The 121,896-nt window shown below is 40.9% G+C and overlaps 8 protein-coding genes across 11 annotated transcripts; 4 read left to right on the top strand and 4 right to left on the bottom strand.

The window, feature by feature from the left end:
* Positions 1-232: 232 nt before the first annotated feature.
* txnb (thioredoxin b) lies at positions 233-4,532 on the bottom strand. Its single transcript, XM_020640324.3, has 5 exons — positions 4,374-4,532; positions 2,604-2,708; positions 2,039-2,104; positions 914-979; positions 233-577 (listed from the first exon to the last, which is right to left on the bottom strand). The coding sequence occupies exons 1-5, from the start codon at positions 4,395-4,397 to the stop codon at positions 512-514; spliced, it is 327 nt and encodes a 108-aa protein (XP_020495980.2). The 5' UTR covers positions 4,398-4,532; the 3' UTR covers positions 233-511.
* A 1,470-nt stretch (positions 4,533-6,002) lies between these two features.
* Positions 6,003-10,613, bottom strand: LOC109988735 (prostaglandin reductase 1). Its single transcript, XM_020640322.3, has 9 exons — positions 10,492-10,613; positions 9,771-9,895; positions 9,638-9,683; positions 9,475-9,534; positions 8,892-9,059; positions 7,586-7,859; positions 7,400-7,505; positions 6,862-6,980; positions 6,003-6,772 (listed from the first exon to the last, which is right to left on the bottom strand). The coding sequence occupies exons 2-9, from the start codon at positions 9,874-9,876 to the stop codon at positions 6,662-6,664; spliced, it is 990 nt and encodes a 329-aa protein (XP_020495978.1). The 5' UTR covers positions 9,877-9,895; positions 10,492-10,613; the 3' UTR covers positions 6,003-6,661.
* Positions 10,614-10,682: 69 nt separating this feature from the next.
* haus3 (HAUS augmin-like complex, subunit 3) lies at positions 10,683-16,123 on the top strand. Of its 2 annotated transcripts, none has more exons than XM_020640301.3 (6): positions 10,683-10,777; positions 12,255-13,317; positions 13,426-13,635; positions 14,129-14,361; positions 14,624-14,909; positions 15,877-16,123. In XM_020640301.3, the coding sequence occupies exons 2-6, from the start codon at positions 12,292-12,294 to the stop codon at positions 16,102-16,104; spliced, it is 1,983 nt and encodes a 660-aa protein (XP_020495957.2). In that variant the 5' UTR covers positions 10,683-10,777; positions 12,255-12,291; the 3' UTR covers positions 16,105-16,123. The 2 variants fall into 2 exon arrangements, with proteins under 2 accessions (XP_020495957.2, XP_020495959.2); XM_020640303.3 differs by having other exon boundaries at positions 10,684-10,777; positions 12,260-13,317.
* Positions 16,124-16,582: 459 nt separating this feature from the next.
* On the top strand, positions 16,583-72,826 carry poln (polymerase (DNA directed) nu). Its single transcript, XM_065950922.1, has 24 exons — positions 16,583-16,834; positions 22,818-23,585; positions 23,919-24,088; positions 24,183-24,295; positions 24,817-24,912; positions 24,951-24,957; positions 25,225-25,354; positions 25,450-25,510; positions 25,622-25,686; positions 29,706-29,789; positions 30,072-30,167; positions 30,418-30,474; positions 31,107-31,163; positions 32,553-32,618; positions 40,567-40,624; positions 43,536-43,613; positions 50,483-50,594; positions 53,763-53,845; positions 60,909-61,040; positions 66,160-66,270; positions 67,066-67,144; positions 67,574-67,641; positions 67,963-68,024; positions 68,479-72,826. The coding sequence occupies exons 1-24, from the start codon at positions 16,682-16,684 to the stop codon at positions 68,569-68,571; spliced, it is 2,799 nt and encodes a 932-aa protein (XP_065806994.1). The 5' UTR covers positions 16,583-16,681; the 3' UTR covers positions 68,572-72,826.
* nat8l (N-acetyltransferase 8-like) lies at positions 71,275-94,219 on the bottom strand. The gene is made up of 3 exons (XM_020640297.2): positions 93,634-94,219; positions 92,264-92,428; positions 71,275-79,011 (listed from the first exon to the last, which is right to left on the bottom strand). The coding sequence occupies exons 1-3, from the start codon at positions 93,935-93,937 to the stop codon at positions 78,644-78,646; spliced, it is 837 nt and encodes a 278-aa protein (XP_020495953.1). The 5' UTR covers positions 93,938-94,219; the 3' UTR covers positions 71,275-78,643.
* A 131-nt stretch (positions 94,220-94,350) lies between these two features.
* On the top strand, positions 94,351-103,189 carry LOC114917153 (germ cell nuclear acidic protein-like). 2 transcript variants are annotated; one of them, XM_065950227.1, is made up of 6 exons: positions 94,351-94,570; positions 100,249-100,417; positions 100,504-100,627; positions 101,409-101,498; positions 101,604-101,700; positions 101,898-103,189. In XM_065950227.1, exons 5-6 carry the CDS (start codon positions 101,607-101,609, stop codon positions 102,962-102,964), a joined length of 1,161 nt encoding a protein of 386 aa, XP_065806299.1. In that variant the 5' UTR covers positions 94,351-94,570; positions 100,249-100,417; positions 100,504-100,627; positions 101,409-101,498; positions 101,604-101,606; the 3' UTR covers positions 102,965-103,189. The 2 variants fall into 2 exon arrangements, with proteins under 2 accessions (XP_065806299.1, XP_029134393.2); XM_029278560.2 differs by lacking the exons at positions 94,351-94,570; positions 100,249-100,417; positions 100,504-100,627 and having other exon boundaries at positions 100,665-101,498.
* Positions 103,190-106,780: 3,591 nt separating this feature from the next.
* Positions 106,781-110,810, bottom strand: nicol1 (NELL2 interacting cell ontogeny regulator 1). Of its 2 annotated transcripts, none has more exons than XM_020640352.2 (4): positions 110,662-110,810; positions 110,312-110,453; positions 108,481-108,569; positions 106,781-107,819 (listed from the first exon to the last, which is right to left on the bottom strand). In XM_020640352.2, exons 2-4 carry the CDS (start codon positions 110,424-110,426, stop codon positions 107,748-107,750), a joined length of 276 nt encoding a protein of 91 aa, XP_020496008.1. In that variant the 5' UTR covers positions 110,427-110,453; positions 110,662-110,810; the 3' UTR covers positions 106,781-107,747. The 2 variants fall into 2 exon arrangements, with proteins under 2 accessions (XP_020496008.1, XP_020496009.1); XM_020640353.2 differs by having other exon boundaries at positions 110,312-110,449; positions 110,662-110,752.
* A 2,562-nt stretch (positions 110,811-113,372) lies between these two features.
* On the top strand, positions 113,373-121,850 carry nelfa (negative elongation factor complex member A). The gene is made up of 11 exons (XM_020640345.3): positions 113,373-113,623; positions 117,506-117,677; positions 118,872-119,033; positions 119,129-119,218; positions 119,402-119,529; positions 119,673-119,742; positions 119,857-119,945; positions 120,038-120,146; positions 120,246-120,574; positions 120,666-120,765; positions 121,034-121,850. Exons 1-11 carry the CDS (start codon positions 113,414-113,416, stop codon positions 121,216-121,218), a joined length of 1,644 nt encoding a protein of 547 aa, XP_020496001.2. The 5' UTR covers positions 113,373-113,413; the 3' UTR covers positions 121,219-121,850.
* Positions 121,851-121,896: the final 46 nt, after the last annotated feature.

The following is a 121,896-nucleotide window of genomic DNA, read 5'->3' as shown; positions in this document are numbered from 1 at the left end:
TGTAAAATAAAGCTGTATTTTTTCATATAGAGACTCAAACAGTATTAAACGTATGCTGCTATACACTTGTACCATGTGTAAAAACTATTGATGTGATTGTCCGATGTGTATGTGTAAACTATTTTCACATTTTCATTAAAGCATGGAGTGGTCTTTACTCTTAAAGGAAAGGTGTGTGTATATGCTGAGTCATGATTAATGCATTTTAAACAAGAATGACCAGAGACAGCTCTTCTGTAACTCATTTCATTTATTGGACACAACTTAACAAAGAAAGTTCTGCTGTTGGTCAGGACAAAGCCAATTCTGCCATAAAAAACTGAATTAAAAAGTCACAAGGGTTTGATCCAATTTCAGTCAATTAAAGACAAACGATACAAACACTGAGCGGACTCTGATACATGATGAGTGGAATAAATTATTGCCTGTGTGGGATAAAGAACCTGGTTTTTAACTGTACATAACATGAAACTGGATTTTTTTTCAGCACATAGAGAGAGCAACGGTGGCTTTATGTTCTGTGAGCTTGGATTTTCTCGACCAGTTGGGCGGCATTAGCCCCGGAGAACTCGTCGATCTGAAAGACAAGAAATAAAGCATTCATTAAAAATGATCCACTGACGGTAATGCTGCTTCTCTGATGGATTGAACGCCTTTTTTATATCCAGTTTAACTTTTCAGCTCACTTCGATCCTCATGCATGGTAATGGGAGTTTGATTGAAATAAGTACACATGATTTCTTCAGACATCAGCGGTGTTAAAGGACCACTTTGTTGTTACTCATGTTTTAATAAGAGCAGAGACAATCATTCTGATTAAATCAAGTCAGTGATGAGTTGTTGGGGAACAAAACCGGACTCGAAACAAATAATGATGTTGCTCCATATTTTCCATGTTTGAGTGTAGTCTTACCTTCACGCCATTCTTGTAAAATTGGAATGTTGGCATGCACGAGATTTTACATTGTCCACTCACATCCTTGAAAGAACAAAGAGGACAAACGTTAGATCACTGGACTGAGTCCAAACTAAATACTTAAAAGGTGTCCAAGCATGAAACAAACAGGTTTATACGTGATGACAGCATCCAACAAAAAGTTCAAGTCTGACTCTTCAATAAAGGAGTGTAAACTCAACACAGGAGATAGTAGGAGGCGGAGTCAAACATGGTTTTGAAGCTTCACGTTAGCAGCATCATAGAGCACAAATTCACCATTTTCACATGGTGAACATTTGCCAACACAGGCTATAAGCTAAATACACACACACACACACAAGTGGCTGAATGCTAATGTTGGCGGTTGTCTGCCAGGTTATGAGGCATGTCATTTTCACCTTAACATTGTCTAGATTTTTACTCTTCGTTGTATTTTCAGTTACTGATTAATTGAGAATAAGAGTAAATAATTCAGAGGGGGGGGGGGAGATCCTCTTAGTAATGCCTCTCAACAAAGCTGTGAAAAACCTGATGGTAATTTAGGTTAAACTCTAGTCCCAGATTCCATTTCTGTAAGAATTACAAAGCTGCCTCTTATGTCACTTGGTTGCTGCTGTGAGAGGGAGAAACGTTAGTCACATGAAGCAGCTGGGGATCCACATGGCTTTGTGGAGTAGATTTTAGAAATAGTCCACATTGTTTTGAGTATTAATGACATCGTTACCAGCGAAAGGGAAAACCTTTGTCTCAACTAACAACAGGTTCAATGGCAATTGCCCAAAGATGATTCACCATTACAAAGTCCAGAGTGTTACTGGTTTGGGATGGAGACCTTGATTGGGAATAAGATACAAGTTGTTGTGTTGCATGAACACTTGAAGTGACGCCAGTAAAAGCTCAAACGATGCTTTGCTGATGGAATGGCCGTGTACAGATCAATATGTCGCATGCAAAACTGCAGACTTACTTGCTGTGTTCGATCTCTTAATAGACAGTTTGATCTCTCTACATTTAAATCTATGTAAAGATTATCATCACTTGAGTTAAATTCTATGGTCCTTATTGAAATCATTTACAGTCCCAGCCCTCACACACACTTACCTCAGCCTCATCCACGTCCACCTTCAGGAAAATCACATTCTTGTTTTCAGGTTTTTTCGACTCTTCCTGCGAGAGAATCAATGATCAGTGAGTTTGAAGGACTGAACATGATGACTGCTGCCACATCACGTCAGGGGAAGAACATACTGGGGATTTCTCTTGGATAATTAAAAATACAGTGTCAAAAAAAAAAAAAAAAAATTCTCTATCATTTCTAAAAAGGTTTTCAGGTCATCTAATGTTTCCATTAAGAAGGTTGACAAAAGGTTTCCACAGCAACAAATGAGCCTCTCCAAAGAGAAGCTTTAGCTGCTACAAGAGTCTCTGATGACTGGAGAGGGCTCTCTTAAATAACTAACAGACTACAAGCATTTGTGTCTGTAAGAAAAACACAAATATCCACACAGCTTTTAAAGGTACCAACACCATCTCAAAAACATTTTACGTCTCTCAGCTCACAAAGGATTACGGTCATTTCCAGCTCAGTAATTTGTTTCTTCTTTTCCAACAACCTTTTTAAAAAAACAAAACGGTTGCTATGGCCCAATGAAAACAATTCACTCACAACAAACTTTGGGCCGATCTGTTTACAGGGGCCACACCACGTGGCAGTGAAGTCCACCACCACCAGCTTGTCTCCAGCCTCCTTCAGGATGTTTTGGAAATCCTCCTACAAAGGATGCAAGACAGAAAACATCAGTAAAATGGCTCTGATTAACCAAGATGGACTTCCTTATTTCAGCTTATTTATTAACAAAAGACTCTGGAGACATAAATTTTGAGAGAGTTGGGACATGCAGGAAAGAGGCAGCCGGCCAGACTTGAAGCCGGAAGACCACAGCCTCCGTACGATGGGATACAACCAAACCACAAGGCCATCTGCGCTCAAATGTACTTTATATTGGCCGATGGCATGGTGATTATCTGCAGTTGACAGTAAGGGTGCCTGCGATTTTTAAAGAAACATTTCCTTTATCTACATGAAAGCTTTCACTTTCAGTTTGTAGAACAGGCACATTAAAACTCAAAAGAACCAGACCACAACAATCATTCTCTGGCATCTTATTTGTAGAATTTAAAAACACAAACATTTGTTTATCCATGTTGCGTTTTGTTAATCTCAACATAAAGATATCTGAAGCACTACTCATGCCCCCCACCCCACCCTGAAAAGTCTATGTTCGGCGTATTCCCTTATAAAGATAAGATAAACTTTATTCATCCCAGCAGGGAAATTTCGGTGTTCCAGCAGCCAGCATACAAACACACAACACAACACAACACATATATACAAACACACAACACAACACATATATACACACATATCCCACCCATACAAAAAAACATGAGCCCACAATACAGTTTAATACATGATATATGCAACTCAGGCTAAAATTATAAAATTAACTTATTTATCCCACAATGGGGAAATTTACATTGTTACAGCAGCAAAGAGCAAAAATTGCAGACAAAAAGTGAACACAGTACAATTTAAAAAGAAAAAAGAAAAAAAGAAAAAAATAGATTTAAAAAAAAGAAAATCAGCTATTTGACAAAAGTGTAGTCTGTAATATTCAGTGTAACACAGACATGCACACAGCATAATATAACATTATTATTGCAGGAATATTATCCCATTATGCTTCAGTTTATGTGTCTGTGATGTCAGGCTTCAAAATAATGCTAAATGTGATCAAGAACCTAAAACTAGTAAGTTACATTCAACAATGCAGAACCAACTGGCTGCCCAGGAGGATAGGTGCAAAAAAAAAAAAAAAAACGGACCTTGCTTAAGTAATGTGTAGAAGAATAAAAACTTTCCATCTGTTTACAATTTCCATCTGTTTACATCAAGCCATAATAAAAAAAAATTGAACATTGGTAACTTGAAAATAACATTTAACCCCCGTTATGTTAATTCTAGAGCACATTACAGTCCTGAAACACACGGTGTCAGGCTAAGGCCTACTACACAACATAATGCAGCTTTAGTAATGTTCTTTAATACTCTCTTTCACAACACACCTTATATTGAGCCTATGCAGCATATTTAACATGTAAGGCCTCCGTCCTAGCATTTTTTTTTCCACCTCAGCTTAACATGAATAATTCTGGTTTAAACGACTGTCTTAAGAAAATGTTCAAAGTCCACACTGACACACACACATTCACACACTCACACTCACACTCACATGGTGGCGGATAACGTTATTCACCACCATCCATTTCGCTCACATGTCGCATTCATCTTTGAACCCCCGTTAGAATAACACTGTCTGAAGGTTAAAAAGAGAAACACCGCTTAGGCTTCACATTAAATCAAGACAAAACTCACCAGGTTTTCCACTTCGCGAACCATGATGACTGATGAATTAACCTGTCTTTGTTGTGGACGATATAGCGGTAAAGTTTGGGAGTTCCTTTTTCCTTTCACAGGGAACGAACGCGGCGTTTTTATTAGAGTTGCGTCAAGCTCGTCGCCGGCAGTACGAACCAAAGCGGAAGTTGGCAGTCGTTGTAAGAATAAAAGAGAAAAGGGATTATTGTACGCAACAGTGAAGCACTGCACAAGCATCGTACAAGTAAAAATGAAATTTCATTGCATTTCTTACACCGTATAAAACCTTAAAAGTCATTATTTCTGTTTCTTTGTGTGTGTTGTAAATTATTTGTTGTGGTAAATACTTTTATTTTGAAGGTATTCAGTAACAGAACGTTATGTATTTCCTGCGTAAGGACACAATGGCACTATTTAGCTTTACAAGGTTTGGGTGGTGTCACCACAGACTGTTGCCACTGTTTAAGTAAACCATACAACCATTTGTTGCAGGAATATTGTTAGTTCTATATTACTTGTCTGAATGCTGCAAAGTATTTTTTAAATAGTTTGGAATAACAGTAGTCCATGTCGATTCTAACGGAATATTAGTATTTTAATTGGCAATAAGATTAACTCCTACAACAACAGGCGATTATATATATTATTATTAAATATCTAGCTATTCATTTCAACAATTAAAGGTAAATATATTGTACGGTGACTCAAGTCACAATGACTTGACAAATTCTTGATTTACCGTAATCGACTGAGTCAACGCGCCGCCCAATTCTTGTGAAGTAAACAATACCGCCCTTGTGAGACTTTGCTTTATGACATCAACTGTAAGAAAACCCTTTCCACTCGGATTGTATTCTTCACTTTAAGATCAGGACACACAATTCATTTGAACCCAAAATTGAATTTACTTTTGATAAGATATTCGTTTTAAAATTCCTAATTTGTTGAACTCTTTTTGACACTTTGTTCAGATATGTTTAACTTTGGACTTCAACCTTGTGAAATTCTGGACTAACAGATATGTAACCATGGAGCCGTGTCTCTAATTACCACCACAAACTAATGAATTTCAAATTAGTGTCTAAAAATACCATCTATTTCCCTGATCAAACAAAAAGCTGCACTTGGCAGGAGGAGGCTAACAGAGCCGGCTCTATTATCCAGACCAGGGGTGGGGCAACTGGCGGCTTGGGGGCCACATGCGGCCCCCATCAACCCTCAATCCTCATTTTTACATATCAATTAATTGGAAACATGAAGAAAACATGAATAAATCTGCCATGAAATCAAGAAAACCAGAAAAATGTCCATAATTATATTTGATCACTGGTATATGTCGAGTTAAATTTGAGACATAATCGACTGTAATCGTTTTTGTATCCTACAATTTGGCCCCCTGACAGTGAGAATGAAATGAGTGTGGCCCTTGCTGTGACCAAAGTTGCCCATCCCTGATCCAGACCCTGCTCACTTTTGGACTGAAAGAAGCACACGTTCAGTTTTTACCCCTGGGATTAAATGCAGGACATGCATACAGTAATAACAGACTTTCTACCGTAAAGACGCAGTACGTTTGCAATACGAAGATCAGCACACAAGTAAAATGAATTATGTCAAGACAAAACATTTAAAAATGCCACAAAATTTTATTATCTATAGAAAAGCTCCTACTAAGTACAAAGCACATGGTTAACAATGTCACAGTGAGTAATGCATGCACTGATCATCCCGGTTCAGTCTTGTGTTGTGCATGGAAAGTATGAAGACTATTCCATGGATGATGGTCGAAACTCACCTTAAAACGTGTGAGTACTACAGGCTCTTCGTTTTTACCAACATATGACAATTAAACAACAACAGGTTTTATTCTCCTATCCTGACTGTTTTAAAAGTCAATAGTTTAATTTTGTAAAGCATTTTGTAAAAGTGGCTTGAAACCCGAACAAATGAAACCTCAACAAAATACGTTTCATTTCACAATCACAATTTAAAGAATGGATTGCTTCTGACATCAAGCCTGAACAAGAATATTTGACTAGCACTGGAAAATATAATTCACATTATATTCCCTTCATGACTAAGTTGCTAGACTAACTGTGTGGCTGCCTTCGAGCTGCTAACAGCTACAATTCAATGTTTCTATGAAACTAATGCGCTACATGGTCGTTATGTTAATGTATCTGGTTAGTGATAAGTATCTAAGGCTCAATCCTTCATGAATATAATCTGTAATAATGTGTAAACCATGTATTGATCCTGATTTACTGATCCTCCTTGTCTCTTGATCACACTGCAACAACAGCCTTGCCGATATTTTCTCCTTGCAGCAACCCCATAAAAGCAGCTGGCATGTTTTCAAAGCCTTTTGTGATGTGCTCCCGAAACTGCAGCTTGCCCTGTGGATTCAGAACAAATACAATTCAGAAATGACTCTCAATCAGAAACATGAGAAACCCTAATAACTGAGATTCAAACTGTCACTAACCTCCTTTAACCATCCCATCAGCCTCTTGATGGATTCAGGATGCTTGTGCTCCCACCTGCTCTGCATGAAGCCCTCCATCTTTAGCTGTTTGACGATCATGGTAAAGTGGGGGTACGGGCCTAAAAGAGTGTTGGACGGAGTACGGAAAAGAAATAAAACTTCCAGTTATATTGCAGGGAAACGAATTATACCAACAAAAAAGGTCTGCTTATGCATTCCCTTTGATTTAGTTAACACAATGCTGCCCTCTAGTGGCAGGAAATAGTCAAAAAGATTTTGCTTACAACATAGGGAAACACAGGTCTCTTTTTAAAACAAATGTTTATATTTATTGTAAAACTATGGAAAAAAATTCTCACTTTGATATAATGAAAGCTGATGTAATTTTTTGGTTATTTTGTTCTATGATTGAATTGTGCTTTGAAGCTTTTGCAAAATTGTATTCACATTTTTTTCTGCCACTACCAGCATACTAATAATAATAATAATAATAAAAAATAAAAAAAGATATAAAAAGTGTATAGAGGGAAGTACACACCTGTTTGGGGGTTGGTGTCATTGTATGTAGAAATGGATCCACAAACTGCTATTCTTCCAAAGTTCTTCATTTGTTGCAAGGCAACGCTTGAAGAAGCCCCTCCAACCTAAAATCAAACCGAGTTAAACCACTAAAAGAGCAATAATGACATTTAACGTGCTCAAAACCGCTACAAGCAATGCTCACATTTTCAAAGAAGCAGTCGTATCCCTCCGGAGACGCCTTCTTCAGAGCCTCCTCCAGGGAACCTACAGTCTTATAGTTGAAGGCCTCGTCGAAGCCCAGTTCTTTGAGGAAAGCCACCTTGGCATCAGAGCCTGCTGAGCCGACCACCTTGCAGCCTTTGATCTTTGCAATCTGGCCAACCATGGAGCCCACCGCCCCGGCTGCAGCGTTCACAAGCAGGGTTTCACCTTTCTGGAGACCCAAGACTTCTTCTATCCCGTAGAGAGCTGTCAGACTGGAGAGGATGAGAAACCAGTTAAATCTGGCAACAGAACCTGAGATACATGACTATTTCCCCCTCTGTGCCCTTCATAATGTAAACTGTTTGTTATTGCTTGAGGTGACCTCAACTCACCAGCTGGACAAAACATCTGACGCCTTCTCAAAAGGAAGACAAATCTCAGCTGTTCATGGAGGACAGTTACACAAAGACTTAATGGTTTCAGTCCAGTACTAATTTAGAGCGTGTGTTCCTCTAATAGAAGTTAGAACTTTAGCAAAAACAAAAAAAGGGTCTGATTGATTGTAGGCCAAAAATGATAAGACTGCTCAACCTAATGAGAGCTGATTCACCAACAGTCCTTAAGAAGAAACTTCTTCAAACTCATTCATGTAGTGTTCGGAGAAAATTCTAATGTTCCAAAAAGTCTTCCTGTCTGGTTGTTTGTTGTCTAAGAACAAACTCTAAGTGCAAAATGTAGTCCTTATTAAAGAACTGTTTGAGTGTGAGAGACCCTATGGTGAGAACCAATGTTGCCATGGTAACAATCTGTAAGTTGCAACGCTGCTTCCCAGCGTCTATCTTCTGGACATTTCTAAAGAATCTTCAAGGTTCTGAATGTGGTTACTGGGCTGGCCATTTTTCAACTGGGAAAAAACGTGACATACCCAGATTGAACCATGTAGTTTAATATAGACCGGAATTAAACTGCTTTGTGCAAATGGCTGGATCTAGCTGTGTTACATCCCATAAGCTACATCCAAATTCTATCTTTGTGAAACTAGCCCACACGTGGGAGTAGTCGGGCCTACCAAATGTTATTTACACTTAGAGCCAGCTTCCTGTATCTCTAAAAACTGTTAAGTCTTTCATCTTCTTTTACTAATTGTTTTCTGCACTTTTGTTTTGTCCTCATGATTCAACTCAGTCTGTCAAATTGTTGTAAACAAGTAAAAGTAAATTGTGGATGTGAAAATGAGTTTCAACTTCTGGCTACCAGATGTTACTCCTCTGCAATCAGTTATGTCTGTTTAATATGTGTCTCACCCCGGCATGCCAATGGAACCCAGAGCCAGGGACAGGGACACGTCCTGTGGCCATTCAGGCATTACAGGAACGAGGTCTGTCCCGTCGCTGACTGAGTGGGTTCTCCAGCCGCTGCGGCTGACAACATGGCTCCCCACAGGAAATGCTGGGTTCTTACTCTGAATCACTCTGTAGAAAAAAAAAAAAAAAGAACAGAGAAAGAGTTTGTGTTCGTCTGTTGTGGTATCCTTGACAACTGCAGTACGTCAAACCATCTGGCCAAAACATGCAGGCATGTGGGTTCACATCAAAGAAAGAAGATACACAACATCTGGTTTTAAAAAAACAGTTAACTTTGGTCACTTTCAAATTGATTTAGCATGCTTATCAACAAAACAAAAACGCATTTGAACTTCCAGCCAAGAACATTTTGTGTTTTGTCCTTTCGGTTACTGTAAATCAAAGGCTTCAGTAATTAGGAGCAGGTGCAGGGTTTGCTGTGTTTGCTGGGTACAAAATGACGCATGAAAGGCATGTGTGTGTGTGTGTGTGTGTGTGTGTGTGTGTGTGTGTGTGTGTGTGTGTGGTAAATGTGCGTTCTTACTTGGCAACTTGAGTTCCAATCATCACATCGCCCTCTTTCATGCGAAATGCACTGAAGGGCCTGGACACACAAATATGCAACATTTTGGGGGATTCATGACTGAATTTGTTGCTGTTAAAACAATAAGAATCTGAAGGTTTTTCAGATGCATAATCCTGCTCACCTCATATACGGGTCGACGCTAAGAAACACAGCTTCCAAAAGAACCTCTAAAACAAAAAAAAGATACGAAACAACAATATGTAGGTGCATGATGGCTTATTGAAAGTGGAATCAGACATAAGACATCTTCCTACCTCCATCTTTGGGCTTAGGGAGCTCCTCCACTTTCAGCTCAAAGTTGGTATTCTTCGGGAAGCCGTCAAAGTGCTTGATGAGGACCCATGTCTTAGCTTGGACCATGGTTCTTTGTTTATGGTAGCTGTTAGTGCAAGAGCAGTTGTTTGATATGAGACAGATGGTAACATTTGGTACATTAGTGCAAAATGCAAAACACTTCATGTAGAGAGTGAATTACTGTAAATGTTATTTAGGTGAGCCTAGTTCAAACATAAAGTTGTGAAAAAAAGGGACATTTAAATTGATGATGAAATATAATATGAGTTGGTGAAATGAACTTTTACTAGGTTTATTAGAAGTGTTAACGTAATTCCGAATTATGCAATGCATACATGTCATTGAATAGGAATGCATGATACACACAACAGAAGAATACTGCACAATAGCACAGTCATATCAAACAGGAGGAAACAAGTCCAATACCTGTCACAAGTCACACACCTTTCCAATGACTTAGAATGATGCAAAACAATGCAATCGTTATTTCCCAAGCAAAGTTGACAGTGATCCAAAATGAGCACGGTGATATTAAATTACCACAAAACCGGAAAGGAACAGCAGAGAAGTGAACTTAAAGTTGCTTTTCACTGCCAGTCTGTTTTATTTTCATCCGTATCCGAAAATAAATACGTGCCCTAAATTGTCCTTTTTAAATCAAACACATCGATGTTAACTCACCAGATGTTATTCTCCTTAAAGAAATGGAAGAAGTGGCCTCTCAGTAAAGAGCACAGGGATAGGAGACAGACGAAGCGGTGGTTTGCTTTAAAGCATGGGGAAGAGAGAACAGTGGGCGTGCGTCAATATTCAAACGTTAATCTGATTGGTTTGGAGGTAGAACGCAGCCTCCGACGTAGAGACGCATGACGGAGGACGTCACGTTGTGTTTGCGTGCCGACGTGCAGTCTGTTTGGATCTAGGCGCGAAATTAAAACCAAACAGGGCCGACAGCCGGAGTAAAACTGTAAGTATTTCAGCGACAGTAAACATGAATAAACGACTGTAGGTGATGTGTCAACACGCGAAACTTTACATTAGACGAATGCGCAACGAGTAATGTTAGTTAGCAGGGTCGATATCGTTTTAGTTGTTTTTACAGGGTTGTGTTCCGTAAGGGATAATAACCCGTTTAGGTAGCGTATCTGTTAGCATGCTAAAAACAACAGAGGGAAGCTTAACAGTCGCTTTTCAAACCTAGGCACATCTCAGTTACAAAAAAATATACACACACAAATTTCTGGAACAACTGTTGAAAGTTAACGTAAGCCTTATATATGTATAGAGGTGTTCTTTAACTGCGGCCTGAATTTAAAGTCAGAACTACGGGTACCTGTAAGGACCAACTCCGGTGGCTAGTCACCGCAGTTCCGTGCAGGACTGACTGGAGACATACTGGAGTGGGAAACAGCAGCAAAAACCGTGGCATGCTTTGTCACTGCTGTGTGTTATCACAGTTATAGTTTAATGATTCTGTTCATTTTGTTTTTTGAGTTGCAGGATGGTGTAGCACCCAGGTGAAACTTTTGTGTAAACAACTATGGAATTACTTAAACGAGTAGCCAACTTACTCTTTTCACCACATTTACATTCAGTTCTTTAGTTGAATCTTGATGAAGCCCCTTATTCCATATAGGTAAAAAAAAGATAGGGTAAATAAGGTTTTAAAAAAACAGTATTTTGACAATGTTACAAAGCATTTTATTATCATTCATATTGAGACACAAATGTAAAAAAAAGATATTAGTCCGCTGGCATTGATATTGAAGGAAGTGTGTGGACAATTATGAAACGCAAAATGAATAACATTCAGTCCTGCACAGTGACTATCCACCGGAGTTGGTCCTTACAGGTACCCGTAGTTCTGAGAATAAAGTCAGAACTCTATTTTTTTTTTTTATGTGTGGCCCTAATCCTCTTCCGTACATTAGTGCATTAGTGACCAATGCAAACTGTGTAAAATCAGACATTAGAAATGAAGTATTTTATCAAGTTTGTCTGCATTAAGAATGTAAAACCTACATCACTTTTTTCATTTCATGTAATGGTTTGCTTACTTGCTTTCTTTGGTATTCTGTTGGATACTTCATGGACAAAGAAATGTCACCGCTGAGCTGTTAAAGTCAAAGTTTGAATAAGATTAAGACGGAGACGCCTGTGTAGTACTAAACGTGCACATGCAATAAATCTTAGCTTGATGAAGGCTATATAGTTTAGGTTTGATAGCTGGATTACCTGAAATAAAACAAAAAAGGATTTGTGTTTTGGATGTCATGGCTCTAGCTGATACGATTTTTAATGACTTTGAATGTCAGGCGATTCAGCTTATCTTCTGTGCTAAGATATCATGAAAAATATACTTCTTTGAATATTATCTCACTTGTTTGTGTTGGCTTTTGCTTAATACTCCATAACCTACATTGTTTCACTGTTTGACTGACTAGCACAGTAAACAGGAGGGGCACACATTGTTGAACCACCATGTTAGACGGTGGCCAGTTTGTGGAAGCCCTGGGCCGTCTAGGTTATCCTGGTGCATCGTCATTGAAGGGGGCTGAGTTTGACTGGCTGTTTGACTGTGCCCCGGAGAACCTTCACTTCTTGCGTTTCGTCTGTCGGACCCTCAACCGGAGCAATGTTCTCACCACAGAGGAGGCACAGGCTTTTAAGGAGCTACGGAAATCCGGAAGGCCAATTCTGGATGAAGCAGCCCTGGGCGAGGTCCTGAAGACCATCGGTCCTTCAGACAGAAGCAGTGCCAACATATTAGGGCCCTCTTTTTCATCCTCATCCTCAGTGTTTGCAGCAGAAGGGGATGTGGCCACAGAGGACTTAGAAGCAGAACTTCAGGCTCTGCGTAAAGAGAAAGACCTGAAGCAAAGACGCTATAACAGGTTGCAGGTTGTAGCCACCTCCCGTGCAGATGTTGACCTGCGACTTTCAGCAGAGCTTGAGAGTGCTACATGCAAGCTAAAGGACACCAGTGCTTCCATCGGAGCTGAGAATGCTGGCACCAATGCGCTGTTACAAAACCTTACAGAAGAGGTGTGCAAGCTTGCTTCATACCTTCCAGGTCTGGAAGCCAAGCAAAAAGGAAAGGGAGAAACTGCAGACGCATCAAACCTTTGTCTCTCCAAACACCCTGCTGTGCTGATCTCTCAGATGTCTTTGGATCCCTACCTGCATCAGGAGGAGCTCAACACGAAAACACTCACTGCCTTCACACAGAAGCATTTCTTTCAGGGGATCTCTGACATTGTTGAGACTTCCTGCTCTGAGCGCTTTCAGGTGCTTGACCTCAGTTCTTGTGAAGATGGAGAAGAGGAAGAAAAGGAGCATGAGGATGGAGAGAGGGACGTGAGGGTGGTGGAGCGCAGGAGGACAGAAATGGCCAGACTTCAGTGGTCTCATATTGTGGCTCAGCACCAACTGATGCAGGCCACAGCTGAGGAGAAAAGTCTCAAAGTTGGACTGGACTGGCTCTCTGAGAAGTCCTCTCATACTAAGGTAAAGCAGACCTATTCAGTGTGTTTTATTTTTTGTAGTGTGTACTATTGTTACTGTTCTCGCATCACTCTTTAGTTTTCCTTCATATGTATCTCTTCACTCAACCAGAGCATCTCAACCTCCTCCTCACTGCATGTCCGTGAAGTTGTGTCCCGGAAGGAGCTGCAAGCGGTGGAGGCTGAGCTGGAGGCTCTGCTCCATGGACCTGTACCTGCTGCCCTTAGGGAGTCAGCCAGGCTGCTTAATGTGCCTGTAGTGAGGGGAGACCTGGACCTGCAAGTTGCAAGACAGGAATACTACACCTCCAGACAGAATCAGGTAAGTCGATGGGGATATCACCTAATCAACTTGAGTTTATCTGTATACACGTCTTTTATGGACAGGTTAAAGATCAGGGTAAGCCATTCATTCCCCCTAATGTTTCTACATAGGACTGAATGGTCTTGCTCTACATCAATTTAAAGTGATGCCTGAATGCATAATAATGTTTAAGAGTGACCTTCTTGTATTCAAATAATTATTTTTTAAATTTTACATTATATTCTCTTTTACTGTATATATGTGTATTAGTAATTTGAGTGTTTATTGCATGGCCTTGCGGAACAGTCTTTACATTTCACTGCACATCTGTATGAGCATGTGACAAATAAAAAATCTTGAATCTTACTGAATAGATATAATTCACAAGTCACTCACAGATGAAAGTCATGGTTTCGATCATCTACTGTATCCACTGAATTTGAATCATGCTACAGACAACATGGAAACAAGTGGCAGCAAAGTAAAGTTGAACTTCATTTTTGTCTACCAGGTACGTGACTACCTACTCCGCCAGAAGGCCTCCTTTGACCTGGTACACCTGGCTCAGGAGATGGAGCATAGGAGGTGGCGGATGTGTTTTAAGCAGCTGGAAGATGTTAACAGCAGACTGACAAAAGAAGGTGAAGCTGCAACCCTGAGAATTGAGTCCCTTGCACACCCTGACCTTGCTATCAACACCAGGCCCAACCCTATCATCAGCTCCAAGGATGCAGCCTTCAGCAGGTAAGGGACTCAAGTCCGATATAAGACTCAACTAGGAGCTCAAATTATTCAGAGCTTTTTCTAACATGAGTTGTGCCTTAATATCAGAATTTTAGATGTCAATTTTAAAATGATAATACTTGTTTACTTCATTTATGAATTGAGTATCTTAATCTATAAGGGAAAAGGAAAAACAGAATTTAAATTTCCACTCAACTACGCTGCAATATTGTAGTGCATTATAGGTTTGATGCCCATGGAACTCTTTAACCTCTTTCCCCAGACTGCTCCAGATCCTTGACCATGATTCAGACCACAGTCGATCAGAGCCCTTTCGGACATATGAAGCACTGGACCAGGCTGCTCACGACCTTGCAGGAAACCTCCAAGTGACCAGAGAGGCTCTAGCAGGCGCCGGCCGTGAGCAACACTACACAGCTGCTCGACTCTACAACGACTGTGAGGCGCTCCACAGGGCCATGTACACCGAGCTCCAGCAGCTGGTCTTAAGGCCGCAGGTACGTCAAACGGCCTCCACTGACCAGGAGCAGCTCTGTCCCAATGCACAGGTGGGTTTGTTTCCTTTTACTTCACACACTATGGCCAACAGTACAGAGAGTAGAAGCAATCATAAATGTGAGTCAGCTGATTTTTACATTATTCATCACTTGTGGTGAGGGAAGCTGGTAGCACTGTTTTCATTTGCACATTGTTCACATATATCACAAGGTCAATAAAAAGGGATAAAAGCACTGGATGATGCATGAAACTGCGTTGCTGCATGACACACTTTTGTCTGCTTTGTTGAGAGTTTTCAAAATTTCTTATTTAACATCTGAAGAGGATAGCTTTCAAGTTTCTCACATGTAAAACTGTGTTGTTGTATTTTTTTTGGGAACTACGATTGTCAAAATACAAGAATAAAAACTTTGAAATGCTACAAGTAAAAATCAAACTAAACCCAATATTACGGCAGGTAATTTTCTTGTTTTATTTACGGAAAATTGCAGGCAAACTTCTGCACACTGCCTGAATTGCTTGTAATTTTGCAATTTGGATAATTTCTCTGCTGTCACCTCCTCTGCAATGTATGTTTGTAGGAAACACATGACTATCATTTTGCATCATAATGAGAAAAAAAAGGCTTCGAGAGACCTCTGTATTTGCGTACCTTTGAATCTGTGTGGACCACCACTATTATTATTGGGGAATATTTTTGCCAGCAGTAGATGAAGAATTTACACATAAGCGCATAAATTAGATAAACATTTTTAAACCACCTATACTATTTTATTCCTCGTAATTTCAGTTTTAGACGTTGCTTTAAAATGACAACTTTTTTCCAGAGGTGCTAAAAGGATAATTTACTCAAAAAATCATTGATTGATTCTGAGAGAGTACCAGTAATGTTTTATGTTCATGATATAAACCCTGCCGTTGGTCAGTTCAGGTACATCCATAGGTCAATGTATATGCTAATACATAATGCAGTTTTTCATTTCTTAATTTCTCCTCCCTCTTCCCCTATCTCTACAGGAGCTAACCTCAAAACTTGTGGAAGCAGAGTCGCAGCTCCAGAGTTTGCAGCATGTAATGCAAGAAATCATGGGGGAAGTCAAATCTAAGCGTTCCCAGCTGGAGCGCAATGCCCTCCTCAGGCGGGAGAGGGATTTATATGTCTACTTCCACTTGGATGCACGGCTACTGCAGAAAATAGTGGAGGATGTGGAGGGCAAAATGACTGCAAAGAAAGGGCAGCAGTAAAAAAAAAAAAAAAAAAAAACCTGCCAGAATGAGTGAGGAGAGTGTATCATCAGCTCAAAAACAATGAACAGTGACACGCAGACACAAATTCAAGATTCATCTCCTGACTCTGTATTGACTCATTGGGAAAACACTCAACCTGGGAAAAGCGTATTCATATAAGGATTGAGATTTTGTTCTGAATTTGTTTAATTGAACTATTAAGAGATTAATTGTTGAATTCAGTGTATTATTCTGACTTGTGACGCTCCTAAATATAATATTTTAATTTTTAATTTTAATTTTAATGTTTTTACTTCAAGCCTTCTGATTAATAAAGTAAAATGTTTTGTTAATGGATATTTAAGTTGTGAAAGTTTTTTTTTATTTTATTTTTTTTAATTGTTGAATTCTATTACAGGAGGGAGATCAATCTGCTGTGCACGAGACCCTAGTGAATAAGCTTCAGCACATAATTGGATGTCTCTGTGTAACTGACCTGACTCTCCCCTTTGCCCTGTTTAGGTCATATAGAGCTGAACAGTCAAAGATCGTCAGATGATCACAAAGAGTAGACAGGCATTCAGACAGAGAGGAGATGGAAGAGTCTAGCTGCAGGTTGTACTCAGGACCTCTGTCTCAGGCGGCACAGAAGATCCTGGCTGTTCTGCGGACCCAGAGTCTACATGAGGCCAGACCCTTCCACAGCGTCTCCTCAAATCACAGACAAAGACAGTCAGGGCGTAAGCATTGAAGTACTCCAGTTTAGATGATTCAGTATTAACCCCTGACAGCAAAGATTAGGAACTCTTGTGTGTCAATTGATTCATTTGCCTTATTACTTACTAGATAGTCCTTCTGTAACTATTTTACTGACATGATGGAAACAGTAGGAAGACACTGTTGTAGCTAAGAAATATTTGAGGAGATTTTAACATTTATATCTCTGCAGCAACAATTAGTAACATTTGTTTCTGTAGATATGAAGAATCAACATGATATGCCCTACTATTTTATCAAGCCTGGTTTTTACAGAGTAAACCTGTAAAATAAAAATAACCACTTCACTTTGTTGGCTGGTATTGTATGTATGAGGTATTACAAATCTACTTGCGTATCATTGATAGGTCTGAATGTTTTCCCCCGTACTTTAGCAGCACAATTAATCAATGCATGTAAGTTCATTAAAACTTAATGATTTTGTTTATTTCCCAAATGTTCTGACAGAGTTGATGGTTTTCTCCTTCATTGTCTGTGTATATATCAGTGGGGAGGTTTTATGGCAGCCAAAGGGAGCCCTGGGCTCAGAGCAGCTGGAGCATGAGTCAGGAAGAGAGCAGAGACAGAGACACAGAGCGGTGAGGCAGATGAACAAGAGACTACACGCGGATATTATTCAAACAAGTTCTCATGTTTAGTCAGAGTATTTTATGGAAGCACATTTCTAGAAAATGTATAAATAATAAAGAAGAGCCAGTCTTGATATAAAACATGTCCATAGTTGTTTGTAATTTACTTTTTATCACAAACATCTTCTGTCATCAATTTTTGTGTATTTCGTAATTGGATTTTTAAATCTAAACAACTACTTTTCATCGCATAATTATGACGGTTTAATCATTGTAATTATAATGCATCAACTCATAATTATGTTTTCTTATCTCTCTCATCTCAATTATGACTTAGCATTGGGATTTTACATTTTGGTTTTCTATAACTGGAGAAAATGGGCTTCTGCATATTGGTGCAGAATTGTCTTGCAGTGAAACAGTAATTGTCCACAGTTTAATAGATGGTATGAGTATTAACAAGTACAGAAGGACATTGCACTGGATCTTTGACAAAAGAAAATGTAATTTTATTGGTTGAACTTTGGTGTAATAGGCAATTGATAATGCTTATGAATAAGGTTATTTTCTACCCGTATTATTATTATACTTTGTGAGTGTAAAGCAGAAGAAGTAAAAGGATCTCCTTTCATAATGTTCTGGTTTAGGCCATGGCCCCAGCCCCAGACTTCCTCCATTTCAACCTCATACCATAACTCCTCCAACCAGTGGCAGAGCTCTCAGACCTCGGCTTACTATCAGCCGCCCCAGGCTTCCTCCTGTTCCTCCTCCTGCTGGGATTCAAATCTCCAAAGAGAGGCTGAAGCCATTCATCAGGGCTCGCCGATTTATTCCCCGAGAAAGTACTCTGAAACTCCCATGAACCAGTCCAGCCAGAGTTTGTCTTTCAGTCAGCGAGAGATGAGTGAGACAGCAACGTCATCCTCCCATAGAGACAGAAACACGCTTTCCCATCAAATACCTGAGAGTGCTTTTGAACATCAAGCTGCAACATGGAGAAAGTAAGTGACAAGAGGGATATGAGAAGTATTTCATGATTTCTAATGAATGTATGCATTTTCAAACACAAATGTTTGTAAATTAGGAAAATTCTTTGACATTTTTCTTCATACGATGAATCAGAACACAGTTTAAAATCTTGGTATTCATTGATGATATTCTGTCGCTGTTTTACAGTGAAAGGCATGTGTTATAAATGAACCACACTCTTGTCTCTACACTCCCACAGCTCCATTGAAGAATTCAGGCCGTCTTTCACCCTCAGTCTCTCTCCAGATGTCGACGGTACAGATGAGGTGTTGTTCCCTTCAACAAAACAACATAACACCCATGAGGAGAATCCCGCTTCTGCTTTCCCCCCAATTTCATCCTGCTTTGAAAATATTGAAGAGACAGAGAAAAACATGTCAGGTGCACAGAGAGAAAGGGTTAGAGGGGGCGAGTGCCTCCAAAAGTATAAATTAACTTCAGACATTCAAGAAAGGTGGAAGCAGCCTCTACCTGATGAAGGAGGAATAGTCTATCAGCAACCATGCTCTGAAACTATCAATACTGGAAGGATTCATCTACCTACAAGACAGCAGACCTACTATGATGCACATGTACCCATGTTGATGAGAAATCCAGTCAGGGAGACAGACACAGGACAAATTCCCTGTATAGAGTATGTAGTGCAGAATGGTGCTTTGCTTAAAGAGAGAGGCTATCCAGATGTAACCCTGCCAGATGAGAAGAGATCAACCAATGACATGGGAGGATTACAGCTCAATGAAACCAATAAGAATGCTGATCCAGAGAGGAATTTGTTGTCTACAAGCATGGATACAAGCTTTGACTGTGACGCTGAAACAAACAAGCTTGTAGAGAAAGAAGAGTTAGACTTTAAAGACAGGGTGAACATATTTGACATCAAAGATTTCCAACCCAGCCTTGAGAGTGAAGAGCCATCAGTGGGATGTCACACTGAAGGTCAAGAAAAGATCTTCTCTTCAGAAAGGGAAGACCACAAGGTGATCCAAGATGAAAACACTCAGGACATGGGTCAGATTGTGATTGAAACAGGAGAGAGGCACCAATCTGAAAGACTACTGGAGCAGTGTGAAACAACCACTTTACTCCAGAGTGATAACCTGGAGAGAACCACAGAGGAGGAAGATGCAGAGAGCAGGGCAAAGGCAGGCGTCAACAGGAGCACCGGAGATAAGATTAAAATAGAACAGCTTTGTTGTTCTGATGTCCAGCTAAGAGGGAAACATTGGGAGAGCTATCACAGAGAAGTCAGTGAGTTATCTGGTGGAGACACTGAGTCAGAAGATAGGGGGAGAGACGGAGATGAGTCAGTTCTGCCTCATGAAGATGGGGAGGGTGAGTGTGCATTCACATTTGGCAACGTTTGTTTTGTTTTGGTTTCCTTTGCAGTCATAATGAAACAGACATACTTTTTCAAATTAAAACAAGAAAGTTTATTTTTTGCCTTAGAAGTCCCATAGATGCAAGATGAGGTTATAAGGATTCTTAGCTTTTTGATTCATAAAATTCATAGATTTTATGTTGATTTGAGTTTTACCCCAGTGTGACTCAAATCTCAACAAAAGAGGCGGTTTTCATAATCTACCACTAGATGGTGCTAGAACACTATTTTATGAAGATGTTTGAACCATTACTGTCTACAGCAGCAGTAAATGCTCTTCTATAAAAACATATATTTGTTGTCAGCTAACCATACTAAGCAGTAACTAAGTCATTGTATTAATTAAATAAATAGTTACCACTTTATGTTTGTATAGAGGAGAGGGACTCTACTAGTCAACTTCAGAACACTAGACCTTAGGGTTGTCAGAATACCAGACCTTTAAACTTCAATACAATACTTGTAGAAATCTGAGATTATTGCTACATCTTTTAATACCACTTGAAACAAAATAAGACTAATTAATTAATTAATTAATTTCTTGATTTTGACACAGTGTTAGTTTTAGGAGCATTTCAAGTTAGGTATAAACTCTTGCCAGTGTCATCTTTTTTATCATAGCGGAGGCGATGATGCTGATAAAACTGAGCACTGACGGAGGGTGTTGTGTGTCAGCTCACATTACAGCTGCAGGAAAAAAGCTTGAGTCTCAGCAGCTGGGACAATGCTGAGTCACACACACTATAGACTTTAAAAAACACACACTCAACAACACCAAGTGTCGTAACAAAGTGTCAGTTCGATCTCTGCCAAGATTTCTGGAGTTGGCCGACCTTGTCCTGTCACACCCCTGAGGTCGTACACACAGATGTACACAAATGCTTACTCATACACATGTTTTACATAACACAGCAGGCTCATTGATTTCAGGGTAAATCTGAAAAGTGATGATCTGATAGAAATTATTTCTCCTCCTCCTATCTCTTTTTCTCTAGAGGCCTCAGGTAGGGAAAGCTGTTCTACCCCGACATTGTCCCAGGAGAGCAGGGCAGAAAGATCAGGGCTCAGTGCTCCCTGTCTCCATGACAACAAACAAGTGAGTCTCTAAGGAACTATGTTAGAAGTTGTGTTTGATACATCACATACGGTCAGCAAGAGGAAACAGAGGGCTTGAGGCAAAGATCTTAAGGGACATTTTAATACATTTATTAAAATGTGTTCCTACCTTGCTGGGACTTGTTTAATTCAGATTTATTATTGTGTCTTTATTTTTCCTCCTTGTTGTTTGCCATCCACTCTACCTCAGTAATTCCTGCAAGCAAAGACAACATTGTGTACAGCAGGAGCAACCCGCTGAAAAGTCCTCGGTTTTTAAAATCTGTTTTCAAAAGCATTCGGCTTTTATTTCCCTGATGCATATAGAAATCAATCTAGATCGTGTAAAACAGGGTGCCTTCAGCAGTTTTGCAGCATGCTGACAAGTGATAGCTCTCCAATGAGTCGTAAAGTAAGACAAAAGAAAAGCTTGATGAAGTAGTCCCTGTGCATATTGCAGAAAAGGAGAGGTAGAAGAGCTATAAAGGGAGGAGAAGAGAGGTAGAAATAGGTGCAGGACTTCACAGTATTGCTCCAATCAGCAGCAAACACACCAAGCTATTCCCTCACTTCTCCCCATCATCCCTCTCTTACACCTTCCTGCACCCAGCGCTGGGCGACGGGCCACGGCCTGCCTCCGTTTTCTATCTATATCCTGTAGCACAGCACCCTGGGGGGGGTTCATGACTTTGTCAGCAGGAAAAAACGGGTTGTGTTTACAGAGAAATGAGGAAGACTCTCCTCCGGGAGCTGAGTCACAGGAATTCCTTACATACCGAGCCCTCTGCTGACGAGTCCACAGAACCATGTGCATACAGAAACTCACACGAATGAACGTGCAGACTCTCTGTTTTTTTTTTTTTTTGCATAAATAGAGAGAGAGTATGAATAATGGAGATGTTTTGAAGATGATGGGAAGGTTACAGAGAGGTGAAGGTGTTCTTTTTGGAGAGGGGAATACATTTTCTGTCCGTCTCGTTTTTCCCTTTAACTTCTGATCACATTACCGTCGTCCATGTCAGTCAGTGTCGATACGGTGAATCAAATTGGCAGGGAAATCTGTTGAAAAATATTTTAGATATGGAAATTTGGCACTAGATAATCAATGTTGATCACAGAGTCCGGACAACGGTATATTGCCACATCCATATTTTGTCCCACCCTTACTGTGAACAAACCACACTACTATTTAATTTAGTTGCACCTCTATTGCTTGCATCTCTGTAAGCTAAGAAAATAATTCTACATTTATACATACACAGCACGGCCCACATACTCATAGACATGTCCTACACATTTAACCTGCCAGTTCAGTTAATTAAAACGCTTTGATCTATTTGAGTTTGAAATATTCATTGCCATTGTTGTTTTTGTTCCCGTCATGAAAAATAAATGAGTAGGAACAAGTGTGAGTGGCACAACTTCAGGCAGCCTGTCACACAAACACTGCCTTGACTGTCTGTCTTTTTTTCTTTGTCTGGTACACAGCGCTCAAGGCTGAATGTGTGTCCTCTCCTCACATCCTACCCCTTTTTGTTTTGCAGCTTTTTCGGCTCAGCTTTCACTGCCTCTTTTACAAATTTAGTATCATCCAAATAGACGCAGAGCATGAATGGGAATAATTGAATAAACCATGGATTTGTCACTGTGTTAAAGCTAATTATGCGCTGCCAGAAATTTAAACTTCATTCAGCCGACTTTTCTAAACTGATTTGCTGGTATGTATTGATTCTCTGTGTAACAAAACTAACACAGACAGACAGAGACTGTTTTCTGGGGCCTTCTTATATTGCAGAACGAGTCCTTCTAAATCTATTTTTGCCTCTCCGTTTTCCTCCATCTCCTCTATCCCTGTCACCTCACCTTTTTTTGGTGTGTAGACTGCTAATGGAGGTCTCAGCGGGAGCAGCTCAAGCATTGTACTGACCCCAGCAAGAATTTATGCTGCTGGACAAAGCTCCTCCTCAGTGCTGGACTTGGCCTCAACTGTTCTAAAACCAAGCACAGAGCAGGCAGAAAGCAGCCAACCTGCTTTTAAAACTCAACCCCCCTTGATCCCCTCCTTCGCCTTAAAGTGGAAGCATAAAGTACATCATCAAGAAAAAGCTCACCAACCTCCTAAAAACTACCTGCCAAGGTGTCATCCTAAATGGGAGCCACCACGTTCTTCACAAGAAAAGGCCAGGGATATTCATGGACTGAAGGAAGCCAAAGTCAAAACAGAAAACCCTGAACTCACAGCTACATCCATACACCTTCAGAACACAATTAGCCAGTCACATAAATCAAGGAGAGGACATCAAGACCCATGTGCCTTAAAGCAAAGCCAACAAAAAGCTGAAAAAAAGTGCTGTGAATCTGATTCTGCAACCTGCAAACCACCCAAGAGCAAGCGGGCCAAACGTGAGCCTGATCAGGGGAAAAATAGCACAAAAGTATCGCATGCACAGGCTAATGGTATTGAACTCCAGAACCAATCCAAAGCTGGCTGTTTGACAACTTCCCTGACATCTGACCCCAGAGTGAAGGATTCTGGGAGGATGAACTCGGAGGAGAAGAGGCAGATGCTTGAGGAGGCTGGGAAGGCCAAAGCACTAGTACTTACCTTGGTGTACAGAGATGGGACAACTCAGTTAGACCCAGAACAGGTGAGTAGAGCTCTCTGAAACCCTAGCTTAAAATAACATGACTGGTGCAAAATGTTAGCATCCATCACAGGGGTATTTTGGTTTTACTTTTGTACAACATGAGGAGTTGGAGATGTGTTTTTACAGTCAGTTGTCTAGCCCTTTGTTGTGAGTATACTTTGGATAACTGCAAATTATTGCTTCAGTTTCACTTTGCAAAACAGACTTTGCTTTGCCTTGTACAGATAATCTGTCGCAGTCCTTACAGGATTAGTGTAAACCATTTCACATGTTGTTTTCTGCTTCATTAATGTTTTACTTGCATTGATTTCCCTCTTTGGTTCCTTGACACAGAAAACGACTCCTCCAGTGTGTGGCCTCCTCTTACTGATGATGAACAATCTGAGCTGCAGCTCACCAGAGAACTTGTTTGGACCAAACGACAGTCTGGTTTACCTAAAATTAGAGCACACACCTGCATGGGCCCAGCAACACACACACCAGAGCCAGGCGCTCTTTGCGAGGTTTGTTTGTGTGCAGGTGGATGTGTTGGCATTACAGTGAAGTGTTTAATGCTTATCTAGTTTAAAACAGCAGGAATGTGTGTGTGTTCCACAGAGATATGCTGCTACAGGTGCTATCAAGATCTCAACTAGTGGTGTGCTATAAAGCCAAGGATCTGCTGCGAACAGCTCTGCAGGTTTACAGAGGAGACCTCAGCTGGAAACAAGGCAGAGTGCACACGAATAAATGCACAAACATGTAGTCATGTAAATCTGGTTCCAACTGTTTCATTCTGCTTTAAAACACTTCTTTGTACATTCATAATCAGCTTTATCACACGCTTTGATTCAAGAAGCCTTTGCTTAAGTGGTACTCTTCAAAGATGAATCTTAAAAGTGTTAAACACTTGAGCCTGAAAAGTGGCTGTTTGAAGTTTTTTGGTTTTAATATTTCTGCCTGGAGTGTTTTCAACAAGACCACCTGAGTTATACCTGGGTTGTATGATCATACTCTTCAACAAAGAAAAAGTACAAGTAGTTTACTAGATTTTAAAAAACAACATTTTTAGACGGGTTATATTAGGTTCTTAAAGATTGAATGAATGAAGGTCTAACTGAAGAAAACAGCTACGTGTCAGACCATGCCTACTGCAGGCAACATTTTCATAGATGTGTTGTTTTTCCTCCATTTTTTCCGCCAATGTCCCATCAGTAAAAAGCTCATAATGTGCTGTCCTCTCTCTCTGCAGTGGCAGGCTGTCGTATCCAGGACCCACAGGTGTCAGGCTGGCTCCTGGATCCTGCAAATCCCTCCTCTTGCTACAATGACCTTCTCAATAAACACTGCAAAACACGCTGTGTCATACCTGCCCTGGGTACCAAGATGGTCAGTTACGTGACGATAGGTTTTAAAGTTGAAAGGTGTCTCGTTAAGACATTAGGGTCACTTTCAGGCCCATACTACCGTAGTCCATACTTCATATTACCCTCAATCTTTATTTATATAAGTTAGAAGACAGTCACTCAAATCAACATTCAGATATCCAAACCTCAAAGGGATGAAAACCTTTTAGTCAGTTTATACTTCATTGAAGCACTCCTTGCTACATTGACTGCCTTTTCCTCCTTGAACAAATCTGAATCTTCTTCTAAGAAAGCAGCTTCTCTTCACCTACTCTACTCGATGTCTCTCTATCGGTCTGTCTATCTCACTCTCAGGTTTCTCAGGTCATCTCACGTCTCTGTTTGCTTCACTGGCTTAACATGGAGCTTTGCTCTAAACTGCAGGTAAGGTGATGTGCGCTTACACACACAAACACACACACACAAGTAAATGTGTATGTACAGTATATACACATACCTGACTGACTTTGTGTGTGTAGAGCCGGGGGCTGTGGCAGCTGTACTCAGACATGGAGCTGAAAATGATCTCTGTTCTGGCAGGTGAGGACTCTGAATCCTTATTGTCAGTGCAGTGAAGAAATACATAAGAATACTGTCAAAAAAAACAAACTATCAGGTCATGTTTGTCAGTAAATACTCGGGTTGTTTCAGCCATGGAGAGCCATCGCATCCATGTGGACGAAGAAGCTCTCAGGAGGACTTCAGACCTGCTGGGGGTAAGACACAAAATCAAACACATTTAAAGGCCGGCGTATTTAAAAAGTTTTCCTGTTAATGTTATAAATAAGTAGAGCAGAACAGTTGGACTTTTTTTTATTTTATTTGGCTGCTGGCAGAGTTTGTACTTATCGCTCACAGCCAGGAGTTATCAACACTCGCCTCATGGTTAATGTTAATTTCCCACCAGAACACAACAACGGAACCGCAGCAGTGAACACACATACTTTCTGTATGTGTTAAAAGATTGAAAGGAATAGATTTGATTTACTATCATTTCCAAGTAACACACTGCAGCAGTACCTGGCTGAATGACAAATACCTCTACTATTGCAATCAATGTTTAGGGTAATAATAATAATAATCATCATATTAATAAATGTCATGTATAAACTCGAGTAGCAACATATATTTGTTTGAAAGTAAGCCAATGCTTAAGCTAGTTCTCTGTATGTATACATACAAATGAGCCTTAACTTTAAGACCACTGACAGGTGAAGTGATTAACATAGATTACTTCTTCACAATGGCACCTCTCAGTGGGTGGGATATGTTAGGCAGCAAGTGAACATTCTGTTCTCAAAGTTCATGTGTTGCAAGCAGGAAAAACAGGCAAGAATAAGGAAGTGAGCGACTTTGACAAGGACCGAGTTGTGATTGCAAAAACGACCTTGTCAGAGTATCTCCAAAACTTCAGCTTTTGTGGGTTGTTCCCGATCTGCAGGGGAGCGAAGGTGTGGTCTGATCCAATTGAAGAGCAGCTGGAGCTCAAATTGCTAAAAAAAAAAGTTCATGCTGGTTGTGATAGACGGTTGACAGAACACAGTGCCTTGTCGTTTGTTGAGTATGGTGCAGTGTTGCCACAAACCGATCAGGGTGCACATGCTGACCCTGACTGCTGCAGAAAGTGTTTCCAATGGGCATGTGGGCATCAGAACTGACCAGTGGGGAATCAAAGAGAGTGACCTAAAGGATTGTGACAACAGGCTCAAGGTGTTCACTTGGCTCACTGTGAGATACAATGTATAAACAAATCTGATTCCATGGAAGCCCTCATCACTTTCAGGACTTAAGGGATCTACTGGTAATGTCGTGATGCCAGATACCACAGCACACATTCAGAGGTCTGAAAGGGGTCCATGACCTGGTGGTTGGTGCGCGTGCCTCATGTTCAGACGCTTGAGTCCTCGGGGGGGGGGGGGGCGGGCGGTTCCGGGTTTGGGTCCGACCTGTTGCTCCTTTCCTGCATGTCATTCCTCACTCTCTCTCTCTCCCTGTCGAACAGCCCTGACCTGGCGCCTACACAATATTAGGCAGGTGGTCATAATGTTATTATGGCTGATCTGTATCTATATGTTATAAATCTCATAGGTTAATCAGGAGATCCTCTTAATTTTCTACACCAAGAAAGGTTTTTTATAAAAGGTATTTTTTAATGCCATATGTTTTAAGCCATTTATTTCCTTTTGAATTAGCTTCTTTCCATAATGTTTGTCACTTTAAATAGTTTATAAATGAGGTAAATAGCAAACGTGACACTTATCAGTGTCTTGTTCTAAATAAAGCCTCTTTTTGTTTATACCAAACAAAATGAATGAATACTTAGTTTCAGCCAGGCGAGATGTTCAGGGTCAGCTCAGATTTGCACCGCATCACTCTTAGCTGATTACATTTTTTAGTCTGGCTGCCGAACCACAGTGCGGTCGACAGCTGCTGTATTAAAACAAATGGGAGCAAAACAGTGGGAGGATGTGAGAAACAGCTGAAAACCTCCCTCCAGAGCCAGAGAAAGAAAAAAATAACTGTTTCTCTTCTCTTCTTCTGGGGAGGATTAGTGATGAGGTGGGTGGACTTTCTCTGGGGACAGTTCTGTTTGCATGCAGATAAAACCCAATTCAGGAGACTACACTTGAGAATGGTCTGAGACACACCAAGACACACATATGACGCTTGAGAATGCACACATGTTCCTAACGGAGAGACGCATACACTCTCAAACCCAGTTACAAGTCTTGCAGGCGCCAGCGGGGGTGTTGTTGTGGAGCTTTTTGGAGTGGTTTTCTTGCCGTGTTACTAAAAATAGGAAAGAGAGTCTGTCTTTTTCCTTCAAGAGCCTGTGCTGCAGGAAGGAGCATCACTGTCTGCCTCAGCACACACACACACACCCACACTCTGAGGCACTGAAGTTTCCGCAGGCTGCTGCAGAGTTATGTGCGCGCACGCTTGTGTTTTTGTAATAGGTGCCTGTGTGAGTGCAGCCACGTGTGTCCCCACTGTGTCGTGTCAGATTTCTTTTTTATCCGACCTGTCAGGTTCCCTCCGTCTGAACACCAAACAGAGGATCTCTCCTGTCTGTCAACCTGCGTCCTAAAAACACACTCGCATGGTCTTTTTTTCTCTTTTTTTTGCAAGTGTTTTTATAAACTCTGTAGGACAAAAGTTATGTTTGTTTGTCCGACACCACTTTTAAGGTCAGTGAAGCATCCTTTGTAAATATCCATCATGCCAAGATGAGACTGAAAGTCCAAATTTTCACAAGATGCATCCAAAAAGATGCCCTACAATATTCCACCACACCCGCTGTGTGTGTGTGTGTGTGTGTGTGTGTGTGTGTGTGTGTGTGTGTGTGTGTGTGTGTGTGTGTGTGTGTGTGTGTGTGTGTGTGTGTGTGTGTCAAACAGCACTAAGGGGGCTAGCATCCAATATTGATGAGACAGTCTGGAGGCTGCTCTGGGCGAAGAGGGAGACAGAGAGAGGAAGAAACACATTTTGGAATTTTGGGGATATGTCTGCCAGCTCCATTTTGTCCGACTTCCCTGTCTTTACAAATATCTGCGTTTTTTAAGGGAGGAACAAAATATCGATACGGCAATATATCTTCATCCTGACATCCTGTGTATTATCAAAGCGCAGTTGCCAGATGTTGATCTTTCAATTTAAAAATAAAAATGTGGTGCCCTAAATAGATTTCCACTGGCCATTCTCACCACCTCATGACTCCTCATGGTGGTGCTTATGATAATGAATGAGGGTGACACGAGCAAAAGGGAATTGGCCAAAGAAGAAGTTGAAAATGGAACGAATTGAGAAGAAGACGGAAGACGGTATAAATACAGAAAGGTCCAGTCTTTTCATCACAACTCAATTATTTTTCCTAAAGATTATTTGTAGGGGAGAGAGAGTAGGGGATGAGACGCACCAAAACAGCGTCAGGATCAGGAGTCAAACCTGCAACCAGCGCGACAAGGACTGTAGCCTCTGTACATGGGGTGCCTGCTCTTCCAGTTTAGCTACACCCTGGCCCCACATTTTAACTTTTGAACCCCGTAACTGTCAGTATTCTTCTGTCCCTCAAACATTTCACCCAGTCTGCCTTTTGCGTTTCAGTTCTTATCTTGTTCTCTTTGCTCTCGGGTTGTAAAGCAGTGTTTGCAACTTCTCTCAGGCATGAAATGAGTCACTGTGGGTGTCCCCCACAGCACACCCTGACACGTTTATCATGGTATACAAGTGTAGTTGGCTGTTTCTGTGTGTGCTCCTCTGTACATATAGATTTATTTAGGAGTCTGAAAGTTGTAGCTAATGCTGTTTGTGGTCAGTCTGTCTGTGGGATCCTAACAGGCTTGCTGTGCGACTGTATCAGACACGCTAACAGAGTGCTCCTCCTTTTGTCTTTTAAAGGAAGGTCTTACACATATGAACACTCCTCTCCTCAGACAACCTTTGTTTCTTAACTGTAGGGCTCACACCCAGTCCTGGAAAGCGTGTTTGATAATGTAAACATCTTAAAAAAGTTTTACTCAAGCTAACCATCAGGGGCGTCATGCGAGGCCAAACCCTGGGGGGGCTAAGTTAGAGTGGGGTCAAAGGTCCTTCTGCATTTTGAAACATATATAATCAAAGGCATAAGGTCTGAAGGTCTGATGAAAACCTCTCTGAAGGGTTTTCACATCCAAAATGTTGTTAGTATTTGTGGCATAGATAAATCTCTTTGTCTCTTTTTTTCTCTTCCTGTCAGACTAAGATGAAGCAGTTGGAGCAGGATGCCCACCGTGCTGCTGGAGAAATATTCTTGGTCACCAGCAGTGCTCAGCTTCGGACAGTGTGTACCTTTGTGTGTTTTTTTTAAAGTGTAAAAGTATTTTTTTCTGTGTTTTTGCACTTATAGCCTCTACATCAGCAGTTGTGTTTAACGTGCAAAACTAACAATCACAACGTCTGACAGCCTCACTCGTATTTTATTAAAGTCAGAAAATGATCCTTTTCCCTCATAGTGTTTGTGTGACTGTATTTAATAAATGTATACACTTTTCTACATGTGTGTTTCTGTGTGTTTTGTGTATGTTGTCATGTTATGGTTCTGTGGGTGTTGTGGTTTTGTAAGGTCCTGTTTGAGAAGCTGTGCCTCCACGAGCGCTGCGAGAACAAGAAACTTCCCAAGACCGTCAACAAACAGCAGCAGTCAACATCAGAAGCTGCAGTACGGCACACACACTTTCACACACACACACAAACACACACACACTTACACACAAACACACACAAGAACACATCTATCATTTTTGTCCTCAAATCAATGGTAATCAAATCTAACATAACAAACGGCCAAAAGGAACCATGGAACATAAAAGATCTGCAGCTAATAACAAAATATTTGTTTAATAAATCCATTTATATTCTACAAAGACAGCCAAGTCTCTTTTTTTTTCACCTTTGTCATGTTTCCACAGTTGCTGCAGCTTCAGGACCTGCACCCTCTGCCAAAGATTATTCTAGAGTACAGACAGGTCAGCCATGTTTGCACCTTTTCCTTATTCTAGTGTTGTAGTCAAGACCTCAAGAGTGCTCTGATACTGAGACCGAGTCAAAACCAAGACCATAAACATTACTGAAAAATCACCATCTTGTGTGCAGCAGGCGTGTCACTCACTTGGACCGTAACATCAGGAAGGTTGCCGCCGTAACCAGGGGATAAAAATCAAACTACAAATGAGTTGAAGTTATTCTTTTTTTAGGAAGAGGCATTTTCCTTAGAATCAAAGTAACGACGTGGCAAAATAGCCAATCAGTGGTGGTCTTGATTTAAAATCCAGAGTCTGCCCAGTCTGAGACCGAGACAAGACAGAGTAAAAATGCTTTCGATTCCAAGACGAGACAGAGACCTTCAAAAACATTTCTCAAGACTAATATTCATAAGTCATAATTGTCAGAAACCGTTTAGTCAGCAGTTTCTTTTCTGATTAAAGTCTCTTGCTGTCTTAATCAAATGGAAAGCTAAATGTTTATTCTGAATTCAGGCCAACGTTCCTCCTTTAAAACTCTTGGTGTAAATTGTATGGATACATTTTTGCAAAAGTAGAAAATCTTGAATTATTATCCCTTCTTTTCTATTAACAGTTGTCTACATTGTAACCTCTAGGTTCACAAAATCAAGTCCACTTTTGTTGATGGGATTCTCTCATGCATGATGAGCAAGGTGAGTCTACATTAAACTGCTGTTTTTATGCAAGTATATGGAAATCACTCAAATATGAACTTATAAAACAACAAAAAAGTATCACTCTCAGGTCACAACAGTAACCTGGATCTCTCCTGAGCTGGCCTCCTCCACCTCTCAGTCCTGTTTAATGCCTCTGCTGTAGAGAAAAGCTACGCATCAGTGTTTTTACAGTCTTCTCATGGACTCTGTTTTCTTCTGTATGGAAGCAGCAGCTTGTGTTTGTAAAATCTGTGCTTACTCAACTCTGCAGATGAGTGTGTCTGGCTGTCAACAGAACTGTTTGGCTTCTGATGGTGGTGAATCATTTGTTGGTCTCAAAGCCAGAGTGAACAACAATTCCAGCAAGTGGAGGGGGCTGCTGACAAAAACTTTATTACTCATAGCAGGGATTCAAAATATGGAGTGCTATTTGTGCTGAATAGATACTATATGTAGCCTCTTGGATGCAAGTTAGAAAAAAAAAAAGTAGATTCTTCTCAGACTGATCTTAGGTGATTTCTCCGCTGTGTGAGAAACGGTTGAGAAAAATAAATTTTCGCCATCTTGATCTTTGTAAGTTTGGCGGAATAAAACGTTTTTCAAGATGAAAAAAAAAGTTTATCCTCATTACTGTTGATTTTTTTTTTTTTTTACATTCTTTGAAAACATTTGAAAGAGAAGTTTTAACCAGTCAGAGAAAGTTTGCCAGGATCATTTCCAGAGTTTCGTTCTTGGATCTCTAAAGAAAAAATGTAGCGGGGGAACAGAAGTTTGCTGGGAAAAAAAATGTTCTCCTTTGAAAAAAGGTGAAAAAACAAGTTACAGCATTTGTTTTTGTTTTTTTGTTACCGTTATGTAGAAGTCAGGAGGTGGTTCATTTCAGCATCCTTGAATAGCCTGCATTTAAAAAAAAGTCTTGTTTTCACTGACAAAAAAAATAACTTAGAAACTAAAAAGATAATCAAGGTAAAACTTTATGTGCAGCTGTACTTCATCTATTAATTTTCTACTACCAGCTGAACATCAGCCATGTTGACAGCACTCTTCTTATTTATCATGCTGATAAATTTGCAAAAAGTACAAATGTATGATTGCTCAGTCCGCTTACTGCACCAACTCTACTGGCACTTCATTCTGCAAACAGATTGTTCAGACTGGGCAGCGTGTAGTCTTACAGCGCTAACAATGTCTAACAGTCCAAAAGCAGATCAGAGTGAAGCTGTCGGCGTGTTTTTAAACAAAACGGAGAAGAAATCAGTCTGTAAGAAATGTATTTGAAAAATGTGTTTTATGTTATGAAACTATTCAGCTTTAATATGTTTCATTGATCTGTTTCCCTCTGTGTCTGACTCTCTTTTATCTCCTTCCTTCCTGACAAAACATCAGAACTACATTTCCTCTACATGGCACCAGACCAGTGTGGTGACAGGGAGAATCTCAGCGAAGCACCCAGTGAGTAAGACCCGTCTGCTTCCCCTACACACCATGTCTTTATTTATTTGTCTTTCTCTGGTCTTGAAACACATAACATACATAGCTGCTGTAGACTGAAGCTGCTGTGCTTTACCAGAGCTCTCCATGGTGCTGAACTGGAGTCTGGTTCAGAGCTGGTTCAACTTTCGAACTGTTCCAAGAAAAGGCCCTCAAAAGTGACCCAATATTATCTCAACAATGATCATAAATGCAAAAAAACCTCTTAAAAGGTCACAAACATAAGAAATCATACTACCTTTCTTTTTTATAAAGAGGAAACAAATACTTTGATGAAATCACAAATAAGACACACATCAATGCGAAGTGATAGAGGTCGGTAATCATAAATCATAAGTTCCTCATGCATAAATAAAGGTTAATTATTAATTCAGAACTTTTCATGATTGAGATAGACTTCTTTGTCAATATTTTGATAATCAAAATGTTTTCCCTTCATTCCTTCACATACAGTCTCTGAAACTCAGACACAACGTGCTGGAGAACACATTTTAAAAATAAGAGAACCGCAAGCAAACGCTTTTCTCTCTGCTATCTCGCTCTCTCTTTCTTTCTCACCCCTCCTCAGTATGGGACTGAGTCGATAACTCATTTTGACATAACCCAGCTGTCAGGGTCCAGTGGTTCTGTCACTGAATACTGCTGGGACACACACTCACACGCACACACAATCAGCCATGTATATATAAAACAGTGAACACACTGAGATTTCCAATCTCATTTAGGAATTTGTGCAAAATATATGTGACTGCTGTGCGGCTGCTGTTCAACACCACTTTGTTGCGTTCATTAGGGCATGATCTGTGCAACAGATTTCTAAAAGTCTTCTGTTTCGTCTGACAGAATAGAATGAGCTCTGCTGCTTTACTGGTTGAAACATAGAGCTAACATTATGCAGCAGAGAGGGAGAAGAGTCAACTCCCACTGGTCTCCCCTTCTTATAATTCCAGCGTATGAATGAAGTTCAGTCATTATTTGATAACCAACGTGTCACATGAAGGACAAAAGCTGCAGTTTGTTCATTTTGGGTCGAGGGGGGTAAAAAGGGAGCTGCTCTGATATTCAACACCCTACTCACACACACACACGCATTCAAATGAAGAGCGTTGCAGAGGGGATAGCTTTCATCTGCTGTGGGTTCAAACAGGGTGAAGCCAGACTGCAGTAACAAACGGGTGCCTGATTTAAAGCAGGGCAGCATTACGACTACTGCTGAGCTTAAAAGTGCTGCAAGAAGCGAGAGACGCTGCAGGGAGGATTTTTTTCTGCTCTTCCTCTTGTATTTTTGTCGGCTAAAAGCCAAAATATATGTGCGAGTCTGCATATGCAGTGTTTCTATCTCTGGGTCTTTTTTCTCCTCTGCTTTTTCCTCTCTTTCTCTTAACCTTAGTCTATTTTTTGCCATTCATCCTTTGCTTTTAACGCACATTTTTTTTGCTCCACCCATCTCTTCTTTCTTGTTCATATGTTACTAATCCTCCCGTTCACTGCATGAAGCTCATACACTGTCCCTTAAATAAAACTTTTTAATTGCATTGCAACGGGGAATATAATATTTAACGCTTCCTCATGCTTTGAAGCATCGAACGCTCATACAACTCTTCCTTGATGCAGGAATCCACCTTTTATCTTTTCCATGAGTCTTACATGATGTTCAAACATTTATATCCTGATGCCTCCCAAAAGTGCATCAAGTTTACTCAGTCATGCACGTCCAATGAAAACAGATTTATGAGCTGTTCATATCTGGCCCCATTTCTCTCTATCTGTTGATTTAGCAACCACACTACATACCTTTGGCACTATTTTTTTCTCCAGACAGATCTGTTTTTTTGTAGATGAATTATGGACTATTACAATATCTAAGACTCCTGCTTAAGTTTGTTATTGATCAGTCGTTGTATGTTAAGTCTCACAAGTTTCTAGGGGTGTGTGCTCAGTTTTCTTCAGAGCTTCTCAAGCAGCTAAATGCTCATTTAAGGCTGCTCTGCATTCATTCATTAAATGTCTCACACTTAGTGAAAATCCTCCCCGGGCTGATCTAAGCTCTTGACTGCAGTGTGAGTGTTTCATGTTCTCTGCTGACTCCCTGGCAGTCTGGCTGAACCCTCACTGACTGACATATAAAGTATCATACATTTCTCATCTTTTTTTACTCACATTAGGGAGAGAAAAGTGGGTGCTGAGTTGGAGTGTAGTTTGGATTTGTAATAAACAGATAGTACCATTTAAAAAAAACAAAAAACTACTGCCAGAATACTTTAATAATTCAAATACCAAAATCGCTCTGCAAAACGTAAAAGAAACTATGTATTCATTGGATACACACTGAGTAGATTGCAAACATGTACTAACCTATTCAAAGTAAAGTTTTAAGTGAAAAGGCTGTTAGAGAAAGCGTCACATTATATCATGTAACATATGTTCTTTACCTTATGCATACAATTCATGACACTACTGTAGCTGAGAGGAATTTATTTATTCCTAAATATCTAACCACTGGGTTTTAAGGCTGTTCCAATGTGTTTCAATAGTAACCCAGTTTTATACTAATGCTGACTGGCTATAAATAATTTCTCTGGCATGTCACACTGCGGCCTCAGTTACCCATGTGCCACAGTTCTTCAGACAAGGCCACTGTCATTTACACTGGTTTCGTTCAGCGTTGCTACCAGGACTGATTCAGGAGTTTAGAATAAGGTTGTCAAAATGTTTGATACTTTTCGATACCACGAGTTTTAAAATCATGCAATCTCCATTATTTATTGAGAGATAGTATCGTAAAAATACCAAAGCTTTAAAAAAAAAAAAAGTTAAGATCTACAGTCATATTTTGAACCAAAAACTGCAGCGAGCAAAAGAAAAGTGGAATGTTTTGGTAAGACAAGGAATTACCCTATACTAGGTGCCTAGGACAACTACTCTATATCCGTTGCCATGGTATTGCAACCAGTATCAAAGTTGTATCTGACTTTGAATTCTGGTATCATGACAACCGTAGTTCAGACAGACAGCTGTTGATTGCTCAGAGCTGCCTCAACCCTGGATCTTATTCCCCTTTGGTCAGACAACTCACTCCACCTATCGGCTCTTGGTTTAGCAGCCAGGTGCTGACCCATCTCTATCTCCTCGCGTTGAGCATACAGATTATGGCGAGTCTGTGTTTGCTTCTTGTTACAGTGTGAATGGAGATAAATTCTACAGTGTGTGCATGTAGCAATGTGTGTGTTTGCATATGTTTCTCTTAATGAGTCATAAAATTGGTGCAGTGTGATTAAATTACCCCCACTCCAGTGTGGTGATTCAGCCGTCCCCATCTGTTTCACCAGGGAGAGCTCCTCTGACTCTCTCGCTCCATCTCTCTGTGGGTAACATCAGGTTCATGAAAACACACGGCAGCGCAACTTTGATTTAATGTAAGCACTGCGATCTGTGTGTAACTAGTGCTGGATGAACTGCTGCGGCAATGTGGAAATGGAATTGGTTATTAAGGTGTTTATGTAATGAAGTAGTACCATTTATTAATTCATAGTGAATGCAGATTTATAATGTTACATTCAGGCATAGTGTTTTACACAGACGCATCCTTCCACACTAAGTTTGTTGGAGGCTTAATACAAGCTGAGCAGCTGGGAATACACCTAGGTGCAGAATTTCTTATCATTTCAAAATAAATGACAACAAAGCGATGCTGCTTAGAAATACTGTGCTGACAGCCTGTTTAATGCAAAATTAATAATTATAACTAGTATCTATATAAATGGACTTATACTCACACACAATATCACTAAAAAGTTACAAGATAGGTTAAGAGTTATATATCCAAAAGCTTTGTTCACATACCTGTAGGCATATGCAACATTATCAGTCCCAATCTGATCCCACATGAAGATTGTATGATATCTCTTTGCATGTAATTCAGGTTTCCGAAAGGATGATCATTCTGTTGTTTGAACAGAAGTTGCTCCTTTACAACAAAGCTGCAGAAAGTCATTATCAGAGTAGGGTTGACTAAAGGCTTCCAGTATCACACCGGACAGGAAGCAGACGGTGTGCAGATTTCATTTGATGCAAAGTGTTCTGATGTTCAATCTGGTGTGAGTCGTGGAGCTAGATCTGGAAATGCTCTTCAGTTAACTAACTGGTTCATGAGCACAGGTGGTCTGGGTGTTCAGAATACATAAATGTGGTTATTCTTAAATCAAAGAGCAGATTGATCTTTCCGAAGGAGGGGAATAAATCAGTCAAATATGCAAGCCTATAGTGCTGTCTGTGTTAATGCTGTACTTAAAGTAGCAGTAAGCAATATGATCATTCCAGTGCAAAAAGAAATAAAGCGACAGGTTTTCACTGACACATATCAGATATTCAAAGGAACGTTGGTATTTTAACCAGAATTCTAATGAAATAATGTTGCCTAATGTAGCATTAAAGGCTCCTTGACCAGCACTCATTATGACCCATTCATGCATATTGACACAGCCTTGCCCTTCCACAATAAATATTTCATGTGCTTGTTCAGTTATCTGCATATTACCTGCTAATGAAGCAGCCTTCATCAACCAGCATGCATATGTCAGCTGATCTAAAATGCTAAGCGGTGCGCTTTTGCAACTAGTGTCATTGTCCTACTCTTCTGGGGTCCATGTACACCCACTGGAGTAGCGACATGTACCAATTACGAGTTCATTATCAGGCCATTGTGAGTCTGTATTAGCACATGGAGATGGGGGGGGGGGGGTGAAAAACACCAACTCTTGGTTGTTATTGAGAATAAGGAACAAGGCTGCTCACAATGAACAACACAGAAGAGAGGCACATCTGCATGATGAAGTGGCCTATTCAGAGTACATGAGCGCAGGAGAAGCGTTGGTGTGTTTGGCAGTCATTGGTGCAGGCAACCCAGGAATATTTATGTATGTGCTGTTTTCCAACAAGTATTCATGACGGCACTTTGATGTAATTAGGGGAGGAACAACAACATCAGCCAAAATCCAATGGAGCCCATCCTGTGCCAACACTCATGTGCATGTCTCGTTTGCATTTTAATAGGCCATACATACTGTGGGACGCCATGCTTGCTGATTGCATTCGATACCGATGCTTACCTGGTGTGTTAGTGCGCCTGCTTTTCTTTATTTGCAAAATAATTTAGAGACTTTTACATTTATAAGAACGTAAGTGAAATACACAGATTTGTTTTATTTTTTGTGTGTTTGTGTTTTTCTACTTCTTCTTCTCTCTCTGTCTGACTCACACAGCGTCTGCTAATGAACCGTTTCTCTGTTCCTCATGACACAGTTGGGGGGGATAATGACTTTGACCACTCACTGTGCAGGTGTAAACGGTGTGTGTTCTCATTTGAAGTTGTATCTATGTCTCGGTCATGTACACATTCTGTCTCTTTGTGAGTCGTTGTGCACATTCAGTACATATGTACTCGTCTTATCTGACATACAGCCCCTGCAGTGATTTTTTTATTCCAGTAGGTGATGCTGTCACAAGAGCTGTTGGTGTCATGCATACTGAAGGTCATTGAGCAACGTATCACCTTGTGCTTATGTAATTGCAGCGTCTTTTTGTGAAGAAAAAAAAAGGAAAACATTTATTATTGACAATAAGCCTCGTTCATGCTGTTTGTATGTGTGTGAGAATAACAGGCTGATCCTCTGATGCACTAGAGGTTTTCATGTATATTAAAAACTGTGCAGTCAGCAGTAAACACTGCAACCGGACCCAGAGTGATTCATATTTCTCCTTGTTTTTTTAAACCTCTCATTCATCTTTTCTCTCCCTCTCAAGCTGCAGTGACGCAGGGAAAACACGCTTGAGCTCCTCTTTGATTCTTTGATTCTCTTCCGGCTCTAATCTCTTATCCCTTGATTTCTGTTTGTTTTTTTTCTCCCACCTTTCCATCTCTTTGATCGCCTTTCTCGTTTTAACACTCTAGCATCCGACGTCCCGCATGAAAGCAAATGGACGTTTTGGCTTTGTATCGAAACACAGGACACTGAGGACAGTGCTCACTGTTGAGTAAAAGTAGTCGACTTCAAGTGTAAACAATAACAGACATGTGGTTTGTAAACTGTCGGTCCATTATCTGTGCTCCTCTATTGGTCAATAATTGAGTTATTATTCAGCAGGATACATCATGAAGAGTTTGTGTAATATTTGGTGCGTGATTTGTTGCATGACTGTATGTTGAAGACTTTATACTGCTGTCACAACCAACATGTGCATGATGGGAAAGCTGAGCGTTCCACCTCCATCACACTAAATCTCCAGTCCAATCACAGGACATGAGAGCAGCCACACACACACTTATAATTACCTGCCCTTTGCTTATTCATCTACCCAGGGTACACACCGCAGGTCTCATGTCTTATGTGCACAAGGAGCAACATAGCTGAACCTGTGTGTGTTTTTGTGTGTGTGTGTGTGTGTGTGTGTTTTTGTGTGTATGTGTGATTGTTTCTGGCTCCTGGTCCCTGTTGTATATTTTCCTCTGTCCACACCCTGCCACTGCAGTCCTCTCTTTTCATCCTCCCCTCCCTCCCTTCCTCTCTTGTGAATAATGAATGAGTTGTGAAAGCAGAGAGCTGTTTTCTCTCTCTGGATCACACACAAGCGCGCACATGGACTGTGGGGTCAAGCTGACCACATACGAGCGCCGACTCATGATGGGAATCCCTCTGATGTTAGTGTGTGTGTGTGTCTATGCACACACTTTGTCCTGCATGTCCTTGGTTTAAATATCCTCCTTATGCACACTCCTTGAGTTGTGTGTGTGTGTGTGTGAATGTGTGTGTTTTTTAAAAAGTGGATACAGTGGGATTAACAGGGATTAAAATGGAACTGCTGAGTCTAAACCCTTTTTTCCCTTTATCGAACGCTTTGTTATCAATTTTCCTTTTTTCCTGTTTTAGGCAGAAAAAAGTTGCATATGTGTAATATGGTACATGTGTTTTTCTATATCAGCAATGTATCGTGTTACTCAGTGGGTCGATGCAGGGTGGGCCAGGAACCCAGTTAGCATCAAGCTGTTCCTATTTTCAGATGTCTTATCTGTTTTTTTAAAAGACCTGAGGTGTTGCAGGAACCTTAGGACTCCCAGTAGGGACAGACTGCACAAGTTCAATACGCCTAGAGAGAAACACTGCCCAGCTCCACTGGTCAGTTGTTATCTTGAATCAAGGAGTCTTTAAGTAAACCAGCACCCAACAAGGTTTATTTTCTTCACAATGTATCACCGTTTCCTTTGATTATGACATACAGAGGGAGAAAAGCTGTTAAAAAAAGTCGCACCATCAGCCTGCTCTATGCCGCAAGCTATCTCAGCATGCTTGTTCAGCAAGGCACAATGACTTGGAGCTATGGTTGCTTCTCAAGCAGTGTGTCTGCACCATCAGGCATTTTGTGTTTTCTAAAGTCAGACAAACAAAGCAGCTAAACACTACATGATGTTTCCACTGCTTGGAGAATAAGCAGGACAGGCGTTTGATGTTTAAAACCTGTGCATGTATTGCAATGGGAAACATTCACATTAACTGATCATCAAAAATCGAAATTAAATCAATTACAGAGAAAAGACATGTGCTTGGTGATGAATTAAGCACACCCAGTTGATTGTCACCTCTATCTTTTTATTACAGCCTCAAAGAGAGCCTGCTGGGAGCGGCTGCAGCTACACACAGCTGACCTCTCTTCTTTTAAGTGGAGCTATTTTTGTTTATTTAGGTTTCCACACAGCAGGAAATTTTTATTCTGCAGAAAACAATGTGGAAAATGGAAAGACCCACTTTAATAGAGTAATGACACTCTGTTCCAGTACAACTTTCTATAAGTACACACTAAGCAGGGCGACAGTTAACTCCTGCTGACTAACAAATTGTGTCTTCTTCCGAACCAGAACTTCCAGGCCCTGCCGAGACAGCCGCTTCAGATCATCAAGAAGCAGCACATCCAAGGTAAAGTGCTCACACTCTCAAAAACACACACATGCAGAGACACTCTTACACATCCGAGAGGATTAGATAGTGGCAACTGCCGAAGTGTGTGTGTGTGTGTGTGTCTGTGTTTGTGTGTGGGAGAGGAGTCTTTTCTGAGGGTGTATAAAAACTGATGAGCACAGAGCTTGTAAAGATTGTTTATGAGGATGATAAAAGTCTGCAGCAGCAAAGGGGCTGGTCAAAAGGGTTTGTTTGCTGAGTACAGTGGCCTCTGATGTATAGTTTGTTTGGGTATAAATTCAAGTTGTGCAGCTTCTGTTTGCTTTGAGGACAGTGATATTCAGAAGTGCATTGTAAGCCTCATAGTGATAACATGCACTTTATTGAAGTATTGAAATACTTTACGTTTTATATTCACCCTATGCAGACGCCTGTAAATACAGAAGACCAAAAATGCACAGATTTCCTATTTGATGTTGTTGCTTTGCCTCCTAATTCTTTATTTTACAGTTTGGTATTGTAGAAAGTTAGATTAAAATATATGTGTATATTTTTATTACACCAGTTTAGATGCTTTAAAACCACATTGAAGTATCAAAATGCAAGAAAGAAATGCCTGCAGTCCTCATGCACTGTGCTTCTAACCACCCCGCAGGGTTTCGATAAGGTTCAGATGGCAGAGCGTGCAGTCATTCAGTCAGACACTCCTCAGCATGGGCGGACTTTTATGTGAGACAACTTGGGCTGTGAAACGATCCATTTTTATAATAGTGATTAAAAAATAAAATACATCAATTAGTCGCTATAAACTGTATTAACAACGAATGTGACTCCCACCCCTACCAAACACTGCATTATTTCAAGTGATAAAAGCGGTTGTATCATGCACAGCCCTCCAAGGAATAGTACTATTATGTCTGAAGTACTGGAGCATTTTGATTTCATTTAACTGTCTTTTAGCTTGGTTCAGTTTTTAGTGAGCTCAAAAAGGCCTGTTTGTCCAAGATCAAACTTTCTGCTATTTCCAGAGCTAAAAGGTAACCTTGAGGTGCAAAACTACTTTGAGATGATCTCCAGGTACTTGAACCATTAGCATATATTCTAATGGATATCACAATGTTATGTTCCTCTGGCTTGCACTTATGTTGGTTTGATGAGATAGAAAATATGGCGGACAGTAAATCAACAGATTGAAATCTAAATGATTCACTGGGAGCATTGTTGTCTGAAAGTATTTACCTTGTTACAGAGCCAGATGAAACATCCAAGAAGATGAACAGCTGTACATGTCTGATGTTGTATTTGATTATTTCCCATCACTCCCATCACTTCTTCCTCACCTGTCTTCTTTCCGTCTCTTTTCGTTCAGAGGAAACTTTTAATTACCTTGTCTCGCCCTAGTTGCACACAGTCATTGTTTGATAAAAAACTGCCACACTGCAAAACTGCCAAGGCTGACTGTTCATTTTCGGAGACAGTTTCTTTAATGCTCCGTGGCAGTTTTATTACAACAAACCTGTAAATCATGGAAGAACCTGGCTCAAGAAATAAGCTCGGCATTGATCACACTTTTTAAGGTTAGTGCAGAATACTTCTTGCCTATCCTACCTCCTTTCTTTCCTGGAGGTTTTAATTATCTTATATATAGACATTTATTTTCAACGCTCATCTGAAAGGCTTTTAATACTCATCTGCTTCAGAGGCAGCAGATAAGCTGCCTGACGGTGTGACAAAAAGAACAGTTCTCCATTTGCAGATGAATAAAACATCAAAACAAGTCCTTCCTTCTGTTGGCCACACCGTATTGCCTGTCAGTCACAGCCAGCGGTGCAACACCCTGCTTTATAGCTCTATTTCTGTCCCTCACTCTATGAGTGTTTCTTTCTTTCTCTCTGTTTGAGTGATTCATAAGAGCTAACATCAGCACCTCTGCACCTCACTCACTCAGATTCCCCAGAGCCCCTTGTCATCAAATCCTCTTCTCTCTGTATCCCTGCTTCATCTCTTACATCACCCCTCCTTTCCTTCTCTCTTGCTCTTTATCAGTTTGTGTCCTGAGGTGAGAGGTGAGGCCCCATACACAAGTAATTACATTGCCAGGTTGTGTGTGTGTGTGTGTGTGTGTGTGTGTGTGTGTGTGTGTGTGTGTGTGTGTGTGTGTGTGTGTGTGTGTGTGTGTGTGTGTGTGTGTGTGTGTGTGTGTGTAGCAAGGCCACATTTCAGTGTCAGCATGTTTGCGTGTGTGCTGCTGTCAGTGGATTTTCATCGTGCTGACGTGGGATGTGATGGTTCATCGTTGCCCATCAGTCCTCCTGCACTGCGGTCAGCACTTCAGTCCGACTCCTCAGAGCAGAGAGCGCAGTGATAGACTGATCTGGATCGGATTCTGATTTGCCTCTGAACGGGGCGTTCAAGTTCTCAACATAGCTTCTCATTAAGTCAGATGTTGTTAGCCGCCCACTATCTCTGTCTCCCTGTGCCTCTATTTCGATCAAGCCGACAATACACCCAGGTTATTAGAAATAAATTACAAGGTATGCTGTGTGTGGTCGATAAGATTGTTTTTAAATCTTCTGTGAAATAAATCAATTTGTTACTTTATAAGATGCTCTGCTTGTTTGTAGGAATGCAATCTAGTTTAAATGTGATTTTTTTTTGTAAGTTTTAATCATTTTTTGAGACTATCAATCATGAAAAGGTTTAGGGCATGATAAAACCCAAAGGTTTCCTTTATTGAATCCTGTAAATATTTATTTGATTAACAATTAATGTATCCAAAAGGATATAACACTTTTATTACCTATGGGTAATTAGTTATTTTTGCTCTATAAGCAGGTACTAAAATTTCAGCTACAGGAATACTGTGTCGTAAATAGTGAGAAATATTTTGCAGAGGTGTACCTCAGGGCTCTGTGTTTGGTCCCCACAGGAAAGGAGGAGGAGGTGGTGACTGTTCATCCTCGGGCAATGTTCATTCCTCAGGACGGGTGGACTTTTCTCTCTGCAGGTAGGACAATAAGTAATGTTATATCAGAATGTTTTGGGTCTTTTAAAAAGCACTTTTTTGAAAACGTCAACCTCATAAGGGTTTACGTTTTGTCATGAATTAGCTTCAGTCTTGATTCAGTTGATTCAGCTGCTCATGCATGTTATTGCATTTACTGCTGACCCAACCATTTACTAAACGTGAGGGAGCAGAAAATGAATTTACAGCAACATTACTTCAGTTTTTATGGTTCAGCCGTTCGGATAAAATGGCAGTCCTTGTGAAAATTGATACAGCTTACTCATCAAAGATTTATGTAGTTTGTAATCAAAGTCAGACCTAAAGCTGACCCAACCGAGCCCAGCTGGCATTATACAATAACTTAAGGGTGTAGCTCTGGTCCATGCCGTGCAGACCGAGGGCAGAGCTGGAACGCTGTCAGGCTGGGAGGGCTTTGTGGAGGGGACGCTCCGTGTCTGCTGGACCTGACAGTGTGACACGCACTTACATAAGCCGGCAGATGAAGCCGGGTTAGCAGGAGGACAGTAGCAGGATTCATAATCGCACACACCCACACCAACACACACGCACACATGTGCTCAGGCCAGGTTGCCATGGAAACAACCCCTCGTAGGGACCCCTCGCCAAGTCACCCCCTTCATGTCCTGCAATGTCCTTCCCAAACTGGAACAACAGCTGTGCGTGTATGAGCGTTTCAACTACTATCACTTTGCACAGTGTCCTCAGAAGAAGTTCAACTCAGGGGCACGTCAAAAGGTATTATGTGTCAAAATGATTCCTGCATTTGAAAGCGGTGTGTGTTTGTATGTTTAGGGGGGTATGAAGCAGTTATTGTCTTCATTGGGAGTTTATCGCTCCCACCCTCCAGTATAATCAAAATTATGGCGTAATAAAAAAAGAAAAAACAGAAGAAAACGAACTGTTCTTTACAGTACATTTAAAACACGCTGCATGTCCTCAAGTAACCTGTGAGTGTCTAACGCTTGTGTGTGTGTTTATGTTTGCAATTGTCAACTCAGTTATTTTTCTGTTTGGAGATGTCTGCTGGGTGTGTGTGGGCTGGAGCTGACAGAGAAAAAGAAAGCCTAGCCAAACTAAGAACAAAGACAGGCCCTCATCCTAATTCCCTCATCAGCCTGTTAGTTTAAAGTCATCTTTTCTACTTTGTTTATTCTCCAAACTAGTTTAGTATTGCCGAACACATACAGTTGTTGTGTACTGTACAACACATACACATCAATACATGTTGTGTTAGTAGTAAGCAAGATCTTAATGCAGAATAATGTGTTAGTATCTACTACTGTACAAAAGTGCTACTTGACAAAATCACTTACTGTAGAGCTTAACGCGTCCATCTAACAGGATGAAGCTGTTACCTAACAGTGAGGGTAACAAAAATGTTGCATATCAGGCGCTGTCATGAAAGAGGTCATTTGGCAGATTTATGGATCGTATGTGATATATCCACGTCGAGGCGGGATATTTACACTTTTGTAGCATCTCGCCTTCAACGTGATTGCCACAGAGGAGTAATAGAGGAACCCAGTTGTTCCACCGTGTTGGCTTTGGAGCTAGTAACAGAGGTGTTACAGGGTGAGATGGGATCAATGTACAACATCAGAGCTTGCAGAACACCGCTGTTTGTGTGTGTGTGTGTGTGTGACTGAGAGAGTGTGTTTGTGAAGCTCCTGCTGCTTATTTACACGTCGTGCATCTTGTGCTTCCTCAATGCTGTGACACAATGTAAATTCACCCACTGGGGCACCACTATTATGTTGTTGAAGAATCAATATAAACAGAACAAAGGTTAAATGATGGCGGGGCTTCGTTACAGTGCTTCTGCAAAATTGCAATCAAGAAAGGGGCTTAAGAATGGATCCGTCATTCATCAGAAGGGCTTTCCTTTACATTGAGCTTTAATCTAGACACAAATTTCAATGTTGGACATTATCTCAACAATATCTCAAGAGATAGACCAGCAGGATCTTAACTGAACTGACCAGAGTTATCCTGGCATTAATTGTAGGATTTATTTGTCATTTTGGTCCTGTCCCTCCTCCTCCTGGGTTTATAGGTATGAAGCCAACATGGTCTGTATGCTGTTCAGTTCAGTCCTCCTTGACGCCTCTTTAGACCGGCCACAATCCCCAGAGGACACTTAATGTTCTCAATATGCAGCTTTTAGTCGAGCTCTAACGCTTTTATCCATAACCTTCATACTCCACTCTGCACTGCAAAGCATCACTGAGGGCTGTTCAGGGTGCTGTGGGTGGTGGCATTAAAAATGTATGAGGCGCGGCTTCGTCCCCTAAATTTGTTCGTATGCTGTCCCGGGAACTACAGGAAAAAAAGTGACAGCTTCTCTATTCTTTTTCATTTCAGCAGTCTCGAGTAAAACACAACCCTGTTCTGTCTGGAAAATGAAGAGGGGCATGACATTTGGAGTTAGAAAGTCATTTTCTGCTCTTTTAGATTGAATCACTTCAAGTGCATAGAGAATTTGCAAATGGTTTATTACAGCTATGTTTATGACTAATGAAGGTTTTCATTAGAGATGAATAATTATTCCATACAAAATCACAAATATAATCAGAATCTGACAGAGACCAACATAATTTTGTTTATGCACAATGTTTTATTCAAACTAATATTTTCAGCTATTTTAAGCTCCTGCAAGAAATGTAATGATTGTGGACAAAGCAGACTTTGCTGATCATGTCCTGTACATGTGTAAGTGGTGTTTTTTTTTCCACAAAAGAATTAACCTGGCTTCTATTAACTGCCAAACATTTTATCCATCAGGAGTCTTTGCCGGGGTAAATGTAAAAAAAAGGCTGCTTCAGCATCACACACTGATGTTCTTTGTCTGGCAGCTAGAGATGGATATTGTAGGATTTTATCGTTACGAGCAAAAATGGAGACGTGACTTGAAAGATGTCTAAATGTATGTGTATGTTATGAATTTAAAACAGGCGGCTGCTTCTCAAATGTACAGGAAAAGCGAGTCCTGATTTGTTAATTCAAACTATTTTGTTTGATTCAACAACAGAAAAAAAGGAAGACGACTGTATGACATCACTAGTGGGCTAATTAGCCGACAGCCGGCGCTTATGGAAAGCCCTGCATTAAATAAGAGGGACTGTTAACGTTGATACTTACTGTATGGGAGAACCGTTTGTCCGTGAGCATCGGTACTTTGGGTACTGACCAATCACGTTTGCTGGTACCAAAAATTAGAACGGTTCTCCGTACTCATTCACTGTGGAAGCTACCCCGCGGCAGCAGTTTTAGACTTTAGAAAAAAGAACAAATGAGGTCATCAGCCTTCTCACTCATGGTCTTGTTTGCTCTCAAAGGTCTAAAAGAGGCATCAATATTCATGACAGTCTGTTTCATAAGCAGCTAAAAAAATCTTGCTTTGAAAGAAATGAATACTCCCTTAATGAGAAGTTCAAAAAGATCTGACCAGGTCTAGCATCTACATAAATCTTTGGCTTTACAGTTTGTGTGGGTCATAAATAGAACTGAACTGAGCCAGTTCAAAGAGATAGCTTACTGTACGTCACAGTTATTCCTGTATGGATCAATACAAGGATCTTTATTGTGGCACTTTTTCTGCACCGATAATCTCAATCAGAAGAACACCTTGAGGAACACACACACACATTTTTACCCACAATTAGGTATGTGCATGCATAGTCTCATAAATGTACTTCATTTTCTTTGGAGATCCGCCTCAGTATTCTTCCTTTCTATTTCTGTCCTGCACACATACATGAATTTAAACACTCTCTCGCTCACACACAAATCCTGGTCAGCAATATGTTTCTAAAGCTGCCGGCCATGCTGGGAGGAAATGTGATCTGGCTCATAAAACATGGATGGGATGATATCTTTAGAAACTGCCTTCCTCACCTCATCACAAGCACAAGCAGACGTCTCTGTTCCTCCAACTGGTCACCCAACCATTACCCTTCCTCCTCTCCCTCCTTTTCTCGCTGCCCCTTTTATCATCTTTACTAAAATCGTTAAACTGTAAACGTTGTTTGCTTTAAGATGCTGGAGTATTCTCCCCTTTCACTTCGTCTTGATGACACGGTCAAAAATCTGTGTTACATAACATTTGATCTAAGTTTTTATAAATGTTACTATTCCTAACTTGTCTTTGCACGATATTTTACCCCTCGCAATCCCATGCAGCTATCCCACGTAATTCTCCTTTTCCCATTCTAGTAGAAACGTATTACAGCTGGTTGCTTCATCCAGGCTGAGAGAAAATCCCTCAATTTCCTGCATCCGTATGAATCATTTGCCCTGCCTTTAGAAGGGTTTAATTTGGCTTTTAAGCAGCCGAGCAGAGGAGAAAATGTGTCGGGGTGAAATGCACTTTGTGGATGTGTGTCTGTGTTATGTTGTGTCAACTTGTGTGTGTGTATACCTGCGACTACATCTTGAGAGATGTTTCATTTAAGATCCGACAACTGAGCTGTCAGTGCAGGACCTGTCACTGTCACCTTCCACAAAGACCTGTGTGTGTGTGTGTGTGTGTGTGTGTGTGTGTGTGTGTGTGTGTGTGTGTGTGTGTGTGTGTGTGTGTGTGTGTGTGTGTGTGTGTGTGTGTGTGTGTGTGTGTGTGTGTTACAAAATCCATTATCAGTGAACTCAGATATATTATAGCGTGTTTTGAAGGAACAGCTATCTCTCTGTCAGTAAGTATGCCTCATTTATTCCCCCTGGTTATCTCTTAGCGTACATAAGTGCACCGAGGCCAATTTCTTAGACGATTTGCTCTCAGACGCCTTCAAAGACAAGTTGTTAATGTGTCTGTCCTGAAACGGTGTCCATCCTGCAGTCATCCGTTCCTGTCATATATTCGATTTCACATTTACTGCTTCAAATCTTTTAACATCAAATAATCCGTTTTTGGCCAAGAAAACAATTGACTGATATGAGAAAACTTTGCAAAGTCATTGAGCTTTATTGCTTATTATGAAAGCTTCACTTACACACATGAACAATGGTTAAAACACCTGTTATTTATGATTACTTTTGTTGTAATTCTTCTTCATTTATTAATTGAAGTAATAATGCAACTTTTAGTGAATTGTGTTTTTTAGTTGCATCCAGTATTTGTTGATATATCAGTTTATTTGTAAGCGCCAATACATGGAGGCATTACTACAGTACATGTATCTAGGACCTCTAGCCAGGGCTAATTTGCAGTCCTTGTCCCTGATTTGGCTTTTAGGAAATAACACACATGATACAACAACACTGTGAAAGAGACAGCAGACATAGATAGACAATGACATAGATGCATAAAAACAAAGAGTAAAGCAGACATAGACAGGCAGATTGATGAGAGTAAGACTCAAGAACAATAACTGAAGTGACAACTATGAACAAACAAAAAGAAAAGAGAAGTAATGCTGTGCTACAAAATGCTACATTAACACTCACAATCCTCAGTTCTCTAGAAAGACTCATATTAGGGTTTTAAAGCAGCATTTATGTGACTCACTGGAACCTGATTTTCTTTAATAACCAAGCTTTACATGGATTTATTTCACCGCAGCGTTAGATTACCGGGGAATGGCTGAAAAAAATTGGATCACAATCTTGGCATTTTAAACATCAGTCAGAACATTTTGTTGGATTACATAAAAGCTGTCAGAGTATTTCCTGATGTAAGATCTGTTGAGCTCACATCTAAGCACATGTCCAAACCCTATTGGATACATTTAGTTGTGGTCTTTGTAAACTTTTTCATACAAGATAATCACATCAAGGTATGTAAGACATTCTCTCAACTTTTTGTTGAATGCAATAAAATTGTACATCCACTTATGATCATGTTATTGGATCCTGATGTTGGAAATTACACTTTGAACCAGCACTGTGGTTGGACAGAGTTGGAGAATACGTAAATAAGATATAACTAAATAGTTTCTTTTTATGCATTTTTGAGCTGCTGTATGTTTGATTATCTGACTGCTGTGGATAATCATCAGGTTTTCAGTCCGGCTCAGGGAGTTTAGAAAGCGAGTTAACATCAAAAGCGATCATTAAGCTTTGAGGTGACTGACTGAAAAAGAAGCCGTTTCTTTCAAGACCCGTCATTTGGCAGTAACACGGGGAGAATCATGTAGGAGGAAGAGACATCCATTTCTCCTCAGACAGTGACCTTTGCTTTTACACCGGGAGCTGTTGCTCTCTGCTCTCGTTGACACTATTTGCCGTCGCTCTCTTCACCTTTTTGTGCACTTACAACCAAAAGGAACTTTTCATATTAATTTTTCTCATTCCAACATCCATGACGGGGCCCAGTATAATGAACACATTTCACTATAATGCACCCCAGTAAACCACCACCACCATGACCTCACTTAATGTATATCCATAAAGTACAGTTATCACCTTTGTTACCATGTCAGGATCGTACAGGTGGTCATAATGTTACGGCTTGTTTGGTGTATATATTTATTGTTACATTGTGACAGTTTAGTTTAGTTTAGTTTATTTGCACATTATTTGAAAGAAGAGTCAAACAGAAAATTAAAACAAATATAAAATAAAACACATGTGCAGGTGAGGTAGAAACTCATGAGGGCTTATCTCAAAACCTCACCTTAAGAGATTAAACAAACTTACAGTAAAAATAACAAAGTAAGAATATTTACTATCACAAATAGAATTTGCCCCAATTGAAAATTACAAACAAACTTTGACTAGTCCACTCTTGTGATTTCACAGACAGAGAGATAGATTGATTATATTATCCCAAATGGGATATTAATATTTTCAGATTGGTTTAACTGGGAGTCAACTGGTAACATATGACATACCAGTATGTTGTATGTGTGTGTTAGATTTCTGCCAGGTGGAGCTGCGTCTGCTGGCTCATCTCTCCTGTGACCCTGAGCTCCTCCGCGTTTTCACCAACCCCCGGGCTGACGTCTTCGCCATGCTGGCCTCTCAGTGGTATGTCTTACAGGAACACACACACACACACACACACACACACACACACACACACACACACACACACACACACACACACACACACACACACAGGTTCTCCCCTGATCTCCGCCAAGGTGAGTGTGGATCAGTGCTTTATAAGTAAGTCCTTGGATCCCGGAGCACAGAGGGAGTGCTGTTTCAGCGGGAGACCAAAAGGTCAAGGAATGCATCCGAAAGTGGCAGAGCCTCGGGGACAACGGAGCATTCACAATAATTGCATAAAATCAACCGGAGAGCAGCTCGTAGAATCAGCTGTTTATGGCGTGCTCCTCTCTCTGAGTGATATTCTGTCAATCTGCCAGTCTGCTCTGCTTCAGCACTTTGGACAGCGACACATTTACACACACTCATTTGGCCATTTTCTTAGTAAAATATTCATAGATCATCGCAGCATAAATTCCCACCTGTACAACACGAGGCTAACAAAAATGATTATCAAAAACCATTAAGACGCCAAAAGCTTTAAACCAGTTGCATACACCTACATAAGTGTTGCGTACACTCCCCCACTTATTGGCCTGATGCATTTATAATTTATAATCAGTATCACACTCGTCACTCTTATCATTAATGATCAACACTAGACAGACACCTGTTCATTTGGCCAAAACAGCCCACAAAGCGGCCATCGATCCCTCGACCTTGACCAAATTACAGACAATAACATAAACTTAGCTCCCCTGATGCACACAAAACTCCGGCTTCAGGTGTCCCTAGATGACCTGACCGTTATCTGACCTCTCGCCCTTATTTAAAAAAAGAAGATTTAGAAATGCATATGAGCAGGAAAACAAGAGATTCCTCGGTGATTTAGATATAAAATAAAATAATTACAGAAAAGATAACTTTAAATATTACACAAATTTATTTAGAGATTCTAGTGGCAGAGGAGGAGGTGCTGGATCCAATCAAATAGGTGCCAGTCCTGGTCTCTGAGGTAGCGACAGGATTTTTTTTTTTTTTTACAAATGTTTAGACAAAAGAATCCACCGTTCATGACAGCCCCTTAAAATACCTTTTATCTCTGTCAATAAACGATTGGGAAATGATTTTTTTTTTCACTTTTCTAACCAAAAGTCAGTCATTAAGGCAGAGTAACACTGAAATATTTCACAACCTCCATGGGTTGAATGCAGTGTGTCGCTGTTAGACTATATTATTGTGTTATAATGTTTTATCTCCGTCTTTCTTACTCCAAAAGAGTGTTAACACTCACTTATAGATGTGTTTAGTGGTTTCAGTTATTGTGTGTATCTGTGTGTATTTGTTCAACCTTTACTCCTGTAATTCATCTCAGTGCAGTCGGCGGCAGAGGGCAGTCAGTTAAACAGATTACCTGGTCCCACAGACCATGTTAACAACTCCACAGAGGCTCTACATTGCGTGTGTCTCTTTCACCTTTAAACAAATTAACTTGCGTCACAGCAGCTCTGCTGGGGTTAATACAAATGACTCTTTTTCTCTTTCTCTTTTTGAACCCTCGGATTCTTTCTCTTTAAAGTCTTCTGTTTCTTTCCTTTGAGCTTTTTTTTTCTGAGGATTTCTTCAAGTGGTTTTGGTCTTTTTTTTTCTTGCCCTCTCTTTCCTTCCTTTGACAGTTCTCTCTCCCTTCTTATACCCATTCTACCCTTTTTTTTTTCCATCACGCTTTTACATTTTAATTTCACACTTTCTTCCTCCCACAATGTTCCAGACTTATTTTTTCTTTGCCTGTGTAGCTACGAAGTTGATTCCTTTTAACTTGGAGTATTATTCAGATTTTCTAAGTCTCGTTTTAATATACTTATAAGTTTGATTTTCTTTAAGCTGGTGTCAAGAATTAACAATCACCAGCAAGAAGGATTATATCTGGAAGGTAGAAGCTTTTCTTAGATCCAGAATGTGACGTAAAACAGGAGGCAGTGGATTGATGCCTGTCCAGCAGGGGGCAATAAAAACCCAGTGTGCATTTTATCCTTAGCCAGAGACAAAGTGGGAAGGTTGACCTCTGGGTCAACCACTGGAGGTTAGAAGTTACCTACCAACAAGTACCTGAACTCATCAGCAAAATATTTGTCAGTGTGTTTCTAAGAGAGAAAGTCAACAGCAAAGAGGAATTTGAAGCATAATTACTTCAAATTCCTTCATTCATTATCACAAGGCTGCAGACACCAAGATGTTTGACCTCATAAAACTCTGGAGTCTTTGAACACTGACCAGCAGTGGCAGCTCCCCGTCAGCCCCCTCCAGAAATGCCATGTTGCAGACTTGTCACCCCACCCAGCCTGATCCCCTGTACCACTGCTGTCTACAAGTCAAGTTACATAACTGTCTGTCTGTCTAGCCCTGCCTCTCTCCCCTTGTCTCTGCACTTTACTTAAGCACCGCTATCCTTCTGCACTTCATGTGACCTCCAGTCTGGCATTATTTCTTCCTTTTTTGATCTTTCATGTCCTAAAGTATTTCTTCTGCTGTCTTTTCTTTCTTCTCATTTTCCTGTCCATTTATTTGTCTGTACTTCTACTTCCTCTTTGCGCCACCAAACCACATCTCAAGTCTTTTCTTCTTCCACTACAACAATCAGTATAGTATGATTAATAAGTTAGTAAAAAATAATCAAACTTTTGTCATGATTGTGTCAATATAAAACCTTAACCTTCACCTGTTATGTTTATAGAGACAACAAGACTATGCAAGTAGTAGAGATAAGAGTCATTAGTGATTGAAACTGTAAAGAGGACAAAAAAAAAAGATTTAAATCTGTCAAATAAGTACTTTATTATATGCAATTTGAGCAAAATTAAGCTTTAATTATTTCAAAAATTCAGAGAGAACAATTAAACTGTAATTATTTCAAAAATTATACAGTAAAATCTGCTGATAATTCTCAGGAGGACGGCCGGGGACATCAGGAACAAGAATCCGTTGAAAGCTTCTTGTCACCTCTCACAGATTTTTTTTAAAATTAATCGAAATGTCTTAAATATCTGTGTCTCTATAATTACACTTTAGACAACTCCTTAATTTTCCCTTGAACCCAACTTCTCCAAATTGAATTGCAACCTCTGATAAATACTGTGTGTGTGTTTGTTTTCATTTATCATCGCTATGCCCCTCTCAGCCTGTTTATGTCTGCTTGTCTCTCAGGAAGGGGGTGAGTGAGGGTGAGGTGACTTCTGAGGACCGGGAACATGCCAAACGTATCGTCTACTCTGTCGTGTACGGGGCAGGTGAGTTCAAATACACACACACACACACACACACACACACACACACACACACACACACACACACACACACCAGTGGATCATAATTGATTGAAGATAATGAAGCTACAAAGATTCATTGACCTGTTTGTTCGTTTGTCGTTTAGCAATTGGATACGACTTTAAAAGTTGATTGTGTTAATGTTTTAATAATGAAATAAAATACCACAGAAAGAAAGAAGGGGGGGGGGGCAGTACCTTAAAAATGGGATTATTTCTCTCAGGAATTTAGGTTATTTAAACTCCAAAATGTCCTCAGATTGCTCCAGGGAGATCACTGTTTTCTGAGTTTACTTTCATCTTTTGGATCACATACCGGGGCGGAGGGGCAGGAGGGGATAAAAATAGAGGGAGTGGGAAAGATAAATGTTAATAACACTCCCGTGGCCCATAAAGAGACTTGTCTGTGTCACTTGTGACCCATTTTTGTATCGCACACACATGTGCATGCTCCCTTGAACATACACAGGCACTCACACATGCACACTCAGGACACCTGTGTGTGTGTGTGTGTGTGTGTGTGTGTGTGTGTGTGTGTGTGTGTGTGTGTGTGTGTGTGTGTGTGGACATGTTGTCGATATCTGGGCCAACCAATCATAAGCTCTGTATTAATGTGTGTATACAGACCTGAAAACGTGAGCATGTTTACGTTTGCATTGTGCGTTCACCTGTGTGATAGAGGCGTGTTTCGTTTTACAGGCCGCTTACACTCTTCATCAGGCTTTATTGCCTCTGGTCAATTTAAATGCTTTTGTAGAGCTACATTATTTTCCATAGGCTCACGTCATGCTCAGCGCCACCTTCTGCTTCACTGACAACATCCTGACTTCTAGTTTCACTGTTTCATCTTCACACCCCTGTAGCCTGGTTTAATTACAGTGTTGACGACTTCAGAGCCTGCTGTCAAAGCTACTATCTCACCACTCTACATCATCTGCTCCAAACACAGTTACTCACACATTATTAATTACACAGACCTGACTGCATGGCTTCTGTTCTAAATGAAGGTCTCATTATTTTCTATTTATCAAAAAAAACACACAGAATTGATCACTATAAATAACATCATGTTTTTTAGCAAATGTAAAAGACAAAGAGTTTCCACAATGTTTCCCTTGGATTCAGTTCATTTAGATATAGATTATTTAAATCGAATTAAACAATAATATTGATTTGATCTGAAGTCTGTGGCCTCAAGCTAAAATACAATAAAAATTCAATCTAAAGGGGAGCGCAGGAAGCCTAGTGGTTAGTGCGCCCCCATGTACAGAGGCTATAGTTCTCAAAGCAGACGGCCTGGGTTTGAATCTGACCTGTGGCTCCTTTCCCGCATGTCATCCACCACTCTCTCTTTCTCGCTCTTCCCAATTTCTGACCCTATCCACTGTCCTGTCTCTACATAAAGACATAAAATAATTATGTACAGACAGTTATTGGCAGACATGGGCAGAAACAAACAGGTGATACATGCTGAATAAATCAAAACAAACACAGTTAGGACAGACATGTAAGTAAATACAGTTATAGAACAATAACTGAAAGCTTTGCTATGAAACCATGTGTAAAAAAAAACATTTGAACTTGTCTGCTACATTTTGAAAAACATATTCTGTGGCTTACTCACATGTGGACGCATGATTTGAGAAAGCATGAATTCTTGCACAAAATGTTTGGATGCAGATTATATAACTGATTGTATAATGGGATTATTTGTGGTTAACTGATTTGACATGAGGGAGTCACATTTAAGGACGGGGAAAGGCAACATGTGGCTACAGTAAGTCACACGCGTATTGATAAGCAAATCATTTTAGCAAAATATAACAAGATGGTACAAAAAACTCTTAAGACATGATTTTATATTGTGAGCAATGTCCCATCTGTTAAAAAGGAGGAGGCGGAGCTTATCAGCTTTTATGCAGCCACTCAGCATTGGGGAGTTAGATATTTTTGGCTTCACTTTTGGGCCGTTTTACCGTCCATTGTTTAGCTCTTCATCTTTAAATTGTAATTAATGTGGCACCCCCCCTTTGAAAAACTGCATCAACAAAATGACAATGACTTAACTGAGCCATCCTATAAACTCACCTTATCTTAGAGTAGGCTGTTTATCTTAATCAGCACTATCATTACCAGCTGTTATTTGCAGCCGGGTCGTACTGAAAACACAAAATTATAAACCTTCTTGGTCATATTGTCCCCTCAGGTGTTCCACTATATTCTTAGAGTTTGGCATTCACTGTATCACTTATCAGAAAAATAAGCTTCACTTGGTGAAACCAGCATAAACCTTGAGTAGAGGAGGACAAAAAACTGAAAGTCATGGAGATTTATTTTTCTTTCATTTCTCTAAGGTAAAAAGAAAACTCTTTTTATATAACATGCTGCTCCAGTGGATTTGTTACTCTGTGTTCTTTGACCCGAACACAACATATATTATTAAAACAGGACATTCACTGTTCTCCCTCCACAGAACATCACGATAAAAGAAGAAATTGTGTTATACCAATCAGCAGTGAACCTAAAGCGCATGGTTTGCATCAGAGTCTGCAGGGAACAGGGCCAGTAGCATTCTGTCACTGTGGATTCAGTATGTTTAGAGTGCATTCAAGAGGTCAACCAAATCTGACGCTCTCAGGCTCATCATGGAGCGCTCTGCAGAATTTCAACTCTAGAAGGAGTCATACAGCTCAGCGGGAGAGAAAACAAGCATTAGCACACAAACAACCATAAACGCACACTGATGAATGAGTCAGTTCTTGGGAAGTCAACAAACAGTAATAGCTAAATGTGTAAAAGCTATTCATTTGAGACTTGTAGGGCGGCACAGGATGCAGTTTAAAAAGCAGAAAGCCGGGGCTAAAAATACAGAGATGTAAAATACAGCGGAAGAGCTGAGGCAGATGTAGCAAATGTAGGCTAAAGGCAAGGAGGAAGAAGAAGAAGAAGAAGAAGAACGGGGGAGGTGTCGGAGGAGAGAGTAATGTAGGGGAAAGGGGAAGAGCGGAGAGGCGGGTTGGGTGAGAAAAGCAAGGGGAGGGGGGGGGGGGGGGGATGAGGAAGAGTATGGAAGGAGCGCCTGATCATCATGGACAGACAGCTCTCAGTGGACGGATGCGTTGCCATGGATGCCAAATACTGAAAGGAAGCTCTCCTGCAAGACATTAATCAGGGCAGGGAGGAGGGGCAAAGTGCTGTGGACTCCTGCACACACTCATACATAGAATATACATTCACAGACAGAGAAAATACATTTTCAGGGTTCCCACTCTCCCTGGAAAACAGTTGACAAATGTTCCAGTTCTGGAAAACCCCTGGAAAATGAGAGAAAAAGTCAAATGTCCTGGAAAACTATTCTAACACTCTCCGCCACACGTTAAGAAAAGTAGCTATTTGTTACATAATACACACGACGCAGATTAAGTCGAATTCTATAGATAATGTAATGGCTCTGCCTCCCCCTCGTGTCAAAAGCTAATATTTATTTACAGTTTAGTTGAGAGGATGGAGGTAGAGTTGTGTTTTCTCGTTGGTTTGAGGTCAGCACATTAACAGTAGTTAGAATGACATGCTAGCTTGCACTGAATCTCTCTCTCTAATCGGTCTTTCTTGCTAGCTGCTGTCTCAGTTCCAGATCTGTGTTCTGCTATGACTTTGTGCCTGACAAAAGTGATTGTGAAATACAATTATTTCATACGTTTAATAAATGCCAATTGGCTATGTTTATAAACTGCAGATTGGAAAAGATAACCGCGTCATGTGTGGAAAAAAACGTGTTCATATGCACAGTGAAAGATGAGTCAAACACGGGCCGAATACTGGATAATGGTCCTTTTACTTTGCTAGCATTGTCTCTTCAAATCTTCAATCTAATCCATTCATAACCTTTGTAGCGGTAGCTCACAGTGGGTGTGATTAGCCTTTTTAAAGACTTCACTTAATGTTGTTGTGGCACGATCACGGACTGTCATACCTGCTCGATCATTGTCAGGAAAAGTGAAAAGTCCTGGAAAATGATCTCTGGAAAAGCGTGGGAACCCTGATTTTTCACATTAACTAGTTAATTAGTTGACAGGTTTTGTCAACTTTAGACTTAAAAAAGCTTAAAAAAAACTTAAACTAGCTAATCAGCAGTCTTTTTGCAGCTGTAGACTATTTTTAAGTTGGAATATAAATCATGTTTTATTTTAGGGAACAGAATAAAAACTGGTGAGACAAAAAATTGGACAGCGGTCCAGAAGAGAGGCCAGGGAGTGTCGGTAGGAGTAGGTTAAAGGTCATTTAACTGACCTCATTCAGCAGGAATGTGGGGCTTCATACACTCATACACTTGACACATTCAGAGTGAGTGGACTACACATTAACTTCATGGTTACTTCAGTCACATCGCTGAAGGGCGCTTTGTTCCTGACATATTTCAGTGACAGACGTGTCAACTCGGATGAATTCAAACATCCTACACTCTGTCTGACTAGGGCTGACTTTCCAGAAATGAAGCACATGATGTTTACATAAAAAAATCTATTTTTTTCTCTGCTCTCGACTCTTTTTTTTTTTTTTTTTTTTTTTTACAAATGCTTATTAATTGGATTGACATTTCTGCCAAAAACAAAACTGTTGATTTCTATACTCTCGGGCATTTGTTCACAAACTTTTTTCACGCTAAGGGACACATAACTAAAACAAAAAGAACCTTCATTTATTACAGACAATGTATGAAACCCATGACCAAAAGAAGTAGTTTAAATGTCACTGGAGCATTTTTAACGTCTTGTAGTGAAACTAAAATGCTTGGCACCCCCTGTATTCCCCTCCAAGTGCCGATGGTGGACCCCACTTTGAGATCCACTGCCCTGTGATGATGTTGTCCAAGTCCGTGTTTGGGAAATAGAGTTAAAACTGTTTTCACTTTATTGTCTTTTCGCCATGTTAACAGTTTTTAAGACTTAAAAATAATCTGCTTGGGATAATAATTAGTTTCTGATGATATTTTTACACCACATGTTGAAAAATGTCCTCCCTGAGTTAAACCTGTTTGTTCCAACTGAGCAAAATCAAATAAAATTCACGTTTAACCAAAAGGGGCAAAGGGAAGAATTCCCCCTTCAGCAGATAAAATGTAAGAAAAACACCTTGTTTATCTCTGCACATGCACCTTTTTGCACATTGAAGGTCGAACATACAGAAAAACATCATCATTAAGTGAAGGGAGAGTTGTTTTTGTATCTGTTGTATTGTGGTGGTGATTTTTTTTTTTATCTTTCCAGACACCACTGTCCCCCAGCTAACCCTCCGTCCACCTCTTTGGCCGTTTGGCATAACATTACTCATCACCAACAACACTTCAACACACACCCTTATAGCTGGAACCACAAAACACACAAAGAGCAACACACCAGCTGTGGCGCCCATTACCTCACCCTCTACACCTCCATCAATCTCTTCCTAACCTTAAAGCTCACTCCTCTACTCCTGCTACACACTGTACACCTTACACTTCGTTTGAAAGCACATACGCATACACACATTTAAGCTCTGTGCTCTTAGCTTCATCTTCATTTTACACACACACACACACACACACACACACTTACCTTGCAGTCTTCCCCTGGTCGTTGCCCACTTTCCTTTTATCTTGTCCTCTTCTATCTTTCACCCTTCACTTGGCTCTACTTCTTTTTTTTCCTTAATTTCTTTTCCCCTCCGGTCCAGTCTGTCCTCTGTTCACTCTCCTCTTTTCTCTGTTGCCCTCGCCTCTCCTATCACTTTTCAAACACTTCAATCCATCATGATAAATGTTGTGTCGCCCCATTAAAATTCACTGCTTGTTCATTAGTCTCTCAAGGTTTTCGACAGTTTAGACCTCACCTATTTAGATCTTCACAGAACTTTGACATTGAATGGATAGTCCGACATTAAGGCTTCAATTTCAAGACTTAGTTATAAGATGAATACCTCTCGTCTTCTGTACAGTTGATGTGCAGCTACATCTGTAAGCAAGCTAGATAACCTTAACACAAGGACAAGGAGGAAAGCTAGACTGACATCCACCTTGAGCACTTCTTAAGATCACTAATTAACAATCTGTATCGCATTTGTTAAATCCAAAATACAGAAAACAAACTGAGGCATAATAATGGTACTTAAATCTATATTAGGGGGTGTTCAGTCTGGTCAGTCTACAATTCATTTAGCAGACGCTTTAATCCAAAGCAACGTACATCAGAGAGTTAGTACAACACTAATCCATTCATACACCGCCACGAAGCAGCAGGAGCAATGCAGGGTAGAATTGTAGAATTGAGAGTAGAATTGTAGAATTGTTCAGTCTGGAATGATTTGTAGAAGAGACAGTAACTCCCTCTGGAAGTCTCCCCGGCATGTCAAGCAGGGAGGAGACTCAGGGGTAGACCCAAAGCCTGCTGTGCCTAGAAGCACCTTGGAATTCACCCCCCCCCCCCCCCCCCCCCTCAAAAGGAGCTGGAAAACATTGCTGTGGAGACGTCTGGGGCAACTTGCTTAACCTACAGCCAACACGACCCGGCCCCAGATAAGCGTGAAGATAATGGATAAACAGTGACTTCCTAGACTTTACCTCCCAGCAAAAATAATTTACGCGTTTCCCAACATGTCAAAACTATACCATAAAAAAACGATTGAACCCACCCCTAGTAAAATTGTTGAAAGTCCTCAGAATCAATTTGGTAGTTAAATCTAAAAGTATTCATTACCGTGACTGGCATGGATTATCAGATGTGTTCAGATCCCACACAATGTGAGTGTTTTTCACATGGATGTAACGATGTAATGACAATAGACAGGTAGCTGCCTTCACATTATAATCAATAAATAAAAGACAAAAAGACAATCAATAGATATGGCACATTACCTACAGTGTATTAGGGCTGCATGTTGCTGCCTCACAGCAAGAAAGTTCCTGGTTCCAATCCCGGTCGATTATACGGCCTGCTTTAAGATTGCATTCTTCAAAAAACGAGTTAATAAACAGTACTTTGTTTTCCTGCAGGTCGTGAGCGTCTATCGGGGATCCTCGGGGTGAGTGCTGAGCAGGCCACCAGATTCCAGGACAGCTTCCTCCAGACCTACAGAGAGGTCCAGACCTTCATCCAGAAGACCATCCAGCAGTGCCACAAACGAGGTCTGTGTGTGAATGACCCACTGTGTCTCCTGTATGAAGTGTCAACTCAAGATTATGTTGAGTCTTAAAGCTGCTAAAGGAAGAGCTAAAGGAGAAATAATGTTTCATACCATATAAGAGCTTTCCAAACTCATTCACAACATTTTTATCAGTAAGATCATAGAGTCCATGGTTGCGATCACATATTCAACACAGGTAAATGGGGTTTAATGTTGAAGATTTAAGAGGAGAAATCAGCAAAATGTCCTCACAAATACACCCGAAATGTTTGTGTATGTCTGGGTGAAGGTCTGCACTTTTGACATACACTACGGAGTTTGAATTTCCCATGCTTACAAATACACACCCACGCTCTCTTGGAATGCCTGTTTGTGTTTGGCTGAGGAGGAAGATGTGCTTGCATTGGCAGGAATGAGACAAACTGCCGTGGGTCAATACACGAGGGGGGGATGGAGGGGTGTGGGTGTGTCGGGGCTGACGGTTCTTATGGGACAATCTATTTATATTCGTCCTGAACTGCCAACACAGCACACCTGAGACTTGAACATGCTCACACAGAATAGTGTAAAGTCTGCACTTTAACCGTCATTGCACACAGTTCATGAGCCTAGCATTGACAAGCGGAGAGATGAGGTCAGTCCAAGACAAAACACTGAGGCCTGTGTGGGGGTTAAAACCCCAGCTATCTTATATCTATTCTGTGTGTACCGAGTCAACTAATGAGTTAAGTATGAACCAATTACAGCCAAATCAAATAAGTAGAAATCTTTGAGAAAGAGCCACTTGTGTGTGAGTACTAAAAAAAATGCCACAACGTCGACTTTAGCTACTCTCTCAGGCTGTTTGTGCAAGGAAAACGATGTCCTCAGTGACTATATCTTGTAGAACAACCTTGTTTTCTCGTAAACATCAATAATTAGGTCAGGGCTAATCTCCTTTCATAGATTCAAAATGAAAAGCAGAGCCTGAACTCGGGTCAGGGATTTTAGAATTGGAAGTGATCTCGTTTCAAGTTAACTTTGCAGTCAGGGTAGTATTGACCGATCAGCAGGCTTTGGTGGAATCAAGAAAAACAGTCAGTATGGGGAGCAGAATTGGCAAAACTGATCTGGCTCGCATTGGCTGTAATGTGACATCAGTTATGTTATCTCTATAAACAGATATCTGCGTGCAAATGCAGCTAACAGTTCCTTCATGATCACGCATTTCAATTTGAGCATCTGCAATTTTTATTTCATCTTTATGTGGCATTGAGAAAATGTGTGGGCTTGTCCTCTTTCTCATGCTGTGTTTACGTTGCTGACATATCTGCAGGGGAGATTTTCACTTGAATTTTGAGCTTGCTAATTGGACTGTAAGCGGTGCAGAGCACAGAATCGGAAGTATCGGCTGTAAGAAGTTTGACCCCTAACCACTGGTTACCCTCTAAGGCTCCCTACATATGAATCACGGTGGGATGATAGCCGTGTCTGGGTTGGGGCAGATCATGTTTTTTATGCCACCTTTGTCCCAGGCACTGCCCCGCTGACACGCACAGAGGGGTGCTCCATCATCCACAGCAACCTATCACCCATGACACACCCCGACTCATTTCTCCCCTCCCTCTCTGGAGTCAGCTTCCTAATCGTAGTACTGTCATGTACTCATTAACAGATCACCGTGGAAACTCCTCACTCTTAGCAGTACAGCGATGGTTGCGCCAAATAGTCTGCATTAATTCAGCTCATCACTATGGTGATCCTCCCGTTTGAGACAGTGCGGAGATGTATCTGCCTGGCTTGTGACACTGTCTCTTTGTCTTATTGTCCTTCAGTCGGTCTCTTTCTTTTTGTTTCTCTTCTGTCTCTGCTCTCATGCTTTAAATATTCTCTTCCTTTTACTAGACACTTGTCTTTTCACATCTCCTTTCCTTTCTCTCTCCCTCATTCCATACCAGGAATTTAGCAGAAGGGTAAAATACTCCTGTGTAATCTGGAAAGAAATCGACAGTTTCTCACTAAGCTTCCTCTACACGGAGCTTGGAGATGATTGGTATCCGATACGGTGATATTGTGTTCAGAACTGCTGCATGCTGGCAGGCTGAGGCAGAGATGAGGTGAACTGTGCCGGCTCAGCTGCTGTCATATTTGTTGGAAATGTGTCGGGAAAGGGCAGAGTGAAGGTGAGGTCAGTATCACAGCGTGGGTGTTACAGCAGCGAGAGAAGAAAAGAGGCTGAGGAGTACAGAAATGTAGCAGTGAATACAACAAAGATGAGAGACCAAACAGGAGTATTTTCACTGTTTTCATTTCACATGCTGCAATAAATTAATTCTGTGAGTGGTTCACACTCTGTTTGACACTCGCCGTCTTTTATTTTGAAATGGAATAAAGCCACCACTCTGGGTGAGCCTGTCCTGTCGTGCACATTTCATCAAAGCTCTTGGGCTGGCTGCTGCACCTTCACTTGTAAAGACTGCCGCAGATAAAAGGAAAAGGAAAGAAGAAGGACTTTTTTTCTTTCTTTTTGGAGAAACAACAGGGGGAATCGCAGACTTGAAAAAGTGTCTGTGACTTCTAAAGGCCACAGCAAACACATGGAAGCCTGGATCTGCATCGATATATAAACCCCCTGCTGTGCTAGCACTCACACAGTCACACCCTGGCTCTCAAACACTGTCAGACTGTTCCTGCACTCACACACACACACACACACACACACACACACACACACACACACACACACACACACACACACGGAAACTCAACCTCAGACTCCTGCAGACAGAGGAGCTGGCAAAGGCCTGTCATGGATAAAAAGGAGATTTGCTGTTAGCTGTCGCTTCAGCCTCTTATGCTCTGTCATGGATAAAAGCACATGGCAGCACAAATGGCAGCAATACTCAGTGATGGGAGCAGCGGCAGTTCAAACACTTTGCTTAGACGCTATTGGTCTCTGGAATGTCACTTCAGTAACAATTTCAGATATTTATTTAAGACAAGATTTACTTGCAGGTGACGACTGCCAATCTTACATCATGGTCGTTGAGATGTAGAACATATTTTAGTGTTACAACGGAACACTCTTTATTTTTCAATATCGGCAAAATCAGTACAACAACGACAAAAAAACATGTTCTTTATACGCTGCCCCTTGTGACCAAAGTACATTTTGTAAAAGGTAGCACCGTAATTTATGTTTAGGGCAGAATCATCTTGTTTTATTTTAAATTCATGACTAAAATTCGACAATATATATTTTTACATGATTCTTATATTTTCGAAAATGTACCACCAAATATTGTCTGTGTTAAAAAACTGTTCTTAATAAAGACTGATTGGAAAATAATCTTTCAGGGTCTCCAATACCAACATTTCTAATAACTGATGAAATCAATGAATTTGGTTAAACATAACAAAACGAAACATTACCACCAAAATTTGATGAAGATACTATTGAATAGCTTCACATTCTTTGTTTCTATTTTGTAATATATCTATAGCGTCCAGCCTGAACTTAGAAAGCACTGGCTTTACAGTAGTGTTTCTGACCAGCCCATTGGCTAACAAAGTGCACATTCCTGTTGGAGTCAAGGTCATACCTGTCCATAAACGGACATAACGTTTGTCTGACACATAGTAGACCCCCAGTCTCTGTCATCGGGCCCCAGAACAAAGGTCACATTCCTGGTGGAAAGGTCACACGCATGTGTCATGGGTCGGAGGCAGAAGGTTTTTTTTGTGTGTTTCACTATCTGTTGTGCGCTCATTTCCTATTCATTTGTGACTGTGCGTGTGTGTGTGTGTTCTGGGAAGCGGGTCATTCAGGCTTCATGCCCTGCTCGGTTTTTTTCCTCACAGTAAGGGATACTAGAGGGATTTAGCTCCTAAGCCCGCTACATTGTGTGGCTGCTGGAATGTACTGGTCCACTGTGTGTGACTGTTTTTGACGATTTGTTTTTGTATGATGTGCGTATCCCGTCAATGAAATTCTGACGTGTCCTTTCATGTGCGTGCCTTTGCTTCAACTAAGAATTTCCCTCTGTTTCTCTTTGCTTTTGTTCTTGAGTCAGGTGGATTCCAGGGATGTGTTTTCCTGTTCCACTGCAAACCTGCGGTTACTATTACCAACAACAATGACATGTGACTTCTCTTCCCACTGTTCTCTTCAAATCACTCTGGAGTTATCAGCGTGTGGTTATGGATGAATTACTCGACAGAAAGGACAGAGAGGGTTCAGAAAAAGATAATTGTTTCCTCCAAAAGACTTACGCTGGACTAAGTTACAGGACAAACCTGATTCATCCTCCAGGATTGGAAATTAGATTGTCTCAGCTTTAGATGAGCGTCCTCTTCATTGACATGCTGACGTTGGAACTGCACAAACTTTACACGTCTCCTTTCATATCCATCTCTTTACGGGTCTGTAATAGAGCCCGACCGAGAACAAAATGTGACTTTCTGTTTGGAAAACCTGGACGCATCACTCTCTGGGTTAAAGAGGAGACTGACTGCCCAGCTTGTTTTCAGTGCAGCTTTAAAGCCAGCATCAGTGATGGTCTGGGGGTCTATTAGTGCACATGGCATTGGGTAACATGCACATTTGTAAAGGCACCATTAATGCTGAACCATATATACAGCCTTTGGAGCAACATCTGCTGCCAAATAGATAACTTCCTGTTCAGGGAAAGCCTTGCTGATTTCATCAAGAGTGATAAAAGGTGATAAACTGGCCGTCGTGCAGTCCTGACGAGTCACGAATTTAAAATGTTTGGAGCTCTATGAAGCGTAAAATAAGACAAAGGAGACTCTGAACTGTTGCACAGCTGAAAATCCTACATCAAGCAAGAATGCTAAAAGTTTCCACTTTGGAAATTACAGAAACTGATCTCCTCAGGGTGTTTGTTCATAGAAAAAGTGTTGTAACAATTTATAAAGATGACCTTGCCCCAACTATTTTGAACATGTTGCTGGTATCTAATTGGGCACATCATTTTTCCCAAAACCATTACATTTCTCAGTTTGAGCATCTCTCATGTTGTCTTGGTGCTATTTTCAATCGTATACGGTGTATCAATGTGTTGTAAATCATCATAGTCTATCTTTATTTACATCTTGTTGTTATTTCGTTGTTTGTTTAGGTTATGTGCTTTCCATCATGGGTCGGCGACGCACCCTCCCGAACATTAATTCTCCAGACTGGGGCATCCGCATGCAGGCTGAGAGGCAGGCCGTCAACTTTGTGGTCCAAGGTGAGATGACTGACAGTTATGGGTCAGCTTGTTCCCTGGTGACAGCATTATTTTACTTCTGATTATTGAGCAAAAGAAGGTGTTTATAGATAAAGTCAGTCATTGTATCTGTATTTACATTTAGCTTTAACTCTATTTAATCAAGTCAGCTTCACCACGTTAGCTTACTTATGTCTGGCTTTGTTGTCAGTTTGTCAGTGGATGTTTTCTGTTTTCTGGTATGCAACGATCTGAACAATGATTGATTCAGAGGCATGTTTTGTTTCGCATTGTAAAACCCTACAATGCTCTCAGCACTGTCAAGCATCCTTGAAGTAGCCCTAATCTGAGGAGAACGGTCTTTTACTGCCATGGTTAAGGTTTGAGTTTCCCTCGGGATCAATAAAGTACCTATCGATCTATACTTAACTATCCGTGTATAAAAGTGTCAAAGTTTTTAATGAAACTGACAAAATGTATTCTTTGTCTGAATCAGAGCCAAGCTGATGCTGGTCAGCACTATAATTGGTTGGCAGGGTGTAATAATTATATATTAATCCTTTCAATGAAGTAGCCTGCTAAGAACCTGTGCATAGCCATACCGAGGTAAAATCCTTGTAGAACAGATCTATTTTTATTTTGGTTGAAAAATGCAGTATATTGGTGACTGTATTGGTTATTTATAACATTTCCCTCCTATATAAACATCCTGTTAGCCTCAAAATGACTTTATCCCATAGCTTCTTCTGACTCACCTTCTCAACATGTTCAGGGTCAAACAGACGTGTGTGTGTGATGTGGTTTATTTGAGCACAGGTTCAGCTGCTGATCTCTGTAAGATGGCCATGATCCGGATCTTCAACCTGGTCTCCTCCTCCAGCTCGCTCTCTGCCAGGTACGTCCAACAAATACATCTCTCCTGACTGAAGATGCTCGTATTAGAAGCACAGGTGGTAGCTAACACACTGTTGTCATTCAGCCTATTTAACAACAAACTCACCGGCTCTTCTGAGTGTCTTGCACTCGGCCTTGATCCACATTTGCAAATCACAGCCAAGTGCTTTATTAATGAATCAAAACTCTGAATGAAGAGTCACTACTAGCCACAGTCATTTGAAGAGCAAGCGCTTGTAGGCAAGAGCATCAAAATAACAGAACTAGATTGGTATGATGGGAGAGCAGAGTGCTAAATACAGAGAGGACAGAGCTGAAGCCCTCATTGTAGTGTGTTTGTAAAGATCAGTTTGTTCATTAGCTGTAGTTGTAGTGGTAGCCTATTAGCTGTCGGTGTGTTTAATACTTCTAAATGTATTTGTAACTGTAGGCTGCTAGCCCAGCTGCACGATGAGCTTCTGTTTGAAGTGGAGGACTCCCAGGTGGAACAGTTTGCAGGTAAATTTTCTACTTTTTTCTTTTTTTAAAGGAAGAATGTGCAACATTTTCCACGTTAATAAAGCAGAAATCAAGTCTCTTATATACCTACTGGGTGTTTTAGCACCATGTATGCTATTTTAATGTGTTTAATATGTCTTTTATATTTAATGTTGACACTTAAGTGTAGCCTCTTTTCAAATCATCATGCCTGAATAACCTGAGGGAACATAAACCTCTTGAACCTGGAAGTCTGACTTAATTTTTTTACATAAAATGATCAAAATGTCTGTGGCAGAGTAAGAGACGTGGTCTTTTCTGTCCCACTCCTTTTGTCTGCAGCTCTGGTGAAGAGCGTCATGGAGTCCCTGCAGCACATAGACCAACATGGAGTACGTCTCAAGGTGATTTAACTGTGGATGGAACACTTCTTTGTTGCTATGGGACCCAGAATAATAGAGAGGGAACATGGCCCAACAAAATGACACATGAACTATTTGTAGGTCTGCTTTCAAAATCAAGTGTAACTGTTGAAAATCTCAGTAAAGTGAATAATATTAAGCAGAAACTTCAATGTTTGACTGGGAAAATTTATTTTTCATTTCATGGGGACTTTAAGCCTCCAGACAAACCGCTACAATGCGTAGCAGTGAGATCAGTCACGCCCCTGATTATGCATAACTTGTATCCCGCAGAAAATCACCTTTTTGTTTATACATCCATTGTTGTCGCCTGTTTTTGTTAAACAATATACCTTAAGACAGTTTTTTTTAAAGAATCACAAATGTATGCCTGACTTTTTGTTTCATAAGAAACGGTCTGTATATGTCCTGATTTTCTTATGTGTGTGTTGCCCAGGTCCCCCTGAAGGTGGCGGTCTCCAGTGGCAAGTCTTGGGGATCCATGTCTGAGCTTAACATCCCTCCAACATCTCCCTCTCAGGCTTCCTGACTCATTCCCTCTTCCCTCGCTTCCTCTTTCCTCCATCTTTATCGAACACAAGCTCCCTTTTCTGCTCCTAGCGTTCTCCCTCTGCTCTGTCAGTGTGCTCTCGTCTCTTTCCGTTCCATTTCTCTCGTCGCACAGTCTCTCTCGGTCTTGCTCTCCCTCATTCTTCACTCGTCCTGCATCCACATTGCTATGGAAACCAGGCAGTATCTGGGGGCAACGGCAGGAGCCACAGACTGGATCGCACCAGTTCTTTTTCTCTCTCTCTCTCTCTCTCTCTCCATCCCAGAAAAAAGACTCCCTTTCCTGCTCCTCTGCTTAGTTTTTACACTCTCCTGTTAAGACTGTCCTCTCTGCTTTATTGCCAAGGTGGAGCTTCATATTTCTCTGGTTGTTCATGTGTTTTTTAAAAAGGCAGATCGGTTGACCTACTGTATATACATGAAATATGCTGTTTTGTTTCATGCAGAAAATGTTCCTTTTTCATGCTTTGCCACATTAGCTTGAATTAGTCTGCGAGCTAACCTGTTGCAGGTTCCCACTTCATACACGTAATGACCTTTCCTTCAGGCAGTTTTTTTATGCTCAGTTGGCGCTAGCCTTCATTTTCAAGTTTGCACGTTCTATCTAAGTGCATTTTTAAAGGCTGATGTACTGCATTATAACCTTGATTTTAACAAATGTTATGAATCCTGTTCCAGAGAGAAATTGCAGGAGAAATAAGAAATAAAATACTTCTAAATCAGGTCTGATTTGTTGATATTATATTTTGTAATGGCATAAAGCTATTATATTTTCAGTGACATTCTCTTTAATACAATTTATCTTTCCTACAAAGCAGATGATCTAATTTTGCTCAGCCCTTAACGTCCAGCCCCTTGCTCTCTGCAGCTCATCTTTTATTCGCTTACTCTGCTCCAGCCCACTCTCCTCTTTGTCTTGCTCATGCCCCTCTCTCTCTCTCTCTCTCTCTCTCTCTCTCTCTCTCTCTCTCTCTCTCTCTCTCACACACACACACACACATACATTCCATGAATGCTGTTACACACACTTGAATATCAGTCCCCGGCTTCCAGGCACACTGACCGAGTTTCCTTGTCCCTGTCAGACACTTCTAGACTGTTTTTGCCCCTTTTGTTTTATCCTCCAATTAAGACCCTGAAGCAAAATGGGTCTAGTCAGTGACATTTTAGACAAAGACTAAACCCCCTTACCAACTGGGAACGTCAACCTGCTAATTATAGGAGCTGTTTCTTGTTAAGACAGCATGAAGGTGCCATGTGGGATATTGAGTGTATCCGCTGAACAGTTCTGTCTTGTCATGTTTTAACACTCCTCTAGATTTCTTTTTCCGCAGCCCTTCAGTTGCTGCCTGTTGAACCCGCTGACAGCGCCGTGAGCGCCGTGGTGTGAGAGCCGCTTTTCTCACCGGGTCAGTACGAGCATTTCAGAGCCAGAGCAATGGACAGTGTTATGGAAATCTCCCCCTCTATTATCTCATTGTTCAGCAGTTTAGGGGTGCACGGCCGTCCCCCCACCCCCCACCCCAACCCCTCTTTGAGAGGGGAGTGTGAGACTGGTATGTGAAAATTCTAGAGGGAACTCTGCACTTTTCGAGTAGTGTTTCAAAAATTGGCAATGTGGTAAAATAAATACTCGTAAAGCTGTTTTGAATTTTGAGCAAGTCAAAAGAATTTGTCAGAAAGTCAGGAGGAGTCCATCAAGATGAAAGTTCTACTACCACTTTGTGCTGTCCCTCTGTGAAAATCATCATGCTTGTGAGGGACAATTACGTCATTTCCATCAATCCACATTTCTGCAGAATTACCCAGAGTTCATAGCAGACATGGTGAAGGAAAAGGATGCGAGTTTTCTAGCCTCCCAATAAATAAACAAATGCTCGTATACTGAAGAAGTGGTCGATAGTTATAGTTTTTTTTTTTTTATGTAAACATTGCGAGAATGGACAGGGAGGGAACATAGCAAATAAGTGTATCTGTAAGTGAGAGCTCATTGGCTGGCTTATCACTGATGTAGCTATATGTAGCATGTTTGTTCAGTCTTGTTTTTTTCTGCCTAAGTCCCCATGAAGCAGAACTTTGTTAGAATCTAACTGGTGTTGTGATGTATTTCCACATCAACAGAATAGAACCAATCACGAGATAGGAGGCGGGACATTACGTGAGGATGTTTCTGACTGGATCGTTAGCTTTTTAATAGGGGGAAAAAAATGTAGTAAACGCCCCTGAGTGCAAGATAAGTGCTCCAAAGTAAGAGACAAATACCTTCTGGAGATCATCTTGTTTTATCTTTAAAATGGGGTATCTTGTTTTCAGACAAACTGGGATTTCATGATCGTGTGTCCAATTACATCAATATTTATTTCTGTCTGTTTCATAAGCAGCTAAAAACTCCTCACAGGAGCTTTAACTGAGTTAAGCCTTCACTCTAATAACCTGTACCTCTTTGCAGGCGCCCATGCCCGAGGGTCCCTCTGAAGCCTCCAGTTGTCAAGGGCAACAGCATGAGCTTCCCTTTGCTGCCATGGTGACCACAGGATGTGTAAGTAGGCCCTGCAGCACACATCCTCACTGCTGACACTTGCATCGCTTCTAATCGAATATCTATCTGGATTTATTCCCACTGAGTGTCGTTCCCTCTTTTACTCTGTGATGAAAAACAAACTTTATACTGTTGCAACATATAAAAGCTTTATGCATCATCATTTTAATTGATACAGTATATGTACATCCATGTTTCAATCATCGTCATAATGCAGAGAAATGCCATCTTTACATCTATACAGTGTTCCAGTTGTTGTCAGTATAAAAGAAAGGGTTAATAATCACAATAATAATACCATATGGTAAAACAGCAGGCTTCCAAAGGAATGGCAGAAAGGGAACTGAAAGCTAATAGACCCCCGATTAAAACCAGGTTGTCACTGCAGGCTCACTGAGGTTGGGCAGAGCGGTTGTACCAACAGCTTCTACACCGGGACAAGCTTTGTCTTCTTCTTCTTCTCTCCTAATAAATCTTCTAAATCAATACATGAGAATGTTCTCTTTCAATAACCCAGGCACTATCTCACAGTGGCTCTACTAGACATACAAGAGGACTCATTTCTCATATTCCTAACCGTAGCACCGCCCCCCCCCCCCACAAGTCCCCAACACCTGTTTTTCCAAATTCCCTGTTAGAATTTAACTCCCTCCTTCTTTAATCCATCCATCCATCTATCCCTCCTTCCATTCCTCTTCGAAGGCCGGCTGGTTGACCCGCCTGCCTCCCCACAGTGCGTCTGCATATCACTCCCCTGCTGTGCTTTGTGCGGGTCGGTTTCGTAGCAACATACAACTGCCATGACATGCCTCCAGGGCAGAGAGAGCCTCTCTTTGCGTGGCAGCAGCAGCAGCTTTGTGTTAACTAGATAGCTCCATCTAGAGCTGTGCTAGAGTGTGCTATGAGCTAACAGAGCTGCTGCTGCTGCTGCTGCTGCTGCTGCTGCTGCGTTCGAGGCTCTCTCTGACATTGTGAGAGTTCAAGCAGACAGACGGCATAAGGGAGGCTGTGTCAGTGCCGGACACCAAGGCTAAGATGGCGCGCACTGTAGCTCCTGAAAGCAGCAGCTGTTAGTCGGTATGGGATTGTCATGAGGTAATCCAGATGAAGACACCTGCATTACTGTAGAATCTCTTTATTAGTGCTGTAAATATCTTTAAAATATATTCTTATATATTTTAAATCCAAAGTTTCTGTTACAAAAGGAGTAAAAATGACCCCCAGATTCTATTTACAGTAAAATATACTTTACAACTTTACAGTTCCTAACTTACAGATTCAAAAAAAAGACTTTGAATCTCCCTTGTAAGAAAAGTCAACACGGTTGAGAGTTGCGATTGTGGCAGCTGCAGCGTGTTTTTGATTTGATTAGTTTGTCGATCAGAGTGGTGGTTGTTGAGTTGCAGTGCATGTCTCAGTGGTGCAAGTTTACCAGGAGTCTTTGTGGTTTGAGAAGAGACTAAACAGCAGATTTCACTTTCAGACTGAAGCTACGCCATCTTTTTCTTCCCCCCTGTCTGCTTGAACTGCTCACTTTTAGCCTCCATGATTCCCCCTCTTGTCTTTCCCCCCTGTTTCCTTTTGACATCTGTACAAATATGCAGAGGTACACCTGTGTACTTCAACTTTAAAAAATAAAAAAAAAACACACATCTTTGACACGTCTTTGTAAAGAAAAATACAAAAAAAACAAAAACAGAAACATTTTACAATCAAACACCCTTCAGGCTTGGATATTATGAGTTGTAATGCGTCACTGCCACTGTTAGGTACATTTTAAGGTATTTCAGATCAATGCAGCATTTCATGTTTTAGTCATATCATCGTTGATAGTGTGTCATGTTTTCGGGTATTTCTCTCTTTTGTATTTATTGCTTGATTGGATGGCACGTGGGGAGGATTTTTGTTGAAGAATACCAAGTTAGTACAGGATTGTGTTGAAACAAAGCAGCCACATAAGGGACCAAAAACGCAGCAATTACCAGTACTGTCACCTTTGGCAAATATTCATCTCCAAAAATAGCTGTGGGTCGTAGTGCGAACATGGTGGATTGTATATCTGCCTATGATGCGTACAATCCATAATACAGGTGAAAGAGAAACTGGAATCCATTTTCTTCATAGGAAAGGTAAAAAAATCAAACTATCTGTACCGTAATAGCAAAACAAGACACAGTTGTGCTACAAGTGCTTTTGTGTTCTTGGCACCTGTGGCCTCAGTCCAGAGTGAGTCCTTCTGTATTTTTGCCACAGTGGAGCGAAGTCCTCACCAGAGGTAGAGAGAGAGAGAGGGAGTCCATGCTTTGGAGCTCTGTGGCCACAGACCTCCTCCCACCACACGCCCACACAACCCCCCCCCCCCAGCCCCCTGTTTAACTGCCAATGTGGCACATTCCTCCCTCACCCCTCGCCCTCCTCGTTAGGTGGAACATTCCAGACGATAGCCATCTTCTGAGACAAAAAAAAATGAACTCCATCGGGTCGGTTAAATCCAGCAAAGAAGACAGGTTGCAGTAAAAAATAATACAATTACAATGTGTAGAGATACGGCTATTTACAATTACACAGAATGTCTAACATCTAATGCAGTGGTTTAGTCACTGAATGAAAGAACACAAAGCTGCTTTTCATCCTTTTTTTCCCCCCATCGTCATTCTTCTCATTCACAAAGTAAAACAAACAACCAGGAAAGATTTAAAACAGAAATCTTTCTAAGACCGTAAATGTTGGCAGTTTACATTCATGCCTGTGAGTGTTCCCCCCCCCCTGAGGACACACACCATCAGAGGAACACAACACATCCACAGGAGCTGTACATTTGTGCACTTTTAATGCGTCTTCACCAGTAGATAAACTGAATGAAATATTGATCGTGACAAATACTGCTTTGTTTTTTTTACCGTCTGGCTGGTTTAACCGCGAGAAATTCTTTGTTAAACTTTGAATCACTGCTGAAGTTGTAGCGTCGGCTTTCAGTCGCCTCAGCTCGGGCATCACATGATCATTTTTTTGGGTTGTAAAGCACTCATGACTTAAAAGAGCCTCCTCATCATTCGAGGCCTTTATGCAGCATACCTTCTCAATCCTCTCAACACACTCGCACTCAAACAAATCACAGAAAAGCAAATGAAAAAAAAAAGTTGTTTGTTTTTTTTCTTGGATTGTACATCAGCAAAACATTTCCGAGGAAAGGTTTGTAACTTCATTTACACACTCTGGTAGGAGTTGCATTCGGTTTGACGACGACATTCTAACATGAAGTTATGTGTTTTCAACGGGAGGTGAGAGTTTACAGGGCATAGCATCCACATGAAGTAGAAAAACAGACATTGCTCGGACTTGAAATAAATGCATTATAGTAAGTCAGTGCACTTCATCTTTACAATTCAAAATCCACCCTTTAGGTACCCAAAGCCATGCAGTCCACGCGATATGACAACTCCAGTGTTTGATTCCGGTGCATAAGGCCTTAGCGAAGGCGTAATGATATCGTTTGGCTAATGTTCTTGTATGGATACTTATTTCATCCCCCCCAAAAAAATTACCATGGAGTATTTAAAATTTCATCTGGCAATAAAACAAACATTTGCAGAAGCAGAAATGGCTCAGATTTGACAGACTTCACATGTTGTCATCAAACGCCAGACCACAGTTTATTTTACAATCCACCTCAGCAAAAGCCCACCTCTCACTCTAAACCTCCAGACCTCTCCCAGGTCTATTAAAGAGTCGTACAGGATGAGCTTAAACACACTGACGGCAATCACTGACACGAGTTATATAACTACTATAACTTCTATGACAAAATCTAAAGCCTCAGTGACGCTGACAGCATCATTGGAAACCGTGAGATCAGAAATAAGTGCAGATTTACAGGTTTACAGTCTGCTATGAAGTCTGATTCTGTCATCTATCTCCTGTCACCTGTTATCCTATAGTTTATTAGTTGTGTAATGTCAGCGTTTTCTGTTGCTCCAAAAACATCACAATGTGGTCCTCTTTTAACTCTACAGCAACAACCAAGTTCAAAGCAGACGCATCAAAGTGTTGTGAGGCATCCTCCACATGTCGGCCCGTTAGATGCATCCCGTGCAGTTTAGACTTTTTTGTATTTGTCCAATATTACTGTCTTTGTGTCTGCTTTTACTTTATTTGATGAATTAATCTTGATTTCATTAAAAGACAAAGAAACTGTCGATTGCTAAATCTCCTCTAGACATGGTTTGAACACATGGCCAGAAAAAAAATGGGTTTAAGTAGAAGGTATGTCCCACTTCTTATATGCAGTCTGTGGTATCTACATCCTTAAATAAAAAATATATAGAGGGGAAAGTTTAATCCAAAGTTTGGTGCAAAGAAACAGGGATTTGTTGGCATGATTCTGACACTAGTTTGAGGAAACACTGATATCACCAGCATCGCCCTGAGCAAAGTCTGACCTTTTGACACTGACTCTATCCTGCTGCCTATGTATCCATTATCTGCATATAATAAACTTGACATTTATGAAATGAAAGATTACATACTTTTAGCAATATTTACTGCAGGGGAATACTTGTTCTCTTGTGCCAATATCAAATACCCATTAATGATCTTCCACAAGCGGTTTCTATAGAAGATCTCATACCCACTGTGACCAAAGAAGGAAACAAACTTTCTATCCATCAGTCAGTGATCAATCAGTCTGAATAGCATTCGCCTCTTTTAAAATTTAGCAAAACTCAGAATTGAAAAACAACTTATCCACAAGGGCTTGCTGCCTCCCAAAGATTAAGGAGCCCTCTTGTGTCTGGTACTAATTTCACACCCTTGTCTTTGACTCCAGAGGATAAAAATAATTTAAAAATGAAACAAACTGTTGTAAAATTACACGTCTATGGTTCCACTGTATGCCATGTGCTAGGAGTCTGTCCCCTAAAAGTTATATTTGCATTCAAAGACACATTTCATGCAAATGGTACAGTTGTTCTTTTTTTTTCCATACAAAGAAAACACACATTTCTTTAATATGTTCATCTAAAAAAGAAGCTCAGTTTCTTTTTTATAATATATATATTTATATATTATATTTATAAATTGTTTTCTACACTTTTCCAGGGCAGGCACCGTACACACACCGGGTACAGAGGCATGCCACACTTGCATTGCTTTTTGCATTCTACAGTTGGTTGGCTGGCAGGCATGATGTCATCTAGGCAGAGAAACATACACAAACACAGTATTTCCTTCACTTCTTCTGTATCATCTGCTTACAAGCACACGTCATCAACCTAGCACCTGCCTGTCCCAGAGCTTTTGACACTGCCTTGATGACATCATAGTAGGGGCGGGACTTAGGGTTGGTCCAAAAAGCTTTAAATGGAATAATAAAAGCAGTGCAGCAAGGCTCTGTGGCGCATGCAGAGATGGGCTGGGGGAATGGGCGTGGCCTGGGAAAGGAGAGGTCAATGGTCAGTGGAGGGTGTGCAGGGTTCAAATGGAAGGTTTGGGGTCTAGCCCAGGGTTGCAGACAGATTCATGAGTGGGGGGTTGGGAGAGTTCAGGGGGAGGAAAGGGTGGCAAGGCAGAGAGGGGCCATTGCTATGATGATTACATTTGTATTCAACTTCTTTTTTTTTTTTTTTTTATCTAATTTTTTTTATTATTTGATTTTTTTTTGCATTTCACTTTTTACAAACGATGACTCGTGACGACACAACTTAGGCTCAGAATGGTGAATGGCTGAATCTACTGCTGGTTGAATGGTACGAGGATAGAGATGGAGAGGAGTGTTATGGGAGAAACTTTAGTTCGCTACATGAGTTTTCAGCTGTATACACGATATAAATACATGTAGGAGGAACACTCATGCCAATACATTTGTTTAAATAATGAGTTGCTCTTTGTGCTCAGTTATGTACTGTAGGTTTGCAAGTATTGCTCATATGTTTTACCCAAATTGACCACCAATAACCTGGATTAAATATGTGTCATGTCGACTGTGGCTACTTTGTGTTGGCCATACTTTGGACAGTAAAATTTGCATATTACAATGGGGTAATTTGTTTTTACAAAATTACTAATTATCAGTCAAATAGTAAATACACGGAAAATTATAGAATTTATATTTCCTCGATCAGTAAACAAATATTTAGTACATATAGAAAGTAGTAATGTTTTGTCAGATAATACTTGACTCGTAGCAAGAAAAATGCGTATCTTTTCACGCAAAAATAAAAAAGGTTAGTTTTTCATCAAACACAGAAGCGGCATGGTCTTATGTTGGACCATGGCTTCAACACACACAAAAACAACACACTCTGAACAGTCACACACACACACACACACACACACACACACACACACTCACACACAGACACAAGCTCTGACATGCAGCTATATTGTTTCTCGGGATCTGTCAGCGAGAAAGTTCCTCCCTCCAGTCACCTCAACCAATCAGAGACCCTCTCCTCAGCTTCAGAGAGCAGAAAGGCAGCAATAAACTGAGGATAGGAAACAATAGAATGGCAGGGAGAGATCCAATCAGATAATCAGTGAGGACGAAGAAAAGCAGGGTTATGAGAGAAGATGCACTGTGTTGATTCATATCCATCCAGGATGCAGGAAACACAGCACATATTCCGGTAACAATCCTGCCATCCTTCTCTCTCACTGTGGGGGTCAGTAACACACTCTCGCTGTGCTTCAATATGGTGTCTTGAGAGACTGGAAATCAGCCAAATTACTTGTTTTTCTTGTGAGTGTGCAGCCTAAATTGCACACAAAAGAAGCGATATTGTAGAAGTATTCTGAAAGAGAGTGTGTACCACAGGCTCCCTGAAAAGGTTTCGTGTGTTTTGATCTCAAGAAAGCCATATTTGCCCCTCCCAACCCATCCATTCCTCCGTCCACCCCCACTCAAAAAAGATGCAAATGTCTTCTTGCACATCTAAGCCCGTCTGTTGAATTTTTTTGCTGTGGGGAAATCAGGGGAATGTGGGAGGGAGGGGTAAGGCTAGAAGTAATGGGGGAGGGGCATTGAAGGCATTGGGGAGTAATGAAGGGGAGTATTGATCAGGGACGTGGTCATGAAACTAAAGGGGCCTGGGAGGGTGCCTTGTCGGGGTGCTAGTTGGATGTGGTATATAAAAGCTAATTTTCTCACACAATGAAAAGGGAGGGGTAAAGGTACCAAAAAATAGCTTAAAAAACCGAGATAAAGAAACAAAGTCTCATTTAAAATGTAAAAGTATAATACAAAAACAACAGCAACAAAAGCATAATAGTAATGAAGACGTTAGTGACTTTAAATATGAAGTAGAAGTGTTAAGTACTCAAAGTTATCTCTAATGACACAAAATAAATAAAAGCTGTCAGAGGAGAGGAAGCGGTCGAGGCTCTCAGGTGACGGAGGGTCGTTGCTCTCTCTCTCTCTCTCTCGCTCTCTCTCTCTCTCTCTCTCTCTCTGTCCCTCTCTTTCATCATCTCCATCTCCCCCCTCTCCATCTCTCTCTCTCCCTCTCTCTGTCACCTATCACTCCTCACGGAGCTGCAGGCGGTAGCGGCTGTAGCGGATCTGGAAAAAGAGCCTCTCCAGCGGCGAGCGGCTCATCCCAGGAAGCCTGTAATCCTCGCTCTGGCCCGTTCGGCGGAAGCCCAGCGACTCGTACAGCTTGTGGGCGGCCAACTTGACGGCTGTCGTGCCCAGGACCACGGCGGCGTAGTTGTTGCGCAGGGCAAACTCGAGAACGCGACGACCCAGGGCCTTTGCGATGCCTTTGCCGCGGTAGTGGGAGTCCACTGACATGCGCCGCAACTCGACCGTGTTGTCGTCCTCGCGTCCTTTCGCCGCCACTATCCCCACCACGCGTCCGTCCAGCAACGCCACCCAGAAACAGGAGCCTGACGGAAACAACAGAGAACAAGTTTGAGTTGATTTGAAAGATTTACACTTATGAATAAACACAAACAGTTAAAAGATCTCCACCACTCATGTCTGTACGATGAATATGAAGCTGGAGCCAGCAGTCAGTTAACTTAGCTTAGCATAAAGACTAAAAGTAAGGGTGAACAGCTAGCCTGGCTCCATCCAACAGCAACAAAATGGTCCTACTCTGGCCTACAATTCTACAATTCACTTAGCAGATGCTTTTATCCAAAGCGACGTACATCAGAAAGTAAGTACAACACAAGCAAGGATCTAGAAAAAAGGGAACAATGTCAGTAAGAGCAAACGATCAGATTTGAATCTGATTGGACACACAGGTGCTGACAGGAAGTGACCAGAGGCAAAGCACAACATTGAGGGCAGTTCTTGAGAGCTCTAATCAGTATAGAAACCATCTTATAAGTCGTCGTTATCAAACACAAACCATCGTCACAACCATCATCATCATCAATAATATGGAGACCATCATCATTAAGTTCGTTGGTATTCATGAAAGAGCTGGGTCTTTAGCTTTTTCTTAAAGGTGCAGAGGCCTCAAACACTCAGTATTTAACACGTGCTTAATCTGTACACGATTCAAAGTAAATGCAGCCAATCCGCTGCTGGTGGGAGCTACACGCCTAACAAAACAGACGTGAGTGGTGTCAATCTTTTATTCTAACTGGATTAAAAAGTGAATAGATGTTCTTCCCCAAAAGTCTAATCATTTCTCCAACATACATTCCTTAAAGCATGTAATTTAGACGTTTAATCTCTAAACTGTTTTTTTAAAGACTCTCACATTGAGTTGCTCCAATATACTGTGAAGCCAAAGACCATATGTCACATTTCTATTCATATAATGAACCTTTGCTCATGGAGAGAAATCAATGCTCTAACATAATGTAGCCACATTATACAAGTGTTTACAGAACCTTAAATAAAAAACTTTGAATTTGAATAATTGTATGAATGAATCAGAAGGACAGGGGTGGTTGATGGGAGTGTTTTGGCTCCAGAAAGTCAAACCCAAATGAACGGCCTGTCTTTCCATTAGCAGCACGTTGCATCATGCCCTAATCGCTGAAACGCTCTGAGAGGAGGGGGAATAGAAGAAGAGAGGATGAATGAGGAGGGCAGGGACCAGCGTCTGACTGGAGCTTAATGGCATTAGCCACTCAGGGAGACACTGCTGATTAAAAGAGCAGGCATGACGGAGCGGTCACTCAGGGCTCACAGTGTAGTGGAGCAGAGACACTGATCTCATAGGACAGCAAAAGTTTAGGGGGAATTCGTCATAGATAATTTGGCAGTTGTCTGGTTTATAGGATTAAATTGAAGGGATTTTCTTTTTATTGTCAATATTTAAAAACTGGAGGGGAAAAAAACTCAAACAGATACACGAGAAGACTAACACAAACAAACACCAATTCATTCAAAAATGTCAGCAGACAATGCTCCTCCACCTCAGCTCCGCTTCAAGCTTTAATATCCCCACATTTTGACTATTCACGTTGACACTGACTGATTGTGCATGTAAATCACTCTCATTTCTCACCTTTTCTCACCAGCCATTGTGTCTGAGGTATGTCAAACTGAGCTACAGAAACATTCCTGTTTTAACTTGAAATACTACTGCATCACGAGCTGCAAGCATCATGAGCTTGAATATCTGTATCTCTGACATTTTGAGCTTCAGAGTAGTCCCCGCACAATGTGAGAAAAATATGTGAAGTGCGGAAACAAAGAAAATACTAAAGAGTGCACACAGAATATTACTCAGTTTCTGTTCCTCTGCAGTTCCTCATGATGCAACACATTCCTCCTGAATGAAAGAAAAGTTTTTCACATCTTAACGGCCACCTATTAATCTGTTGATTGAGGACAGCTAGCTTGAGCTCCATTTGACTTCATCAAAACGGCACGTCATTCAGATGTCATCATACCCAGACTTCCATCCAATGGATCAAATGTATCCATGTTGAGTGAGAAAACATTATTTATTTTTTGCTGCTATTATGATATGTTTATTCCTAATACCGCAATTAATCCCTCTGTTGTACATATTACCCACAATACTCATCATCGGAGTTCACGGATGATTAATCCTCCATTAAAAGCACACAGAATATTATCATGAGTAAATAATGCTGTGCTACATCATACTTCCTTTGAATCTGAGCCATGCCTTCTTTTAAAAGCATTAAGTGAGCAGTTGTGTGCACTTACTTCATTTCCTTGGCAATCATAATCTTTCAAGGAAAATGCCCGTCTCTGCTTCCTGTTTATTACGTAACTACGTTCAAAACCGCCTTCTTTCCATCAATGTGAGCAGTATTTACGACATGTGTTGGCAGTGGTTACATGGTTTTGTATTAAAATGCCATCTGTTTGTTATAGATCAAGTTAATCTGAATCTTCCGTGACTGACCTGCGGACAGTACAAACAAATCTGTGTCCGTCTGTCCAATACGTCTGAACCCTGATTCTTTTTGGTTTGTGCGTAGTCTCTCTTTCCTAGTATCCTCTTTCCCTTTATTTCTGCCCTCACTATTACACAAACACACAGAAAACAGACGGTGCTATTAGCATCATGCACAGTGTGTTAGTAGGGATTTGATGCCCCTGCAGGTCGGAGTTAAACTGACCCGGAGGCTTCAGTTTCTGAATTAAACGACTATCAGCATCATTGTGGGTTTGCAGCTGCAACAGGAAAGTCAAAGTTAAACAGGGGTACGTAATCACAGGGAGACTGCCCACAACCTTTTTGTCCATAAACTCTTAAGGGGGCTTAGTTTTTTAACTATATGTGACAAGATTTGTAGTGCTGCATCATCTTAAATGGAAAAAAACCTGATTCACAATTTGAGACTGAAACATCTGTGATTGACTGCCGACAAGTCCAGGGTATACCCCGCCTCTCGCCCAATGACAGCTGGGATTGGCTCCAGCCCCCCGCAACCCCCAATGGGAAAAAAGTGGAATAGATAATGGAGGGATACATTAAAAACTTTCTCGACGTTTTTCGAAGTTTGCAAACAAGAATTGATCAGACATCTTCATCTTGTTCATTTTCTCTGTCCAAACGTAGCTCAGACGATGATACAGTTTACTGACGTTGCATCTCTGCATACTAAAAGTCATTCACCCTTAAGAAAGGCAACCAAACAGTCTTTTGTTGATGCCATTTGGGAACCCCAAAGTGTGACACTAGAGACTTTATTTATGGGATTGTCTGTACACAGTTTGTAATTGGTTAAGTATCTGGCGGGTTTCACTAATGCTATGGAATGATGTTTATTACACACAGATGTCAGAGCTGCGGTGTCAACTCCTGTGGCTCTCTGCTTGCATTATAACGCCGGTGCGCGGCGTGGTGGAGGGCGGGGTTAGTCTTCCATAAAGCCCTTCTGACCATCTGTCTGAAATGAGCCTGTGCCAGGAATGAGGACAGAACAGGAAGGCACGCGAGCCAAATATACAAATCTGCCTATCACACTGTCTGTATTACTTAACACTGCTTCTCATTAACATTGTTGATACACATTGGACATTAAACACGGGGGGGGGGGGGTGAGAATATATATCACATCTCTCTGACTGTGCTTTTCTTCTGAAAGCTGAGCTGGGTATATTAACCTCTACTCTTCCTGATATACCTCCAGGAACTTCACATCTGCTGCATATGGCACTTTAAACTGCATGGATTACACCAGCTATCATTGTTTCTGCTGGGAACTGCACTTCCAGGAGATGAATGGATGGATAAAAAGAGGGACAAAGAACCGAAAAGATGGAGATAAAGTTGAGGAGTGGGCAGAATATTAGGCTCCAGAAGGCGGCCCCTGTGATCTGAAGATGCGCCAGACTCTGCAGATCTGCTACTGAAGCGACGGGTTTATCTTAAATTTCTTTTTTTTTAGTTTCTCTAAAACAGACACGGTAAAGCTTGTCTTTGGCAAGGCACTGAGCTTGGGTTCTCTGGAATAAAGGCTTGATTTCAAGTTCATTCCACACTACAGCATGGCTCAATCATGGAGTCATGGTGCGCTCCGGTTGATCATGGAAGTCGGAAATTCTAAATGACTGGTCTGATACGTCTTCAGTAACGCCCCCCCTGAAGTTGGAATTCTTTTGAGCAACTTCAGCTGTCCGTGTGTTGTTTCCTGCCTGGTACTAGCTAACAAAACAAAGGTACACCATGTTGCTTTTCCAACTTGCAACTGGAATGCGATGAACTCGGGTGTGATGTCATTCCCAGCTCCAAGTTCGCAGGTAAATGGAACGCACCATTTGTTAGCACTCACGTTTTGACCAGACTGAAATATAACTCAACAGTTCTGGGATGGATTGTGTTCATGTCTCCCAGAGGATTAATTTTGATGATTCCCTCAGAAACAGTTCGGCTAAGGCCCCCCCCCCCCACACTTTGGCCTGGGGCGGTTTGCTCAAAGCATTACCAGAATGGCTTTAGACTGTTGGTCTCGTCGAATTTCAGCTTTCTGGCATCATTACTCTTTTTGTGTGGCAGGCTGGAGGAATGAGGGCTCTGTTTAGCAAGTGAGAGTCAAACAGACCGAGTGATAGAGCAGATTTCCCTCTTTAGACGGCCAAGATGGTCCTCTGTCATAGATTGGGTGTGAAGAGTTTGGCAGGTTGTCACGAGAATAAATAACGGCTGGAGACATTATTGTGTCTGACAGTTTTTAGAGGAAAGAGGAAAACAGCCAAGTAGTCAGACATTTTATGTATTAAAAGAACTGCTGCAGGGTTTTAGGATGGTTTATAACGACGATCTTTCTCTGTTGTATCCGTCTGTCTACATATGTCTTCCCTCTTTCCTGTTGACGACTGTTGGTTAAAATCCAGGAGGGACACGCTGCTTAGTCCTGCATGTCACCACAAGGAGTGATTGGGGAGAGGAAATTGATCTCAGAAATACCATCCCCCTCCAAAAGAACCAAGACAAATATTTGCCCATTTGCTTTTGAGAAAAAGTCACAAATCCCCCCTGTTGCTTCATGAATGCATAGCTTTGCTGAAGAGCACGGCTTAATGCAGTGTTAAGAGGGTGCACAGATCATCTTTGAGTGTGAAACTAAAGCTGGAAAATCGTATAAATGAGCTCACTCACTCAGAAAAAGGAGTCATTGCGCGACAGGGAAAGAGGCAAAATGAAGAAGATCATTCATGTGTCCGCTGTGAAAGAAAAGGCGAGCAGAGGAAGAGGGAGGCGAGGCATCTGCGTTAACAGTAATAGTGATGAGCCTGAAAGGATCCATTATTGCTGTGAGGGCAAACGAACGGGGCGGAGGGGATGGGATGGGAGGGGGGGAGGAGGAGAAAATCTACCATTATTACAGAGGGGGGAGGGGGTCCTGAAGAATACAGATGAGATCTCAAGACGAGACATAAATCACACTAGAGAGTGAAGACCAGGAAGAGGAAGAGCTCTGCAAATCCTTCCTCGTGATTCTAAAACAAGCAAGAATCAGATTACTGTGTTCTTCACACCACAGATCATATTTCTATTACCACTTTACAGAGATATTAATAAGCCTCCGTGCTCCGTGTGTTGAAAATACTAAATATGGCACCCATGCTCGGACACAGGGATCGTTTTTAGGCCTCTAAAAAGAAAGACGTTTTCCTTTAGATGGAACCAATGGAGTTAATTCAGTGTATAAGCGTTCAGTCTAGACGACGCCTCACAGTGCTGCACTGAGCACTCTGTGGGTGTAAGCCCTGACAGAAGCCTTTAAGTAGCTTGGCTCTGATATTAAAAAAATGTATTGTTTCAATGTGCTCTGATATCTTAAGAAGTAGCACGATTATTATTTTATAATTCCAGATGTGCTCGTGTCGTTTGCAAGGTGTTAAATGGAGAAAAGGCGTTGCTGCTGGTGTTCATCTTTCCACCTCAAATACATGTTGTGCAATATAAGACAGACATTTTGTTTGGGCTCAGGAAGAGCAAGTGTCCTATAGTAGCGTTTCTCAACTGGGGGGGTCGGGACCCAAAAGTGGGTTTACATGGGTCGCTAATTTGTGCCTGGAAAAAAATATAGTTTTAAAAAGTCTATGAAGCACTTTTTCAACATATTTGTTTAATTTTGTTCCGTCACATTTTGTACTTTCTGAGGTCCAAACTGCACGGTTTTTCATTGAACAAATCTTGATTGGTTGAAAAATATCGGAAATTGGAGTCGCGATTTTTCATGAATAATTTGGTGGTGGGTCCTGAGGCTGGACCAGTTGAAAGCCACTGACCTATAGGAACATGGTTGACTGCTTTTCTCTTACTTTTGAGCGTATAAACAGGCGGATGCACCAAGCCATGATCTGCAGCTGCCACAGAATCAGCAATTAAGTTTATTAATTATTTTTAATCACTCCCTTTTTGTATTTATAAAAAGTTATCTCTGGAAGCTTTACAAAGAGAGCAGGTCTGGAAGTTTAGCGAGACTCAACATAACCCGTTATGAGCCAGAACAGGGCAACATTTGGACACAGTGGCAAGGAGAGACGTTCTTTTAAGAGGCAGAAACCTCGAGCAGAACCAGACTTATGGATGGACTGCCATCTGCTGCGGCTGGACGAGACAAGATGGTGCAGAAACAAACAGAGTGACACACCCTCTTCCTCAGGTCAGGGTGCATGCTGGGAGTATGGATTAGCCTGTCATGTATAACTCATGCCTCAGCACTTTCCTGCTCCGTCACGGACAAATGAGGGGCGAGAGGGGAGGTGACGGTCAAACACAGGATGCTCTGTGCAGATGTGCTCACAAAGTCACAACCGTGCAGTTACAGAAAATGAAAAATTCATGTGTATCGAAGGCTGGGTTTAGAGTAGAGCCAACCTTTCGCATCAACTGGGCCGTTAAGTCAAAGTTAATATGCAGAGGGGATGCGAGCATTGACCCGTGTGTTGTTAAATTGAACTGTTTCGTTTACAGAGAACGACCCACACATCTGTGCATGTTGTTTGTTTGCAGGCGTGCAGGTACGAGCGCATATTTCACACACTTTATTTTGTGCACGCAGCTGTTCTCATGGCTGCTACTCTCCCCCCCCCCCCCCCGCTTCTCTCTCCAAGGGTGTAAAAGGCGTACATCTAACCCTACACACTGCACGTTTAGACTGTTTAGAGACCAAAAACAATTCATTTCAACTCTATAAAGCAATCAAGTTATAACCAGCCTCTCAAAAGGCGGGCTTAAAAAAAACTGTTGTGATCAAGACTTGTGATTGGTCACCAGAGAATAAAGATGGTTTGAACATGCACAACAATGCTGCTGACATTCAGTCTGCTCTTCACAGTGAGTGTCTTTGTTCAGTATTGATTCAAGCAGAAAGTGAAACAAAGGATGCAAATGTTCACGTTCTTTCAGCAGCACGTAGCAAAAGTAACAGACCGCCCGAGGTCTCTAGTTTCTCTTGACGCACAGACTCAGGGCAGTGATCTTCAGGTTTTGATGATGTATCAGAGACTAAATGAATCTGATCTTTAATTCTAACATTTTTCAGCAACTGTATCAGCCATCTTGACAGCATTAAGTACAGCTCCTTGTGACTAAAAGGAAAAGTCTGACACTTTACTTCCTGGCAGGGAAATGTTAGAGAGAGCCAGGTTAGTGTGTTCCTCTGTTTCTGCTCTTTAAGCTAAGCTACGCTAACTAGCTGTTGGCTGCAGCTTCACATTTAGGGAGCACATACTGTATGTGAGGGTGGTTTCAATCTTCTCCTCACCAGAACAGAAAAAAAAACCTGATTAACCGTCAAGTCTGTAAAACATGAACATCAGAAGGGTTTCTGAGTTTAAAGCAAAGAGCTCATTTGTCTGTATCTGATAAATACATTTAATGAAAGTCAATACAAAGTGACATTAATGTACATGTTTCTATATTTATTTATTTTGTTTTATTTTATGTGTTTTCTCTGTTGTGTCTTGGGATATAAAGGTAAATATTTCATGTGATCCTGATTTCACTCAGTGTAACTAAGTTAAATGTTATGGTATTATTTTGGTTGATAAAAACGTGTAAGTATGACTGATGAAGGCAATAAAAATAATTATAAAAAAAAAAAAAAAGAAAGTCAATACAATAAATGTTACTTTACAAATTGTCGATTGAGGTTCTAATTATTTTTCAAGAGCTCGATTTAAGATTAATTTGAGTGTCGATAAACTGCAGCTATGAGACTCTAAATCTGTTTTATTACATTTGTTCTTCCTGCGTAAAGTTTTGCCAGGTTTCTCACTTTATGAAAATGTCTGCCAATTAAAACTCAACATTTTCTATGTTTTCTCCGCTCCTATAAGATGTTGGTGCCCCAGCTGGGAGGAAACAAGACTTCCCCGGTGCCAGGATGATGGATAACCCAGATGAGCCACTGCGGCGCCTCCCCTACACCTTCAGCGTGATGAGAAATAGAGACGAAGAGGAGAAGGAGCGATACAGGTGAGAGAGAGAGAGAGGGGAAGGAAACAGAGTGGCTCTAACAGCAACAGGAGGGAGGGAGAGAGGGAAGAAAGACGTTTTAATCGGAGGAGCTCAGCTGTGTTGTCACCCTGGAGATCCGTTTGTCTTTGTGCTCACCAGGAAGCTGTTTGTTTCTGGTTTGTTTTTTTTTTTGTTTTTTTTTACACACACACACAAAAATGTATCTCACAGTATGAGGAGCAAACCCCCTCCCTCAGATGCCCCCGTTTCTCTCCAGCACTCTTATCACCTCACACAGTTTTCTCTTTCCCTCTCTGTCTGTCGTTCAGAGCTAAAATAAGCACAGCAGTTACCGGTGCAGAAAGCTAATCACACACACACACACACACACACACACACGCAGTTGTTATAATGCCCTCTGCATCGTGAGACCCTGCAGTGGTCATGACGCCTCATTAAACAGCCTGTGTTACGGCGTGGGTATCACTTCCCGCCAGGAGGATTTGGCTCATTGTCTAATGCTGCCCTCATTAAATTATATTCACTTTTTGAGCACTAAGCGGCTTTAGATTGACCTGTAGTGGTGGAGCGAGGAGCGCGTGGAGAGCGTGGAGGAGAAGGGAAACCTTCCTCTGCCTGTATCTGCTTTCCTCTTTCAAGTCAAGTTTCTCAATATTTGCCTTTTTTCTTTCTCTCATTGGAGGATGAAGCGATGGCGTGTATTAGAAGTGGTCACTTAGACCGTCTTTTCTTACAAGACGAGAGCGTTTCTTGACAAAGGTGCTGACAGGGGGAAAAGTGCAACAACATAGCACCATAAGTAATCACTTCTCGAGGTGTTTGTGTTTGTTAATGTTTGGAGATTGTTTTTAACAGAGGTGTTTAAAAAAGCCTTTTGAATGCCTATGTGCTGTTCTTCATGTTTGACACAATAGCTGTTGCATCCTTCCTGATTTAAAAAAAAAAAAAAATCACAGCTAGGGCGCTGAAGGCCTAGCAACCTCGGCACTTTGCTGCATGTCATCCCCCCCCCCCCCCACACTCTCTCCCCTCCTAACATTTCCTGTCTCTCGTCAGCTGTCCTAACTATAAAGGCAAAAAGTCCAGAAAAACAACTCAAAAAATATATATATAATTCACAGCTAAATCTGCACCAAAATAATCTGAGGGTAGCTGATAGCCAGCTAGAGCTTCATCCTCCTCGACTTCTTTGTCTTATCCATTGTGATAGATTCAGACTTTTGCGATGTGTGTGTTTTGCTCATATTGGGATAACGAGGAAATTGAGATTTATTGTGCATCCCCAGTTTAATTAAATCAAAGTAAACTCAGAGTTATTTGTTATTAAAAGAAAAACGAGCCAAACATAATATATTTTACATAAACACAAATCAGTACGCCGTGAAGCTGCCACTTATCAAAACATTTTGTGTTGCATTGTCTAGATTTGATATGTCTTCACATTCGAGACGATGGTTTCATCCAAATTGTGTCGATTTCATTTTATTCACTCAGTCAGCCTCAGTCTGAATCCTGCAGCTGATTGAAAATATCATGGAAATGTTTGTAGTTTTTTGGGAGTTACTCAGCGGTTGTTTTATTAAAATGAAGTCAAAGTTTGATGCTTGGAGGAACTATCATTGTGTTTATGGTTTAGATCAGCTGACTGCACTCTTTAGAGCAACAACACGTGATGAATCATATTTCATCTGTGAGGAAAGATATTCAATTAGACGAGAGTCTCATGTCTTCATCTGCAGTATCTCTCTGCACTGTATTTCTTCACACATTATCGGTGGATGTATTGATCGCCAGATTGACTCATTATTGGTTTATCGCTTCCACTGAAGGACAGAGGGAGAGAGAGAGAGAGAGAGAGAGAGAGAGAGATGGTGGAGAGGAGGAGGAGTCCCAAGTGCACAAAGAGATTGGTGATAGCAGATGTTGTATTTCCTTAACATCCGTTTGAGTTTGTCAAAGCTCAAACTGAGCTGCTGAATTTGAATAATGGATTTTAAGTAATTAAAAGGTGTGCAGACTTCTTCTGTTAGCCTTTTTTAAACACACCCTGATTACTGAAATCAGACTGAGAAGATTAAGATTCAAGTCAAAACGATCAACATTTGATTTAATATCAATCAATGAATATGTAAAACTGTTGATGTTTAAATACGCTTTGATTAGGAAACTCACTTACAACCAATCATATTTATTCTCCTACTGTTTCTTCACTTTGCTTTACGACCTCTCTGACTGCACACACACACACACACACACACACACACTTTATTATGTAGTAAATGAAAGAGGTGACAGCTGGCCTTTAGAGACAGCAGAGTGAGTGATCACAGCACACACACATACACACGCAGCAGATAAGAGTATTGATTGGTGTAATTGTTTCATGCGTACAGGAACATGTGGCTCCGGCTAGCTTTCATCTTTTACCCCAACAGACTTTAATAAATTCTGATTACGCTTTCATTTTCTAAAAAGATTACTTAAGGAAGTCTTAAAGTGTTTCCTTTTTTAATCTCCCCCCTCCCTTACTTTCCTTCTCTCTTCCTCTCTTGATTTAAAGATGTGATTCTCATTTGAGTTGATCTATTGCTGAGCTGAAGAGAGACAATATTTAAATTATGTGATTCCATCCTCACCAAGACATTTCAGCTCGTGGACACCGATTGAAAATGATGTTTTTGGGCTCATAAAGACGAAGAAGCAGCAGTTCTATGCACACCCCACCCTCACACCTTTAATGGACATTACTAGTCCTGATTGTGGTGCTTACGTTTACTTTGAATACAAGTCCATGTCAAGCTGATGTTCCAACAGTTAGCCTTCCCATTATCCCTCATGAACACTGTGTTATCAGATATTGTGCCTCAAATGACCGTCTCCACACTACCTCTGCTAAAGAGTTAAGATAGCTGCTTATAGCCTGGGAAGCTTATTGCAAGCCCCACCCACCCACACACACACACACACACACACACACACACACACACACACACACATTCAGACAGATTTCCATCCAGTCATATTCGTCCGGCCACTCACAATTCTTCATCTAAACATCAAAGAGAGTCGCTGCTAACGAGTACGCTATTGCTTCACTTTCAACCAGACTTGATGAAAGTTCAATGTTTCATTCAAACGGTGAGTTTTGCCTCCTAAATCTTGTCATTTCAACCAAATATTTATTTTGTGAAACTAGCTAGTGAGCATAGCTACCTCCCCTCAACATCACTGACAAAGTAAGGCACAACCGCTGGAGTTTTGAATAAAACAACAATGCTCAGCAACAATAAATAATTTTAAAATTTCAAACAAATATTGATTACTTGTTTTTGATTAGAATTAAGAGTTTAGTAAATGTTTATTAGTTTAATTATGTAAATATAAAAACCACCGCGCAACTGACATCAACATCAGATTTAACTGTTGCTAAATCTGTATTGGATTTGTGACATCACATTTTTTCCACTAAGCCCCGCCCACTTGAATTAGTCACAAAGAGCACAGACAAAAAAAAGACAAAGTTTTCTAATAAATGACTAAAACTGATCTAACTTTGGTTTAAAAAAAAAGCAAACAGTGTTTATAGGATGTGTTTGCAGAACGGCATCACTCATTTTTAAGACGCTGACGGGATGAACACGTTTTCGGCGCCTTTCAGTGACATCATCCCTCTGCTGTGATCCACGTCACACTGTGAACATGATCACACACTCCTAACTGTCATGACATCCTGTGTATACAACACACACACAGAGACATGAAACATCGCAACAAACGACAGAGACATATGTGGTGCCCCTCTATCTGGACTGCACGTTGGTACCCAGGTGTTGCCCCCCCCACCCCCCCCCCCCCCACCCCCAGGGCAGCCCCCCCTCCGGGCCCATTCAGTTTGCATGGATATAATCATTAGCATTGTCCTGGGGCAGCGGTGCCTGACCCCCTCTAAACCATCGCAGCCCTGCGGCAATAATGGGAATGCTAAATTGCAACTGTGTGTGCAGTGGATTACCAGGCCAGAGGGCACAATGTCAGAAAGAAAGAGACAATGGGGGGGCAATTTACTGGCTTAACTAACACCTGCTTTTTATACCAGCCGGGAGGTGCAGGTTAACTGGGGATAAAAGGGTGCAAGAAATTACAGTGCAGCAGGAATGTGCGCAAAAATGTGGCATTTTTGTGCTCCATCTCATCACTCGCCTCTTCAAGAGAATAAATAGTTTGACGTGACACTACAGGCCGATTGATTTTGTCCAATTAGAAGCTTAAGCCGAGGAAATGAGCCTTGCCGACAGCGAGTTTACTGCAGAAAGTGTATCAGCAGTTTTCTTCTCCTTTCATGCAATCGATAGCCCTGTGATGCAATGCCTTCCCCATCCCTCCCTCTCCTCCCTTCTTTCCTGAGACCAAGAGATGCTGCTCAGAGAGGAAGCAAGTGTGGGGGGAAGGAGACGTAGAGGAGGGTGGAGGAAAAGGAAAGCGGAGAGACAAGCTGCATATTTGATGAATTGCCTGAAGACGCTCTAGAGCTGGCTAGTTGTACACTTTCTCTCCCCTTTCATGTCGCTTTTCAAGGCTTTTGTTGCGCTAATTGCTTTAAGTGTGTAGTGAGATTTTTCAAGCCACATCCTTTTTTTTTAAAAACGTATTTAACTGAAATCAAAAGTAGTGGCCGAGCATTGCCTGCAGACAAACAAGACAACAGATATTGTTCTAATTAGAGACACTACAGTGAAAACAACATCCCTCCCTCTTCTTACCTGTGGGTGTCATGTAATAGGCCTCTATGTCAGCCATGTCCGTGTTCAGAGCACAGTCCAGATAACTCTGGATAACCGTCCTGCTGTAGTAGTAGCGCGCGCCCACCAGAAACAGAGGCGCACAGCAGGTCAGCGTGACGGATTTGGTCACGTAAAAGCACATTACTATGGAGAAATGGAAGAAAAATAAACGACACCTGTCAGAAGAGAGAATCACATGTTTGATTTTTGGCAGACATTGACCCCAAACAGACACAAGTGAAACAATTGCACCAATTTAGTGAGAATGTTACATTTCATCAAGGGGAGATCAGTATGAGTTTCACACTTGGCAGTAAAGTTACATCATCAGACTGTGAAGTAAGACACACAGAAGCTGCAGGGAGAAACATTTCAGTGTACAGCTTTGGGTTGTGCATGTTGGAAGTGAACTCATTGAAACCAGTACTGGAGTAATTAGTCGAATGTGACGCTGGGGGGCGCAAATGGGGGACACAAACAGGCAAGGCTTTAGGGATGCTGCATAGCATGTTGTTGCGTGGCATGCAATAACCAGGAGTCAGTTTAGACAGAATGATTTCAGTCATCTCCATCGATGAGACGCATACAGACGACAGTGAGGATAAAATCTTCTTGTGGGATTTTAAGGGCATGACTGTCATGTTTTGAGAACTTTCCGAGTATAATAAACGTAAAATGCTCATTTAGTCACGCAGAAACTTTTAGCTCTGAAGTACATAGAGGTTTGTATGACGTGAACTTGGCGTCGAGGCTTCAATCTGCGCCGCCAAACATCAACAAAAGCCAAACGAGCTCGGTGCATAAGTGGCGCATAAACTGCTGTGCAGAGGCGAGGGAAAGGTGGGGGGAGAGAGAGAGATTGTGTGTTGGGTTGTGTGCGGGGGATTTTTTTTTTTTTTTTTTTTTTTTTTTTTATCTAGTACGTGCGCGCACCCTGTGGGCAATTCCTCATATTCATTCACTCATTCATTCACGACACACCGGCATGTCATCACTTCAGCAGCAGGCCCCGCCGGTTCCACACGTGCACCATGCGCCCGGCCATGCCTTTTGTTGCATGATGAGCAACATGCCGGTAAGTGCCGGCGGAGAGGAGCTCAGTGTGCCGCTGCAGAGTCATTCAACCCGGCTGTTAGACGGAGAGTGCAGGGGAGACGTTTGAATCGTGTGGGATTTTAGACAAGTACCTCAAATGAAATCACATGAGTAGGCAAACATCAAGGGGAAAGCAGAATCTGAAAGTGATACCTCCTTCATGCATTATTAATGAAAGGCATTACGCAGAAGTTTTCTCCAGCATTAAAAGTGGCTCTGAGGCCAAGATGATGTTGTGTAATGATGGTACCTACCTGTCAGAAGAGCATATAAAAACTGAGTCTTGGGCTGCTGTCTGAGCCCCCTGAACGCAGTGTTGGGTATCCTCTCCATAATGCCCTCGTAAAAAATGCGCCGCACCTCCTCCTGGTCCCCGCGCTCGAACTCGCGGATAAACACCGCGTCTTTCCCCACATCCCGGGCCTCGGCCGCGTTCACAGCCGCGCTGGACGGAGGGGAGCTCCACATGATCGACTCTTTTTTGGTCCCAGGTATAGCGTCGTGCTCGTCCGCAACAATTTTAGTCTCGCAAACCATTTTGGGAGACGAACAATGCATGCACCTGGCCGCGGAAAAAACAACCACAGTTCGGAAGAAGAAAAAAAAAACGGGGGGGTGGGGGGGGAGGAAGAATGGAAGTGAAAAAATGGATGATGCGTGAGGTTTTTGTTTTAAAAACAGAGAAACGATGGAAGGGGAGGAGACGAAGGGGGATGTTCTGCTGCAACCCTGAGCGTTTCTGACGACCAAGACTTGCCGGCGTGATTGGAGCGGTATTTATAAACGCGCGGGGCGGGTAGATTCAGGTTCAGGGGTTGGGGTGGTCCTCCCGCTGCACAGATTGGTGGAGGCGCTGCGCCGTTAAACGCTGATGGATGGACGTGGGGTGGGGGGTGGTGGGGGGGGGGGGGAGGGAGGGAGAGAGACAGACTTAGGTCCTCTCTCTGCATCTCATCAGGCTTGTGCGTGTGTGTGTGTGTGTGTGTGTGCGCCGGAGACGTGTGTATTTCTTGATTATCATGTGGACCCATGAGGAGGGGGGTGTGATGGTGAGATTGCGTAGCGAGGTTGTTTCTGGAAGGTTTTTTTTTTCTTCTTCTTCTTCATTATGTCTTTGAATGAGGAGGATCCCCGGTTTTGTTGAGATACCTTGGCTGTAAAGGACGCGATATGCAGCACTAGAGCGCAAAGGTAAAGCGGGGGCGATGCGTCAAAACAAGAGGAAATCCCTTATGCAGTAACAGGGCGATCTTAAAGAGAAACACCGGCGATTGAATGAATGTAAATTATCGAAGTTGTTTCGCACTTGGCTTGATTCGAGGTGTTGCTTTGGTGACTGTCAGAGTCTCCTGAATGCGTCATATCGGCGAATTTATTTCTGTTGCGCATTTGAAAAGGCCGGACCGAGAATGTGTTGCTGAACAGAAAAGATCCACACACACACACACACACACACACACACCCTGTCTACATTTCGCTGTTAAATTGGACACTATGAACGCCTCATATCCGGCTGATATTCGCCCTCCTGTGTGCGCACTGGCTGCAGGCTGGCAGTGGGCTGAGTGCAGCCTCCTCCTGTCTGCTGACTGACAGCTCTGCTGCACTGCAGTGATTCCTCCACGGCTTTCCCCCTCCGCTGCTCCTGCCATCTATCACTCCTGTAAAACACGGTGATATTATCTCTTTTTCTGAAATCCCCCTGAATCCCTCACATTAACTCAGGCTGTCGGCGACTTGCACCGTGCACCAAGCGGCGACACTGCGACGATAACGCCGGCTTTACGCACGACGTGTGATGGGGATGCTGGTGGTGGACCAGTCTCTTTGTTGTCCCACGACACTCCCTATGATTAACAGAGACTATTATTATAGAGTTAAAAAAGTATATGGACCGAAGTGCTGTCATGTCATATGTGAAAGCTTCATGATTTATGTCCATATAATGTATTACATGTTCATAAAAAAGACTTTACAGCACAGTCATAGCGCCCCAATATCTCCACTGAAATGATGGTGTAAAGTTTTCCTTCTGCTTTCAGGGAAAAGAGCTTTTGGCTGCAACTCTGAAAATGTCTTAAATCTCGGTGTCATCGTCGAATACGTTTAGCAGAACTAGTTTGAACTGGATCATCAGAGGCAACCTGCTATTGATAAGGCTGCATCCACCCCCTCCTCCTCCTCCTCCTCCTCCTCCTTAAGCTATCTCCCTCCCCCTCCTCCCACGAAAGAGCCGCCGGTGGGAGGAGGAGGAGGAGGAGGAGGTGGTGGTGGTAGGGGAGGAGGGTGGCAGGCAGATAACCTGCAGAGTCAAAAAAAAAAAAAATGTCCTCACACACTCTGCTCAGCTACATAGAAACTGCGGTGGAGAGATTGTTGTCCGCGCATCACCCGCTGCTGCTCTGCTGCGGTTCTCACCATGCCGACCGGGCGGAGGATGCTCTGAGCATGCGCGGTGTCGTCTCCTGGCGGACTCCAGGCATTGCTGCTTTCAAGTGCTGTCGGTTATGTGGCATCAAATCGCAATCGAGTTGTAACAAAAATTATAATAATTTCATACTTGTAAATTTAAAGCTCTATTAAGCAATATTTTAAAAACAAACACAAACAATAAACTGTTAAAATCTGACAATACTATAATGTAAATGTTTTTAACCGCAGTAGTAGGACTGCACAACTTTTTTTTTTTTTTTTTTTTAAATAATACAAACTCCAAAGAATCATTAATTATATTGGCTGCTTTCTATTTGCTCGAACATTTCCAGATAATCTCAAAAGGCCCGTTTTCATTTTTTACAAATAGATGGTTATTTGGGGCTGGTTAGGGCGGTTGGCTCATGCACCCCATGTACACAGCGTTGTAGTCCCTGAAGGGGGCGGCCTGGATCTGACTCCTCACTCTCCACTCTTACTCTTTAGTTTTCTTCTCCATCCACTTTCCTCTCTCCCAATATAAGGGCATTAAAAACACACAAAATATTTAAAGATCCAACACAAACAGAAGGCGTCTGTGGAGATGGATAGATATGAATGAGAATCTTAAACAGGTCCTAGTGTGGCTGAAGAACTTTGAACTGTGTACTGATTATACAAAGCAAACTGCAAAGAAAGATAAACAACAACAAATAAATATGAACAACCACAAAGAAAGCTGAAGTCACTTTGCTGGTGTTTTTTTCACTTTCTCTCTTTTTCTGAAAGTTTACAAACCAATCAATTGCAAACAGAATCTTCAGATATATTCATTATGAAAATAAGCATTTGTCTCCGTCCTGTATCTCAACCAACTAAAGCAGCTTAACTCTGCTTTAACACGTTATTATAATATTTAAATTAGTCACAAAGACAGATTTCTGCATATACTCATTTTAATACTCAATAAAACTTGCATATTCTTATTTCCGTGCTGAAGTTTTACTTCTAATGAAATATTTTGATTATGAATATCTTTTCCATCTCTCCCTACAAAGTACAGACCCGTTAAAAATCAGCACACACCCAGACCCACATATTGTTCCAGTAGTCTTCACTGTGACCTTTGACACTCTTGAGTCCCCCTGCAGCTGAGGAAACCCCCTCTAAAGGTCACGTCTGGCCCCTCTGCCGCGACCTCTGCCCTCTGCTCTCTGCTCAGAGACCGGGCAGACAGGCTAAACTCCAACTAGAGAAGTGTGAGAATACAGAAAGTTTTCCAAAGAAGAGCACCTTATATTTTATCAGCAGCCATCGAAGCTTGTTTGGGAAACATTTGAACATCAAATAAACTCAAAGTTCAAAAAGGCAAGGACCTTTTTAAAGACCCCAACACTAGCCTTTCAGAGCATCCCCACCCCCACATCCTATGACCCCGCATCATGTTCGCTCTAGCTCGACACTGACTCCTCTGCACAAATACGAATACAAAAACATACAGAACAAAAAATACATTTTAGAATTCATTATGCATTTTCAGCCGAGTTTATGGACTTTAGAAGTTTTTTATATTTTTAAATCTTGATATTATTGTTATATCTCTTCAATCATATGTAAACAAGTGCAGAGCAAAGTAGTGAGTTCAGTATTTATTAGGCTTTACATTTTTATTTACATGCCAGGCTCCTGCAGTTTGTATGCTAATTTTCAGCTGTGGCAGAAATAAGAAATAAAAGTCTTTAGCTGTGTGTGTGTGTGTGTGTGGGGGTGTGTGTGTGTGTGTGTGTGTGTGTGTGTGTGTGTGTGTGTGTGTGTGTGTGTGTGTGTGTGTGTGTGTGTGTGTGTGTGTGTGTGTATATATATATAGTGTGTATGTGTGAGTTCTGACTCACTACCAGAGGCATGTCTCCCTCTTGTGGTCACAGGTCAGAGGCACAAAGCACCACTGGAGTTACAATAGACCTCTGTAAATAAATAAGGTGTCTAAACTGTGTGTGATGTTTCACCTTAAGTGTTTTAATCTCCAGCTAGTTTTTGATTAGCTTCATTCTGCTCTGAGAAATATATCATCCTCTTTTTTTTCTAAGATTATTTTAGGACTTTTCTTTTGCCGTTTTTATTGATCAGACAGCTGGAGAGAGACAGCACAGTTTGTTTGTTTGCTATTCAAAATCAACAAAGCCAAATACAGGAAGCAAAGTACCAGTTGCATGAAATGCTGGTTAACTTGTTCTTGGGGCCACATGGTGTTAAGAGAGATCTCCAAGATCAAAGCAAATTAGTGCTTTATTTTCTTTCATGAAGCTCTCCTTAATACGTCCATTAAAGCTTTCCACACTTCTTTCTGGAGATACCTGCTCAAAGTGAAATAATGAAAGAACAGACATTCAAGGTGTGGGAGGGAAAGATCACTGCGTTCACTACAACAAATCTGTCTCATTCTCAGTGTTATATATTTTTGAATCATTAGATTGTTAAAATAGTTCTGTTATTACTGAGACACGATTATGTAACACCTGATCAGCAACAAGTAATGTAAGTGAACGGTCACTTTTTTGTCAGAGGCCTTGGAGGAGTGTTTAACTGACTCTGATAACAGGTTCTGTATTCCTAACACAACAAACACAGACCAGATAAACTCAAGAATAAATATTTATTTCCGCTTTCTGAGTGACAAATCCGCCCATTTTCCAGACCCTCAGGGCCCCCGAAGAGAACGGACAGTTAGTAAACAAATATCTGGAAAGAAAAGCTAGTTTTTCGGCGTCTATGATTCATTAACCTTGTTACGTTTAAAATATCATTTACGACAGATGAACATTTCTCTTAAAAATTATGAAGTAGGCGAGTTTGTTTGTACAAACAGAATAAAAACAAAAAAGTTTTTAACAAATTCTGGCTTCTGAGTTAAAAAAAACTGTTGGAGGCGCTTCCTGTTTTTGGCAAACACAGAGCTATAACTTTTAGTGTCAACTAAACTATTAAAATAAACATATTATAGTGTGTGATTTAGATTTTTTTTTCATATATAAGCTTTATAAAAAGGAACATTTTAACCCATACTCTTAAAAGCACAGAGTGTGTCTGCCTCCCGGACCCTGAAGGGTAGATGATGATTCCAAAGGAGCTCTACCTCCCATACTACATTTAGAGACTGTACCACGAGCATCCCTGATAATCAAAGGCTCTACCTCCCATATTACATTTAGAGACTGTACCACGAGCAGCCCTGATAATCAAAGGCTCTACCTCCCATATTACATTTAGAGACTGTACCACGAGCAGCCCTGATAATCAAAGGCTCTACCTCCCATACTACATTTAGAGACTGTACCACGAGCAGCCCTGATAATCAAAGGCTCTACCTCCCATACTACATTTAGAGACTGTACCACGAGCAGCCCTGATAATCAAAGGCTCTACCTCCCATACTACATTTAGAGACTGTACCACGAGCAGGCCTGACAATCAAAGGCTCTACCTCCCATACTACATTGAGAGACTGTACCACGAGCATCCCTGATAATCAAAGGCTCTACCTCGCATATTACATTTAGAGACTGTACCACGAGCAGCCCTGATAATCAAAGGCTCTACCTCCCATACTACATTTAGAGACTGTACCACGAGCAGCCCTGATAATGTGTTCTCGATACAGACTACAGTTTAAATCAACCCATGGTACTAACATTAGCTTATTAAGTTACCTAGCTTCAGCTGATAAAGTCTGCCAATGAAAGATGTCATTTGTACGGTTAAAAGAAACAGTCATCAGCTCTGAATGAGAAGCCTGACCTGAGCTGCTTTCCTAGCTAACCCGTCCATCTGCAGACTCGCTCTGTGCCTGAAGGAAAATGAGCTACATGTAGCAAAAAACAAATATTTGACAACAGTAAACAAATAGTTTGCAACTGTCTTAAATTTAAAAAAAACGGTCTGATGAATGTAAAATCCGCTTTGTTACAGTATCTGAGCTTTATAAGACTCTGCTAACTTCCCGGCTAACACAGCTGTTGTTATCCTCTTATCCACTTCTGAGTAAAACTGTTTGTTACGTGGTGATTTTTTATCGATGTAGTAAGCCAGACCATTGCTAAAGTATTGATAATTGATCTAAACATCTCGGCCAGTGTTCAGGTGGTGTTGTTTAATCATAGCACTAACTGCAAAAGAACAGGTTAACCCATATATATATACATATATATACATATATATACATATGTATACATATATATATATATATATATATATATATATATATATATATATATATATATATAGGCTATTTAATAACACGAGAAATGTAAAGATGTGTGCAGCAGGCACTTTGTTTTGAAAGATGTGTGGTCTAAATATTTAGCTATGAACAAGAAGAGAACAGTGCATTTCTGAATCATGTTAGATTGTAAAGCTAAATTTGCTATTTTTCTGTCTCTTTTTTTCTGAGTACATCACAGCAGATTACACAGACAACAAGCTCCAGTATCCTAACAAGTGTTCCAAGGTTCCATGATGAGGTTGGGTGGCAGACAGAATCCCCACAAGTCTCAGAGGCCACACAGACATACCTACCTCCAAAGGGGTCACACACAGTTGGCCTGGGGTACACTAAGGGTACAAGCAAAGGTACACACACACACCTAAAAAAATTGTCCAACTGCTGAAATCTGATTTCATTACATGATTGCTGATTTTAGCTTTTTGTATTGTAGCTTGTTGCTGTCTGTGATGCATAACAACAAACATGCTGAACGTAATAAAGCAACAACCTCTACAGGATAGCTGGTCTATAAGGTGGCATTCCTCAAATCCCCCCAAAAAAAGACACAACATACAGTGAGTTACAAATTCTTTTATTTTTTTAAACCGGACGGAATCACAGAGTTTTACAATGAAAATATAATCAACTGTGTACAGAATATCGTGGGATTTGTTATTTGAGGAGTTTTACACGCGTATGGTGTACCTGCTGCTCCTCTTCTGTTTGCATGTTGCAGGCAGGAGCTGACACACACACACACATACACACACACACACACACACACACACACACACACACACACATACACACACACACACACACACACACACACACACACACACACACACACACACACACACACACACACACCGGAATGCCAGCCATGGCACATCTACTGGTATTTACTCTTAGCGTAACACAGTTCGTGATCTGTATGGACTTTAATATCTACGGTCGATATGGATCAAGTCTTTATGCCCGGGAGGGTAGATACATAATCCAGTCAAACGGCCGTTTCCACTTTTCCCCGTTCTCTCTCAGCTTGTCTGCATACTGTATTTATCAACAATCAGCACCTTAGGCTGTTATCTCACAGCCTGCTGTAGTCTGGGAACGTCTTCACACACACTGAAAAAAAGCCAAAAGTCAAACAGCCAATAGCTACTCTCCTTACTGAGGAGTTGGTAACACGCACTTCATCTCATGGTCAGTGTGACCGTGCCCTGAGGTCACACTGACCATTAATGCCTTGGAGCATCGATTTCTCACAGAGCAGCACAAATATTTGTACACTTTTCATTGGACTAGCTTTTGTTTTGAGTCACAGTCACTAAACAAACATGTTTATCTTAAAAGCGCATATATTTCAAGTTTGTCTCTTGGAAAGCCAGAATACCTCTGAACCGACTTAAAGTTCCTCGTACTGGGAGTCACTGGAAACTGTTGGTGAGTGCGATATCTTTATGTGACTCTTTGCTCAACATTTATACTTGGTAAAAACACGCAGCACTTGGCATGTCTTTTTGTTCATTTCATTTTTATTTCTTTCAGAACATGAGGATCCAAATCGCGCTTCTGGTCGCTGCTTTTGTGGCTGTAACCAGTGCAGCACCGACAACAATGCCCAATACAACTACAACAGCCCAAGGTAAGAACATGAATTTGAAAAAAAAATGATGTAGGATGTGTCTGACGTTATATTTGATTTTTGTTTTAAGTAAAACTCTTTTTGTATATTTCAGGTTTTTAACTATTCTATAAGATTTTATTTCGAAGTAAAAACACTTGAATTCTTTGTCTGAACTGAAATCCCTTAATGTTTGATCATGAATTTATCCACAACAGCTATTCATTCAACCCAGCATGACGTAATGGTTTCTGATGTGCCGAAGCCTGATGCTGATGCTGCTGTTGAAAAGCTAGAGCCGAGGGCTCTCGCTGTGGAAGATGAGGACCTTGAGCAGGACACTGTGGAAGATGAGGGCGTCGAGCAGGACGCTGTGGAAGATGAGGGCGTCGAGCAGGACGCTGTGGAAGATGAGGGCGTCGAGCAGGACGCTGTGGAAGATGAGGGCGTCGAGCAGGACGCTGTGGAAGATGAGAGCGTCGAGCAGGACGCTGTGGAAGATGAGAGCACCGAGCAGGACGCCGTGGAAGATGAGAGCGTCGAGCAGGACGCCATGGAAGATGAGAGCGTCGAGCAGGACGCTTCGGACGATGAGAACCTCGTGCAGGACGCTTCGGACGATGAGAACCTCGTGCAGGACGCTTTGGACGATGAGAACCTCGTGCAGTGGGCTTCCGACACTGGGAGCCTCATGCGGGCCGCTTCGGACAATGAGAACCTCATGCAGGACGCTTCGGACACTGAGAGCCTCGTGCGGGCCGCTTCGGACAATGAGAACCTCATGCAGGACGCTTCGGACACTGAGAGCCTCGTGCGGGACGCTTCGGACACTGAGAGCCTCGTGCGGGACGCTTCGGACACTGGGAGCCTCGTGGGGGACGCTTCGGACACTGGGAGCCTCGTGCGGGACGCTTCGGACACTGGGAGCCTCGTGCGGGACGCTTCGGTAAATGAGAGCCTCGTGCGGAACGCTTCGGACACTGCGAGCCACGTTCGGGACGCTTCCAACACTGAGAGCCTAGTGCGGGACACTTCGGACACTGCGAGCCTCGTGCGGGACGCTTCCAACACTGAGAGCCTAGTGCGGGAAGCTTCCAACACTGCGAGCCTCGTGCGGGACGCTTCGGACACTGCGAGCCAAGTGCGGGACGCTTCGGACACTGCGAGCCTAGTGCGGGACGCTTCGGACACTGCCAGCCATGTGCGGGACGCTTCGGACACTGCAAGCCTTGTGCGGGACGCTTCGGTAAATGAGAGCCTCGTGCGGGATTCTTTGGATAATTAGAGGCCTATGTAGGACGCCTTCTAAAATGATTATTATCCATGTAAGCCATATAACAGAAGATATACTGACATTTTCGCTGATAAAAATAAGCAAAATTTCCCACAACATCCTTCCTGTATTCCACAATCATGCACAACTTTCCCCTGTACTCCTTGAAGAATATTTCTTTAATCAAAGCAGCGTCTGTAGATTCATTATGTTGTATTAAAAAATACTTTGCTTACATGTTTGTCTTGTCATGTCTCTTTATTCTCGTGTCTCCATATCTGCTCTTCCTCTGGTAGTTCTCAACCTTTCACCTGACCTTCAGCTCCAGTATTTATCATGACCGCCACACTATGTATACTTATGGTAATGAGACAACACGGAATAACATTTTTAGATTTTCTTTACATTGACTGTTTTCTGATTACCAGAATTTTGCATTTTCATGAAATCAATTGTAAAATATGTTGTGTAAAACTCAAGTAATTCTCTTTAGACATGTCTATAATTTGAGTTTAAGATATTTATGATTTCATTCTACAATAACATTTTGCTTCTAACCCCTTAAATCTGCAAAGTTTGGATTTCTAAGGGCTAGTAGTGATGCTATCCAGGTAGCTTTTTATTATTTTCATTGTCCACGAGGGGAAATTTGGTTTGCAGCCAGGTGAAAACAATTTTAAAAACATTTAGAAACACAGCCACATAGACTCAGACACTATAGAAACAACATACACCGCACAAGACAGTCACCTTCTGCCACGCAACAAGAGCGGCACCCTTTCCTCAGAATGTATTTGTTGTCAACATTTAAATAAGTTTGCCATAATGAGCAAACATACTGAGTCAACCCTCGGGGGTATATTAACAAAAACTTGTCTCTCTCCGGAGCCATTTGGGAAAGAAACGACTTTCAGTGTCACTGTTGATGATATGGTTGCCAGTTTGAAACATTTCATGAATACTTGCTTCACTGTTATTGTGAAATCAAACTGTACTGAAGTTTATGTTAACACACGCAGTTTATGGCAGAATTTAAAACATTGATTTGGTTACTTAACAGAAACTATTCAAATTGCCTTGGCAACCGGCTTGTGTGCATCTGTATTCACTATGTCGCCTGCAGTTGCTCTATATGCCTAAATGATCATTTCAAACATCTTAAACTTCAAACTTTTATTATTATTATTTTTTACCCTTCTTCAGAAAGACTCTTCTTCTGTCACACTCCATCTTTTTCTCCACATCTCTGTTTTCTGCAGCACTGTGGTCAAGCATTATCCGAGATGTCCTGTAATAAGTAATTAATGGTGGCCCGGCAAAGAATATACATATGCATAATTAATACATTATCATGCATATCACTTATTCATGGGGCTGCTAACATTAGCAAATTCTCTCGAGGACTGCTGTTGCAGTGGCCTTCCGCTAACGTAGCACATATGTAGCAGTATGCATTGACTTACTCTTACAACTTTCCTTGAATCAAAGACATGTGAACTTAAACACTGATTAAAAAAAAAAAGTGTGCCTAAATTAAAAAAACATTTGGCTTTTTTGACTGTAATGGAAAAGTCTGCAGTTATGCGAGCAGCTCTTGGGGCAGACAGGTCACCTCGCTTAATGCTAAAGGACAATTTCATGACTCACCCGAGGTGTAAACAAATAACTCATACATGACCCAATGTTTAGCTTACCTGTATTGTGTTCCAAGCCAGGTGAGCTATATAACCATATTAGCTAAACGTCTCAAATTCAGTGTTCTTCCTGACATACTGCCTGCTCACCCTTTATATAACATGCAGAATAACTTGACTTAACACAGGCATGTGTTCATGTTCTTTCAGTCACTGTGCTGATTCTGAATCATGTGGGGGCATGTTATTGTGGGTTCAAATATCATTATTTTATCCTAATTATGGAAAAGGCGTTACCAGCTGGTGAACAGCTTTGTTGCTTTCACAGCTCCTTTTACACACACCAGCTGTTGGTCTCTGTGTTTCGAACAAATCATCAATTGTTTTGTGATGGCCACTGTGTTAACCATTACTTACTTGTTAACAGTCACTTTAATTCAAATGTAAACAACCAAAATGGCCACCCTCTGTAGGAGTACCACACAAGAATGATGGGGAACCACTTTGTTTGATGATTTCTTTTAAAACCATATTAGACTTTTGGCATTAATATGCAGGCTCTGGTGCGTGGCTGCATTATTCAGAAACACCTGGCTGAGTTACGTTCTTGTATGCTGAAAAACTCCCACGCTTCTCGTGCAATGAACAAAGTTTGGCGCCAAGGTCAAATCAATGCCCGAGGAAGATTGAGGGATAAAAGGGGAAGAACGAAGACTCGAGGATTACGCCCGCAGAAGAATTTCAAACAGCTGGAACATTTCTATCGTTTGTAGGAGCAGATGAAAGTAAAGTTGAAAGTGTGCTCTGTGGAGTGAACAAGCCAGTGGGTGAGTGGGAGCCAGAGTGAGAAGGAAAGTGGAGGCTGCTTGACAACGAGGATTTTTTTTAGAGTGATTCAGCGTATGCTCGGTATTCCTGCACACTCAGACCTTTCCAATATAAGCCTATCGAGTCACAGATACCTTAGCTGCAGAATAGGAGGATCCTGTGAAATAGGGTTTCATGTGTATCATGGTGCAGTTCATTCCCCCCCCCCCCCCCCTCCTCCCCCACAGGCTGTGATTCTTGCTTGATTGTGTAGATGTTTTTATAACTTAAATATTTACATCTATTTACATTATTTCCTCCTCTCTCTGAATTTACAGCCATGGAGGAAAGGCGAATGTGTTAGGATTGCTGCATCGCTGCGACACAGCTGGCAGCATGCCTTAACTTAGAGCTCCTCCTGCTGGTGAAGATCTCTGTATTGCAGGGTTTTTTTTTTTTTCATTTTATTTTCAATGCTGTAATCCCTGTTGTAGAAAGATAAAGAGGTGTGCCTGTATGTGTGGGAAGGGATGAGGTCAGCTCAAACTGCAGGACCTCATAACACCCCTCCGGAGACTGGTAGCCTTTACTCACACACTCAGACACACACACACACACACACACTACTCTGAAAGGATTGAGGCTCTGCAGGCAAGCTCAGTCAGGCTGTCACTAAAAATTAAGTTGCAACGATATTGTTTAGTTCACTGGAGAGAGAATTGGTTCTCTTTTGATAAATATGGTTTGGTTTTTGGCTGTTGAATGGAAGCCATCAGTAGACATGCATCAGGACCTTTTATTTTATTTGTTTTCCGGTGATAACAAGTAATTCCTGGTTGTTTTCTCAAGATCTCGACTTATTAATCTTGGCAATATCAGCATGGCATATCGTCTGGTCTTACAGGGTGATGAGCCTTTTGTTTTTTTTTTATTCTAGAGTGCAAGAATATTATCCTGTTATCACAATAAAAAATGTGTTACCTCGATATCATGACATAAATAATTATAATAATAATAATATAATTCCATGTAAAAAAAAAAAAAACAGCTTTGTTGTGATCTTAAGAATCAAATGTGGTGATGCATGTCCGCTAAGGGCTTCCGTAGTGTTGGTTGAACAGATCTCAAAATGATTACAAACTAAAGAATCTGAATAAATGGATGATTCAGTGAAATAATTAAGATTACTCTGTGATGAAAAGGATAGCTGCAGGGCCCGTTGTGGAAGTGAAAATACTTTTTGTTACACAGTCATCACGACGCTCCACCTCCACAGGAGAGGTGAGACCAGAATAAATATGAAAAATGAATGAATGGATCTGTGTCTATTTCAAGAGCGCAGATGGTTTGTGATGAAAGCCCCATTAAGAGAAAACAATAACAGCAGCAGAGGTCATACATTTTATTGTTAGGTACAACATTAAGACAATAAATTGGGCGTCTTGTGACATAATGTGAACAAAGTACACTGATCATGAACAAGCAACAAATAAGACAAATATTATTCCATCTGTACGTCATCGCTCCATCACGCCGCCCTTCCCCTGCTGATATTGCAGTTCATCTGATACTTTAGCATACACGTCTGTCACACAGAGAACAAGTCTGTGACTACATGTACCCGTGTACTTATACATAATCTATACATACAATCTATATTAACAGTAGGTTAACAAAAAGTGCTGTAAATTCATGCTACAGTGCTGTGCTAAATCAAGACTTCAAAGAACGCTTTTTTTTTTTGGCCTAATAAGTAAAAAAAGAAAAGAAATTAAGGTATTATTTCTTCAACTTGTGGTAAAACTTCTAATTTCTCTCTGGTGGCCATTTCTTTTGAAATTAAAATAACTTTCTAAGTTGGTTACCCATCCGATTTTTTACGGTCGAAAAAGCTTGGCTCGCGTATTCGAGCTGTTAAATAAACTCCACATGATGCTACAGTTTGATGTGTAAAATCATCGTCAACATTAATCTCACACAAGACATTCGACAAGTTAACTTCACCGACGCATTCTACTGTATCTACATTATACAGTCAAATACGAAAAAAGTACAAAAAAATAGTTTATGCTTCACAGGAGACACGTCGATAATGATTTGAATCCTGTGGCGACAGAAACGGAGTCATTCTACGAACACGAGTTAAAACATCAGTGGTATAAAAGTCGTCCCAGACAAGACAAAACAAAACAACAACGTGCCTCATGATGAAATTCAAATCAAAGCTTCACTCAACATTTACATGAGAGAAAAGAAAATAAAGTGCCCATGGTGTAAATAAGTTAGTATGAGGAGAGGTTGTTTTTCAGTGTTTCTGACGGCAGGTGGAAGAGTCTTCAGGTGGAGTGCAGAGTTCAGCGCAGTGAGTTGGTGGTCATACAGTCGCACAGAGCCCTCCTCTCCGCCCTCAGCACCAGCATCTCCGTCTGGAATGGACAAATCAAAAAACATGACACTGTGAGTTCAAAAGCTTCTGTAACTTCCTCTGTAGCCTCTTGAGATTCCCTCGGAGAAGCTGAGTTCATCAAACATAATAAACTCTATCACCTCTGGGATTTCACTTTTTGTATGTTTAGTTTATTCACCTAAAGGTGCGAGTACTGGGGCGCCTGTAGCCTAGTGGTTAGTACACACTCCATATATGGAGCCCAGGTCTGAATCCGACCTGTGGCTTCTTTCCAACATGTCATTCACTTCTGCTTGAGTTCAGACTCTATCCACTGACCTATCTCTAAACGAAAGGCACAGAAAAGCCCCAAAATCAGACCTCTACAGTCCAGGGTGTAGCCCGACTCCGGGGTTAAGCGGTATAGATGATGGATGAAATAAATCACATAAAAGTAGATTAAAGACAAAGTTTGTAAAAAATTAAAGCCTCCAGAAAATCATTCCAGCCACCGTCATCCGACACAGCCCTCTTTGTTCAAACACAAAGTCATCATCAGAGACAATTTGTTCTTTGAAGGACTCATCATCTGCTGAATCATGGGCTCATGTCACTTTGTAAAGCACGGGAGGAGAGCATTCCTCAAGCGGGAGCTTTTTTTGACAACAAAACCTGATTTTTTTTCGATGTCCTTCACTCACCCGGGCATCCAGGTTAAACGCCGTCTTCTTTAAGTCTTGCAGTGCCCTCTGCATGAACTCAAACGCGTGGCAGTCCACACATGGACGACCTGGAGATCAGAGGGAAAACTTCAGCAAGTACGTAGAAACACAGAAGAAGAACATAAATGTCTCCTGAATGAATTTGTTTGTTTTTTTGCTTTATACCTACATTACAAGGCAATTCATTAGCTACATAGCAGTATTTGCCTACGGCAGGGATGGGCAACTTTGGTGACAGCAAGGGCCACATTCATTTAATTCTCACTGCCAGAGGGCCAAATTAAACGATTAAAGTCGATTATGTCTCAAATTTAACTCCACATATACCAGTGATCAAATATTATTATGAACATATTTCTGGTTTTCATGATAGATTTTGTCATGTTTTCTTCATGTTTCCAATTAATTGATATGTAAAAATTGACCTGAGGGGCCACGTTGAGGGTTGATGGGGGCCGCATGTGGCCCCCGGGCCACTAGTTGCCCACCCCTGGCCTAAGGTTAGCTAACATAAGTTGTGGTTATACCAAACCAAGCTGGGCTAGAGCAACAAAGCCCCTGAGAATAATGAATAGAGCGACTATAATCACACTGAAATGAACTGATGCTGATGTGTTTTACAGCTCTTATGATGTACCACATATTGCTTTATGAAGATATTTATGATGATTGTTATTTTGGCTTTTCCTGAAAGGTTTTCTGTTCCATTATTTGGACATGCCTGTGATATACCTCGACATCTGTGGTCGGGTTTTGGCAAGTAGAACCGTTTGTGAACCAATCCAAAATTTAAAAGCCATAAAAAAAAGTTGATTTGCGCCACTAAAAATCATTTCCACTTCTTCTTCTGATCAGCAGGTTACTGTGCTGCCACCATGGATGTATTACGGCTGCCACTGGCACTGATTATTTTAAAGCAGCGAAGAACTAGTATCAGGATTTTGTTTTCATCTGATGGTCATACGTAAAAGTTTGTAAAATGTCAGTCTTGTTATGTAGAACTAGGTTTAAAAAAAGGGTGATTTTTTAAATTCCTTTCTCTATGTGAAAGGTCTATACCAGGGGTCTCCAACGGGTAGCTCGGGGGCTACCAGGCGGGCAGGTTTTTAGTAGCTCACCTATAGGTTGAGCGACTGTGTTAAAAAAAAATAATAATAATTTAAATTTAAATGCACCTCTTTCTTGGACATTGATGTGAATTTTCAGCAACATAGCTCAGTATGTGGCACAATAAGAAGTGTAAAATAATCATGTTTTTTTTCTTGGACCTTGATGTGAATTTAATATTATTGATAAGCATCGGCTTATTGCAAATTCACATCTGTACAAACAGCAGCTTAATTCAGCTGATGTTCGCCGTGGTGTAAATAAATGCAAGTAGCTCTTGGTCATTTTTTCAAAGTAGCTCTCAGATGAAGAAAGGTTGGAGACCTCTGGTGTATGTCGATTAAAAGGTAGGCCTAAGTATCAGACTCAGTATACCTGGGAGATTAAACATGTCCAACCTTAATAATGACAGGTTTTACTACATGCACAACAAACCCCTGCTATATGCCTTTAAACCAATACAGCTTTGCACCTGGTAGGAATGATAAAGCGAGTCTTATAAATAGCAGTGAACATCTTCATGCTGTGATTTATATTCAGACTATTCCCACTGAGAAACCTCTGAGGGACCTGCTGTCATGTGACCTCAAGACGCATCACTGTGGCATATATTGACCATCCTCTTTCAAAATATTATAGCCTAAATCCTGACAGTAAACAAAGACAAATCAAATGAATGAATCTTGTATTTAAATGCACATACTTTCGGCAGGGATGACGGTCCCTGTCTCCTGATCCGCATCTGCTGCACCGAGACTGAGAAGCTGGAGCGCCAGCAGGAGCACCGCTGCCTGCACCGTATATCCACTAGCTGCCATAATGATGCTGTGTTCAATTATCACTACCTTTCAGATAGGAAATACAAATGACAGACACCAACAAATGCAACAAAAACAGCGTTAAAAAATGTCCTGCACCACCGTCAGGGAATAAAAAAATAACAACATCTGATAGGCTTTGTGTTTAAAATATTCCCTGTTTTCATCGAGGAATTGGTTTTTGTAAATGCAGTTAAAAAGTAAAGCTCAATTAACAAACTGAACGTTAACCAACCGTGAATCAATCGAGGATATGATGCTCAACACCAGATCAGCGCAAGATGCCCACCGAGGATTGTTTTATGTAGACTGAAGGACTGCGCATGCGTGAAAAGCTCATCCTCGGGGACCAGATTCAAGACTTCCGGTGGCAAATTCGAAATGAATATATTAAAAGGAACAGATTGCATGTGTTTCATAAATATAAACAGAAATGGTTTTAATCATTTGGTGTTAGACGTCGGCTATTTAAAACATTATTCACGTGCTTTACTTTATTTATTTTCTGCCACTCTACAACATTTGAAAATGATAACACTTGATAAACACTATAACACTAGATAAATATATTTAAGCATACTTAAATAGATAAGTTATTTAAGCATACTTAAATAGATAAATATATTTAAGCTAAAATAGATAAATATATTTAAGCATACTTAAATAGATTTATGTTACAACTTTGGTAACTTTGTAATTTTGCAGATACATTTTTTAAAATCAAAACATCTTTTTTTTTTTTTTTTTAAATATGTTTATATTGTGGACCTAAGAATATATTTAAAGTTTTAAAATGGTAAAATAAATAAAATTGTTTCAAAATATAAACCAGAGAAGAGCATGTAGACTAAAGCCATGCCAAATAAGGAGGCCAGAAAACTAACGAGAAGAAGAGGAAGCAGGCTACATGGCATTTGACCCAAACAATAACATATCCTAAATGTATTTTTTCTCCCTTTATTTTAACTTCTTGTTATTTTTAATAATTATATTCCTGTTTTCTTGAGCTGTTGTAACAAAAAAATTTCCCCCATGGGGGATCAATGAAGTTTATCTTTATCTTAGAATAGAATAGAATAGATGTTTATTGCCATTTGCACAGGTACAGGACAGTACAGGTACATTGGAATTCTTGTGTGTTTCTCCCTGAGTCAGCTTCTACACAAAAAAAGTTAAAATTATATATAAAGTAGAATAGCATTATAAGAAAAGAAAAAGTAAAATTAAATAAGTTGTAGTAACAGCTAAGTGATTTAAAATAAACTGTACAGAAGCTATACACTGTATTAAAGCAAAGATATAATACAAAAAAAATAACAAAGGGGAACACTGTACAATTGAAAATATAAATATGTTTTCTTGTCTCTAACTTTCTACATCTCTTATTGCACCTGAGGTTATTGCACACATATTTTTCACATTATATAATTGCACAGTTTTTTTTGTTTTTAAGGTTAATATTGCACACTTGTGTTGCACTGTGAGGTGGTCAACTGTCCATTTAGTCTGTGAGGTGTTATCTTTATCTTTATAACATAGGTAATGCTTGTAAGGTAAAGTCACTGTAGGATAATTGCAGATATTACAATTTTGTAATTTCTATTAAATCTTGTCATGTTATTAGATTTCAATCGTACCACGCTGGACAATTTCAATGTAAGTGTAGAAAATAAACATTTTATTTTTGTTTCTTGTAGGCTACTTCTCATCAGATTACAACCTACTGCATCATAGGATAGGATAGGATAAAAACTTTATTGATCCCCAGAGGGGAAATTTGGGCGTTGCAGCAGTACAGACAAGTAAGCTCAAAATACAAAATACACATTAAACAGAATAGATTAAGATAAATAAAAACAGGGGGTATATACAGTACAAAATGAATGATGAAGTTAACTATGCAGGGAGTTGTGACAGTATTTGCAGATAATGACAAGATAAAGTGACAAGTGATGATTAACGTGACTTGGTATGATAAAGAGCAGCAGTCATGTAAACAGCAGAGAAGAGAGGCAGTGTTGTACCACAGTAATGCAGAGTGCAGTTATATAATATAATGTAGTATAATATATAAATATACATATAATCATATTAAACTGTCTTATGTGTTTTTTGTCCAGTTAGTTATGCTCCAGTTGAATATTAATGTGTCATTTATAGTATGTTTATCAGGGGGGTCTGAAAGGGGATTTCATTCATTTAAAATGAAATATAATTTTTCTTTTCATATATAGGCTACATTTATGAGGGAATATACACCATTTGAGCTTTATTACCAAAATATATTTTAAAAAATGGATAAGATATTTCTGGTGAAAAACACCATGTTTCTTCTTTTACATTTGTATTCTATTCTATTATTATATTATATTTGTATTATTATTATTATTATTATTATTATTATATTACATTGTATTATATTATAATATTATATTATATTATATTATTATTATTATATTATATTATAATATTATATTATATTTGTATTATATTATATTATATTATTATATTATATTTGTATTATTATTATTATTATTATTATTATTATATTACATTTGTATTATATTATAATATTATATTATATTTGTATTATTATTATTATATGATATTTGTATTATATTATTATATTATATTTGTATTATATTTGTATTATATTATATTTTTATATTATATTATATTACATTTGTATTATATTATATTTGTATTATATTATTATATTATATTACATTTGTATTATTATTATTATTATTATATATAATATTTTTATTATTATTTTTATTATATATTATATTTGTATTATTATATTATATTATTATATTATATTATATTATATTATATTATTATATTATATTACATTTGTATTATATTATTATTTGTATTTATCAGCTGTTAAATAAATGCCGCCGTCCCTGGTGTGGGCGGGGTCCTGACTATTTTCTTAGGTAGCCTGTTAAAATGCCCGAACTCAAAACACTTCTTTTTCCAAGATGGCGTCGATGAAGGACAGCGACACCGGCCTGTGGCTTCACAACAAACTGGGCTCAACGGACGAGCTGTGGACCCCTCCGAGCATCGCCTCCCTGCTCACGGTGTCGGTAATCGACAACATACGGCTCTGCTTTTCGAGCCTGTCGCCGCCGGTGAAGCTGAAGCTGCTGCTCGGGATGCTGCATCTCCCCCGGCGGACCGTGGACGAGGTGCGTTTAGCTGCACTGTTAGCCTGGCACCTTACTTTACCTATAAACTCACAAACACCGCCGAGAAAACACGCAGAATCTCATGCATTTTGCACCAAACTGAAAGCGTAATCCGCATGTGTGTGTTCCGCACAGCTGGAGGTGTTTTTAAAAGATGTTTTCAGGCTGTTTATCTGGCATTAGCTCGCTGTTTTCAACAAGGCTAAGAGGGTCACATTTAGCCTGGCTGAGCCCGCACAGACAGACATGATGGTGGGATGGGCATGAGGGAGCTAGCAGAGAGAGCTGGAGGGCGGTACTAGCGCATCACTGCTCTGTGACACACACATAACAACAGGTTTATTACATATTTAAACTAGTGTGCGTTGATTAGTCTTCACTCTCTCATGTGTCAGATGGAAATGTCTGTGCAACAGGTGCAGGACAACAGCAGAGAGCAAATGTAAACAAGGTGCAAATTTAATGTGCACAGTAACCCAATGTTCAGTTCAGTGTCTGCAAAAATGATTTCACATCTAGTTGCACGGTGGTTAAAGTTTAAAGCGGTGATCAGAGGTAAGCAGGTTCGCAACAAGCTGCAGGTGTTGTTTCCAAAACAAATACATTTAGGAAAAAAACAAAACAGTTTGCAAATGTAAACAAATATGTCGAAATACAAATCAATAAGGTGCAAATTCAATGTGCACAATAAACCAGTTCAGTGTCCTTAAAGTGATTTCACATTCAAGATAAGATAAAGATAAACTTTATTCATCCCAACAGGGAAATATAGGTGTTCCAGCAGCCAGCATACACACACACACAACACACACACACAACACAACACACAACACATATATACACACAACACAACACAACACACAACACATATATACACACAACACAACACAACACAACACAACACATATATACACACACACAACACAACACAACACACAACACATATATACACACAACACAACACAACAAATATATACACACAACACAACACATATATACACACAACACAACACAACACATATATACACACAACACAACACAACACAACACATATATACACACAACACAACACATATATACACACAACACAACACAACACAACACGTATATACACACAACACAACACATATATACACACAACACAACACAACACAACACGTATATACACACAACACAACACATATATACACACAACACAACACATATACACACAACACAACACAACACATATATACACACAACACAACACAACACAACACATATATACACACAACACAACACAACACATATATACACACAACACATATACACACAACACAACACAACACATATATACACACAACACAACACAACACAACACATATATACACACAACACAACACAACACAACACATATACACACACACACAACACAACACACAACACATATATACACACAACACAACACATATATACACACAACACAACACAACACATATATACACACAACACAACACATATACACACAAACGCACAACACATATACACAAACAAGCAACACATATATATATATACACACAACACAACACATATACACAAACAAACAACACACACATACACACACAACACATACACACAACACATATACACACAAACACACAACACAACACATATACACACAAACACACAATATAACACATATACACACAAACGCACAACACATATACACACAAACACACAACACAACACATATACACACAAACACACAACACATATACACACAAACACACAACACATATACACACAACACAACACATATATACATACACACAACACATATACACACAACACATATATACATACACACAACACATATATACATACACACAACACATATATACATACATATATACACACAACACAACACACAACACATATATACATACACACAACACATATATACACACAAACACACAACACAACACACAACACATATACACACATATCCTCATCATCATAGATTCCCTTAATTCTTTTAAATCTCTTAAAACAAACTTTTACAGACTTGCTTTCATGTGATGTCGTCTTCTTACTGGTTTTACTATTTTTATCTTCTTTTACTTCTTACTGTTCTTTTATTTATTCTCTTATCTTAACTCCTCTTATGTTTTAACTTGGTCATTTCTTATCTTACTTACTTTGTCTGTTTATGTTTCATATTTATATTTACTTTTTATTTTTATTAATAATAGTTTTTTTGATCCTTTAACCACTTGTTTCCATTTCTTTTTCTGCTCTTACCTTCTTGTTGCTGTTCTCTTTTTGCTTTCAGCTCTTTTAGTTTTAAATCTTTGCTCCTCTTGGTCTCAGCTCATGTTGTTGGGTTCTCGTGTTGCCTGGGTTCTTATGATGGTTCTTGTGATGGTTCTTGTGATGGTTCTTGTGTTGCCTGGGTTCTTGTGATGGTTCTTGTGATGGTTCTCATGATGGTTCTTGTGTTGCCTGGGTTCTTGTGATGGTTCTTATGATGGTTCTTATGATGGTTCTTGTGATGGTTCTTTATGATGGTTCTTGTGATGGTTCTTTATGATGGTTCTTGTGATGGTTCTTTTCATGGTTCTTATGATGGTTCTTGTGATGGTTCTTTATGATGGTTCTTGTGATGGTTCTTTATGATGGTTCTTGTGATGGTTCTTTATGATGGTTCTTGTGATGGTTCTTTTCATGGTTCTTATGATGGTTCTTGTGATGGTTCTTTATGATGGTTCTTATGATGGTTCTTTTCATGGTTCTTATGATGGTTCTTGTGATGGTTCTTGTGATGGTTCTTTTCATGGTTCTTATGATGGTTCTTGTGATGGTTCTTTATGATGGTTCTTATGATGGTTCTTGTGATGGTTCTTGTGATGGTTCTTGTGATGGTTCTTTTCATGGTTCTTATGATGGTTCTTGTGATGGTTCTTTATGATGGTTCTTGTGATGGTTCTTTTCATGGTTCTTATGATGGTTCTTATGATGGTTCTTATGATGGTTCTTGTGATGGTCGGGTTCTATATGTCTGTTGGGTATCGTGCACTTTGGGTTCTTTTCTGTTGAATTGTATTTCATTATTTTTTGTATTTTACATTTGTTTGTTCTTGCTGTTGTTTATGTTCTTCTGTGTTTGGTTTAGTTTGCTTTGTTCTTGTTTTTGCTGTTTGTCAAAGCACTTTGTAAACCTGTGTTTTTAAAAGGTGCTCTATAAATAAAGTTATTATTTTTATTATTCACAGAGGTCACAGAGGGAAAAAAAACAGTTTGCAGGTAGTGATGGTAAATATAATGATGTGGATTGTAAATCTGAAATTGCAGTTTTAAGAGTTAATCACTATTGTTAAAAGTTTAATGTCACCTTTGTTAGTTGAATTTATTCAAGAAAGTAAAAAAAAAGAGGTTAAAAAAAAAATCAAAAAACTTTAAATTAAATGTTAAGACCTTCAGATATTGATTCAGTATAGATCTGTACATAGTTAACTTTCCCTGAAAGGTCACCATTATTATTATCAATGTAAATGCTTGTATTTAATTTAGATGAATGTATCTTTTCTTTAGCACCTTTAGTGCATGTTGTTAACAGTCAGCAGGTGGCTCTTTTGTTCTTCTTCAGTCAGTACTAAAGAAGTGTTCAAAGCTGACTAATCTCAGTGGTACCTGAATAGTTTTGTTTTATCAAATGAATACTGTTAATTTAAATGTTGAGTGTTTTATTATTTTCTTTCTGTTGGACCTAATAAGCAAACAAAAAAACAGCATCCTGTTTGGTTCAGTTTTTCTTTAGCATATGTTTTCTGAACACACAATAAGTTCTTCAGTCCATCCTTTGTTTGTAAAGTGTTTCACTGATGTAATCTTCTCTCTCACCAGATGAAAGAGGCCCTGTCAGAGATAATCCAGCTGGCGACGGTGGATTCAGAGCCCTGGGTGCTGATGGTCGCAGACATCCTCAAGTCTTTCCCAGAGACCGGCTCTCTCAATCTGGACTTGGAGGAGCAGAATCCCAATGTGCAGGATATCCTGGGAGAGCTCAGAGAGAAAGGTGAGAAGTGTGTTAGAGTGCTTCTTAAAGCTCCTGGGAGGAGTTTGTAACGGGTTATAAAAGAGAATGATGTTAATACTGAAGCCTCCATGTGATCCTCAAAAGAAAACAAATCCATCAATAAAAAGATTCATTATTTCTATATAGTTCTTTTATATGCTTGTTACACCTGCTGCAGGGAAGGTGTCAGACAAGGCGACGAACAGCACGCTGCCTGAAATTAAGTTTTAAAGTTTGATGAATTGTGAGATGCACATGAGCAGTTTGTAAAAGAGAAGGATTCATGTACAGGACAAAATCAGCAAAGAGATGAAGGGTCCTACTTTGTCCACAGCGAGTGCTAAAATCAAGAGCTTTAAATTCATTTAGTTGTCATGACTTTGTGAATGTTGACTTTATTATGATAAACATGCTTAGTTAATTCATGGTAAACATGAAGTGAAGACAAATATTAAACATTTTTTACAATTCATGCAGAGGATCTGCTACTTGTTGATCACTCAGAAGTGAAAAACCTCGATGCTTGACTGATTTTTAAGTTTCATTTGTAGTTTCACTCAGCCAGCTGTTGAAATGTTCAAACTGCTGCTCACACTAGGGCGCTGGGTATTTCCCACAACCCCACGATACATATCACAATACAGAGGCCACGATACATATCATGATGTACGTTGAGTTTGGATAACGACCATGTCCTACACAGAATTCACTACAACAGCTGTTCTTTATTATTAAGACCAACAGCACAGGTGTGAGGATCCAACAACTTCAAACACTTCAGTTCAGCTCCTCAGAGATCCTAGAAATAGATTCAAATATTTGAATCCCGGAGCCGTGGCTAAGGTGTTCTTGTGAAGTGCACCATAGGTCAATGTCTGTCAAAACTGTTATCACAACTCTGCAGCCATATCGATTCTGTAACATCTGCATCCAAACATGTTTCCATCACAGTTAGTTTCCTAGTTGTGATGGGAAATGTATTTACCCATCTTTATAAACACAGAGTAATGTGTTTTCCTTTTCAAAGCAACTACCTGATGCCCAAAGCTGGGTCATGGATTTGAAACCAAAGAGAGAATTTTATAATTTTGCCAGCCAGTTTAGACTTTCCAGACACTTCATGGTGAGTCAGGGTGTTCAACAGACTGTCCTGAGGTGAACTGCTGTCTAATCTCTCCCTCCTCCCCTGCACAGTGGGAGAGTGCGAGGCGTCTGCCATGCTTCCTCTGGAGTGCATGTACCTGAACAAGAGTGCGTTAACCACCCTGGTGGGACCCCTAACACCCCCCGTCAAACATTTCCAGCTGAAGCGAAAGCCCAAGAGTGCCACCCTCAGAGCAGAGCTGCTACAGAAGTGTAAGTCATTTTCCGCTTCAAAGTGGTGGTGGGGGGGAATGCAATGCTTCATTTTTGTTCCTAAAATGCATTCGTTTGTTGTTTTTATTTTCCAGCTACAGAGACAGCCCAACAGCTGAAGAAGACGGCTGGAGTGCCTTTTCACGCCAAAGGGAGAGGATTGGTCAAAAAGATCGACACAACTAGTGAGTCAAAGCCCAATGAATCCACCCACAAGTTTGACATTTCAGGGTTAAAAACCATCAGGTTACTGTTCTGTAAAAGTTACCCACCCTAACACTCATTTTTATCTTTCAAAAAGTCGACATAATCACTTATTCCTAATATAGATCTTCCAATATTTACTTTCATCAATATTTGCATCACAGCTCCTCTCAAGGGGATTCCCAAAGCCCCGTTCCGCAGCCCCACTGCCCCAAGTATGTTCAGCCCCCCCAGTAACCGCACACCCATCGCCCCTGCACGGACGCCCCTGCGCAAGGAGAGGGGGGTCAAGGTAAAGTTTGATTTGAAGATATTAATCCTGCTGAAGCTTTTTTTTTTTTTTTTTTGCGTCATTATGATTTCTGTCTCATTTGCTGCATTCACGTTTTCTTAAAGATCTATGTTTCATTGTTGTTTTTTTTTCCTCGTGTGCAGCTGTTAGATATTTCGGAGCTGGACATGGTCGGAGCCGGCAGAGAAGCTAAGAGGAGAAGAAAGACGCTGGGTAATTATATCAGCCGGCCCGAGTTTTAAAGCTTCTGCATCTTAATTGATCCGTCCAGAGACATGAGTGAGTTTTTTAATTTTGACGCTTCTTCTTTTTTTTTTTCTGCTGTAGAATCCGAGGCGGGAGAAAAAGCAGCCAAAGAAGAAGCCGTGGTGGAAAATACGACACCCGACTACGCCGCTGGCCTCGTGTCTGCACAGGTACTGGACTCAGCATCCCTCAGGTCTTGATTTTCCTGTTTTGCATCATATTACCCCCCTCTCTTAAATGTATCTTTGTCATAACTTTTCAGAAACTGGGGGCGTTGAACGAGAACCCTCTTCCATCGACCAGCTACTTACCGGCCACACCCAGCATGGTCCCCTCCTCCTCTTACATTCCCAGCTCAGAGGCTCAGCCAGGTTAGCGCCACACTTAGCTTTAATGCTCTAGTCTGATGTGGCAGAGACATTATCAGCAGATTCCCACTCATGTGTTTTATTTCATGTCCTCCTCTAAAGCAAATGCAGGTGGTTCGGGACGGGACACTCTGCAGTCGGCTCGCCAACCAGAGGAGTCGGCAACAGCGGGCGCAGGCGCCAACGCAACCTTACCGGGCCAGTACAAGCAGAGGACGCCGATGTACAACGCCGGCAGCACGGCCAATCCCGCAACCCCCGCGTCCCCGAGCACGCCGGCCTCCACCCCCGCCAACAACGGGCCCCCAGCAGCTGCGACAGCCAGCCAGCCGGAGACCCCCACCCAGCCTCCCAGCACACCTCAGACCCCGACACCGACACCGGCCCCCACGCCTCCGCAGCCACAGCCCAAAAAGAACCTGTCGCTCACGGTAAGTCGGAGAGAGTGACGGCGAAGGTAGTTGAAAGACAGATTCAGGTGTTTGTGATCAGGCTCACATGTCTGCTGTGTGTGATTCTCAGAGAGACCAGATGTACGCCGCCCAGGAGATGTTCAAGACGGCCAACAAGGTCACCAGACCGGAGAAGGCTCTCATCCTGGGTTTCATGGCTGGATCCAGAGGTACACGAGTTATCTTAATGTATCATGAACATCCATACAGAATAAAGAGCATACGTCCTCTAACTGGAATAACATATAGATAATCTGCAGAGGCGTAAATGTCCTCGTTTAGATTTACTGTAACTGCTCTCGAGGACTTCAGGATCATCTTTTTTTTTTTTTCTGAGCTTTGATGATTTAAAAACAAGAGCTAGCCTGATGTTTCCTAATTATTATTTTTTTAACATCCAGTAACAACCAGTCTGCCTTCCCTTGTGTGTTTCCACAGAGAACCCGTGCCCGGAGCAGGGGGACATCATCCAGATCAAGCTGAGCGAGCACACGGAGGTGCTGCCCAAAGCCGACGGCACCGGCAGCACCACTATGCTGGTGGACACAGTGTTCGAAATGAACTACTCCACAGGACAGTGGACCCGCCTCAAGAAATACAAACCCATCACCAACACCTCCTGAGATGTTTGTTCCTCAAAAAAAAATCCCACGCTAAGATTTCATTTTTCAAAAAAAAAACAAAAAAACAACATGTTTACACACAAGTATTTGCATACACATTTGGGCCAAACGGAGCACTGGGCAGGTGGAAGATTGTCAAGGAGAGAGAGGTTCTCCCTTTTCCTGCACCGCCAAAACGCAGGACTCTGAAGAATATTTCTGTACTTTATTTTTGGTTGTTTCCCTTTTTTTATTGTTTCCGTTTTTAAGTCACCTCCGATGCTTGTCTGATGGGAGAGAGAGAGAGTCTGAGCGAGCAGAGGAGTTCTTCTCACGGCGGGGGGGGCACCTTCTTAACATTTGTACTCTGGCATACGAGCATGCCGCGTGTCCACAGAGAAGGAGAGACAGGCCGTCTGTATTTTTCTGTATGAATGTGACGTTCAAAGCTTCTGTTCAGCGGAGTCTTCATGTGATGAAACGAGAGAGAGAGAGAGAGAGAGAAAAAAGAACTTGTGACGGTCGACATAGAGGTGACCGAAGCGAGCGCTGAATATTTCTGTACAGTACTGTTCAGAGTGTTCTGGTAGGTGTTTCATACCTTTTCATCCTTTTCAAAAGAAGGGAAGAAAATAAAGTGACGACAGACTCCAGGGGGTGTTTCTAATCCTTCTTACTGACTTTTTAAAAGGTTTTTAA

This window comes from Labrus bergylta, chromosome 22 (genome assembly GCF_963930695.1).
Source record: "Labrus bergylta chromosome 22, fLabBer1.1, whole genome shotgun sequence".
Lineage (NCBI taxonomy): Eukaryota > Metazoa > Chordata > Actinopteri > Labriformes > Labridae > Labrus > Labrus bergylta.
Note: the sequence above shows the minus strand (reverse complement) of the source record. Positions and strands in the feature narration are given on the sequence as shown.

Bases quoted from the DNA above. Each gene is read 5' to 3' on its own strand.
- txnb (XM_020640324.3), bottom strand. From the start codon at position 4,397: ATGGTTCGCGAAGTGGAAAACCTG. The intron at 980-2,038 runs GTAAGTGTGTGT...TGTTCTTTCAAG, and splicing joins TGGACGTGGATGAGGCTGAG to GATGTGAGTGGACAATGTAA. The intron at 578-913 runs GTAAGACTACAC...CTTGTCTTTCAG, and splicing joins TTTACAAGAATGGCGTGAAG to ATCGACGAGTTCTCCGGGGC.
- LOC109988735 (XM_020640322.3), bottom strand. From the start codon at position 9,876: ATGGTCCAAGCTAAGACATGGGTCCTCATCAAGCACTTTGACGGCTTC. The intron at 9,535-9,637 runs GTGAGCAGGATT...TTGTGTGTCCAG, and splicing joins AGCGTCGACCCGTATATGAG to GCCCTTCAGTGCATTTCGCA. The intron at 7,506-7,585 runs GTGAGCATTGCT...GTTTGATTTTAG, and splicing joins ACGACTGCTTCTTTGAAAAT to GTTGGAGGGGCTTCTTCAAG.
- haus3 (XM_020640301.3), top strand. From the start codon at position 12,292: ATGTTAGACGGTGGCCAGTTTGTGGAAGCCCTGGGCCGTCTAGGTTAT. The intron at 13,318-13,425 runs GTAAAGCAGACC...TCACTCAACCAG, and splicing joins AGAAGTCCTCTCATACTAAG to AGCATCTCAACCTCCTCCTC. The intron at 14,910-15,876 runs GTGGGTTTGTTT...CTATCTCTACAG, and splicing joins AGCTCTGTCCCAATGCACAG to GAGCTAACCTCAAAACTTGT.
- poln (XM_065950922.1), top strand. From the start codon at position 16,682: ATGGAAGAGTCTAGCTGCAGGTTGTACTCAGGACCTCTGTCTCAGGCG. The intron at 25,687-29,705 runs GTAAGACACAAA...TCTTCCTGTCAG, and splicing joins GGACTTCAGACCTGCTGGGG to ACTAAGATGAAGCAGTTGGA. The intron at 67,145-67,573 runs GTACGTCCAACA...TTGTAACTGTAG, and splicing joins TCCAGCTCGCTCTCTGCCAG to GCTGCTAGCCCAGCTGCACG.
- nat8l (XM_020640297.2), bottom strand. From the start codon at position 93,937: ATGCATTGTTCGTCTCCCAAAATGGTTTGCGAGACTAAAATTGTTGCG. The intron at 92,429-93,633 runs GTAGGTACCATC...ATTTCTCCATAG, and splicing joins TTTATATGCTCTTCTGACAG to TAATGTGCTTTTACGTGACC. The intron at 79,012-92,263 runs GTAAGAAGAGGG...TGTTTCCGTCAG, and splicing joins CTATTACATGACACCCACAG to GCTCCTGTTTCTGGGTGGCG.
- LOC114917153 (XM_065950227.1), top strand. From the start codon at position 101,607: ATGAGGATCCAAATCGCGCTTCTGGTCGCTGCTTTTGTGGCTGTAACC. The intron at 101,701-101,897 runs GTAAGAACATGA...TATCCACAACAG, and splicing joins TACAACTACAACAGCCCAAG to CTATTCATTCAACCCAGCAT.
- nicol1 (XM_020640352.2), bottom strand. From the start codon at position 110,426: ATGGCAGCTAGTGGATATACGGTGCAGGCAGCGGTGCTCCTGCTGGCG. The intron at 108,570-110,311 runs GTATGTGCATTT...TCTGATCTCCAG, and splicing joins GACCGTCATCCCTGCCGAAA to GTCGTCCATGTGTGGACTGC. The intron at 107,820-108,480 runs GTGAGTGAAGGA...TGTCCATTCCAG, and splicing joins CGTTTAACCTGGATGCCCGG to ACGGAGATGCTGGTGCTGAG.
- nelfa (XM_020640345.3), top strand. From the start codon at position 113,414: ATGGCGTCGATGAAGGACAGCGACACCGGCCTGTGGCTTCACAACAAA. The intron at 119,219-119,401 runs GTGAGTCAAAGC...TTTGCATCACAG, and splicing joins CAAAAAGATCGACACAACTA to CTCCTCTCAAGGGGATTCCC. The intron at 120,147-120,245 runs GTTAGCGCCACA...CCTCCTCTAAAG, and splicing joins CAGCTCAGAGGCTCAGCCAG to CAAATGCAGGTGGTTCGGGA.